Source organism: Castor canadensis, chromosome 7, assembly GCF_047511655.1.
Source record: "Castor canadensis chromosome 7, mCasCan1.hap1v2, whole genome shotgun sequence".
Taxonomy (NCBI): domain Eukaryota; kingdom Metazoa; phylum Chordata; class Mammalia; order Rodentia; family Castoridae; genus Castor; species Castor canadensis.
The window spans coordinates 142,585,018-142,710,913 of NC_133392.1; the positions used below are offsets into that span (position 1 = coordinate 142,585,018).

The window sequence follows — 125,896 nt, forward strand, 5'->3', positions numbered from 1 at the left end:
AAAAATTAAGAGAGAAAAGCCAGCTTAAGAAAGTTATACCCCTTCTCATTTGTCAGCCCCTCCAATGCAACCCCCCTTAGCTGATCATAAACAATCCCCAGTCTCTGACCACAGAGCCATCTGTCTTAAGGTGCTATAGATTAGGAACTAATCTTATTGAGAACACTGATCCTATAGGTTCAGTTCTCTTAGAACTGCTAAAGAACCTGCTACCACAGCACCCTCTATTGCCCTGTCCCCAAAACTATCCCACAGTTCTGTCATAATCAGACCAGGATAATTGTAGAGGAAGTCAAAGATCTAAAACAGATTATAGCTATTATAACTGGTTATGAGGAAATGAATGCTTGGCTGGAATTAATTAAATACTCTGTTCGCACATTAAACAAAAGCGATAGCTACACATGTGTGACAGGAAGACCAGAACCCCAAGTTGTCTCTTTCCTTCTGGGATGGACCACTGACACTGCTGGTATGGCATGCATGATTGCTTTCTTCCAAGAAAGGACAATGGGCAATGGGTCTTCCAGGACCTTGTCACTACTATTTCCCAAGATTAATGACCATGAGAGGCTAAAGCCACCTCGGTCGAGCAGACCCCCATCTTGAAGCTCTAACTTTGCCTCTTGCCTCTCTAGGTGGGGTGGGGGAGGGCTAGAATTTTTGGGAAACGCATCTGGGTGCAGTGAAGGCTGATCCTTTGAAGAAATGAGCAGTAGTCTGCTCCAACTGTCATCAAGGCAGATGTCTGGTAGTATTGTTACATGCTGGTGTCGAGGTGTTGCAGGCCAAAGTCAAGAGTCCTTGCCTTCACAGGCCAGAGAACTGGCTCGTGAGGCAGCTGAATGATGGGCCAAAGCTGGTATACAAAGTAGGATTTATTAGAGAGAAAAGAAAGGCTACAGCTAGGGAAGTGCAGCGGCGCCTGGAAGACGGTAGCTTGCTGCTCAGGTGAAGGCTGGGGCTTTTTGTGGATGCTTGAACTCTGGGTTAGGGTAACGGTTAGGTGGGTTTTTTCTATTGGCCATGTATTTGCACATTGGCTCTCTTAGATGAGCTGGTCTGTTTGCCCCTTAATGGGGGGGTGGGGAACAACCTGAGAGCATTCTGTTTATCAGCCCCGTGGCAGATTTATGAGCCCCTGTATGTCCTCCTCAGGGTGCAGGAATGCAGATTTGTAACTCCTTCTCAGGGTGCAGGGCTCATGGTGCTCTCCATAGGGGATGGGCTACTCACTCATCTGCCTTAGGTTTCCAGACCCAACAGTATTTCCGTGAAACTTTACTTAAGACTCTTCTGGTCAAATGGAGTGGGACTTGCACTTTAGTCCAATTGGCTATCCCTTTCGTCCTGGCATTCTGAAAACCCAAACCTTCCCTAACCATGTCTACATAGATGCTATTGGGAGTCCCGTGGGGAGTCCCTGATGAATTCAAAGCAAAAAAAATATCAATAGCAGCAGGATTTGAATCAGCACTATTCTGGTGGTCCACTATTAATAAGAATGTGGATTGGATTTACTATATCTATTGTAACCAACAGAGATTTGTCAATTATACCACGGATGCAGTGAAGGGAATTGCAGAACAACTAGGCCCCATCAGTAAGATGGCATGGGATGCGAGGGGGAAAGGGGGAGAAATGACCCACCATTGTATGCACATATGAATAAAAGAAAAAAAAATGGCATGGGAAAACCAAATGGCTCTAGACATGATTCTGACAGAAAAAGGGGGGAGTATGTGTCTTGACTGGGGGCAAATGTTGCACATTCATCCCCAGTAACACAGCTCCAGAGAGGACTATAACTAGGGCTCTCCAAGGCCTGACAGCCCTGACAGTTGGCTAAGAACTCAGGGATAAATGACTCCCTTACTAACTGGATAGAACAATGGTTTGGAAAATGGAAGAGTGATGACCTCAATCTTAACATCTCTCATGGTTGTATTTGGGGCGATGGCTTTAATCGGGTGTGTGTTATACCCTGTATGCGGGAACTAATTCTTGGACACGTAGAAACCACCCTAACTAAACAAAACCCATATCACATCAATTGCTGTTGAGTAAAGCTGAAATAAAGTCAAATAATGTTAAATGAGTTTGAAGAAAAGAACGGAAAGTGAAAAGACAGAGAAACTGTGAGGAAAACAGTCTTTCCTATCTAAGTGTGTTACCATCTTAGCTTCTCACAGTGCCAGGTTCTTATTCACTGAGCTCCGTTTTCATGCCTAAATAACTACCTACCCCACCCCAAATTCCAAATGTACCATTAGTCAATTGCAACCAGATTGTGCACCTGAACTTGACCAATCCAAGTAAAGGGGCAGGGCCCACAGCATCAGGAATAAAAATGAGGACCTATTGCCTGCTCCTCGTGCTTGCTGTGCCTGTGCACCCATCTGCAGAAGTAAATTTGCCTTGCTGAGACAATTCTCTGTTTCTGTGTCTTCAGTTGTGACCTTCGGGGTTCTTATTTCTAACAACTTGCAGGCAGGGATTGAGGGAGCCATGCTGATGTCTAGAGAAGAAAGTTCCAGCCACAGGGCAAGGGCAGGCATTTTTGCCTTCAGGGTTGGGGGACCAGGTGCCAAGGTAGCTGCAGGAGAGTGAGTCAGGGGACAAGAGTGGGAGGTAGAGAGGCCACGGGAGGGCAAGGGCATGAGGAGTAGGGCAAGACTTGCGGCCATGGTCAGACTGGCTCTTATTGGGGATTATGAGAGGCCTTTGGAGTATTCTGAGTAGAGAAGCCAACATGGCCGACTGGGGCCATGTTGGGGCACACGTCTAATTGGAGCAGATTCTGCAGCAAATGGATGCAAAGACCTGGGCAGCAGAGAAATAGGAGCTGGTGAGGACAGGGAGTTGAGATAAGGCTTTTGCTTTGTTTTCCTTTATAGTGAGAACAATGGTGAGCTTGGATGCTGTTGCTAATGACCCCAAGGAGAGGCAGTATGTATGGTGCAGGGAAGGCAGGCTCCTCACAGCTGCAGTAATTAATGGAGGGCAGTGCGATGTGGGGAGGCTGAGGCAGGCAGGCCTGGAGGGACTTTTCTGATGCCTTTCGCCTTTGCATCTCATCTGCCCTTCTTGACAGGAATCTTGTCCCATGGCCACAAGTACAAGTATCTGTAGAGAGCTTCCTGGCTCTAACTTGGCCTAGATGTGGACCAGCACTTGAAGCCCCACCTACCACAAGGAGGTCAGAGATGGAAACACAAGGGCAGGAAATCAAGTGAGAGAAAAATCAGAAAGGGACCAAAAATCCACAGTCCCTCTTTGGCCCCAGGAACAGGAAGGCAGCAGAGCCAGGACTGCCTTTTCCTGTTTATGGTCCAAAACAGCATGACCACTTGTAAACAAGGTGCTCTACCACTTGCCTGTGTGTGACCTTGGTCCCTGTGCTCTGAGCCTCAAGTTCCCCATCTGTAAAATGGGCCACTATTAACTTCCTCTCAGGGATGTTGAGGGAACTGAGGAGGACAGCACACAGAAAATACCCAGCACGGTGCTCAATAGTGAGTCAACCTTATTTTTCTTCCTTTTCTTACCAGCTCCTTTGGCTCTAAGGGTGAGTGCAGGGCCCTCCTGCTGGTTAACTCTGGAACTGCACCCCTGCTCCAGAGAAGTGGAAGCCCCAGAATCTCTCCAGAGCCAACAGTGAACTCTGTAGGCACCTAAGGGCTTTTCCACCACCTTGTCACGTGCCAGTGATTCCAGTGCACTTGTCCTATCTTCTGCAGTTCCCCTGCTTGGAGTGGCTTCCGTTCACCATGATTTCATGACCCTCTTCTCTCATCCTCCTCCTTTCCCCCCTTCTTCCCACAGAGGGATCTACACAAGCATGTCTTTTATAATCTTACTTTTTTTTTTTGGCAGTATTAGGGTTTGAACTCAGGGCTTTACAGGCAGGCACTGTTCTGCTTTATCCAGCCCTTTTGCTCTAGTTATTTTGGAGGTAGGGTCTTGTTTTTTTCCCAGGCCAACTTGGACCCATGGATCCTATTTTAGACTTCCTGCCCTGCTGGGATGACAGGTGCATGCCACCATGCCCAGCTTTTTTTCCCTTGAGGTTGGGTCTCACAATTTTTTTTTTTTTTTTTTGGCCAGGGCTGACCTCAAACTGCAATCCTCCTGATCTCAGCATTCCAAGTCGCTATGTTACAGGTGTGACCCACCAGTGCCAAGCTTTAAAAAAAAATTTTTTTTTAAGAGTTTGAATTCAAGGCTTTGCACTTACAAAGTAGGTTCTCTAATGCTTGAATCACACCTCCAATCCATTTTGCTCTAGTTATTTTGGAGATGGGGATCTTGTGAACTATTTGCCCAGGCTGGCCTCAAATGTCAATCCTCCTGATCTCAGCATCCCAAGTAGCTAGGATTTATGGGTGTGATTGCTGGTGACAGGCTCCCAAATTTTTTTTTTGAGCGAGGCTGATCTCCAACTTGAAATCCTCCTGTCTTAGCCTCCCAAGTGCTAGGATTTCTAAGTGTGAGCTACAATGCCCAGTTGAACTTTTTAAAATAAAGTTCTTTCTAGTATTTTGAAATTCCCCAGCAAGACTTACAGGATGGGTTTTCCTTCCGCCCAGCCTCGGTCATCCCCGTGCCACGTCCTCCTTCCATGTCTCTCTCAGGGGTCTGCCTGGAAAACCTTGGCATACTGTCAAGTAGCAAGTTCCTATTTGTCCTTTAGTGCTCAGGTGTTATTTCCCTGGACTCCTTACTGCCTCCCAGGTCTCAATCAGGAGCTAGCTGTTCTCATCTCATCTACCCATCCCTCTGCGAAGGCCCTCAGCAATCTCAACAGCATGTGTGTCGTCGTTTCCTCCTGGAAGGTGGGCCTTTGGTGGGCAGCAGCAGCTTCCATATGCTCAATTCACAGATGTTCAATCCATGACAGTTGTGTGAAGTGTCTGCACTACCAACATTTGTCATCAAAACTGAGGGGTCTGGACAGGGTCTTCTGAGTCTGTTTTGACTCTATAATTCTATGATTTGCCCATGAGAATCATATTTTAGGTAAGCAGTCATCAAACAGCTGATTCTGAGCAGGGATCCCCTGGGTGCCACCTGAATGGTTAGTGGGTGTCCTCCACAGGCTTCCTCATCCTATTCTGGCCTAGGGAGAACATGGATTATGCGTTTCCTACTTGGCTTTTCACTAGTGTAGTGTGCAAAGGACTATGGAAAAACCAACAATCACTTCTCATCCAGGACAGACCTGAATGGGACAAGCTGTGTCCTTTAGCACCATCAGTCACACACAGCTAGACAAGGACAAGAGGCAATTGAGTCCTTTCCTTGGGTGCTCCTTGAGGTGCTCATCTTTGAGGGGCACTAGTCCATGATTTCAATAAATCAGAAACAACCCAGCCATACATTTGTTTCCTTACGCCCTGTAGGACAAAATGCAGCTAGTCCTGCTTGGGCTCAACTTGACCAGGTTCTTGAAGTGGAAGAAATATCCTTGCAGACCTGGATGTTTTTTGAGCCTTTCTAGAAACGCTAGTTCAAGTTTTATTCTGAAACCAAAAATGCATGATGTAACTCTTCACTAAGAAGGATGTTTTATATAAACTACATCTAACCCCCCCCTATACTATACTATACTCCCAATAAGTTGTCCAGTTTGGACATTTTTAAACTTCAAACAGCTGGAGAGACAGGCACCAGTGGCTCATGCCTGTAATCCCAGCTACTCAGGAGGCAGGGATCAGGAGGATTTGAGCCCCTATCTTGAAAAAAATCACAAAAAAAGGGCTGGTGGAGTGGCTTAAGGTGTAGGCCCTGAGTTCAAAAAACCCCAGTACCACAAAAAACAAAACAAAAAAACAAAAAAACAGCTGAAGACATGGCTCAAGTGGTAGAGCATCCGCCTAGCAGCACAAGGTCTTGAGTTCAATTTTGGCACTATCAAAAAAAAAAAGTTGAAAGAAATTTCAAAATAAACTCAGAGAGAAAACCCAGCTACAGCTGAGCACAATGGAATGACAGCTCACCCCAGCATGGGTCTCACCAGCAGACCCCTCACCATATCTCATCCCAGAAGCCGTGACTGTCAATTTCCACTAGTCTTCAATACAATGAGGAATGTATTACCTTCATGAGATGAGGACTCCTACCTTTACACAGCCTGTGGAGGCATCAACTTTTTGTACCGCTGTGACTTCATCAATGCTTAGAAGGCTGTTCTTGCTTCGAGTGGATTTGTCTCTTTTTTTGAGACAGAATCTCACTTTGTAGTCTTGGCCTTCTAAGTGCTAGGATTATAGCTGTGTGCCACCACACCGGGCTTCAACTCACAGGATTTGGAATCTAGTTGGCGTCTTCATTAGAAAGCCACATCTCATCGCACACAGCACACTTACTGCAAATGAGACTCCAGTACATAGGACACATCCATTCCACCCAAGCTCCTGCTGAAATCCCCCCAAACTTACTCAACCTTGGCTTCCTTTTGCTCCTGTGCATTCAAGCTACGGTACAAATGCATGAAGACTGGGTGACCAGGCTTAAATCATGCTCACCCCAGGACTAATGCCCTAAAGCCCAGCCTCCACTTATGAGGCCCTATTGTCTCCTGATGAAGGGCAAGAAACATCTCCTACACCACTTTGCTATGTGAGGCCTGTCTAAAGACTAGAATCTCAAATTAAGAGTTCCCACTTTCCTCAGGGGCCATCTTTATTTGTGGTAGTAAAATGGGGACAGGGCACCACCTCCCAAGCCCAGCAGCCGTACTTCTGACAAATGTCCCCTGACAGCAGTGGGAATCATTGATGGTAGTGACAGGACTCAAGACTGCACCCGAATGACAAAAGTTACGTTTAATTTACAATGTAATAAAGGTTACAGGTAAAAAGCTACACATAAAGCGTGAAAAGGCCTATTACACAAATGTACAAATCTCTGTACAAAGTTCATATCAATGTTTCCTACCTTTGTCTCCTGTGCTAGCCAGGTCTAGTCTTGGAGTTCTGAATAACCAGAGCTCTCATCCAAGGGAGGGGCAGGGGGCAGAATGGGGGGGAAGAAAAGCCTCCAAACCAACAGGTAAAATGTCCTCCTAAGAGACACCAGAGACCATGAAATGTAAAATCCTTTCAATCTGAATTGTCCTAACTGGTCATATTCTTTAAAAACTGCCTCATAACACACTTGAAAAGGAAAGTAACATCTTAACAGAGTAGAGGACAGTACCCAGGAATTAAAGAAGAAACTTAGGCAAGTGGAGTGCTCAGGATGGACAAGAAAAACAGGTAACATTCAAACAACACTGTAAGTTAAAAACTATAAACCTGTGCCCATGGCACTGGTCACATATGAAGGGAAACCAAAATGTTTCTTACTCCAACAGAAAGGATGAAGAGAAAAGCCTAACTATTGGACCTCAAAACCACTGACCCAAGAAAACACTTTTGAGTTTAAACCTTAGCTTAACTGAAGATCAACCTGGGATCCATGGTAACCCTTTTGCTACCTAGAATTGCAAGGGTAGTGAATATAAACGAGACTGTTGGATCCCTGAGGCTGCAGAGACCACTGTTACCCCCACAACTCTGGATCCAATCTGAGGTGTGTGTGACTTCACATGAAGACCATGCTAGATGGGGCGGCGGGGGGGTAGGGTGGGGGGGGGTGAGAAGGCAATGCAAGGCCTGGGAAAGAGCCAGGGCAGTCTACTTAAAAAGACCTATGAAACCTTTCTCTGCACTGAGAGTGTTCTGAAGACAGGTCTTTATGGGGTATTTCAGTCCCATCCCGTCTCAGTATTACATGGTTAGGACCCCAGGAGACATCTTGAAAGACGATACTGCACACATGGAAAGTTTTCTCCCTAGTTCATTAGCTCCCCTGTCACCCTTCCACCCCATTCCCACCCAGTCCCACCCGTTTCCATGACCAAAAATATCAAATCAGTAAGGAAGGTGTGGGCTTCTTGCCCGGCCAAGCCTCTTTTGCATATTTCTTCTTTTTGGGTTCATTTATAGCTTCAGGGTTATAGACTGCAGGATTTGGTGTGGGGTTCATGTTCACTGCTGATGGCACAACGGGAGTCAAGTCCACATCAGGGGCGAGGTTTGGGTATGGCATGGGCAAGCCACCGATGAGCGCTGTCCCATGGATGCCGTGAGGCTGGGAGCCTGCTTCACTGTGCGTGGGGGGCAGGCCCCCGTAGAGTCCTCCGCTGAAGGCAAAGTTCTGTATGCGCCTGCTTCCTGACTCTTCCAGGCCCAGGGAGCCAGGGCCCTCCACTCGCTTCTTCTGTGGTTACCACAAGAGGGAAGAGAAAGTAAGAGGTGAAGCGCTAGAGTATTTTCCCATTGCAGCCTGAAATCTTACGATTTGAAGAGACCTTAACACAGTAGTTCTCATCTAACACAGTGGTTACATGGTAGTAGCCATCTAATACAGTCGTTCTCAAACACTGTTTGAAAACAACAAAGTTTTCATCATCTTACATGAAACTGAGAAAAATGAGGATAGTGTTGTGAGTTTTAAGAAAGTAAAACCTATGCAATTTAAATGACCAGGCTTTATCCTCAGGTTACACTCCTTCCTCTCTTACACTGATGCATTAAAATGCCCTTTCAGGAAATGGAACTAATAATTCACGTATTTTCTTTTTGGGGGTAACATACAAAGGTAGAAAATCCATATCGGGTGCTTTGAAATAAGAGACAGTATCTCACTATGTTGCCGAGGGTAAACTGTAGTGGCTATTAACAGGCACAATTCCACTACAGATCAGCACCAGTTTTTGGCCTCTGACAAAAGCCCATTCATTCTTCCTCCCCAGGGAACCTCGTGGTTGCCTGCTGCCGGGAGGTCACCATACTGAGACCCAACTTGGTGTATAGTGCATAGGACATCCAACTGGCAATAGTGAATTATGGCTTTGAACTCCTGGAAGCAATACTCCTGCTTCAGCCTTCTGAATAGCTGGGAACTATATAGGTATGCATCATTATACCCAGCTGGGTGCCCAATTTTTAAACATTAATCTAAGAGTGAAGGAAGTAATTTACTGGTGGCCCGGGTCTGAGTGAGAGGGGACTAGCTACAAAACTTCGAAAGAGAACATTTTGAGGTGAAAGGAATCTTCTTTATCGTGATTAGGGTTAGTGGTTCCATCGGTGTCAAAACTCAAACTATATACTTAAACATTTGTGTCTAATTTTATGTACATCATATCACAATAGAATTGACATAAAGTACAAGCACCTGCTGATTTTGTATTTTAACGATTACAGAACACTACAAAAGAATAAAGAGGAAAACCTCAAGGGGAAAGGTTTCAGGAATACTATGGAGTCCTACAAAAAATTGTACCCTCTATTTAAAAAAAAATCAATCAATCTATCTATCTATCTATCTATCTATGACACTGGGGATTGAATCCTTCACTCAGCCACATCCTCAGCCCCATCCTCTACTTTCTCACACTGCACCAAAGTTTATGAAACAGTCTCCTTGCCTAGACTAAACAGATGAAACACAATTCACACATATCTTGTCAATTTAGTCTAATATTATATATGGGTTCCACATCCATGTATTCAATCAACTATGGAAGGAAGATACTTGAAAAAAATTGAAATTCTTCGTTCTGAACATGTAGAGGTTTTTTTTTTCTTGTCATTATTCCCTAAACAATATACCATAATAACTTTTATTTAGTTAGTTTTACAGTGCTGGGGACCAAACACTGCACTTGCTTGGCAAGTGCTCTACCACTGAACTACTCTCCCATCCTAGGGTAAAAACTTTTTGCATTCTATCTGCCATGTATTAGTTATAAGTAATATAGAGATGCTCTGAAGTATAAAGGAAGAGGGGCCGGGATGTAGCTCAGTAGGCAAGCTCTTGCCTAGCATGCACAAGCTCTGGGTTCAATCCCTAGCATCACAAAAATATACAGGAGTGTGGGGAGCAGATTATGAGAAGCCTATGAGAATGTGACATAAGCACAGCTGTGCCCAATAATCAGCAGGCTGAATTTGGCATGGCCATAGCCGCAGATGCAGCACAGCTGCTTTTCCTAAGTTGTTTACCCTGACAGAACTTTGCTCCACCTCCTAAAATACTCACTGAAGGAGGACAAGAAGCTTTTTGATGGGGGATTTTGATTGGCTGATGACTGACGCTGTCTGGTGTGTCTCCACCAGAACAGCTTTCTGCACTGAGAACTTTATACATAGACTTTAGAAAAGCTAAGCTAAAGAGAACATGGGACAGTGCAAGTCTAAGGGCCAAGACTTTAAGAGAGATTAAAGGGAACATGGAACAGTGCAAGTCCGATGAGACAGTGCAAGTCTAAGGACCAAGATTTTAAGAACTTTAAAGAGAAAACATGGGACAGTGTGAGTCTAAGGAAAGAGACTTTTAAAGAAGAGAAAGGAAAGACTTTAGAACTAAGGTTTTAAAGAATTGTAAAGGAGTAAGGCCTTAAAGAAAAGAAGCAGAGTAAAGAAGAATAAAAAAGCAACAAGGTTGTTGTGCGTCTCCATCCAAGAGCCCAGCACACCTGGTGCCAGCTTTGTCTTCTATCTATTTGTCTTCTATCATTTGACCCAGTTAGGGTCAGTAGAAACAGGAGGGAGATGAAAATAGGTTATATGCAAATACTGTGTGTTTTATATAAGGGATTTGAGCACCCATAGATTTTGGTACCTGAGAGGGGCCCTAAAATCAATCCCATACAGATACCAAGAGATGACAACATAAGACTTTAAAAACTAAAACTCTCTATAGCATCTCTGACCAGCCTCTTCCAAACACTTTTTGAAAACCTCTATTAACAGGGATCTGTTAATAGGACAGTTCTACGCACCAGGAAAACTTCCTCCATATGCTGGGAATCATGGCATCTCTGCAACTTTAAACCTAACCCAGCTCTAGACTGACCTGCCATTCCTGTTCACAAAATGGCACAGCAAAAGCCATAGGTGCCATGCAATACTACAGTAATGCTTCTCCTTTATTTTGAGTCAGAGGGAAAGTAGGGCCTCTCTCTGCACCTTTCTGGAAGATTAAACTTACATTCCCACAGCACATAATTTACATCCCATCAAGCTGGCTGGTCATGTGCAACCTTTCTGTGGTACTCTGGATTCCCCAGACATAGATGAAGGTAAGAGTATTTCCATAGAATAAAAAATGGGAGGAGAGCAAAGAATGTGTTTTAAAATTACACACTCATTTAACACTCACCTGCACAGTATTTTCTTTCTTTTTTTAAATTTTTATTTGCAGTGCTGGGGCAAACTTAGGGCTTTGCTACTCATACACTCTACCACTGAGCTCCACTCTCAGCCCCCAGAGTAGGTTTTTGAACACAGACTAAATGGCATTTCAAATGCTGTTAAAATGAACTCCCTACCTTGACCGGGACCACTGCAGTTTGTACCATGTTCCGGAAGCGACCTACTGAGGGATCCACGTCCTCTGCAAAAAAGAGGGTAAGGTTGGGTTGGTACTCTGCTGGGCTACTGAGAGGAATAAGGGTAGAGGGCTCACTGCAAATCAATAACAACAATTTGTTCAAATAGAAAAATACAACTAACATTGAGTTTGTTTAACATGAGCTGGGCACTGTGCTAAATCCTCCCTACAACCCTATGAGGTAGGCACTACTGCACTCAACATTATTAGGTAGTGAGAAAACAGACTGAGGCTTGGAGGAGTGAAAATACAGGGCCAGTCCCCTGGTGGAGATGGGAGGAGCTGGGATTTTTGTGCACCAGCAGAAGCAGCATCCCCTTCCCCAAGGCTTTTTCCCATTCCATACATTTCCCTCCTTTCAAGGAAGAGGAAAAAAAAAAAAGCAGACATTATCAATCTCGGGTTACTGATAGCCCCTTTCCAAGTGGTATGGGAGAGCAGCTCCTTTTTCACAGCTTGCACATACATCATCATACCCTACATACTTCTGGCTTCATTTGCTCTGTAGGGAGAAAGAATTAAGGACAGATAAAATGCTTACTTTTCAGCACTCTCAAGTCTCATGCAACAGAGGTTAGGCATGGAAATAAAGAGTAAAATTCTGTCCTGCCTTTGAGGAGTTGGCAGTAACAGAGCCAAACAGGCTATTGGCAGTAACAGAGCCAAACAGGCTACAACACATCAGAGGTGCTTCAAGAAAATGCCAAATGGCATTACCAGAACACAGAAAAGTGGCTGTGTGCACCTAGGATGTGGAAGTTGCCTTACCAAAGGATGAGCATATAGAAATAGGTATGCAGAGAAAACTACCTTAAGCCCTCTTAGCTTAATATCATGATAGAAAAGGAACTGCTTCCCTAAAAGATGTTGTACATCTATTTATTTATTTACTTATTTACTTACTTATTTGAAGTATTGGGGCTTGAACTCAGGGCCTCACACTTGCTGGGCAGGTGCTTTACAGCTTGAGCCATGCCTCCAGCCGCCTATTTTGTTTTTTTTTAAGATAGGGTCTCACTCCGTAGCTTAGGCTGGTCTTGATCACTTGATCACACTCTGCTTCCCCAGACTTGTCTCAAACTAATGATCCGCCTGCCTCTGGTTTCCCAAGTGCTGAGATTACAAGCTTGTACCACCACACTTGGCTTGTACATCTTTTTTTAACTGCATTAAAGCTGTTTGCTAGTGAAACAAACACTTCTAATGAATCCCTGTGGAAAACACAGAATCCCTACTTAATTCAAATAACTATGGCCCAAGTGGTAGAGTGCCTGCCTAGTGAGACACTAGGTTCAAACCCCAGTGCTGCAAAAACAAAACAAAACAAAACACACACACAAAAAAATAATAGTTTGTCTGGCTGGTGGAGCGGCTTAAATGGTTGAATTCAGGGATCATGCTTGCTAGGCAGGCACTCTGCCACTTGAGCCACACGACCAGAGCTCCTAGTTTATTTAAGTCTAGCAATGCCTTTGAAGAATATACCCAACCCAGGTGTCAGTTGCTCATGCCTGTAATTCTAGCTACTCAGGAGATAGAGATCAGGAGGATCATGGTTCCAAGCCACCCCAGGGAAATAGTTCACAAGACCCTATTTCAAAAAAAAAAGCATCACGAAAACAGAGCTAGGGGAGTGGCTCAAGGTGTAGGCCGAGTTCAAACCCCAGCACCACAAAAAAAAGAATATACCCTGATATTATGTTCACAACCAACCTTTGTTGAATGAATAAAAGAATGGCTTTTACATTCAAGAAGACAGAGGCAAAGATACCTAGGGGCTTTAAGAAAGGGACATGGTCATTAAAGAGGTTCCCCTATCTTTTCTCTCATGGCCATAGGAGTGCTGTTCTAATTAGTCTTTCAGCAAGGAGGGCTAATAAAGCACAAGAGAAGCCAGAGTTGCTGGGTGTAGTAGTGCAGCACGTGGGAGGAAGAGGCAGGAGGATTTTGAGTTGGAGGTTAGTCTGAGCAACATAAAGAGACTCTTGCCTCAAAAAAAGCAACCGGAACCTAAGTAGAGTGGCTAATGGGCAAAAGGTCCCTTATGTGCCTGTGGTGGAGCAAAATTAAAGCCATTCCATGAGGCCCTATTCTCTAGGGTGCCCTGAGCACTCTTCAGCCAGAACCTTTTATTCCTTCCTTCTAACTACTCCAGTCCTAGAAAGAAAGGATATACCATTTGGGATATTTGCATTCCTCAACACCTAACTATAAATTTCTTGTTAACTTTACCTTGATGTGGGAAAGGTTGCATGGGTGATAATGGCTAATAATGTTTACTGAGGGATTACTGATGCTGGACACTGATCTTAGGTATTTTTTACATATTAATTTAATCTTCCCACCAATTCTGTGAGGTCAGTAGTTTGCCTAGTCACTTGGCTAGGGATATAAAGCTACTAAGTGAAAAGGTGAATTTCAGACTCGGGCCTCCTGACTTTAAGGTCCCTGCTTTTTTTGTTGTGAGACAGGGTCTCACTGTGTATCCCATATTGGCATGCACCACCACACCCAGCTCAAGCCCCTGCTCTTTCTTTCTTGAGACAGGGTCTTGCTATGCAGCTTATGCTGGTTTAAAACTCATGCTCCTGCCTCAGCCTCCTGAGTACTGAGATTACAGGTGTGTACCATGAAAGCCCTTACTGTTAAGTACTAAGATGGCATGCCTCAACACACTCTCTGATAAAGCTCCAGGGTGCTAATTTACTATGTTTTGGACTCAGGGTCTCATGCTTGCTAGGCAGGCATTCTACAATTTCAGCCACAACTCAGCTCTTTTTCCTACAGTATTTTCCAGAAAGGGTTTTGTGTTTTTTGCCTAGGTTGGTCTGGACCTCAATCTTCCTATTTACGCCTTCTGCACAGTTGGGATGATAGGCATGCACCACTATCCCAGCTTACTGGTTAAGATGGGAGTCTCACTTTTTACCCAGGCTGGCTGCAAGTGTGATTTTCCAGGCCTCCACCTCCTAGAGTAGTTGGGATTACAGGCATGAGCCACCATGCCTGGCCCAGGGTGTTGATTTTCAAGGAGAAAAACGCAACAAAACAGACCCTGCCTCCTGAAAGAGACTAGAGATTAACTAGACAAGTAGGTCACAAATTGCTGGCTTATTATTATTATTATTATTATTATTATAAACAGGAGCTGATTTAAAAATACAAAATTCTGGGCTGGTGGTGTTGGCTCAGTGGTAGAGCATTTGCCTAGCATATGCAAGGTCTGGGATTCAATCCCCAGTACTGTAAAAACCAAAAAACAGTAATTTTAGGTCAACCTGTGGAAACTCTTATTCAGTAGGTTGTGGGGCTAGGAACAGGCTTATCAGAATGGTCACCTAAACCCCAGTCTGAACATTTCCGCTGGCACTTACTACTTTAAGAAGGAATCCATTCTACTTCACACACCATTAGAAAGCGAACTTACAGTCACTACAACAAACGGCCTGATTTCTTTCAGAGGAATCCTTTTAATCCTTCTAAATATAAGCCAGGGATTTGATTTTTATTTATTTATTTATTTATTTTTTATGTTGAGACAAATACTTAGCACCCACTGGCTTTGGTTTTGGTGCACTCTGTCCAGACCACAGTGGCATGCTCCCCTTTCTCCTCACCCTAAGACCCTTAGCATCCAGGGGACTATTTCCACATCTGTGAGCCATTTCTTTCTTCCTCAAGACAAAACAACACATTTGGATGGGTTTTGATCTAAACATAGATCAGTGAGGTTAATGTCCCCACCAGTCTTCTATAGTTTAGTCTTGAATTGCACTTAAGGAGTCTTACATCCCCTCGTGACTCAGACTGTATTTTCAATGAACTAACATCCCTAGGTCTTTTTTTTTTTTTTAAGGCTGTCTTTGGAGCAAATCTCCATTTAAATAATTTATATTTTGATCCTAAAGAAAGGACTTGAAAATTATTTTCACAGCATTTCAGTTTGGGAAATAAAAGCAATTTGTTAGGCTGCAATCCTCATTTCCATCTACTGAAATTTATTTTCAAATAAGATTGTTTTTTTAAAAAAATCCCAATTTTTATCATCATGGTATAAACTATACATACTTCTTCACTCTGTATCATTCATCTTCCAGAGCATTTGAGATATAACATAAACCCACTAAGTGAATACGAAGTGATGCAACAAACTGGCAATCTCAGTGGCCTTCCCTATAAATTGATGTTCTCATCCTGCTGACATTTCCATACCAACTATCTGTAAGTGACTTCCTCACAGATAGGCTGGTCTTCAATGTGATTAAGAGTGGCAGAAGGTGCTCCAACTTTGGAGCTACCAACCCTACTCAGAACCCCATAAAGTGAGTAATGTTCGGTTTTGAAGTAAAACTATTACCTATATCTTTAGACTTCAACTTCTGCTATAATATAGACATACTGGATTAGTCTAGAAGAATTAGCCTTGCTCTCTACACTTATTTTCCAGGGCCCTTTCTTTAGCTTTTTCTTTCTCATTATAACTGGATAATGCTTAAGAGCTCAGGGTACGCTGCTGATGAACCATACAAAATTATCTCCCCTTAATATAGTACCTTTTATCCCAACCTTAGCTGAGAAATCTTCTATTTGACCTGTAGACTGTGTATGCTACTAAGATCATTAATTTTTTCATCAGAGAAACTAGGAAGAGACCTCACCTGGGTTGATGATCTCATCATCTTCACTGAAAGTCACCCTTGAGTTCTTCCTCTTCCTCTTTGGTCTCTGAATGTCCAGATTTCCCTCTTCAATGGTGAGTGTTGAAATCCGCTTATTGTGGGCAGTGTTGAACTCTGTCAGGTTCTAGACCAAGGTTCAAACAGGAAAAACAGGAGTCAAGACCCAGGGAATTTCGTGGAGAAAACACTACCAAAGAGCACAAGGCATTTGTGGCTTACTCTGACCTCCTAAGGCAAATGAGACTCTTGCATACACAAAAAATTCATGATGTCCTCAGACTGCTAATATTAACAAGTCTCATTTGAAAGAATGTATAATATCTTCATTGACTAATGAGGGAGTGCTAGTCAAAAAGAGTGAAGGGCCTTGAGTGAGAACAGGTCACCCTTTTTGTTTTGTTTTTTTTGTGGTACTGGGGCTTGCACTCAGGGCCTTCACCTTGAGCCACTCTACCAGCCCTATTTTTGCAAAAGGTTTTGAGATAGGGTCTTGTGAACTGTTTGCCCAGGCTGGCTTCAAACCTTGATCCTCTTGATCTCTGCCTCTTGAGTAGCTAGGATTATAGACATAAGCCACTGGTGCCAGGCTTGAGTTTGTTTTTTAAAGGAAAGCCATCATGTTTTTATGGTGAGAATTAAAGGAAATGTGATGGGAAGAAACACCAAGAATTTTTTTAAAGCAAAACAACAACAACAAAAAAAACAAGATGAAAAAGGACAACTGATTGCTTCTTTCTCAGTAGCTCTCTCCTTTAAAATTCTTAAGGACACTCACTACCTTTTGTTACTTCCCTTCCTGGGTCTGGCCCCAGTTCTACTCATAACCACCCATTCATTTATCTCAATGATTAACTCAGCCATAGCATTGCTGCCTGCACCTTCCTGATCCACTGGATTTCTTCCAATCTGCATTGCAGTTTAAGATTATTCCAAATGTCTCAGAATAAAGACCCAGAGAGGACTTAATACACTGAACGAAAAATATAGGGAAGCATGTGAGTGACCTGGAGGGGAAAAAAGGCAAGAGTGATTGCCAGCAAGGTCCCTAGGTATGAGGTGACTTCTTCAGAACAAAACGACTTTTAAATTCTAAGCTTTTGTGCTTGGGTCTTCCTAAAGACTGGGAACCCGGCCTTGGTACAAGAATAGTAAATGCATGTGGATGGTTAAGGACATGTTTTGCATTTGGTCTATCTAAACAGACAAGTCACATCAGTGCAGTGACAGACATCTTCTAGAAAAGGAAAACTTGAGCTGGTGATATAGGTCAGTGGCAGAGCAAGTGCTTAGCATGCATGAGACCCTGGGTTCAATCCTTAGCAACTAAGTAAATAAATAAGGAAAACTTAGTACTTTAAAATTTTGTAAAATTCATGGCCTTCAGGGCATCAACCAGGCCTATCAAGCAGTCTAGTTCTATGTAGAAGACTCCTGGGCTGTTCAGACAGTATCAAAAAAAGCTGTATGAATGAATGAAAGTATTAGTTTTGCTAAGCCAGTGTTGTCTAATATAACTTTCTGTGGTGATGGAAATATAGTTGTCCTTGGGTATGGAGGGGAAAGAAAGAGGCACACCTTGATTCCAGGACCCAGTGTTGACACCAATCTGCAGATGCTCAACTCTTTCAAATAAAATGCACACAACCTATATACATCCTCCTTTATACTTTAAATCATCTTTAGATAACTAATATGAAATACAATATAAATGCTGTGAAAATAATTATACTGTGTTGTTTGGAGAGTAATAAAAAAAAAAGTCTGTACATATGCAATACCCTTCCCCCAAATCTTTGATCTGCTGTTAGCTGAATCTGAATGCAGAACCTGCTGAAACTAAGAGCTTACTATATTCTCAACATAGTATCTACATACGATTACTGAGTACTTGAAATGTGTTTAGTGGCTACTACATTGGACTAAGCAGTCACAGGACAAAAAAATGTAACTCTTGGTTTTGGCTTCTAACAACCATGAAGCAGCACAAGATTCTTAGGAAGGTCTAGTGGCAGGAAGATCAGTCACAGATGTCCACACTACATTACTAGGTTCAAGACAACCTTCTGTAGCTAAATCACTGACATTTCAAGCTACAAAAAAACAGCTACAAGAAACTGTAAAAACCAGGGTCCCAAAAGACAAAATGATAAAGACATGGAATTACATCAAGCTCGGTTTCCTCCTCTGGAAGCCCCAGTAAGCCCTTGAGTTCATCATCTTCTCCACTCATCTTCTCATCTCCTTTCACAGCCGAAGGCAATGTCTGAGGCTTCTCACGCAGAGTATATGCCCTTGTGGATGCTCCAAATGACACCGTGGAATCAATGGGAATTTGCTGAGGCTTATGAGGTTCCAACCGAATGTGACCTAAGAAAGTGCCGTGTGCTAGGAATAACCAAATCAGAAACGTAAGGGGAGAAAGCAAAAAAAAAAGTCTGAGTTTTAAAAGGGAGAGAATAATAAACCTTCTGCTCTCCAACTCTCTCTTTTTGGTGCTGAGGACTGAACACCCAGGGCCTTGTGCCTGCGAAGCACACACTCTACCATTGAGCTACACTCCCAGCCCTCTTCAACTCTCGGATGTCAGCTCCTCTTAGCACATCAGTTTTGCTTTTCTGTTTGTTAGTTTTTAAGTTATACACCTGTAATCCTAGCTACTCAAGAAGCAGAGATAGGAGGATCATGGTTCAAAGCCAGCCTGGGCAGATAGTTCACAAGACTCTATCTTGAAAATACCCAACACAAAACAGGACTGGTGGAGTGGCTCAAGCAGTAGCACGTCTACTTTGCAAGTGTGAGGCCCTGAGTTCAAATTCCAGTTACCACCTCCCTCCAAAAATAAAGTTATAAAAAAGGTCACATTCAGGACATAAACCCAGAGCTTTATGTGCACACTAGGTAAGCACTCTATCACTAAGCTACAACCCTAACCTTTCCTCCTCCAGTTTTTGAGACAGGGTCTCACTATGCAGTTCATGTTGGCCTTGAACTCACTATGTAGCCCAGGCTGGTCTCAAACTCTCAATGCCCCTGCCTCCATCTCCCAAGTGCTGGGATTAGAGGTGTGTACCACCAGGCCAGGCAGAAAACAAGCTTTTTAAGAAAATGGCACTGAGCCCACTGCATTCTCTGCTTGGCTCCATTCTGGGTCCAGGAAGAACGACTCTCACTCAGCAAAAGCTATGCCCCTCCCCAAGGCAGGAGATGGATATTGCCGTGGTTTGCCCTTTCCAGCTCCAAGTCAGAGGAACATGAAAATTGCTGGCCTGGTGGCAGTTATGCTTTGGTTTTTCCCCAGGACAAGAGAGCAACTTGGTCAATATAGGTGTATTATCAGTGCCAAAACAAGCCAAAATCCTACTACAGATTCTGAGTATTTTCCATTTTGCATGTTATGAAACAGAGAGAAAGGATAACATATGTACTATAAGGCCAGGCTCCCTTATGTAAGCAGATTGGGAGAAGTGTAGGTCTGTGAGTGTTGTATGGGGGCAGAGGTGCCAAACATGAGCCCAGGAAGAACTCTACATTTTATACTGCATTCATATGTGGACAAAATGAACGGACTCCAGAGGCACACACACTAGAAGTTTAGTAAAATCTTATTAGAATGTACTCGTAAAATTAAAATTGATATAATTCCCAGTTAAAGAAAAATGTAGCTAAGATTAAAAAAACCTATTATAAATAATAAATTTTGCTCAAAATAAGTATTCTTAAAAAATTCTATATTAGGAGGCATGGCTCAAGTGGTAGAATGCCTACCTACCAAGTGAGGGGCCCTGAGTTCAAACCCCAGTACTGCCAAAAAAAAAAAAAAAGTCCTGCGTTGCTAATCTACTTATGCTTAAAATGGGCCACAATTTATCATGGTCCTATGAACACTTGACTACCAGCACTCCCTAATTCCTGGGTACCGTTTTTGTTCTCCATATAAAACTGAAGTGCCTCCTTCTAGAACAGTGTTTCCCAAAGCCTTCTCCTCTCTATAGTCAGTCATCAATTGTTTAAGGAAAATAGGAGAATCACAGAAATAGACTGGCTGATTAAAAACAAAACAAAATAAAACTTTCCTTCATGAGCTACAGAACATGTTTTCCAAACTAAGAACCAAAGAGCATTTTCACATTGCCTACAGGGACCATGTGAAAAGGGAGGGAGATACTTACTACTGTTGAGATCTATCAGGAAAACTCTCTTGAGATGCTTGTGGTAGACCAGTGCAGCGTGGACACGAGAGCAAGACTGGTGGTCAATGGTAAAGTCACACAAATCAGGGTTTCTCCCAAATAAGTAATACTTCTTCTCATCAATAATCAGTTTCTAAATAAATATCAAATTAAATACTACTTAAATCTTATTGCAACAAAGTTTACCAAAAACTTCTAATCAATTAAGAAGAGAACCTTGAATAGTTAAAATTTCTTGCCAAGGAGAAAAAAATAGTCCCCATTTTTTTGGGTGGGGGTTGGGTGGGTGGGGGAAGTATGATAAAATCAATTCAGGGGCTTTTTGTCTGGAACAAATCATCCCAGTCTTTCCTGTAGCATGCCCCTAAGCAATCTTCTAAGTCTAATCATACACATAAGATACCAAATGGGGACAGTCCTAATTCCTAAATGGTCAAAATCTAGTATTTTCACTTCTGGCTATGAGAAAAAGCAATTTGGTCCATTAGTTTACCTACTGGCTCCTGGAGGACATTAACCAATGCTACTATTACAAAGCTGTGAGTGCCATCGATGCCTTGTTAATGAATTTCCTCCTTAGAGCAATAGACTCATCCAAATTCAGAAGGAAGTCCTTCATAGGATTGTTAAAGAACTGGGATCAGGGCAATTGAGCATGAAAAAACAGTCTTTGTGTCTCACTATAAGCACTCCTTTCAATGCACTGGGGGGAAAAAAAAAAGAACAGGAGAGTAACAAAGGTCTTTTCCAGGGGTGGGTACCAGTGGGAGGGCATAAGGAAAAGGTGAATGAGGGTGAATATATTTTGTATTCATATATGAAAATAGAAGAATGAAATCTGTTGAAACTGTTCTAAGAAGGGGGAGGAGGAGGGAGAACGATGCAGGGGGTAAATCTGACTAAGATATATTGTAAGCACATATTAAATACTACAATGTATGCCCCTGTACAACTATTATATACTAATTTAAAAAAACAACAACACTGGGCATCTTTTCCCAGTAAGAAGGTTCAAATGACCTCAAGAATGTTCTGCCCAGACCAGCTGCACCTCAATGTACCCATAATTCTTCAACATAAGAACACTGATGTTCCCTAAATATAGTGCTTGATTATCTAGTATCACTGTGAAAATAACTTTTTAAAATTCTATTACATGTAAGAGGCCTATCCCCATGACATAAAGGATTAAGAGTCTTTTTGGAAATTTTAAGTTTTTTTGGTTCCTAATGTTAGGACAAAAAGGAACTAAGAAGCACAAAGCAGCTGGAAGTGTGGCTTGAGCAGTAGAGTGTCTGCCTAGCAAGCGTAAAGTCCTGTACTGACAATAAAAAAGAAAAAAAAAAAAAGAAAGTAAATAATGCCTGAAACAAAACAGCACAAAGGTGGGAAGAAAAGCATAGTAAAGGCGGTACTATGCTAGGATTCATTCCTGGCTAAGTCCTTGAACTCACAGTGGGCTGCTATTCTCCCATATGCATTAGTCTCCATATCTCATGGAAAGATTTTTAGGCACTGGTAACAATAACCGCTGAGCACTTGTGTACCACATACTGTGCTATGAGTTTGTTACATCATATTATGTGAAGACTAACACCCTATGAGGAGGGAAGGTACTAACCTTTCTATTTTTATAGATGACAAAATTGAGGCATGAAGAAAGAAATTAACTACTAGACTGGAGATGTGGCTTGCTTTGCAAGCTCAAAGCCCTGAATTCAAACCCCAGTCCATCCAGGCCTGGGGATTCACATGTATAATTCTAGCTACTTGGGAAGCAGAGATAGGAGGATCGAAGTTTGAGGCTAATCTGGGCAAAACATTAGCAAAACCCCATCTCAACAAATAAGTTGGACACCATGGCACATGCCTGTGATCCCAGGTACATAGGAGGTCTAGGTAAGAGAACTGTGGTCTGAGGCCAGTCCCAGGTAAACACACAATACTCTGCATGAAAAATAACTAAAGCAAAAATGGGCTGAGGGCAAGGCTCAAGTGGCAGAGTGCTTGCCTAGAAGCACCAGGCCCCGAGATCAAACCCCAATACTGTCTCCCACCCCAAGTAAATAACTACCTTACTCAGGTTCATAACAAAGCTAGATATTTGTGGGCTGGGTTAAACATTCAGATTTCTCTGACTTTAGAGTCTGAGCTCTTTTAACCATATGTTATATATTTTCCCCATTCCACTTCTATCAAAAGATATACCACATAGCAATGATTATTTTAAGGAGTGTATAGGTACTGTAGGTCATATTCTTTTTTTTGGAGATATTGGGGTTTGAACTTAGGACCTCAGGCTTGCTGGGCAGGTACTCTACCACTTGAGCCATTTCACAGCCCTTTTTTTTGTACTGGGTATTTTTGAGACATGGTCTTGTAAACTATTCGCCCAGGCCTGGCTTTGAACCGAGATTCCCCTGATCTCTGCCTCCTGAGTAGCTAGGATTATAGGCCCACTTACTCAGTTTTAAAGCTTAGCTTTAAGGTTCAATTAGCTCAACCTAGCTTGAATATGTGGGGCACCGCTGGGAAAACCTGTCCAACAATGCCCATTTGCTGGTGGTACATCTTATTCCAGGACCATACCATACTACTACAGAGCATTTTACAAGACTAGTCTGGGTTACACAGAAGCTCTGTTTCCAAAAAAAAAAAGAAGGATTACTTTAGAATTAAAGGAGAGTCCTAAAATTATAACACCTGTTCTCTCTAGGTAACATTTATTCATGCTGAATTCTACTGCATTTCTCATTCACATTTATTACAAAGAGTATGTTCTCGCAAACTTAAATGTGCTAACCACAGTGCCCACAATGGGTCACAAAGAAATCTATAAGATTACCAACTCTTGATTTCTAATATAATAATTCTAGGGACCAAAAAGACCTATCAGAGATCAAGAGATTTGTTTGGGGTAGAGAGAAAGGGCTACCAAGTTAAAGGTATATATTCACTATTAAAGGCATCAGAACTGTAGAAACATTAAAATGCATGGCATCTTAGTGGAAAATAGAATGTGTTAGAATTAAGCAAATGTGTTAGAGTGAATAAAATAATGCACTGCTCTTTCCATGGTCACTAAAGCCATAACTTCTTGACTAGTTATAGCTAATACCACTATCCAATTGTGCCTATGAGTTATAACTCAGAGTGTGTCTTTACACACTGGGCTTAAAAACCTCATGGCTTTTAATATTGCACTTCTTCAACCCAGCTATCACAACATATCACAAGCCTTTGACACAGACTAGGATATAGATAGCTTGGTTAGTATCGAGTGCTGATCAAGTCTAAATCCTTAAAAATAAACACATCTGGGCTGGGGATTGCAACTCAGGGGTAGAGCACATGCCTACCATGCATGAGACCATTGTACACCTAACAGCACTGAAAGACAGAGAACATTATCAGCAAATGGAAACCAGTAATCAGAGGGATGATTGATAAATTGACCAGATTTACTACATTCCAGTAACAAAACAGATTTCTATGCCTTAGAGCTTCATGCAATTCTATATGACAATAAATACTTTGTAACTGTGGAAGTATCTATAGTAACATAGGTTTAACAAGTATTTTTAGTTAAATTATTTCCTTACATAATCCTGATACTTTGAATCACAAGAGGCCCTAGGTTCAATCTCCAGCACCACCAAAAAAAAAAAAAAAAAAGGGAGATCTCACTAACTTTTCAAACTATTAATTGTGGAATTTCAATGTTTTTCATTATATACATCAAAGAAAAACAACTGCTCTCACTAATGGGAACCTGAATCTAAATTCTAGCTGAGTGGGCATGGGTTTAATCCCCATTTCCTGGTAAACAACAATAGATATTAAAAAATTTACACAACCTAATAGCTAATCAAAACTTGTATTCCCTTGAAATTCTAAGTACTCACTCAAGACTTGTATAAAAGTTGGAATTCTGCTAAATTTTTCATTTATAGCACTTATTTCAATTATAATTATATAACATTTTGTGTGATCTGTCTCTCCCACTGGATGTTTTAAACAAATGAATTTTACCAATATTTTGTTCTTTTTTTTTAAGGAAGTAGCTAAGTTTATCATACTTCTTTGAAGAGGTTGGACCTGAATCTCAAAAAAGAGCAACTTACAAGTTAAACCCTAACATATCATTCACTTTCTTCTTCAGTTATTGTATATGTTGTGTATTCCACACAATTCTAAGTACTCAAACAGGAAGGAATTCACCAAGTTAGAGAGCTTCCATGGGTCCACAGGCCCATAACCTATTAAAGCTCTTCATTTAGGGCTGGTGGAGTGGCTCAAGTGTAGAGCACCTGTCTTAGCAAGTGAGGCCCTGAGTTCAAACCCCAGAACCACCAAAAAACAACCCCATTAAAAAATCTTCATTGGAAGATGAGAGAGGTAAAGCTCCCCTACCCTCTACCCCCCACCAAAAAAAAAAAACAAAACAAAACAAAAACACTGAGTGCCTGTGGGAGATCTGAGCTTTGAATGTGTTATATCGTCATGAACTTTTAATAGGAAAAAAAAAAAAACCTTCAGAATGAACAAAAGTAGCATTGCTGGAAAACAAAGCACAGGAGAGGGGGTGGAAAAATGAGTCACTCACAAAAATCTTTAGAATGGTGTTTAGGAGAGACAGAGAAGACATGTATTTCCATACCTCAATTAGTTTGTCTCCTTTGACTACATCCAGATGTAAACCAGGTGGGGGTTTACCTGCCCTGGAAAAAAGTGAAAAAAGAATTTTCAGGATGAGTTCATAAATGTTATTTACAATCACTATCCCATTCAACTTTGAAGCTCTTCTACCAGCCTATAATTAGTTCATGTACAAGCAGAAACGTCAACTATTTCACTGTTATAGTTCTTTTCTACATTTGACACTTCCCAAGTGATTCAATTGCTCTAAAAGAGATTTTAGTAGATCTATATTTAGAGCAGCACCAAAGAAACCTGTATTTTAACACTGGATATTCACTTCAGAGAGAAAGCAGCATAGAGAATACAAGTACCATAACTGGGATAGTCTGGTCACCTGCAGCTTGAATCTAGAATTTGCTACTACCCCAATACCATATAAAGTCAGAATAATCAGTTGTTTTGGATTAGTTCCATTACAGAACAAGCAGAAGGTACTGGTCTGAGTTCTGAAACCAAATCACAATTAGGGAATTAGAGCAATTCAAAATTGTGCCATGAAACCAAGTACCAAAAGAATACGGGAGGTATGGCACCCTTTAAGAGATCTTCTATACTGTAATTAAGGAAACTTTTCTTTGTACTCTGCCACACCATTCAAGGGAGATACACATATGTCAAAGCATTTAGTACAATGCATGGTACATACCAGATCCTGAGGAAACAGTAGGTGACCTCAGTCTCTTCTAACTATATTTTCTGTGCTGTCCCAAATTTGAAATCAATGCAGCCAGAGACCAAAAAGGACTAAGAATTTATAGGCTGAAGCAAATGTTCGTTACAAAAGTGTAAAGAAATCCAGAAAAGAGCCACATATCACTTGCTTCCTAGGTTTGCTCATTTGAACCTTCCAGAGCCGCTATATTTGCATATAAGAAGTGTATCCTGTCTATCTAATTGAAGATGCAATATATCTCACAATCTTACCCCAACCTTTTATGGTAGTAGTTAAAAGGACAGTGAACTGGACAAAAGTCCATTTTCTCTGGGAAACAGGAAAAAGGATATTTTACCTAAAACATACTTTCAGAACATCTACTATGTGCCTGCCCTCAGGCCTAGGAGCTGAGAATACAACGATGCAAACGTCAGTGTCCTTGAAAATCTCAACATGACAGGAGACAGAGGCAAAAAACATGTTAATGATACACTGTGATGGGCTACAGGAGAAAACGCTCCCTGCAAGACAATTAACATTTGTTCATCTTGTAAGCCTACTCAAAGACCAAATTATCCCACCATTCCCAACAACTTTCCAAGGGATGGAAAGGGTTCATTTCCTTTTCTGGAATGGAAATTCCAGAAGGTTTTTGTGCCAGGCTTCGTGCTGGTCACAGAGAACAAGGGGATGGGTCAGCGCCATCCCTGCCCTCAGGGAGCTCCCAGTCGGCGGGAGACAAGACAGGCCCCGCACGCGGGATGCAACGACAGAGGATGCAGGACTCAGGTTGGGCTGGGGTCTGGAAGCTGGCTCGTGCGCGCACGGGACGTTCAGCAGGGGGCCAGGGACTGAGCTCCACAAGAGCACCAGGCACTCACTCAGGAGTTGGGGGTAAGTTAGGGACCAAGGCCCCGGAGCATCCCGGCCAGCGACTGCCCGCTCAAAGGACTGCTTAAGTGAACGCCTTGGAGCCCCCCACCCCTGGGTCTCCTCAGTTCCTGGGCCCGGGCTACAGGCTCCGGTTCCTCAACACGTCGCCCGGCCCCACACAGCGGACAGTTTTCCCTCAATCATTACAGGGTCTTTCGAGCCGTTCGTTTCCACGTGAGAAAAGAGCCGCCCTTTCAGCCCAGGTTAGCTCAAGCCAGGCCACTCCGGCCCCCGCCGCCCCGCCACTCACCAGGTCGGGCAGTCGAACAGCGGTAGGCTGGAGCCGGAGTTCGCGGCTGCCGCCATCTTGCGTCTCCCCCTCCCATTTGGCGGGCCTGAAGCACGCCGGGAAACTGGGAGACCGGGAAGGAAGAGGCGGTATCCCAGCAGTCTGTGCGTCCGCGCGCGCACGCACGCACATGAGCACGCACGGCTGTGGGGCGGTGCCTGTAGAACTAAGGGCTGATTTTGAGGTCAAAGGGTTTGGAGTTGGTTTCTAAGAGTATGCAGAGGTTAGGAGTTCTCCGTGGCCGGGAGGTGTCAGAGGAAAAGGGATTGTAGGGAAAGTTGTCAGTCTCCCCCTGCGTCCTCCTGCAAGAGCTCTTGCGCTGCAATCTTGGGACTGCATCAGCCCCCAAGGCTTGCACCGTCAGCCTGTCAACCTTTCACCTCAATCTAGAGAGTGAGGTGAAGTCCCACTCATTCTGTTTCTCTTCTGGTTCTTCTCATTTCTGGTTCTAATCATTTGTCCTTTCTAATCTGTCTTTCTAAATCTAGGCCTTGAGGGCTTCTGTAGATTATGTGGGAATCTGAGTTAGGGATCATATAGTCTCTTTATGAAAACTCTGGACAAGTTGATCCAAGAGCAGATCCAATTAGAAGGTAGGTGTGCAAATCTTCACTGTGCATAGCTCAAATTGTTAATCAAGTTTTGTCCCCTTAGGATTTTTTTGCTTTGGGTCATAATGACTAGACTATGCAGGGAAGCATTTGGATTGCTGCTTTGGCCTAGGCCACCATCTCACGGGAAGACCACAAGGGAGGGCCTCTGGTTGTGATGGCTTTGTCTATTGAGTGCTTACTTGTCTGGGCTACTATGCATTTTATGCAGATCATCTCACTTAATCCTCAGAGATAGGGATTAATCCTAGAGATAGGGATTATTGATTCCTGGAAAGAGAGACTCAGAGTGAGTTGTCCAGCCTCACCTAGAACAAGTGGTGAATGGCAGTCAAACCTGAGTCTAACTGAGCACAGGATTACACTTGTAATCCTGGCTACTTGGAAGGCTGAGATTAGGGGGATCACAGTCAAGGCCGGCTAGAGCAAGTAGTTCTCGAGATTCCATCTCCAAAATAACGAAAGCAAAATGGACTGGAGGTGTGGCTCACATGGTAGAGTGCCTGTTTTGCAAGTGTGAAGCTCTGAGTTCAAATCCCAGTCTCAATGAAAAAAAAAAGGCCAGGCTCATTAATCATTGTCTCTCACACTTTTCTGTTGGTATAACTATATTTATTAGTATGCAACTTGTGTCCCCCTTTCACATCTGCAGAAAACCTGGGATGATTATCTGACTTGCAATTTTTTTTTAAAGGAACTAATTACATTATTCTTTATCCAGAAACAGTCACTGCTCAACTAGTTAAGAAATCTCTTTCTGTGATGAAAGTATCTCTCTTTTTGATTCCCTGCTACTGGTCCTCTAGATCTGGAATAGCAAATTAGACTATTCAAAAGATTTTGTACTGGGTGAAGTCTCCAGCCCTTAAGATTTAACTGCAATATTAACATCAAATTGGATGGTCTTCAAAGCATAAAAAACTCATTCAGGAAGAATGGTAACTAATCAGATCAACTATCAAATGGCCTACCAATATCCTCCTTTTCAGTCTTGTGATTCCAAAGACGAGGCTGGTTAGGAACAATCCTAATTCTTAATTTCATTTCAAGCAATAATCCTATGGATCCCTCCTTTCAACATAAGGACATGATTGTTGAGAAGGAATAAAATGGTCTCAAAAGTATTTCGAATGTAACAGAAAAGAGTAAGATATTTGTATCTACAGAGATTTGTGTAGGCGTTTGATGTTCCATAACCCTTCCAAGCATGAGATGGTGCTAGTCATTTCTAGCTATTAACTAGTCTTATGTCAACTTTGCCTTTTGATTTCTTAGCCTCTATGTCTCATCCTCCAAGTGTCATATGTACACCCAAGAACACTAAAAACAGTATTCTTACCCTTATAATTCTTTACTTCTTGGCATGTTTCCCATGTCTAGCACAGCTGATATTCACGCTGGCTTCTGGTGTAGTGGCACCTTATACTTACCTAGGCTCTTATAAAGCAAAATGCTCTTTGTTTGGGCGCTAATGATGTCAGTATAGACTAGCAAACTGGAGGGCAGCAATGTAGGCCCTTACCCTTTTGAAATGTAGACTGTTGAGCTAGTTACCTTCAGATTTTGTTATCTCAACAAAGAGGTTAATTTCGTAGTCTTTAACAGGTTTCCTTAGACTAGAAAGTCAGCAGGAACATATCAATGTCAAAACACTTTCTTAAAACATCTTTGGTATGAGTTATGAATGGTCAAGTGGAGACACTGAAGAAATTGTGTGTATATAGATAGTATGAGGCTTCATTTAGCAGGATGATAAATGAAAAGTACACAAGATGTACTTTTTCAAGAAAGGATGTTCTTGAAAAGTTGGGAAGAAATTGCCACTTCTCCAGACTTTTAGAATATCATCATGGAAAAGGTGGTGAGCAGGACAGCTTGTATCAGTGATGCATGGAGACAAAGGACAGTATCCAAAGGTGGTCTTAAAGTGGGAGTGCTCAAGATCAAATCCTGGCTCCATCACTTATAAGTTGTGTGACCATAGGCAGGTATAGTGTCTCAGCTTCCTGAAGGGAGACAAGAAAAATACAGCTCCTAGATGGCTTTATGGAGATAAGACAAGAAGTGTAAAAGGTTAGCATAGTAGTTTCCTGGTAGTAAGGAGGGCTCAGATATTCCACAAATGACCATCATATGCAGAGCACCTCCTCAAGTCTTTTTATTTCTGAATCAGACTACCATCCTGCCCTGGTCCTTTTGGACCACGAAGAAAAAAAAAAGGAATATAGGAGTATCAATTTTATTTTGCAAACCTGGAGATTTATAAATGAAATCTGCCATCTAACATCAGACACCTTTTTCTCCCAATGCTCAGGATAGAACCCAGGACCTTATGCATGCTAGGCAAGTGTTCTACCACTGAGCTGTATCCCCAGTCCCACCTTTTCATTTTAATAATGTTAAAATACCGTTTTATTGGTTTTGTGGTACCGGGATCAAAGGATCAAACCAGGGCCTTGTGCAAACCTCACGTTTGATCCCTAGCACCAGAAAAAAAACTTGTAAGGACATTACCTCAGATTTGGATACAACTTGGAAAAAACAAACAACAAAAAAACACTCCACTGCATCATTTTCCTTATTTCTCCATGGACTATTAAAACCTTGGTCCTTAATCATAATCAGATTCTAAAACTTGTATTGTTACAAGTTTATTCTTTAAAAATGAAATGCTTGCTACATTGTGAATTAAAGGTCATTTTGGTAAAATATTAAAATGAACTACTCAGCTGGTATAACAGTAGATCAAGGGGTAGGAAACAAAATTTTTCAAACTACATTCCAATTAAATGGTGATTCTAAAGTAGTTATATTTTGTGATGCTAGAAACACTGAAAAGTCCTTTGAAGTCCATGGGATACACTAACCATGCTTAGAAAAGCAGGGAAGAAAGCAGGTGATTCCTAGCCCTAGGGAGCAGGATAGATTGGTAGGTGAGATGAGCTCTAGTCTGCACTTAGTGACCAAAAGAAAAAGCTGCATTCCCATGACTGAGGATAGATTCTGAATAAAAAGAAAAACTAAGTGGAAGCAGCTCAGAGTGTCCTACTTTGCATAGACTGGTCATTTCATTTTGATGTTTTTGTTCCATAAAACAAGGCAGTGTAAGTGTGGCTTGAGCAGTACATCGTACAATGCAGTGAGTGAACACTCCCAATCCTACCCACCCCTTAGTAAAATCTCACACACACACACACACACACACACACACAGAGCTGCTCTGGGAGCATCAATCTAGCATGCAACAAGTTCTTGTTCTGAAACATTCCCAAATAAAGTGCCAGGATGACATTTTTACTTTACCCTATACAGTACTACAGTTTTAGCTACTTCTTTTCTTTTTTGGTGGGATTGAGGTTTAAACCCAGGGAAATACTACAGTTTTAATCCACTTGAAGAAACAATGTTAGAGAATACTCTTAGAACATTCAAATAAAGAAAACAGAATAGATGAATAAAGGAAAGGAATACAAAGGCAAACATATAATTTGTATGTTCAGACTAAAACCACCTTTAATCAGAGAGAAAAGAACTGTTGAGAAAATTTGAAACCTATGGGTTAAATGAGTTATCCAAATATCCTCAGAAGGTTAATAGCAGCGATAAGATTGTCCAAGTCTTTTGCACCGCAGTCTAGGGGTTTTTGTTTTGTTTTTTAATGTGTTTTTGTTTTTTGTTGGTACTGGGGTTTGAACTCAGGGCCTTGCACTTGCTGGGTAAGCACTCTACCACTTAAGCCTTATCTCCAGCCCCCAGTCTAGTTTTTTGACAAAAATCAATGGTTCTCAACTATGGCTGCACATAATAATTACCTGGATCTTAAAGATAAAAAAAAAAATCCCTGTGCCCAAAATATACTGCAGACTAAATTAGAATCTTGGGCTGATGTGTGGGGGCGGTGCGGGCAAGGTATCAGTTTAAATTTAAAGTTTCTAATGTAAAGCCAGTTATGAACCATTGTCCCAGACCACGGTGCCCCAACGATAAGGCACAGATAAGAAGCTTCCTTCCTTCCTTCCTTCCTTCCTTCCTTCCTTCCCTCCCTCCTTTCCTTCCTTCCTTCTCTCTCTTTCTTCCTTTCTTCTCTCCCTTCCCTTCCTTCCAGCCTTCTCTTCCTCCCTCCCTCCATTCCACTCTCCCTTCCCTCTTTTCTTTCTGTTTTTCCCTCTGTCCCTCCCTGCCCTTCTCTTCCTTTCTCTCTCATCTTTTTTGAGACAGGGTCTTGCCTCAAACTTGCTATGCAATCCAGCCTGGCCTCAAATTCACAGTCCTCCTGCCTCAACCTTCTAGGTACTGGGATAACAATCCACTACTCCTGGCTGTGTCTTGTTTTTGAAGAAAAGGCAGCAACACCTATTCTACCCCCAAATGAACCCTTAACCTGGTCTCCAGTCTTCTTGCAAGTCTCAATTTTTCTCATGACAGCACATTCCCTAACACCTACCTCATAAGAATGCTAACTCATACAAACTACTTCAAAAAGTTTTAAATGTTTATTTGTATTAAATAGGATGGTGCAAAAATGCAAAGAAACTTGTGCATTTGAGTCCTTGTTTTTCAACTGTTCCCATTATTTTAGAACAAGGAGGTTAAGTAACATTAGGGGAATGAAAGAAATGAATATAAATAAACCCAAAGTAGCTAAATCCTCTAATTCAGTAAAGAATTAACTGAAATTGTTGGCCCAATTCACATTTATGTGACAACCTAAACAAATGATGCTCCCTTTAACTGTTCTAGGTCAGTGAAAAAGGGAAGTGGACAACATTTATATTACAAGACAGCAATATTTTATTGAAACTTTTCTTTCCTAACCTGTATATGGAGAGATTAACTTTTTTTTTTTTCGTGGTACTGGGGCTTAAACTCAGAGCCTATACCTTGAACCAGCCCATTTTTTTGTGATGGGTGTTTTCAAGATAGGGTCTTGCAAACTACTTGCCCAGGCTGGTATCGAACTGCGATCCTCCTGATCTCTGCCTCCTAAATCGCTAGGATTACAGGCATGAGCCACCAGCTCCCGGCCAAGATTAACCTCTTGTTCATAAATCAGGATAAGTCTAACATCTCCAGTATTATTTACAAAAACGAACCTTTTCCTTGATTTATGACCAGGTTCACAGTCTTAAGTTTTAAACCCAACTTCAGTGTGATTTTAAAATCTTCCTGCCATCAATTGCTCAGCAACCCTCACAGGGGAGGGGGCAGCCTTTTGACAGCAGCATTCATCATTCACCAGGAATGTAGAACCACAAGAGAACAACAACAAAAAGATTGAGTCATTTCAAACAATTCCTATTTGCTTTCCAAAAGCATGCTATATCTAACTCTTCCTTTCTATGCAGATAGCTGCGAGAGGGATCCCATCAAGTATAGTAATGTTCATGAAATTAACCTCCTTAACAAGGGAGCAGGATGGCTTAGTGTGTATGTGAAGATGAACTACTGTGGATAACACTTGCAGATAATAAACTTTAAATCCAATTATAACATGTACCCCAGCAACTAGCCAGCTCAAATAGACACTTCTCATTTAATCTGAATCACATGTGCAATTTTTACTTTCCAATTAAATATAGTGCCAAAAATCTTCCAAACACAGAGAACAGACTACTTAGAATTTCAAATTAAAATGTCAAATAATAAAAATTGCTGGCTATTGTACAGTTTTTGTCAGACTCCAATATGCCAGGTGCTAGGGAGAAATTCATCTTTGCTAGTAAAAAGGTAAATTTTATATACACATAAAAAGACAAGAGTATGAGACTGTAGTGTCACCTTTCAAAAAGAATATCTAGAATGGAATTTTCAGTAAACACTTATGATAAAGGGCAATCAGAATACAACAGAAAGCAAAATTCACATAAGTTAATTCCTAATTCGAGAAATCAATAAAATGTATACATAAATTGATAAATACTGTCTCTATTGTTACTAATACCAAGAACTAGTTAGTAGTTAGTTTCTAACTAAATTATTACAGGACGTTCTGGTATATGCTGTCTTCTTGTGATCAGTTTGTTCTGAAAAGACTCCAGCAAGCACTTGCCCTTGAAAACAGCTCAGCAGGAGAAAGCTCTGAGACAAGTACACTTCATTTAGAAACTAGCCAGATAATAAATGCCAAGACTGCAACAATCACTGACAGGACAAGCACCAGGATACACATCTTCTTGCGAGACTTTTTCTGAGGAAAGAAATATGTAAAGACACTCATGAAACAAGTAAAAAAATTTTATATATAAGACTCCAAGAGTGCTTCATTAATCTGCCTCCTTGTAATTCATAACTGACTCTTTCCACGCACAAATACACACAGACCTTCCCTAAAATCTCAGCAGTCACCAGTGCTAGGGTGTCATGCAAGTTTTAATTATTCACAAATATGATTTTGCAAAGTAGCTATATCTATGCCAGCCATTATGTGCAATAAAATTATTTGTACATGTGTATTTTAATAACAGTTTTATACCTATCCCAAAATTTTATATTCATTGTAAAAAAAAAAAAAGGCAATCAGAGAAAATGATCATCCATAGATAAAACTGTTAATATTTTAATTATACTTCCTTCCGATCTCTTATCTATGTACACTGCTATTTAACTTAAGTAGGATCATACTGTATGATGTTTGATGTTTTTCTTATTTAATGTTTGGCATAAACATTTTTCCACTATTATAAACTTCATAAACATCTCTTAATTCTCACACAGTACAACATTAAATGGATATGTGTAGTTTAATTATTCTTTTACTGTCAGATACTAAAGTTACCACACAGTTTTTAAAGGAAATTCTATTATTAAACACAAATTTCCCTAAGAGCACTCCCAGGTAAAATATAGCTATCATATGGCTGATATACTTAGGAACATGGAAAATGACTGACATGCTGTTTGTTTTTTTGTGTGTATGTGTGTGTGGTACTCGGATCGAACCCAGGGCCTCAGGCATGCTAGGCAAACAGTAAACCTATGAACTACATCCCCAGCCCTGAAATGCTGTTCATGTCTAAAAAGCCATGTAACACCAAATCAAGGGGAAATGAGGACTTCACTCACGATATCTGTACACTGAGATGAAGATCCAGAGAAGTCATAAAACAAGAGTTTTAACTAATATGTAGAAGAATTTCACTTTACAGACACAGTTCTATAATGACTATTTATATAAATAGATATAAATGGCTGTCATTGTTGATTCTATATCCATCCTTTGTGGCAATAGTCAACATAGAATATCTATGAAGTCCTTTTTTTTTTTTTTTGTGGCGGCACTGGAATTTGAATTCAGGGCCTCACACTTGCTAGGCAGGTGCTCTTACTGCTTGAGCCACTCTGCCAGACACTATGAAGCCCTATTTTGCCTCTACCTCTTACTATCCTAATGGAAACACATTTCTGCTGCTTAGGATATAAGATTAACCTTATAGTAGATTTAGGTAGCATGCTAGTTCATAGGCTTAGCTTTGCAGCCAAGAGTCTTCTGTGTAAGGTTATTGAAAATTTGATGGGTTTTGTATATCTCGCTAAAAATGAAAATACAGAAAATACTAAAAAATGAAACACTAAAAGGAAAATACTAAAAAATGGAACTGGGACTGGAGATTATGACTACCTATTTCCAGCTGAAGCCCAAGCAAGAGGCTGTAGCTGTTCTCAATATGTCATTGTATCCTGGTGGCCCATAAAGTCTACAGCACAGAGTGACTTTCTTTGGTACCAGCTTTTACCTGATAGTAAGCAGCTTGCTGTAACTGATCAGTGGCTCTTTCAACATGCACCTCTGAGCTTTCCACATTGGCTTCTATGCTATCTGCAAAAAAGAACAATGGATGTTTTAACATACTCAGGTGTTTCAAGACTGTAAAATGAACAGATTTCTGGTGTTATGGATCCTGGTTTCACTATCACCATCCCAACTCTCTAGTCATGAAATCAAAAGTTATTACCTTGATAAGAGAACAGCCCTATTCTTTGGGAATAAACATTGAAGTATTTAGGAGGAAGAGGTTATTAAGTTTGGAATTCACCTATAAATGGTTCAGAAAAAAATATATGCCTACATATATGTATATACACATAGAGTGAGGGCACATCACAAAGCAAATAGGGCAGAATGTTAATAAGAGGTAGACTCTGGGTAAGTATAAAGGAGTTGCTTGTAGGCTTTTTCTTTTTCTCCCCTAAGTAACAGGGTTTGCACTTGCCAAGCAGGTGCTCTACCTCTTCTGCCACGCCCTCCAGCCCTAGTATATTTATTTTTCCAACTTCTTATAAACTTAACCTAATTTCCACATAAAAAGCTTTTAAAAAGTTACTAACTCCATAAGCATCCAAATTTCTGGAGCTAAAAGCTGGGAAGTTGACAGCTTTTCTCTAAACAAGCACTTATCAAGAGGCTATCACAAGTAAATGCATTTGATAATATAAGAAAAACATTAAGAAAATGAGTTATATAAATTTTTGGGGGGGACAGTAATGGGGTTTGAACTCAGGGCCTTATGCTTGCTAAGCAAGTGCTCTACCACTTGGACCACACCCCCAGCCCTTTTTGCTTTACTTATTTTTCAGATAAGGACTCATGTTTTTGCCTACGGCCAGCCTTGGACCAAGATCCTCCTACCTCCATTTCCCAAGTAGCTGAGATTACAGGCCCTGGTTTTTACTAATTTTTAAAATTATATTCCTAAACTTGCAGCCTATAATTAATAATATCTTACTGACTTCTCTACATACAAATATTACCAGTTCACCTCAAGGTTAAAGGTATCAATAATACATACCAATCAGGTCACCTTGGTCATGGATCATCATGGCCAAATCTTTAAATATCTGATTTACATCCAAAATATCAGCCTAAAAAGGACAAAAACCAATTAACTGACATTAAGCAACATGTTAGAAGTTTCCTTTCCTCTACCTATCTAAAGTTTCAGCTATTAATCACATATATATGTTTTTAAAACCTGCTTCTCCAAAACAGAAAATGATATGTCATTACCTACCTGATACTGCAAAGCAGAAGGCATGAAACCCACCCATCAAGCAGTAATAACTGGACATGTTCTGTAGGAACTAAGACCATTCAAACTCAAATGGTATCAACAGAAGCTGGAGTATTAGGATAGACAAATTCTTGGTGTGATAGTTATACCTGGAGCCTACACTGGCCATTATGACAAAAGCCTGTGAAGGCAACAGGCTGCTAGGACTTTGAACTACAGAATTTAGACAATTTACACAAGATTGTAGTATCTAGGGGAATACAAGAAGAACATACAAACAGAAAGCGTCTTCTCCCCCAGGACTGACTCTGGAACTGTGTGAAGAGCTGCTGGATTCTACTGTCACTTGAACAGTGCCCTCTAAACAGTTTTCAACTGACTGACAAAGAGTTACTTTGTCTGTGTATGGCAGTTCCAGGGTGAAAGGACGACTATTTGCAAGCCTATTAATCAGACTAAAGAAGGTAAAAACTAATCACCTTGGTAGACTGAACTGCATGCTGTTTTCCTGGCAATGATGGAAGTAAAATCCCCTATATTTGGGTTCTTACTGCCACATGGTCAGGCAGAAGGGCAATGGAAAGGTATGCTCTCATTGATGTGGCCCTACTGAAACATGAAAAGTACATTTAAGTAAAACACTTGTCCATCAGAAGAACTTACAGGCCAGTTGCCTGTAATCCTAGCTATTCAGGAGGCAGAGATCAGGAGGATTGCAGTTCCAAGCCAGCTCAGGCAAAGAGTTCGTGAGACCCTACTTAAAAAAACTCATCACAAAAAAGGGCTGGTGGAGTAATGCAAGGTGTAGGGCCTGAGTTCAAGTCCCAATACCACAAAAAAAAAAAAAAGTACTCCCAGGTTAGGAGACTGACCAGAATCACAACTTGGCAAGATTAATTCTTGCCAGCATCTCAATCACTTACTAAGGATCCACTAAAGTTGGGATTATTGTTCATTGCTGTGGATACATACACCTAACTGGAGTGGGGTGGTGGGGAACAAGTACACAGTAAGATAAATAAGAAAGGGTGTTATATAGGAATTGACTATTGAATGGTATATAAAGATGTGCAGAAGAAGAAGACCGCAGAAGAAGTAGAATGTGAGTTGTGCCTTAATGCAAAGGAAAAGTCATATAAACAGTAAGGCAATTGAGTTAAATAACAAATAGCCCAGTTTGGCTGTAACATAGGTTTGTATGTTAGAGGTAGGAAATGACTGGATATGACAGTCTAGCTTAAGCTAAGGAATTTGGACTTCATTCTGTTGAATGTGAAGTGATCCATTAGGTTCCTGACATCTATTAGGTTACATTTCTTCCTTTAGCTGCGTATGTCTCACTCCCTGCTATAAAACAGCATTTCTAATGTTAGAGAACCAAGTCAATGATTAGTAGTGGTAGGTGAAAAAGCGAAAAGGAAACGTCTGACATCTTTGAAGGCAGTAAAATAGGTATAACTTGAGGACAAACTGTCTCATCTAAAAACAGACAGTGATGATCCCTAGGGCAGTGGTCTCAATCCTGACTGCACCTTATTATTCACTGGGGCAGCTTTAAAATAGCCATGCCTAAGGCCTCACCCCCAGAAGTTATGACTTATTAGGTTGACCCACATAAAACTGTGGATATTTGCCAATTTTGAACCTACAAAAACCAGGAATTTCACATAGTCCAATCAAATAATTTGTGTGTGTATGGAGAACTGGAGTATTAAAAAAAGAAAAAAATCTCCAGGTGATCCTACTGTGCAGTCAGCATTCAGAACCACTGCAAAGGCAAAAGGAGGAGCTTGAAGTTTCTCTACTCCCCTCATTTCCTACTCCTGCCCCAGGGATGGAAGTCTTCTACCTCCATGGAGAAACTATGCAGGTTTTAAAGATATTTTACTGATCACTGTGCAAAGTTAAAAATGGTGCTCAGTTAGGATAATAAAGGTTAACAGACCTCCCCTTCCACTCCCACCTCAAAAAACATTTCTAGTTGTGACTCTCTGAAGTGATAAGATCTGCAAATTGGATTTGCACTTTAGAATGCACAAAAATACAGCAAGACTTTTGGCCTGTCTTTATAACAGGTTACTCAGACTAAGCAAAGGGCTGCTCCCCAAAGCCCTGCCTAACCTAGATATTGGCATTTAAGGACAAAGCAATAAAATATTTGCTTGCCTTGCTCTGTTTTGTTTTTTTTCTGGTGATACTGGGGTTTGATCTCAGGGCCTACACTTTGAGCCACTCTACCAGCCCTTTTTTGTGATGGTTTTTTTCGAGATAAGGTCTCAAGAACTATTTGCCCTGGCTAGCTTCAAACCATGATCCTCCTGGTCTCGGCCTCCTGAGTAGCAAGGATTACAGGCATGAGCCACTGGTGCCTGGCTTCTATTTTCCATGTATTTTTCTTAAGGAGGCCATATAAAAAAGTGGTATGTGAGGAAAGGCTTTGGGTATTCTTGGGAGACCAGGCCAATACCACTCAAATTTATAATGACTAAATCAAGATGGATAATACGCAAACAACACAATGACTTAGATCATGGTTTTTCATAATAATCCAGGGAAAATTCAAGCTAGAGAGCCCAGATACCTTCACAAACACTGAGTCAACAAAAGACATGACCTAGCTCTCACCTCCAGCTGTCGAATCGCTGTTTCCCTCTCTTTAATAAGTTCCAGATCCTGTTCAGTGATGGCTGCCTCGTCCTCCTGGCTCTGCATCTGGTTCCAGTCCTCATGGCTGCAGGGAGACAAGCACAGCAGTTGATTCCTCCTTTCTGCAGTGTGAGAAGACATATCTACAATATCTCTGCTATGAGCAGAACCTAGGCAAAAACACTAGTAGGGCTCCAATTCCTCTGCCTGAGGGCCACATGTTTCATATCTAGAAGCAAAGAGCTGACAATACCAAGAAATCAAAGTCTTGCCTCCATGGACAAAACTGAGATGAGGCAGAATTATGGAGGATGGGCCTCCTTGCTTTTAGGAGTACACTCTGCAATCACGCTAAGACTTGCTAGACAAGAAAAGCATCCAGAGATTTGAACTCAATGAATCACACTACTTGGCCTTTTCCAGGGAACTCTAAGTGCAAAGCTGTATTGGTACCTTTGAGTACTAAATCGGTGGAGGAGAGCAGGCTAAGTAACCTACCAGTGCTTTACCAGTTCAGTGAAAAGAATCACATCTGGTTTCCAGGAATATCCTTCAGATTATGCTTTGTGTAATATATCTCTTCACAGAAACCAAAGTAAATACTAGTGAAATGTTACAACTTTTCAAGTATTTAGAAGGTGTATAACTTATTATACTAGACACAGAACATTTTGAAAACCCAGTATTGTGAATTTTTTCAACAATAAGTATAAATCATACCTCATTTCCATAACATTTAAAAAATGTCCTGGGCTGGGATGTGTGGCTCAAATGTTACAGTGCCTGCCTAGCAAACACAAGGCCCTGAGTTCCAACCCAGTACCACAAAAAAAAAAGTACTAATATTGAATAACAAACAAAACTGAATAAGACCTTTGAGGTGCTCACAGTTTAGGCTGGGGTGGGGGAGATGACTATGTATCTATGATAAATCATTTGAAATTCCAAACTAATACCTTGAATACATGGAGTACTATGGAATTCACTTGGAGAAGTTAAGGGATATCTTTCAGATACAAATTACCTGCTTTTCCTCTTATATTCCCAGTAGGATGAGCTGGATGAGTTGACCCTACTTTAGAGGTAAGTAAACAGAGACCCAAGAATGTTGAAGAACTTAAATTTGAATTAGAGGTAAAATGACTGAGATCTTCTAGTCTGTAGATTTGTGGGTTCCTTCTTATTCCTGGTGAGTCAAGCTTCCTCCCACACACAGAAAATATTCAACGACCTTAGGAAAGCCCATGCTTTTGACTTTTTATTTTTATTTAAAGAATGCTAAATCACCTACCCCCAGGTCCCTCTTTATTTTCTCCTGCTTTTTGTCTCATTGATTTTTTCTCCCCAGTACTGGGGATTGAACCAAATGCCTTGCACATACATCCTCATTGATTTTTAAAATTAAAAATAAATATAAAACAACTCTCATCAACTATTAAGCAGGTTGGATGAATAATTCTTTACCTGTCAAATGAGACAAGCTGCTCCTCTCTTTGCCTGTCTTCCACCTAAAAAGCAGATGGCATTATTGCTGGTGTAATCCAGAAACATGTCACAGACAGACACACAAAACAAGGGTTTCCTTAGCTACAATATAAAGAAGCATCCTTCAACTCTAACAGAATCTGTAAGATCAGGACTCTTGCACTCTGTCTTAACTAAGAAATGGGTGTGAAGTGGTTGAAAGCAAATTTGCATTCCAATTTGGGCTCAGGATAAAAACCATACTGGCACTAATGGGAGAGGGATAAATGAAGAAAGTAAAGAAGGTGAATATGGTTGATGTACTTTCTATACAGATATGAATATGGAACATTCAAACCTGTTGAAATCACCATAAGGAGACTAAAGTAAAAAGGAGAACAATGGGAGAGAATGAACCAAATTGGGATGGATATATATATATATATATCTCCCCATACGTATGGACAGGAAGGTAAAACAAGTCCTGTCCAGAGGTTGGTACCAGTGGGGGGGGGGCAGAAGGAAAGGGTGAAGAAGGGCAAATATGGACATACTATGAAAATGGAACAATGAGACCTGTTGAAACTGTTCTAAGAAGGGAGGAGGGGAAGAAAGGAGAAAGATGCAGGGGGCAAATCTAACTCAGATATATTGTAAGCAATTCTGTAAATGTCACAGTGTACTACCTGTACAACTATAATACGCTAAAAAAAAAAAAAAAAGAAGAAGAAGCCGAGTGCCAGTGGCTCACACCTGTAATCCTAGCTATTCAGGAGGCAGAGATCAGGAGGATCGAGGTTCAAAGCCAGCCCAGATAAATAGTTCGAGAGACCCTATCTCAAAAAAACCCTTCAAACAAAAGGGCTGGCTGAGTGACTCAAGCACTGGCAAGCATGAAACCCTGAGTTCAAACCCCAGTGATGCCAAAAACAAAAAGAAAGAAAAAAGAAACTTTAAACAAGAAAGAAGAACAAGGGTAGAAAAGCGATTAATAAAATAAAGATAACTATAACCTACTTTAAAATTTGAGGAAGGTAGATTAAAGGGAAAGGGCTGAAAACTTGAAAAAAAATTTTTCTAATAAAGATTTTAAAAAATGGATTCATAGCATGTTGGGTTCTAATGTGGCAAGCAAACTTCAAAAATCAGTCTAACGCATGTCTGACTTTTATAACTTAAAAACAAATCAAAATAAAAATTGTTAAAGGCCAATCTATTTTCATTTTTAAAAGGTTTACCCTTTTTATGATAGCAATACAGGACAAACAAAATTAAAATGTCAGAATTCTACCCACCCAGAGGAACACTGAACATTTTTGTTATTGTTTTACTTTTTTTTTTGAGTTGGTGGGTTTCACTGTGTTGTTCAGGCTGGCCTCAAATTCTCCCATCTCAGCCTCCTGACTACAGATGCATCCACTTCTCCTGGCTTTGCTTTTGCTTTTTCCCCAAGACCAAGAGACAGAACAATACCAGTGTCCTAAAAGCTTCCCCTGTGTCCTTCGCTGATGGACATGTTACCCATTAATATTTCCATTATCTTGACTTTGCAAAAATTATTTTCTTGCATTTTAAAAATACTAATATGCATCTTTATTCTATATTGTTTTGCCTATTTTTGAACTTTACATAAATGGAATTATACTATTTATATTCTTTCATGCTTCGTTTGAATCACTCCAGATTATGCCAGATCCATCCCTGATGCTGAAAGATAACTGTGGTTAATTTTATTTGCTGTATGATATTATGTATATGAATATATCACATATTTATCCATTCTACTGTTGAAGCTGGGAATAGTGATGCAAACCTATAATCCCAGCATTTGGGAATCCAAGGCCAGTTTGGGCTACATAGTGAGACCCTGTCTCAAAAACAAAAAGCAAGCAAAAAACAACAAACAAAAAATGTTCATTCTACTGTTACAGGATATATAGATTTTGCCTTTTTTCTTTTCTTTTCTTTATTTTTGGACACAGGGTCTTGCTATGTATCCCAGGCCAGCCTTGAACTAGAGATCTTTAGTTCAAGGAATGAACTCAGCCTCTAGAATATTGGGTTTACAGAAGTGTAATACCATGCATGGCTCCAATTTTTGACTACTACAAATAATGCTGTATGAACATCCTTGTGTGTATATCTGGAATACATACATACTGGTTTCTCTATGATAAAAATGCTGGATCATAAAGTGTGTATTTTGAAGACACAACTAAAATGTTTCCCAAAGTGGTTGCTCCAATTTATACTACTACAGGCCAGATAGAAAAGTTCCTACTGCAACATGTTCACAAAGCCCCACCCTTGGTGTTCACAGAATTTAAGTTTCTTAGAGCTGGGGATGTGGCCCAAGTGGTAGATCACCTGCCTAACAAGTTCAAGGCTCTGACAAGTTAAAACATCAGAATCACCAGGAAAAAAAAAAGATTCAAAACTTTTACCCTCCTAGTGGACATGGACATGAAATAGTATCTCACTGTTATTTTAATCTGAAAGTCTGTGACCCATTATTCAAAATAATACCAATATGTTTATTTGCCTTTTTTCTGTGTTGACATTTGAACTCAGTAGCCAAAGCAATGGTGGATAAAATGGCTCAAGGCAGCAGCACCAGACTATACTAGAAGTATTATCATTTTCGTCACCATGTACCATGCCTAGCTAAACTTTTATATAAGTTTTTATAAAACCATATTGAATAAATAAAAATGGTATTTCTCTAAAATGTGGCTAGTTCAGCTTGCAACTCAATTACACAAATGCTTTTCCTGGAGATAAATACTGTATTTCTGAACATGATAAAAGTACTTAATGCATACTTCTCACTTCACCATGCAGAGTATTAAAAAGATGTGTACTAAGGGGTTGAGGTTTAATTAATTTTTATGTCCTCAACTTCAACAACTGACTTTTTTTTCCATGTTACCATCAGTTTCATCAGAAAAATCTTTTTCTTTGGGGGGAGGCAGTTTGAACTTGTGTTCTACTGCTTTAGTCATGTCCTCAGCCCTTTTAGGTTTTGTTTTGTTGAGACAGGGTCTCAAACTCACAATCCTCCTACATTGGCTTCCTGAGTCCTGGGAGTATATATGTCTGGCCTAAAATGTTGAAAAAATTCTCACAATCATAGATAAAAGTTTTGCAAAATTCTATTTTCTTAAAAGTTACATTTTTTGCTGCGTTCCTATCTCAAAAAACCCTTCACAAAAATGGGGCTGGTGGAGTGGCTCAAGGTAAAGGCCCTGAGTTAAAGCCTCAGTACTGCAAAAAAAAAGTTGCACAACAAGAACCTGCCTCGAAAAAAGAAGAAAGATATTCATATAACCTCTTTGGGGGTCCTTAATAATTCTTAACAGTATAATGGGGTTCTGAGATCAAGCTTGTTGAGAACTACTGCTCTATTGGGTTAAATTTTTTTCTACACTGATTTTTGGAAATTCTTTACAGCGTTTATTCTAAATAGTAGTTCTTTGTCAGTTACAAAGATAGCAATATCGTTTTCCTGTTTGTGGCTTATCTTTTCACATATTTGCTTCTTGATTTTTCTCTTCATTCTTGTCTTCTTTTCAGACTCTCATCAGGTGTCATTTTCCTTCTGGCTAAAGTATATCTTTTAGAATTTCTGTTAGTATGCAGGATGTTGATAGGAAACCCTGTTTTACTGAAAATATCTTTAATTAATCCTTATTTTGGACATATATTTTCACTAAATTTAGAATCCTTGGTAGTCAGATACTGCCTTTCATTAAAATTTAAGAAAACAGGGCTAGGGCATGGCTCAAGTTGTGGAGCGCCTGCCTAGCAAGTGTGAAACCCTGAGTTCAAAAACCCCATACTGCCAAAAAGAAAAATTCAAGAGAACACTCTACTGGCTTATACTAATATACAATATACAAATCTATAGGTATATTTCACTTCGATGTTATTTCTACTAGTTCTTGTTTAGGATAATTTGTTTCTTTGTATGCTTATTTTTGTTGTTGTTGTTGTTGTTGTTTTAATCATATGTTACTCATTGCCCTTGAAAAACTTGAGGGCATTCTTTCTGGGCCAGGATAAAGATGTCTTTCCACAGAGTGCATTTGTGTTTGCTTCTGAATGACATAGAAGTGCTCTGTGGGTCCAAGACCACTTGAAACTTCAGGCTTTAGACCATCCAGGTAGTATGAATTTGGATAGTAAGTCTGCCTAAAGCTTAATTTGTGGCAGAACTTATTATGTGGATGTTCCCTCCTTCCTTCCCTTCTCGACCACTTGCTTAGTTCTAGGGTACTGTAACTTCTTTGCAGTCCACTGGGATAAAGGAGGGCTCTCTTTTGGCTTAGCCATTCCCTAAGGATATAATTTTTTTGGGTCCAGTTTGATTGAGGAGCATATTCTTTTGTATTCTCCACTTTGCATGAGCCTTTGGCTTTGACTTTTACCCTTTCCATGCCATAAGGACATCAACACTGAAGCTCAAGTTTGCCCTCTGTAAATATATTCAGTTCAAAAGTACTTTTGGTATTCTGCTTACCTTAGATTTTGACCTTAGTGTTTTCATGGTTCTTTGCTACCTTAGAGAAGTTGGGTTTTTAAGTTCCAGTATTTGATAATTCTTTCCAAAAAGAGAGAGCTAATCCAAATAACCTAGCCTCCTATCTTCTAGGAAATAGGTTCATTTCTCTTTTCTTAAGTTTTTAACATAAGACCATACAACAAAATGAAAATTACACAGAATTCTACCTTCCATTTTTTTAACCATTATGCACATTCCTTTCCAATCTTTGACCACATGCATATGTATTACCATACACAGGCTATACCAATCTGGAAATGTCACAACAGCTGACATGTATGTTTCTGATTTAGTATGATGGTAAACAAAGGTGAATGGTCAGAAAGAAAAAACCTTGAAAAAGAACATCCTGAAATTGCAAAGATCTTCTTTTGGGAATCAACTTACAGAAAGACGAGATCCAGCTCTTGCTCTGGCAATGCTCTCTTTTTCCTTTTCAGATACCTTTCTCTGCACAGCCTGGAAATTGTTTAAGGCTGCAGAGAAGTCACTCATGAGCCGTTCCTTCTGAAGCTTCTGCTGGCGCTAAGGAAATTAAGCAAGAACTTGAGATTTCATATTAATCTAGAATCAGTTGGTCTTAATTCTCATTGAAAGCAATTATACCCCTTAGAGATTTCAAAGTAGAAAAATTATTAGAAAATAGGTTCTTCCTTTAATTAATAAATTTGCTCCTTGCCAACTCAAATCCCTGGTTAATACTACAGAACAAGTTAGAAGCACCTGACAAACCTGAGAACTGGGCATCATTTACCTTATAATCAAAGAAGGAATGCAATTTGGAGTATTTCATCCCTGGAGAATCTAAAAGCAGAATAAATATCTTTGAACTCAAACTGGACCTAAACAGATTTGCACTGTGCTAAGCACACAGAAGTAAAAACTCACTCCAACTTAGGCAGACTAATACCAAAGTCATAAATAATTGCTGTATCCAATTAGTTCTATAGGAGTGCAGAGGCAGATCTAATCAGTGAGTACTAAAGTGGGCAAGAAAGGCCTCAAGAGAAGGTGGACCCTGAAAGAAGAGTAGGGCATGAATAAGCAGAAAGAAGGGGTAGGACAAATCCAAGCACGAGAATACCTGAGCAGAAAAACTGAAGACCTAGAAGGAGATAGTCTGACTGAAACTAAAGGTGTATTCTTGAGAGAAGCTAAAAGATTAAATTGGAAATGCAAGGAAAGGGTTTGCAATGCCTCGCTAATGCATTTGGGTCCAACTTCTAAAGAACAAAGAGTCAAGATTTTGAGCAGGCAACATGAGAGGTACAACCTGGTAAGTTAGAAAAATTAGTCTGTGATGCCATACCAGGTGGAATGGGAAGAAGAAACAGATCAAAAAAATTAGGGCAATAGTCTAGGTTTAAGAGTAGGAGGACACAGTATTAGTAATTGGATCACAAAGAAACGAATTTAAGAAACATTACGACTTAGTGGCTGGAGGTGGATGAAGAGGTGTAAAATCAAGAATGACTCAGATTTCAAACCTGGGAGAATAATATTGAAGGAAATTTAGGTGAGGATTTTTTTTTCTTTTTCTGGATCTTTATTTTTGCATAAGCAACATTATAACAATAAGAGAGGGAAAACATCATTCCTTAACCTTGCCATCCAAAAATATCTCGTGTGAGTGTGAGTGTGAGTGTGTGTGTGTGTGTGTGTGTGTGTGTGTGTGTGTGTGTGTTGATGGGGATCAAACCCAGAGCCTTCTTACACATGCTTGGCAAGCATTCTACTACTGAGCTACCCCAAACCCCAAAATGCTATTTTTTTAAGGTATATCATAAACATTTTCCATGTCATTATACTCTTTTTTTCTTATGTTTTATATTTTTTTATGTTATTGTTCTCTTTACAATTATGTGTTTTTAGGGGTTTTATGGTTTTGTTTTTTGGGTTTTTTTGGATGGTTCTGGAGTTTGAACTCAGAACTTCACACTTGCTAGGCAGGTACTCTACTACTTGAGCCACATCTCCAGTCCTATAATTTTTATTTTAATTGTTATGTATATTCTATCAAGTTGACAGTGTAAATTTTATGTAAACATTCCTTCTTGTTGGGCTGGTGGAGTGGCTCAAGTGGTAAGAATGCCTGCATAGCAGGTATGAGGCCCTGAGTTCAAACCCCAGTACTGCCAAAAAAAAAAAAAAATCAAAGAACAAAACCAAAAAAAGCATTCTTTCTATTGGTCCCAGTTTTTAACTATTATAAATAAAGGTAAAGTGAACTCCATACTAACAGCTAATATATTTATATTTGGCTCCAAGGTAAATATGCATTTTCCTCCCTTCATATTCCCCACCCCCCCAGAACAAATTTGCATTGGTGGGAATATTAGGTCAAAAGGCACAAACTTTTTTATGAAGATAAGTAACACCAATCAACCTATTTCGGGGGTGGGGGGGGTTGAATGAGGAATTCAGTATAAGACAACACATTAAATTTGATGTAAAGGTAGTTAAGTACATTGAAGAGGATTTATCAAGGGCTGGAATATAGCTCAGTGGTAGAATGTTTGCCTAGCATGTGCAGTGGCCTGGGTTCTATTCCTAGCACTGCAAAAAAAAAAGGAGATGTTAGAACAGGAATCAATAAAACAGCCAAGTACTTAAGAAGCCTGGGAACTAGAGTTAGAAAAAAATCTGGGGTTCACGATCACAAAGGTGACAGGGAGGTCATAAAATCAGATAAGACTCCTGAGGGAGAAAGTGTGGAGTGAGAAAACTAAAAGATCACTAGCAGAGCCTTGGAGCATGCTGATACCTAGGAAGATACAGAGTGAGGAAGGAAAGCTGAAAGTCAACCTGGGATCATCAGAGGTGGGTAAAAGAACAAAACCAAGTCATGGAAAAAATAAAATTTCAGAGGGAGACAGGATGAGCAAAAAGATCAAAGAAGACAGAACAAAGATGAATGAATAAAAGCTCAAAAAAGACCACTCAATCTGGCAACTATAAGATCACCGATAATAGTACACAGGAATGGAAAAAACTGAAAGTATTTTTGATGTATATGACAGCTGTGAAAAAAATGGGTGTTGGGACTAAGACATGAAGAACAAGTAAAAAGACAAAAGGGAACTCAGCACAACAGGAGAAAGAGACTTGGAATTATATTTCACCAGAGAATGTTCATAGATCTATTTCATATTCTTAATGATTCAAGCTAATGGAAAGGAACAGCATGCATAATCCAAAAATAACTTCTGTTTGGTTTTGGAATACATTAGATGAATTTTTTTAGTAGCAAATTTAACTTTCTATTTCTTTTTTGCTTAGGCTACTATTTAACTCTTAGTACTTATAATATTCTGTCTGCATCAGACCCTTAGACTCTGTTTTTATTACTATGAAAACAATCTATAAATGTCCCTAAGTACATAGCAGGAAGAGGAACAGGATGATCTGGTAGCAAACTGGAGATACTGGATGGTAAGGGGAACTGACCCACAATTGACAAATCAGCATGAGAACTAAAACAGCCCATATGTGGATAACCATAAAATAATTACATTAAGATTACTTTTTATCCGAACTTCTTCATAGTGGGAAGACAAAGCCTTTAGTGTGGCTCCTCTTTTGTGCAAAAGGTGCCCGAATTTGACTGAACATATCCTGTATTAAATAGCTTTTCAGGTTAAAGTGGTGTTTTCAAACTTTTGTGGAGACCTATGGTAAGAATTTGACATCATGACCTGGTACTGTGTATACACGTAGGTATGAACGAAAAGTTTCATGTAATCATTTACCTATTGTGTTTCACTTTTCGAAAATGCTGATCACAACACACTAAAATGATTTCATGTTCCAACAGCCACAACCCACAGTGTGAAAAACAACCCAAGAAAGAGAAGTTGAAGGCTTTGTCATCAGAGCCATAGGAGATAGGATATCACTTTAGAAGTTTAGTAATAAAAAGTAATATAAGTACTTAATTTATGTTAAGTGCTCCTATGAATGGCATAGAAGCTAAAAGCAAAACAGAATCTCAACAGGCTGAAGTAGATGGAGGAGGCTTTTTTCTCTGATGGAACCAACCATGAATAATAGGTAAGAGTCAAGCCATGATAAAAGAGGTAACATATCTGATTTTAGGAATGAAAGAAAAAAAAGAGCATACTAAGGGAACAATGAATCCAAGTAAAAATTGTGTGCATTTCAAGGATTAAAATGGCCACTGAGTAAAATGACTTGAAAAGAGAAATCTTCCCTGAGCACTTCCTTAACCTGTGGCCTATGAATAATTCTTGATGGAAATATGAAAGAAAGCTGTTTGACTGAAATTTATAGGTACTATCTACAAAACAAACTAGGACCAAGCCTGCAAACATATAGCTGCTACGCAAACCCCAAAGATATGTAAGCATTGAGATTCCCCTTTAACTAAATCCATTTTATTAGGATATTAATAGTAGCAGTGGCACCATACGTTCAGTACACTCTGAATGTCAGGCACTTTGCTGCATCTGATGTATACAATCTCTGCTGCCACAATATTCACATCCCCTCCACTTTATAGAGAAGGAAAGTGAAGTCTGGAGAAGGTCTATCTAGCACCAAAGGCCAAATTACTTTTGTTCCACATACTACCTCTCTATTAAAGTCATTTCCTATTAATAAACAAATACCAATCTATTAAGAAAAAATACCAACCTGTTCTGAAGTAGATAAAGGAAGGGGCAAGGACCCTAATTCCTTCAGCAATTCATTTGTTTCCTTTGCGAGCTGATTTGTGGAGTGCTGTAATTGTTGCCTAAGACAGAAAAGATTTGTTTCAGGATGCTGTAACTTCTTGAGAATATTAGTGAATATTACTTGTGTGTGTGTGTGTGTGTGTGTGTGTGTGTGTGTGTGTGTGTGTGGTAGTAGGGTTTGAACTCAGGGCCTGGTACTTGCTAGGAAGGTACTCATCACTTGAGCCACACCCCTAGCCCATGATTTTTCACTTTATTCTCAGGGTGTCTCACAATGCAGGAAATGAAAGACCATTTGAAGAAATAGAGCCTCAATGCCCACAATCACAAGAAAGTTTCAGAAATATAACCAGGGAAACCCATTTCATGGTATTGTCACATTACTGAAGCAGTCACACTGAACAGAAAGAACCTTCCTCAATGACAACTGCTGAAGGAATCACAGATCAGGATTTTTAATTCTATGGGGAGAAAAGAAAAGCCTATCAGCAGTTCTGATAGAACTAGAAGAGCAATTGCTACTCACACATAAATCTAATGGGTTTTGTGTGTGCACCACTCCTGGAGGTACTGCAATACCACACACCAGGTGTGTGGAGTGGATGGAGCAAGCTCCTATTCTATCTCCTGTTCCAAAAATCCATTTAATATATTGTCCTCGGATTGAGGACGTATCCGATATTAAACTGATAAGAACAGAAACTACACTTGATCTCAGCGAAAAGGCCAAGAAGTGATAAATCTAATGGTTTTAATACACTGAACTCTCTCCAAAATTCTCATTGAAATTCCCAGGAGTTCTGCATGGTGAGAATCTGTTACAGTCCACTGACTAGAATCCTGCCATAGGTGGTTGTGTGAAATATGCACTAAAAGCATAGTTTCCTATCTACCCTGAAAAACAAATTTGAGCTGGGCACTGGTGGCTCACGTCTGTAATCCTAGCTACTCAGGAGGCAGAGATCAGGAGGATCACGGTTTGAAGCCAGCCCAGCCAGGCAAATAGTTCATGTGATCCTATCTCGAAAAAGCCCATCAACGGGCTGGTGGAGTGGCTTGAGATATAGGCCTTGAGTTCAAGCCCCAGTACCACAAAAAAAAAAAAAAAAAAATCAAAAGATCTATTCTACATTCTTCCTTAAAGGCTGATTCTTTTTCAGATTTCTCCTTGACTCCCTACCTGCTCTTTATGCCTGGCTTTCTGGCTTTTTTCTCCAAAATAAAGAAGTCCTATGTTGTTTAAAAATATGTAAGAGAGGGGCCAAAGTTCAGCTCAGTGTCAAAGCATTTTCCTAGTTTGTGCAAAGCTGTGCGTTAAATCCCCAGCACCACAAAAATAACAAAGCAGAGGGCTGGCAGAGTGGCTCAAGTGTCAAGAGTGCTAAAAAAAACGAAACAGCAGATTGGGAGGATCACTGTTCAAGGTCCCCCCAGGCAAAGTCAGTAAGATCCTATCTCAACCAACAAGCCAGACATGGTGGTACATACCTGTAATCCTAGCTACTTGGGAAGTGCAAGGGTAGGAGGATTGCTGTCTGAGGCTGGCCCCAACCAAAAGCATAAGACCAAATCCAAAAAATAAAGCAAAAAAAGGGCTGGAGGTGTGCTCAAATGGTAGAGCACCTGCCTAGTAAGTGCAAGACCCTGAGTTCAAACTCCAGTACCACCAAAAAAAAAAAAAAAAAAAAAAAAATATATATATATATATACACACACACACACACACATATATATGTATGAAAACTAGGTGGTGGGCATGGTGTCACAGACCTGTAATTCCAGCTACTCAGGAGGACTGCTTGAGCCCAGGAGTTCAAAGTCAGCCTGGGCAACACAGTGAGACCTCATTACAAACAAACAAATAAACAAAAACATAAGGAGTAGGAAGAAAAGGGAATTAAAGAGGGAAGAATATGTCATGTATTAAGTGAGACTAGAAAGTAATGGAAATGCAAAAGGAGTTGCTTTCATTCATGGTTTCCTTTACTCTCTAGTCATCTCTGAAAAGGTTTTAAAGGAGTACAGAGAAAGGCACCATTATGCCTGGCTTTCTGGCTTTTTTCTCCAAAATAAGTAAGTCCTATGCTGTTTAAAAATATGTAAGAAAGGAGCCAAAGTACAGCTCAGTAGTAGAGCATGTGCGTAGTTTGTGCCACTTGTACTATGGTCTGAACAGTTGTGTCCCTCCAAAATCCTATGTTGAAATCTTAGCTCCCAAAGTGATGGTATTAGCTGGTGATACTGGAAGGGGATTAGGTCACAAAGGTGGAACCCTCATGAATGGCATTAATGCCCTCATAAAAGAAGCTCCAGAGAACTGCTTTGCCTCTTCCAGCTAAGTGAGGACACAGTAAGAAAGCATTGTCTGGGAAAGAATGGGCCCTCATCAGACACTTAACTGCCAGTGCCTTGATTTTGGACTTCTCAGCCTCTAAACTATGAAAAATAAATTCCTGTTGCTTATAAACTGCCCACTTTGTGGTCTTTTTTTATAGCAGCCTGAATGTAATAAGATACCATACCACTATTAGTATTTTTTTCACTGCAAACAGACCTCCAGGATTAAAATACAAGGGAAACAAAAACAATAAAGAGTCAAGCAGGAGCTTGAACATTGCAAACAGTACTAAAATATTCAGAGATATTTTACATCTTCTGGAAAAGCTCATAGTAAAAACAGTCTTTCTCTCACTTCATAATGCCTAGGGCAGTAAACAAAGAATATTCTTTAAAGATAAAGAATAGAACTTATAAAAGCAGAAACAGACAAGAAGAATGTCATTAAAAAAAAAAACAAAAACAAGAAGCAGAAGTTCTACTACAAGTCCTTTTATTCTCTCCCTCAGACTCCCCTCAGGTCATTCTGTTTTTCTAATATTATAACAGTTGGAAATCCAACTAGACTATATCATCAAGAGCCCTGTGCCAACAAAGAGGCTCATTTTTCAGAATTGTGGGCAGGATATAGTTTAGGAGTGGTAGCAGCTCCCTCCTTACCTCCCTAATTGTTCTGCTAACCTGACCAAGGGAAGAAAGAAACAGTTCAAGAAATCTTGGTCCAGGGCTGGCAGAGTGGCTCAAGCCTAGCAAGATGAAGCCCTGAGTTCAAACCCCTGCAAAACCAAAAAAAAAACAAAGAAATTTTGATCCATAAATATATTTTGTTACCCCTCTTCTAGATCCAGCTATTACCTCCTGACCCACTACCTCTCTTTCTGACTTCACAGACCAGAAACCTAAGGGCCACACAGCAAGGATGACATTAAGTATGTCCTCAAAGGGCCCTTGCAAAACCCAACCTTGTTTAGAAGCTACTCACAGATTTTCCTGTAGCTTGCTTGAGTCCTGCTTAGTTCCTAGTTGGCTCATCAAATTCTTTATCTGAGCAGCTGAGGAGAGAGGGAAAAAAGATTTATTTAAAAGATCATACATTCATCATGTGCACCCTACTTCTCAGATCACTAGTCTTTCTACACCTGAATAAGTACATGTAATGAACAGAAATGATGCTATGATCAAAAGCTTGACACACACATTCCTCCAATAACTAATACAAGGCTCACTGGCTCACCTTTCTCCTACAGAGTAACTATTCCACTAAGTAGGAGGTGATGGTTTTGTTTATCATCCCCAAAAAATTTGCTAATTTTTCCAGACCTCCCAGGGCATTGGTTAAAAATTTCATCACCTGTAGGGCTGAGGAAGTAGCAAAGTGGTAAGGCACATGCTTCGTATGCCCAAGACCCTTGGTTCAATCTCTAGTACCACAAAGAAAAGAAAGAAAAAAAATCACCTGTGGAAGGGCCTTGATACCAAATATCAGCTCAATAATAAAAATTTAATGTAAAAACAATAAAATAAAAGGAAAAAAAAATCACACACAGACCATCTGTATCTTCAAAAAACTAGTAATAAAAATTTAAATCTACTAATATCACTAATATAAACCAACTTTCTAGGCAAGTATTTCTGGGAAAGACAATGCACGTTTACTATTAGTAAGAGGTTACCGCGGATAGAACCTCTGTGTCAGTACTCCACCAACAGCTTCGTATACATTCTCTTCCTAATTTTCACAACCGCCTAAAGTAGATCTGTCTTCATCTTATAGATGAGATATGTTTAGAGAGGTTAAGTATCTTATAAAGCACACACAGTAAGTAGCATGGCAAAAATTCAATCCCAGGCCTATCAGACACCAATGAAGTGGTTTTTTAACTATGCTATCTATACCATGATATAGGCAAACAGACAGAAGGTCTTGTTCAGCCCTTTCTACCTTTTCTTGATATTTTGCTAAGATTAGGAACACTCATGTTGAATCCTGGGCATTTAAGTCTGTGGCCTGGACCGGAAAAGCACAGGTCCAGAAGAACTGCTAATCTATCAATAAAAAGGACTACTTTAATACCAATCTACCTGGAATCTGACCACCCTGCTCCTCCCTCATTCTGCAGCAGGAGTAGAGTCCTTGAGTTCTTTTGTGCTTTGCTTTCCATTTTCTTTTTAGAGTTGATGGGGAGATTAGGAAGATTCATTCATAGAGGTTGGAAGTTAGCTGTATAATGTGTGTGTGTGTGTGTGTGTTTCTAGGGATTAAACCCAGGGTCTCACACATGCTAGCACATTCAAGGCAAGCAGTCTACCACTGATCTACACCCACTTCTACACTCAGGTGAGGTACACCAGCTCAGCTATATGATTTCTTCTGTTTGCTTGATTTATATAAGAACACTCATTGTCTTCTATTACAAGTAGCTAAAATACAGAACACACACTAATAGAGCATTCTCTAACAAGAGGAAACATACTTCTCTTCCAGTTCAATAGAATTTCAAGAGATAACAGAAGACAATAGGTATAAAAAGTCAGTTTCCTTTGTGAGCACCTTTCCTGTCCTCTCTGGTTTTTTGTTTTGTTTTGTTTTGTTTTGAGTACTGGGGTTTGAATTCAGCCTACACATTGAGCCACTCCACCAGCCCCTTTTTGTGTGTGTGTCTGATGGTTTTTTCAAGACAGGGTCTCATGAACTATTTGCTGAGTAGCTAAAATTACAGGTGTGAACCACCAGTACCCAGCAAAACAACCTTTTGTTTTTGGCAGTACTGGGGCTTGAAATCAGGGCCTCACACTTGTTGCTAGGCTTCCTAGGCAGGTGCTCTCTCACTTGAGCCATTCCACCAGCTCTCTCTCTGGATTAATGTTAAAGTTTCAACTCATGAAATACCAGACTGAAAAATGGCTCAGTGGAAGAAAATGAGGAAGCCAATGTATATGGTATAATCTGTGCGTATGATAGGGGCAATTATACTACATGCAATACTTCTATATCTAATAACAAAGAATGGTCACTTATTAGAATTTTGAAGTTTAAAAATTAATTCTCCCAAATCCATTTATGGTAATGTGCTCTTTGAAGTAACAAAATGCTGTTGGCTGGGTGCTTGTAGCTCACACCCATAATCCTAGCTACTCAGGAGGCAGAGCTCAGGAGAATCACAGCCAGCCCCAGCAAATAGTTCTCAAGACCCTATCTCCAAAAAAACCCATCACAAAAAAGGGCTGGTGGAAAAGGAACCCTCTTACACTGTTGGTGGGAATGTAAACTAGTACAACCACTCTGGAAAAAAATTTGGAGGCTACTTAAAAAGCTAAACATTGATCTACTACTTGATCCAGCAATACCACTCTTGGGGATATACCCAAAAGACTGTGACACAGGTTACTCCAGAGGCACCTGTACACCCATGTTTATTGCAGCACTATTCACAATAGCCAAGTTATGGAAACAGCCAAGATGCCCCACCACTGGAATGGATCAAGAAAATGTGGTATCTATACACCATGGAATTTTATGCAGCCATGAAGAAGAACGAAATGTTATCATTCACTGGTAAATGCATGGAATTGGAGAACATCATTCTGAGTGAGGTTAGCCTGGCCCAAAAGACCAAAAATCGTATGTTCTCCCTCATATGCGGGCATTAGATCAAGGGCAAACACAACAATGGGATTGGACTTTGAGCACATGATAAAAGCGAGAGCACACAAGGGAGGTGTGAGGATAGGTAAGACACCTAAAAAATTAGCTAGCATTTGTTGCCCTCAACGCAGAAAAACTAAAGCAGATACCTTCAAAGCAACTGAGTCCAATAGGAGAAGGGGACCAGGAACTAGAGAAAAGGTTAGATCAAAAAGAATTAACCTAGAAGGTAACACACATGCACAGGAAATTAATGAGAGTCAACTCCCTGTATAGCCATCCTTATCTCAACCAGCAAAAACCGTTGTTCCTTCCTATTACTGCTTATACTCTCTCTACAACAAAATTAGAAATAAGGGCAAAATAGTTTCTGCTGGGTATCAAGGGGGTGGGGGGAGAGGGAGGGGGAGGGGTGGGTGGTAAGGGAGGGGGTGGGGGCAGGGGGGAGAAATGACCCAAGCATTGTAAGCACATATGAATAATAAAAAATAAAAATTAAAAAAAAAAAGGGCTGGTGGAGTGGCTCAAGTGGTGGAGCGCCTGCCTAGCAAGTGTGAGGCCCTGAGTTCAAACCTCATTGCCACAAAAAAAAAAAAAAGCTGGGGTCACAGTCATAATCTTGTCCCTAATCTGGTCACCAGTAGTAGTAAAAAAAGCAAGCTAAAGTTTATTAAGTACTAGTTACAATAACTAGCTAACAGGCTAAGGCACCTACGTCTGATGAGAAGCAAATGAGGCAAAAGCTAATTCACTGCTGAGTGCCTGTATCCTGAGGAGAAACTGAGCCACCCAGCCCTTAGCAGCATGGACAAGTCATATCTCCCTAGCCCAAAGCACTGCATCCTGGGTGGGGCAAAGCAAAAATTCCAAACCGATATATGAAGAACATAACGGTTTATAGCACATTAGATCATGATTTCATCTTATTTGGATCTTCATCATAAGATGGTTTTCATCTTATATGTTTTCCTAGAAAAAATATACCTTCAATTTTATAGTAGAAGTGTAGGATTCACTGGACTAAAAACTTGCCTTTGGACAAAACTTCCCTAAGAAATATCTGTTTTATTAAGTGAGGGCTGTCTATACCTAAATGGTTGCACAGGAAAACATAAGCACTACAATGCTTTATGTACAAATAGCCATTTCTTTTTCTGGTAGTAGTGGGGTTTGAACTCAGGACCTTGGGCTTGTTAGGCAAGCGCTCCAGTGCATACCCCTTTGCTCTTTTTTGCTTTAGTTATTTTTGGATAAGGTCTCTTGTTTTTGTCCTGGATGGCCTCAGATCATGATCCTCTTATCTATACTTCCCACATACCTGGGACTACAGATGTGAACCATCATACCTCCCAATCTGTCTTCATAGTAGCTGGGATTACAGTCATGAGCCATGGTGCCCAGTTACAAATAACCATTTTTCTTCATCACTAGTATTGAAATATATCTAAGTTAAATGGGAATTCGGATACCACTAAAGCTATCAACAGGCAGCCATAAAAATAATCTATGAATGAGGGCAGGAATTAGCATTTACTGAGCATTTACTATGTACCAGGTACTTGGGTTAGGTATTTGGAAAGTGTTACCTTATTTGACTCCAACAATGCTGTAAGTAAGCATTAGTATCCTGATGTTGCGTATGGACATAGTGAGGCTCATGAGTTATAGAACCCATTTGTTCACTCATTCATTCATTCAAAGTACCTACTCTATACTGCTCTATGCCCTAGAAGGCACTTGCTTTCAAGAAATTTGCCTAGCAAGCATGAGGCACTGAGTACCACCACTAGTATCACCAAAAAAACAAAAAACAAAAAAAAAGAAGTTTACATTCTCAAAGATAAATAAACTACATCTGGTGATGATAAGTGGTATAAAGAGAAGTAAATTCAGGTGAAGGGTACAATGACAGAGTAGGCAGAGTAACCTTTTTGATAATGTGACTCTGAGTAGGGATCTAAAAAAATGAAAGATCAAATTATACAGCTATATGGGGGAGTAGTATTCCAGTCAGGGGGATAATTAGTACAAAGTTCCCCAATGCAAGAGGATGTGGTATGGCAAGCAGGCCAGAGTGGCTAGGGTGGAGTGAGGAAGAGATAAAAGAAATGACCAAAGAGATATTGGGAAGACAATATATAGGACCCTGTAACAATTATAAGGATTTAGGTTTTAATTAAATGGCCAGCCACTGATGAATTTTCAGCAGTGTCATAATAACCAGAATTCAAACCCACAGCTAATTCAGTGACTACATACCCTGTGTCACATTATGTTTTCTCAAAGAGCTGACTTAAAGAAAATAGAATGTAGTCACACAGGCCTGGACTTCCCAGTTTCTTTTACTCTGCCCCACCTGACTTATCTAATACCTGCCTAAAGTAATAGCTCTCTGCTCCTTATAGCCTATGTCTTTGCTCTAATCTGTTCCTGTCCCCAACTCTCTCCCACTATGGGAATATTCCTCTTTACTTATTAAGAGTCCATTCGAGTGCCAGACACCCAGTGGATACATAAATAATTACTGATTGAGTCAACCTCCTCTGTTTGGCATTATGGCAGTCTCTTTAAGGCAGAACATGTGAACTAAGGTAAGCTAGGAATAACCAGATCTGAAACCTAAGCCAGGCTTAACCATTAACTAAATGTATGGCACTAGGCAGGTCATTTCACTTTGCTGGATCTTTCACCACTTGTAGATGATATTCAGATTTAACTAACATTATCAAGTACTTACTATTTGTGTGGGGTTTTCACTTTCTCTCATTAAATCTTTACAATTCTGTGAGCACTACACGATGTTTAGGTACTCCCACACTGCTTGAATCTAAAATTCAGTAATAATGAAACAGTTCTAGTCCCAGAATGATGTTGAGTAACCAAGGAGGTTTTTTTGTAATCCAAAAGCTTGGCGGAGAGATGCTCCATCTGTGACTTTCTTAACTTTGTAAATGCAACATACAAATGGGACTGCACTGACTACACATACTAGAGGGCAGTGACTGCATTCTATTCACTTTTGTATATGCATACCCCCATCCATCCAGAAACTAGTTGGTTGCATATATAATGGCACAAAAGGGTAGATCAACTAAAAAGTGAAGGAAATAAATCTCTACTTATTGACTGTCTTTAAAAAGTAGAGCAGCAGAGTGTGGTGATACACAGCCATAATCTCAACACACAGGAGGCTGAGGCAGGAGGATCTCAAGGCCAACCTGAGCTACATAGCAAGACCTGTCTCAAAAAAGAAAAAAAAAATAGAACTCCCCTAGAAACTCTAAAGGTATGGATGGCAAAGTATGAAGCTTGTTATTAATCATCTATCAAAGCCAAAGATAGCCTACGGGAATTTTATTAATATGGAAAAAATTAATTAATAACTAGATGTTTCTGTGTATTCTCAGCTGATACCTATTTTATCTAGACTTTTCTTTCATCTTTCTTTTTCCTTTGTTGCAATGACCTGAATTTATGGAGTACGTAGTTTGGGGAAGTAGAGAGACTGGGGACTTTGGAGGGTCATTTGCCAGCTAAGCATCAGAATTCATCTAAGTCTTCATTAGCTCTGTCTTTCTGAATACTAAGATATTTTCTTAAAAGTTTCCAGAAAACTTGGTATCAGACACCCTAAAACTCACATTATAAGGACAATAATGTCTTAGGTTACTGGAACCTAAGAAATAGAATTTTTGATATACTACCCTCAGTAACCACCAACAGCGGCAATTTTTTCAAAGACAATGACTCATTGACCTACATAATTTACATCTAAGAACTATATTCTTCAATAAACCTATAGTGCAAAAAGGAATAAAGTATTTATATATACTTTTCACCTGAGTATGCTTAAAATATAAAAAACTGATACTTTGAGGAAATATTTTTATCAAAATGAATTGAATCTCTTCTTTTCTTTTTTTTTTTGAAGTATTGGGATTTGAATTCAGGACTTCACACTTGTGAAGCAAGTACTCTACTGTTTAAACCACACGTCCAGCAAAATGAATTTAATCTAAAAGGATTTTCTGGCTGGAGGCATGGCTCAAGTGGCAGAGCAAAGTTCCTGAGTTCAAACCCTAGTACTATCCCTGCAAAAAATATGTTATTAAAAAAGTTTTCTGCTCAACTTGGTTAATGAGAAAACTTTTCTAAACATTTTAGTAAATAAAAGTTCTGCTTTAGATTGACACGTTATTGCTAGGGGTGTAGCTTAGAGGATGTGAGAAGCCTGAGTTCAGTTCCCTATACCAAAAAAAAAAAAAAAAAAAAAATCCACCAGGCACTTGTGGCTGCCACCTGCAATCCCAGCTACTTAGGAGGCTGAAATTAGGAAAATGGTGGTTCAAGGCCAACCTGGGCAAACAGTTCATGAGACCCGCATCTCTAAAATAACCAGAGCAAAATGGACTGGAGGTGTGGCTCAAGCAGTGGAGCACCTGCTTTGCAAGTGCAAAGTCCTAAGTTCAAACCCCAGCCCCATACACACACACACACACACACACACACACACACACACACACACACAGACTCCTAGTAGACTGACATGTTTCACCATTTTGGATGAAGATAATTGGGTATTTCCTATGAAACAGTACATAATCCTAGAAACCAGACAAATAGGCCAAATATAAAGACCAGTCCTTCAATTTTAGGTTGGCAATTTTGTATTTTTAAATTAGGCATCAATTTCTCCTGTCCCTGACCTCTCATTTTTAAAAGCACGTCCTGACTAAAACTTTTAAAAGAGTATGAAGCAAATCAATTTATTGTACATTACAGCTAACAGCAACACCAGAAACTATTCTAAACTGAACCCTCCTTACATGCTTCTTAGCAGATATTAGCAGAATCTAAATCTCCCAATGAACTTTAATCCAAATCACATTGAAAGCAACTGCCATCAATATGGAAAAAAATTCTCATTTGATTGAATCTAATTCAGTATTTTAAAGAATAAACAGAGGTTGAGGGTGTGGCTGAAGTGGTGGAGCGTCTACCTAGCAAGCAAGTGGAAATTCAAACCCCAGTACCACAAAAAAAAAAAAAAAAAAAAAATCAATGAAAACCATTAGTTGCACTAAAATAAAACAAGCAATCCTAACTACCCAGGAGGCAGAGATCAGGAGGATCTGGTTCAAAGCCAGCCGGGCAAATAGTTAGAGAGACCTTATCTCAAAAAACCTATCACAAAAAAGGGCTGGTGAAGTGGCTCAAGATATAGGCCCTGAGTTCAAGCCCTAGTGCCAGAAAAAAAAAAAAGCAAAAAAATCATTACTTATACAAATAAGAAAATGATAGTCTATGTGGTGATTATGATAATGAAGTAACCTCATTATTTTACTCTGAAAATTAGGTTTTACATTCTGGTTCCACATAGCTACAGTGGAACCTGACATTTATTTATTTATCTATTTATTTTATTAAAATTTATTTATTTAAATAGCTGATGTTTATTATTTATCTATTTTTTTATTTTTATTTTTTGAGACATTATTATCTCCTTTTGTAGCCCTAGCTGGACTGGAAATCATTATTTAGCCCACACTGGCCTTGAACTTTCAGTCCTCCTGCCTCAGCCTCCTGAGTGCTGAGACTTACCTGACTTTTTAAAAAGTCACTGTACTACAATAGTAAAGCTCCAAAGTAAACTGAAAATGAGTACTAAATAGCAAAGATACCTTTCATATTTGACATACCAGTGACAGAGTATGTAGTGGTTAAGAGTACTAGCAGGCTCTGAGTTAAGACTGGCTATGTTTGGTTCCTGGTTCCACCATGCCCAGCTATAGGAAAAGGCAACACTCCTCTGGGCCTGCTTCCTCACTTAAGAAACAGAAATAACGAAAGAACCTTCATATGGTTGTTATGAGGATGAAATAAGATGCTAAGTTTAGAACAACGTCTGGTACATAAAAGCACTCAAATTAAGGATAGTTATTATTATTATCAAACTCAAGACCAAGAAAAACATACTCAGCAATGATAAAAATCAATTAAGTACATATTGAATGCCAGCGTATGCACCACTGTGCCAGGCACTGTGGGTAAAGAAAAATGCATAATGTACAGTCTATCTCCACAAAACTAATAGCGATTGCTCTAGTGGGAGTGACAAGGTCAAAAAGCTTGGGTTAAGCCAAGAATACAGAATATAAGTAGACACTATGCTGTAAGGGAAAATTACTTTCACATTCAAAGGAAAAAAACAAAATGGTAGCTAGCATCTCTTAAGTACTTACTATGTAGGAAGTGTTTTAAGCACTTCACATAATACCTCTGTCCTCACAATCCTATGAAATAGGTACCATTATTATTAGCTCCATTTTATAGATAAGGAAATAGTAATAGAGGGTAAAGCAGAGTATTTTCAAAACTACTAAGAAGCAGATTTAAAATCCAAACCCAGGCAGTAGGACCCTGAGTCTGCCCACCTAATTACTAAACTGCAATAGAGGGGGACACAATAAATAGTATCACTATTTATTGATGCCTATAATGTACACGCAGTATACTAGGCACTTTTAAACATCTCTTTTTAACAATTCCACTTGTATTTTTTTGTAAAAGAATCTCTAAACTTGAAATTCCATTTATTTTATAAAAAGGGGTAGCAGACAAAAGAGGGAATACCTGTTCAAGATTGGCACACATAGAGGAAGGGGGAGGGATTCATCCCCAGATCTGTTGACCTTACCCTCCCCTCCCTTCCTCCCTCCTTCCCTCCTCTTTTTTTTTTTTTTTTTTTTTTTTGTATGTGTGGTACTAGGGACTAAACCCAGGGCCTCAGGCTTGGTGCTCTACCACTCCTGACCTTTTTGTTTGTATTTTGTTTTTGAGATAGGGTCTTGATAACTTTTCCTAGCCTGCCCTCGAACTAGCAATCCTCTTGCCTCCACCTCCTGAGTGCTGGGATTATTACATGGAAGCACACCAGGCTCCCCTTATCTTTCTGAATCCACTTTATCTTTGAACAGCAAAAGAAGGCCTAGTTAGAAGGGGCAGAATTTAAGCACAACTCAAAGGATTTGCATCATTCAGATAGCCAGTGAGGTAGGGAAAAGAAAGATATTAAAGAAAAGAGGGAGAGAATGAGCAAAAACAAGATAAAAAAAATATGACTCAAGAATGTTGGAGGCTGGGATGTAAGTGGTACAGTGCTTGCCTAGCATATATAAGTCCCAGGTTCAGTTCCCTCTCTCCTGCCCACACACACACATACAAAATACCTGCCTGTAGCAAAATGTGAGGAGTAGAAAATTTGGGTTAAGCCAACAGAAAATGAATGGTGGAATGCAAAAATCTAACAGCAGACAACACAAAGCAAACATGGGTTCTTGAGGAAGTTGGAAGTTTAAGAGAAAAAAGGGAATTTAGACATACTGCTGATAGCATCATCAGGATAAACTTTAGAATGACACAAGACTACAATCAGACACACTAGAGTATGCTATTGGAATAGATGCTGACACGATGAAGACTTGAGGGTATAGAAATGAAATAAAAAGAGATAAATGTGAAAATAACTTTGAAAGAAGAACCCATAGGATTTCATGAGCTTTTAAAAGTTCTACTGTTTCTTGTTTTTTCAGTAAACAAAACACATCAACAAAGAAGTCACATAAGGAGCAGAAATACTGTTCTTTGACCTCCTCAGTGTGAACTTTCAGGCTAATAGGTTTTTTCCCTGTATCTGTCTCAGCAACATCTCCAGACCCTTCATTTCACAGCAGGCAGAGTCAAGTATTCTTCCTCTCATCCCACACGGACTGATAACAACTGTTTGTACCTAAGAACATAGCTGTACCTAGGACAACCCACATAGTGGGCTGCCTCTCTCAGGCTGATGTGCTCAGCAATTCCAAATCCATGTCTGTGATTGAGCAGTTTAGGACCAAAAAAATAAGCTCTTTTCTCAAATTTTCAATTGGTATTGGTCCTTGCAGGAGTGTATGAGTAGGTGAGAATGCATCTGCAAGCCTACATTCTGAGGGTGTACTTGGGTATGCCAGTCATGCCACGGAGAGGCTTGGATTATAGGCACTAGCAGGATAACTAGATAGACTCAATGTCATCCTACTAATTTCAAATTCCCAATTCCTCACCAAACAAACCCAAAGGAAGAATTTCAACTCACATTGCCTAGGGTGACAGGATATGGTAGGTACCACATGATACTAGGGAAAAGAGGCAGAATGAGTTCAAAAATGGCAGAAAAGCCTCACTGATAAAAATCAATTGACTAATTTGGTGGGGGAGGGGACAGTACTGGGGTTTGAACTCAGGGCTTTGTACTTGCTAGGCAGGAGCTCTACTGCTTGAGCCAGTCTCTAGCCCTTTTTGCTGTAGTTATTTTAGAGATAGGATCTTGCTCTTTGCCCAGGCAGGCCTGGACTAGAACCCCCTATTTTAAGCTTTCCATTTCATTGAAAAGACAGGTAAATAGACCATACATAGCTTTTTTCAGTTGAAATGGAGTCTTGCAAACATTTTTGCCCAGGCTGGCCTGCAACCATGATCCTCCCAATTTCAGACTCTCAAATAGCTAGGATTATAGGCATCAACCTCTGGCATCTAGCAAATACAATTATTAAGCCGTAATACTCTATATGATCTGACCCCTGGCTATCTCTCTGACTTTTTTCCTACTTCACTCCTCTTTTCTACCTGCAGTCCAGCCACACTAGCCAACTTGCTATTTATTGAACACACCAAAGTCTTTGCTCTTTCCCTCAGCGTAAAATACCTTTCCCCACTACTCACATAGCTCTTTCCCTCACTGCATTCAGGTGTCTATTCACTCAAATGTTACCTCAGAGAGACCTTCCTTGACCAAGTTACCTAAAACAACACACCTATCCCCTCTCCCTTCACTCTCTATTCATTTACCCTGCTTTATTTTCTTCACTGCACTTATTATCACTTGATAATATTTGTATGTGTATGTATATACATATAGGTATGTGTACTTTTATACATACACACACACACACACACACACACACACACACAAACACACACACATTCCACATATTATCAGGATAGCATTTTGTCTTTTGTTTATTGCTCTACCCCCAGCATACAGCAGGTGCTTAAGGAATATTTGTTGCATAGTGAATGAATTAATCTATCATATGCTTGGAACTGAATAAATAGTAGAAACATAAAGATGAGTAAGTCATTCCCCTACCTCAAAGGAGCTAATGATCTATCAGGGGAGATGGGCACATCATAAGAAAAGAAAGGACAACTTCAGTGATCCCCCCAACCCAGTGTACTCTGAAGAGTATAAAACAGGCCACTTGTATACTTAAATATTAATTGCTACAGAACTGTAATAGCTGGAGGCAAGGCTCAAGTGGTAGAGTACTTGCCTAGCAAGTGCAAGGCCTTGAGTTCAAACTCCAGTACTGCAAAAAAAAAAAAAAAAAAAAAAGGACAGGTAATTAAAAATTATAAAAGGAGCCAGGCAACGGTAGTTCACACCTGTAATCCTAGCTACTTGGGAGGTTGTGATCAGGAGGATCACAGTTTGAGGCCAGCAGGGGCAAACAGTTCATGAGCCCCCATCTCCAAAATAACCAGAGCAAAATGGCCTGGAGGTGTGACTCAAAGGGTAGAACACTTACTTTGCAAGCGTGAAGCCCTGAGTTCAAACCCCAGTTCCACCAAAAAATAAATACATATATAGGAAAGGGCTTGGGGTGTAGATTAGTGGTAGAGCACTTGACTTGTCTAGCATGTGTGAGGCCCTGGGTTCAATTCCTAGCACCACAAAAACTGATAATTATATACACAATTATAATGACATATTATACACGTTTTCAATTCATTACATATGTATATATATACATACATGTATTATTGGTCATAAGAGACACACCTGATTTCAAGTTTATGTATTACCATTTGTTAGCTGGGCAATTATCTAACCTTTCTCAAAATTGGTAATTATTTCACAGTGTTATAAATTAAGTGACATGCTGCAGGTAAAGCATTTTTCATATTGCCCAGCACATGGAGAACATAGTATGTACTCAACGGTAGTTATTAATATTATGATTGATTGACTCCAATGATCCTCTCCAGCCCAATCCTCAATCAACAGTTCAATCTTACCAATTCTATCACCAAGGAAACCGTTCCTATCCTTTCCTTCCTTTTCATTTTCACAGTCCCTAACTGGAGTCCCTGATTCCAGCCTCTCTCCCCTCTAATTTAATTTACACCTTCCATTGTTTTATGAATCCCCCACTCTAGCTGGATTACCTTTTCTATATATACTTTACCCTTTCCCACTACCATGCCTGTTTATTTTATTCCCTCTGAGGATGCTCTTTTCCTCTTTATTTTCAAAGGTTCACATCCCTTCCATCTTCTTTCCAAACCTACTTAAATGCCATAATGCCTTCCCTGATCCCTGATAACTCAATATTTACACAATGTTATTTATACCTCTTCTATAGCACTAATCTCTTTCAACTTTATATTTTGGTTGTTTATGATTCCAAAGACTCCCTGTGCAACAAACCCATGCCAGTCATAAACTTACTACACAGCTAGATACTCAGACAAATACAGAATAATTTACAAATAGTTATTAAAGTGAGATTTAGCCTTAAAGAGAAAATTTCAGCCTTGAATTAGAATTTGGTGATCTAATTTGTATTACAGCTCCTTCTCAAAAGGAAACTGGAACACAAAGTACTATACTTTCTAATCAACAGTCGTGTTAATTTTTTTTTATTTCTGGACTTAACAAGCCACATATTGTTCTTTTCACTTTCATATCACCCAATATCAATGCCTTTCCATCAGAAACTTTCTACCTCTCAAATTCTGCAAGATACATTTAAATTTAAAAACAAAATGATATATTGTTCTTTAAAATATAGAACATAATTATAATTCAGGAGGAACTAGTTCAACCTATTAACAGAGTACAGCCAAGCTCACACACACATACACACATACAAAAAACACAATAATAAACAAGGATGATGACCACCATTCTTTCTGAGTAAAGCTGCTACTGGTTTTTACTGTTTATAAGGCTCTGAGCTGACTTTTAAGCCAAGATACAGTCTATATTTGTAGGCTACATTCACCTAGCCTCACTCAGACCCTAATGGTGAGGAGGGAGGTTTAAGACAATTGATGACATTCTGACTTCCACCTCTAACTTTACCATTTCTTACTTTCTATGTGGTTGTGGTTAAGTCCTTGAGTTTCTCTGTGTATCAGATTTGTTCAAAAGAGTACCTTAACAGAGGAAAATGGAAGCCTCACCTGTGTGAAATCCAAATATAAACAAATTCTTTGCTACCAAAGACAAAACTGCAATATGTTTGATGAATTCTCTTTATTAAAATAGAGGTCATCCACCGCTCAAATACCAGTCATTGTGTCTGATTTCTAAATTCATTACAGGAAGAACTGTGTACTAAGTCACTCAAACACATGCACTCCCCACTTCCCTTAATTGAAATTTGCTGATTTCCGAGGGGCCAGTGGCTGAACTGAATGTAAACCTAAAGTCTCAATCAGCAAACAACCCCCGATCCAAGCTGGCCAAAGAGGAAAGCTAGTTGGGTGTGAGGACGGCGGGTGACAGGAAAAACCCGGCTGACCACTGCGCCAAGTCAAGGCACTCAATGCCCTCGAGGTGACACACACTTCCCCACCCACCCTGGGGCTGTCAGGTCAGCTGTGTTGGCCCCCAATACCGGGAGACAGAACTCCTGAGAAGAAACTGGAGCTTCAGCTGGGGCTGGGGACCCTCGGGAGCCCGGGCCTGACAGACGCGGAGATGGCAGCTCTCCGTCCCAGAGTGGAAGCCAGTGATGGCCTCAGGTGTGGCCTTAGCCGTAGCCCCTGCGGGGATCCGCGTCCTCTCAGCTTCACCCAGGCCTGTCCCCAAGACGCCCCCCGCTCCCAGCTGGGTCCCCCCGCTCACTGGCTTGGCTGATCCGCTGTATGTTGCCGCTGCACGTCTGGATGATGCTATTGAAGTCCCGGTGCTGGGGCCCCGAGGGCCCCGGGTTCAGGTACAAATCTAAGGGACCGTAAGACATGACGAGAGCTGAGACCCGCTTGCCCTGCACCAGGCTTTTACCGGAAGCACCCACCAGCCGGGACTCACAGGCTGAGAGTGAAACCGGGAAGAGAAAGGGCGGGGAAGGGGCTGAGGCTGCGTGCGCACTAGCCCCGCCCACACGCAGCGCGCACGCGTACGCCCCACCCCCCCTCAGTGCGCAGGCGCCGCTGGACCAATACTGGATGGTAACTTAGATACCTGACTCCTCCAGGCTTGGCGGGGGATGCAGGGAGGGATGATGACGTCACAAAGTTGGGCATCGGATTGGCTGAGCTTGGATGGCAGTGTTGTTTCTCTCCAGGGCACAGAGACAGGAGGCAAGAATTTTTCGATTTGCATAAAATTGTACCAGCTGATCTCAGCCCTTACATCTTATTCTGTTCTATTCTGAGAATTTAGCCCCAAATATGGGAGAACTAAACAACCTGGAGACTCAGATCCATAACCAAACCATAACCCAAAATTCCTTACTTCCATCCTATACGGGTTTGGTAGTATTCGCGGAGCATTTTGATGGTTTCCAAACCATTTTCATTTCTCCCTCCACACCTCTACTAAGCAAGAAAAAATAATATGTGTTGAGCACGTACTGTGTGTGAGTGCTCACTGCAATTCACTTGTTCACTGCAAAGCACTTTCACATCAAGGAATGATGTTCAGTCTGTATTTTTATCCTTAAAACAGATAAAGGAAAGTCGATTTTTAAAAAAATTATGTAAAATAACTCGGGAAAATAAACATTATTTCCCCTTTCACAGGTAAAAAAAATTAAGACCGGAGATGTTAATCGCTTTATTGATGTTTCACTGTAAAACCCAAACACTAAACTGACTCTACCGTCATTGCCATTTTCCCACATTCATTTTGTATCAAAATTCCTTTCAAATAACCTATTCATCTGTATCCCAAACCAGGATTTCTTGGAGAACTAGACTCCTAAAATTTAAAAACCGTTTCCTTAGTCAATTTGGAGTGTAACTGCACAATACTTCCATAGAAAATTGCATTTTATTGAACATAGGTAAAAGGAAAGATGCAGATAGAATTTTGGTTTGGAAGAATCAAGATGATGATAAGTGAAGGGTAACTGGCAGTTTGCTGTGTTCTCCACCCCACCCCACTCCAGCCTGCTTTGCAAACTCTGAGAAGCTCAAAGAGAGAAAGCAGCTTGCCTGTGTGGGAGAGGACCCCAAATGTGTGAATGAACCTATGTTCAGTCTTAGAGCATTTTAAAGCAAGGCTATTTCTATTTTTCATTGGAGTACACTTATGAGAGCATTTTTTCTATACTAAAAGTGACAAATTAACTCAGTGGTAGAGCACTTGCCTAGCATGTGCAAGAACCTGTGTCAAATCGGGAGGGAGGGGTCATGTATCAAAGCAAAACAAAAACCAGAAAGGAACCCATGGTACTAAAAGGTGTTTCTGTTTTGTTTAAGACAGAGTATCACTATGCAGCACAGGCTGGCCTAGAACTCATCATGTAACCCAGACTGGCCTCAAACTCAATATCTTTCTACCCCATGAGTCCTGGGATTGCAGTCATGCCTCACATGCCCCACAAGAACTTGAAGTTCTTGTTCTGGTCATTAAAACCATAACAATTCCTGGAGTTCATAGTTTTATGCCATATCCTATTTTTAAAAAACGTGTAAATTGTATTTTTACCTATAAAAATAGTATTGGGATTTTTAAAATTTAATTTGACTATTTAAAGTGAAGCTCAGTAAAGGTATCTTTTTCCTAGAAATGGAAGACATAGTTGTCTTCTTTCTCCATGAAAAATAAAAGTGGCTTTCCATATGTGAATCTCTCATAAATCTGTGCCTTGCAAATACTAAATGTCCAAATTAACACAAAAATAGTACAAAAATAATTTTATCATTTCTTAAATGTCCATTAGGTGCCAGGCAATGCGAACACATTTTGTATACCTTATCAATAATTACATTTAAAAGCCCATCTGATAAAGACCACCAGTAGCTTAAGAGTTAAATTTATGCAAAGAAAACTGCATAAAATCATGTGAAATCATGGGGAATGTCACCAGCCCCAGCAAGAGGGAGCATTAACCTAGGATTTGGAGGAAAGATAGAATATAGGCAAAATTTAAAAGAAGCAGTGGTGGGTTTTTTGCTTGTTTCTGTGTTTTTGTTTGGTTTTTGAAGTACTGGAGCTCAGCCCGGGGCTTTGATCATGGTAGGCAAGCACTCTACCACTGAGCCATGTCCCAAGACCAGAAACAGTGTTGTGATAGCCTCCAAGCACACTGAGCTATGTGTAAAGGGATCATCGTCAGGCCTGAGTTATCAAGAGGATTCAGGATCCTGTTTCCTTGGAAACTAAAATGTGAAGATGAATGTGGAGTGTTGTATTTGGAACCCTCTTATCTGAAGCTCTGCACCTGGTTTAGAAATTGAGGCTGCTTCTCTGTGTCCAAGTAACTCAGCTCCTACAGGGAAGTGTAGAATATTCCATTCTTACTAATATTTCAAATAGCAAACTTTCTAAAAATCTAGGACTTTTGACAATAAGAGCTCTCAGCAGTAAGTCCTTTTGTTAATTAACAAAAGCAGTCTTCCCAGATTTTCCCCCATCAAGGAGAGATTAGCTCTTTGGTACAGATAAAGAAACTGGTATTTGCTAGAGATTCTGTGTACTTGCCCAATGTCATACAGCTGTTAAGTGGCAGTATCATGATTCATATGTACTCTGTGCCCCAACAATTCTACTGCTTACTATATACCCACTACATGTGCATACACATGTATTCCAAAAGCCAGGTATTGTTCATAGCAGCATTTTTAAGACTAAGCAGCTTCAGTACTAAATTTTTATTGAATTATAACTAATATGCACAGGAATGAACAAATATGAAGTGTTCATTTAGTTCGGTGCATTTACTTGTGTACACTCATGTAAGTAACCAGCCAAAACAAACCATGATATGGAACATTTTCATTATCCTCCCAGAGAGTTTCTTCAACTTATGCTCATTTCCATTTACCTGCATTCCCAGACATCACTGATTTTTTTTTTTTGGGTTGGAGTGGGGTCTGAACTTATGGCTTTGTGCTTGCAAAGCTGGAGCTTCTCTGATTGAGCCATAGCCCCAGTCCACTTTCTAATTTTTATCACTGCAAATTTGTTTTACCTATTCTTGGACTTCATACTTGATGTACTTTTTAGTGTTTGGCTTGTTTCAATTAACATAAAGTTTTTGAGATTTACCCATAGTACTGTATTACCAGTAGTTCAGTCTTTTTATTGATGAGAATAATCCCTATCATATGAGAATACTACAATTTAATTGTCCATTCTTATTGATGGATATTTGCACTGTTTCTAGTTTGAGGCTATTATGAAAAAAGCTATAACAACATTTGATTTTACTAGATCCAAACTGGAAACAACTGTGGTATTATGGAGCACAAAAATAAGTGGCCTGCACTGTATGAAGGCAAGTGATCTCCTCCAAACATGACATATAGCTAGATACACCAGAGTAGAATCTGTATCATTCAATTTTTATTACGTTCAAACCTGGAAAAATTAAAACACTTTTTGGAAGTTGGAATAACATCATTTGAAGAAAAGAATGTCTAGGAATGGGCATTTGAGTGATCCTACAGGATTCTGCTTCTTTTTTTTTTTTTTTTTGAGACAAGGTCTCATGTCACCTTGGAGGCTAACTTCAAACTCATGATCGATCATCCTGCCTTACTTTCCCAAGTGCTGGGATTATACCTGTACCACTACACCTGGTAATATTTTATTTCTTGATCTGGTGCTGGTTATATTGTGTTTACTTTGTCAAAATTCAAGTCATATACTTATGTGTGTTCCTTCTTCTGTATATTTGCTATACTTCAGTAACATGCTTCATATTTTGTTGGTTTGTTTATTTTCTCTTTTTGCAGTACTAAGGATTGAACCCAGAGCCTTGCACATGCTAAGCAAGTGCTCTGCCACTGAGTTACATCCCCAGGCCACGCTTCATATTTTAAAAATAATATCACTGGGCTGGAGGCATGGCTCAAGTAGTGGAGCACCTACCTAGCACAAAACCCTGAGTTCAAACCTCAGTACCAAAAAAAAAAAAAAAAGTATCATCATCTGTACAGTGAGCTTGTTGGGGAATAGTAGGGAAGGTTCAATGGAGAAATTAACTTCAGTTGCAAATAAAACTGCGTGGAAATTAGCACTCATCATATTCACACATTGCTAATGGGCTGCAAGAAGGTAGTCACTTTGGAAAGTAGTTTGACAGTCTCTTATAAAACTAAGCATGAAATTCCTATACAAACCAGCAATCCCACTCGTAACTATTTACTTAGGAAGAATGAAAACACCTGTCTACAAAAGGACCTGTATGTAAATGCTTAAAGCAGCTTAACTCAAAACTAGAAAGAGCTTGTGTCCATCAGCTGCTGAATAGTTAAAACAGGTTGTGGTACATCCATACAGTGGAAAACCATTTGCTACAAAAAGAAGCAATGAAAACATGTCATAAATTACCCAGACATCCAACAACATGCATGAATCACAAAAAACATATTCTAAGGGAACACAAAGTGACACAAAAGGCTACATGCTGTGACACTGTTGAATTTGGATAGCTTTAGGACTAGAAATCAGATTGCTGCTTGCCCGGGGCTGGAGTGAGGGGAGATTGGTTACCAAGCCATACAAGGTAAGTTTGGGGGATGAAATGTTCTATATTTTGATTGTGGTGGTGATTTCACAGTTACATATATTTGTCCAAACTCAATGGTTTGACCATTTTACAGTATGAGAGTTGTATCTTAGTAAAAAATTTAAACTAGTACACTAGGAATCAGTATAATCAAGTGACATGTATGAAATGGATAATATGAAGTTGAAAAATAAGTACAAAAGTTGTGGGCTGCACGAATTTTGTAGTGGCCTAAATGTGAACTTGGGATAAAGGCTTTGGAAACAAAAAGAAGATGAACACATGGGTCCATTCTAATTTGTTCCTCTATTGCCTTCCCTCTCAAGAGGCAGAAAATATTGATTATATATAATTTGCTGATATTAACAGCTTACAAAATCAAATATGTATCATGTGCCAAGCAATGTTCTAAAGGTTTCTGTATATGATTTAGTTCTCACAGCAATCCTAAGATTAATAGACACAAGACTCAAGTCCAGGAAATCTGACTTCATCGCACAACATGATCTCATTTTTTCAAGCAAGATTGAAAGATCTGGTGATAGGCCGAGAACTCATTGATTCTGGCAATAGCTAATATGAACTACTTTCCCCCAAATGGTAATTTTAATTGCTAGAGATTCATACAGTGGTTACTCAGTCCTACAGGCCACAGGTCAGTGTGGCAGCCTCGCCTGCAAGGTGGATGTCAATGATTCTTGCTTCCTGCAATAAACACATGTGGGTAGCCTTCTTCCCACAATGAACACTGTTGAATGTTTGACCTCTGTAACCAATAGGGTATTGCAGAAATGATGGAATGCGGTGTCTGGAAACAGGACATGAAAAATATTGCTTTTGCCTTGCTTTCTCAGGTCTGGTTTAGTTGCAAAATCCACTCCCTGTATGGCAGAGTATAATTTATAAGGTGATCATCACTATAGCTTCCATCCTACATGCTCTTGTCACCCAGCCATCAAGAGAAAGAATCTGTATGTCAAGTCTGGGAGGGCTTCTGACTGCTTTGGCCAGTACAGAATGGTGGCAGTTGGGTTACATGACTTCTAATGCAGTTTCAGCTTTGTTCTCTGAAACGCTTGTGCTTAAGTCTTAAGGCACCATGGAAGAAGTCTGATTACCTTGAAGCCACCATGCTGGGGAAGGATAAACTATATGGAAAGGACACAAGTGATCTAGTCAGCACTATACTTCCACCCAGCCCAGGCACTAGATGTAGTACAAGTAAACTGATTCCAGCCCCATGAAATGTCCTAGTTTGGATCTTCCGAGCTGAGAATTCAGATAATGTGAAACAGACACAAATCATCCCCATAGTACCCTGTCTTTACCAACAGAGTCTGTAGGTATTTCAAAATGGTTGTTTTAGCAGGGTACTTGTGGCTCATGTCTGTAATCCTAGCTACTCAGGAGGCAGAGATCAGGACAGCGGTTGAAAACCAGCCTGGGCAAACAGTTCTCGAGACCCTATCTCAAAAAAATCCAAAACAGAGATGGTGGAGTGGCTCAAGTGATAGAGTGCCTGCCTAGAAAAGCCAAACAAACACGAGGCCCTAGTTCAAGTCCCAGTGCAGCCAAAAAAAGCCAAATAAATAAAAATGATTGTTTTAAGCCACTAAAATTGGGGGTAATTTGTTCTGCAGTAATAATAACCAGAAGACTGTAATGTCTGACAGTTTTGAAACTCCCTATTAAGTCTACCAGCGAGATACTCTTTTGCCAGGTGCCAGTGGCTCACACCTGCCATCCGAGCTACTTGGGGGACTGATTGGGAAGGTCACAGTTCAAGGCTAGCCCAGGCAAATGGTTCATGAGACTCCCATCTCCAAAATAACGAGAGCAAAATGGACTGAGGGTGAAGCGTGAAGCCCTGACTTCAAACTCTAGTCCCTCCAAAAAAAAAAAAGGTAAATTATTTTCAGGGTTAAAGGGGACAATGGGATATGCCAATTGATGAACCAGCTGGAAATAAACACTGCAGGTGTAACTGGGGGTGCAGCTGAGTGATACACACTTGCCTAGCATGTGCAAAGCCCCGAGTTTGATACCTTGTACCACAAATAAGAAACAGAAAAATCAATAATTATACTTTAGTCAATATGAAGTTTTATTAACACACATTTGTCAAAGTCTGTACAAACCAAAACATTCCTTTGTTTTAAAATGTCCATTATTACAAACATACAAAGAAACAAAAGGTGTTACCAAAAGTTAGCTACTCAATTTCATGGTAAAACGGTGTCATGATTTTTAAAAATCAAAATTTCAAGACTGAAGTTTCATTTTTCCCTTTTAGGAACTTATGGAAAGTTAGAAAATGTGTGGGTCTGCTTTATATTAAATGCCAAGACCTTAAAAAAAAGATTTAGTATAAAACTAAGAATATGCTTTTATATCGTCATACTACATGTATCAGAATTGCTCAGTCTTTAAAATTAAAAATAAAAATTGACGGTCATTTTTTCACCATCCTTTCCCTATAGCCAATGCAAATAAATGCATCTGAAAAATATTACCCTGACATTTATTATCTTTACCTAAAAGTTTCTCATTCAAAAAATTACAAAAGCTATTTAGCACTGTGGTTTCCCTTGCTTAAAAGGGAAAATTACATTCCCTACCAGGGTGATATGAAAGCAACATGGTCCACTGTATCTCTTATCTGCAGGAAGCCACCCATGTCCACATCTCTTTCTGATTATGTGCGTGGCTCCACTATGAGAACACTATCACAAATTACAGAACCTTTGCTATTAAGAAGTCACTTCTGTTACAATTTTGGGACACTGAGGTACAAATGTCATCTGCTCTCATGATTATAAATTACCTCTAACTGCACTGGGCAGTTGGCTTTGTTGTTTCATGGCACATACCACACATCCCTAATTCCTTTCACAAACATTACATAGAGAACCTGAGAGTATGGCTAGAAATGCAAATCTATCCCCATTTCTGAAGAAATAAATCCAAGTGCCAATTGGGTCAATGAGGGAAGACAGGGCACATACAACTCTGGTTGAGGCTAAACTGCTTCTGAGAAGCACTTGTTTTCAATAAATTTTCATTAAAAACAAGGAACGTCTAGGCAGGGACAAATGAGGAGTAGAAAGAAGGTACAGTGTTACTTCTCCCAATCAGACTCACAGTCCATACTTCAGTAGTTCATACTGAACCTCATAATGCTCTATAATTCAAATATTATCCCATTTTGAATATGCTCATGAAAAAATGTTTTCTGACAGTAACCTGGTGTAACAACTGATAAAAGCAAGTAAAGGGTATTTTTAAAAAAAGAAATGGCAGTGTTAAAATTTAAAATAAGTCACATTAAAGAAGAAGGAAAGGAGTGGGGAAGGGAAGTGTCCAGTATAACCTGGACAACCTTTCTTTCTGCCCTTACTTAAAAAGACAGACTGTTTAAATCTTTGCAACCTCCTTAAGTATCTCCTTAAATGCTCTTCCAAGAAATCCTCCAAAAGGCACTTAACTCCACACTTACATGTCAAATATTTTACCTTAGCAATCAGTTTTTAAGACTCTAAGGTAACAAGAAAAAAAAGATTTGATTCTTTTACTAAAAGCTAGAGAACAGGACTGGATTTTTTTTAAGAGGCATCACTTTTACAAGAACTAGCTAAGCTACCTTTATTCCTTTATCAAGAAAAAGTTTCTTTTTTTTAAAAAATAAATAAAACTCTGGCTATACATAGTACAAAGTTCATACATAATATACCTGGAAAAAAACCCAAGAGTATACCCTGAAGCAAAAGGTTTATTGGAGAGAGAAAGCCTCTCTCATTGTACCAAGTCTTAAAGGTGGCAGTTTTCAAAGTTCAGAGGGCGGCAGTGATATATAATTAATGCCAAACTACTTGCTCATGGATGGCAGGATGCAATGATGGACAGAAAACATTCTGCACATGACACTGAGCAGTGACCACCACAAAAAAAAAAAAAAAAAAAAAAAAAAGAATAGTATCAAAATAAAGAGAGATAGAGAGAGAGAGGGAGGGAGGGAGGGACAGACAGAGGTAGGAAGGAGAGGAAGAGAAGGAAGAGAGGAAAGGAGCAGTATGAGAGAAAGAGCCTGAAACCCCAAATGCTCAAGCATGCAGTCAAAACACAAAACAAACAAGATGTTTCCATTCAGCCCACTACAATCACACAAAGAAGGATAACTGTAATAAAATAGAGATTTCTTAAGAAAGCTTGCAATTCCCAGAGAACAGCCAGGTCTCCAACCCTAACCCAGGACAGCTCCATCTGCTGGTGCTGGGGGCCTCTTGTGGTCTTGTCATGGAGAGGTTATAGCTCCTGACTTCTCCGACTTCTTGCTCTTAGACAAGGCAGCTGCCTGCTTCAGGAGCTCTCGGTTTTTGGCCTAAAAAGAAAAAAAAAAAAAAAAAAAAGTCAGTGATAGAAGAATGTTGTAACAGGATAGGATATATTTTTTCCATGGGCAATAATAATAAATAGTAGGATAAGTTTTCCATGCAGGTGTGAAGGCATGCAAAGTAGAAGATAAGGAAGAGAGGGACAATTCTAGTGATGAAAAACAAGGAAAGCTCTAGGGCTTGACAACAGTGGTTCAGGTAAAGAACATGTGCTACATGTTAATCAGTATCAGTATGTTTCAATCTCTTGGGACTCACTGTTATAATGAGTTATAAATGCAATAGAAAGGGGGGAGGGGAAGAGGTGGGACAAACAATGTATATACATGTAAGTAAATGTAAAAAACAATAAAATAAAAGGAAAAAAAATGCAATAGAAACAAACCATGGAGTGCTTTAATGAGTTGGGAAGACAATCTATAATTCAGATACCTAAAATATCTGGAATATTCAAAAATCAAGGAACATTTTAATTCCACTGTCTTTGAAAGAAAAAGACCAGACACATCCAAGAGAAAACAGTAAGATATCCAAAAGGAGGATTAATGTGATTTGTCAACACTTGGAGAAAAGGAAATCTAAGAGCTGACTATTTAAAAACAACCAGCCCCAAGTGCACCAGGTCACCACATACGCAGTCACCTGTAATTGTTCTGTGACTTCTTTATGGGTCTTCTCCATTTGGTTCATTTTGGCCCTCATCTGAGATTCCTGGTATTGAAAATCAGCCTTCAACTCTGTAATCTGCAGGGAAAAAAGCACAGTGACCAGAAGAAATTTCTGTGCAATGAAGAATGTTTTGGTATCAGAAAGCTCAAGGGTCCCCAAGTTACTGAAATCCGGGCTCTCCTGCAGATCTCAACCTACATCAAAGCCAGGTAGGATCCTATTTTTTCCTAAAGTTTTCCTGAAGATGACAAAAAATCCTGAACTTTTTTTTTTTAGTACTGGGGTTTTGAACTCAGGGCTGTGTGCTTGCTAGGCAGGTGCTCTTCCATTTGAACCATGACTGCCAAACCAGGCATACAGAAAGGGACATCTAAGCCAGAGAGGTGACATGTAAGCTGAGTTTTGAGGTTCAGCAGCAACAGGCATGTAAAATAAAGAGAAAGGGATCCAAACAAAGGGAACAATGGGCACAGCAGAGAAATGCAAGGTATCACAGATTACTTCAACAATGAGGAGAGTGACAGGAGATAAGGCTAGAGTTGCAGAGTCAGGCATGATTCTGAAGACACTATGTCCCAAACCAGGGATTATGACTTAATCCTAAAAGCTGTAGACTATAACAGCTATTTGGTTTTTCCCTGTTCAAAACCCCAATTCTGCAAATCAATAGGAACAAGTACTCATTTTGTTTATATTTTACAAAAGTCCTTTTATGTGCCATTCTGGTCTGGTCCATGAAGAGAACATACTTGGGTCATTTTCATCTGCTAGTCATATAGTAGCATTTTTTGTAGGCCTAGGTTTTGAACTCAGAGCTTCATGCTTGGAAAGATGCTGCTCTACTGCTTAAGCCACACCTCCAGTCCTGCTAGTCACATAGTAAAGCAGAAAGAATATTGGGTGTCTTCCAACAAATCTCCACCTTACTGGAAGGATGAAGCCTAGCACAATAGAAAGAACAATAGGGTCAGAAAGATTTAAGTTCATTCCCTTGTTCTGCCATTTACTAGCTATGTGATTTAAACACTTTAATCTCTTTGGGCCTGTCTCCTCATCTGTAAAACAAGGTAGAAATGAGTGAAAAGACTGCATGCAAAGACTTGTACTCTCAGCACTCAGCCTCAGGAGGCTGAAGCAGGAGCACTGCTTGAGCCCAGCAATTTGAGGCCAGCCTGAGCAACACAAAGAGAGCCCCATCTCAGATATGAGGGAAGGAGAGGAGAAGGAAGGGCAGGGAAAGGAAGGGAAGCCATTTAAAATTAATTATGGCATTCTGAACTTAGCACAGGACAACTAATAGTCTCAGGGAAAAACCAGAGATAGAGGGATTAGAACCCTAAGAGGAAAAATAATGAAGATGTTCTTCACCTAGGATATGTGGTGATAATTCTTCCCTCAAAGGGCTATTTTAAAGACAAATGAGTTAACATAGATAAGGCACTTAGAATAGATCTAGTCCCAAAGGAAGCATCCAAGAAAAGTTAGCTATTACTGTTATTAAGGCAAAAATAAGAAATTCTCTTTTCTCTTTTCTTCGAGATAGGGTCTCAAGGAAATATTTGTCTGGGGTAGCTTTAAACTGTGATCCTCCTGATCTCTGCCTCCTGAGTAGCTAGAATTACAGGCGTGAGCTACCAGAGCCAGGAATGAGATATTCTCTAAGAATCTGAAAATAAGGTAACAATAAGCACAAATTAGAACAAGGATGTAAAAAAGTTCCCTTTGGCTGGGCCCCAGTGGCTCTCGCCTGTAATCCTAGCTACTCAGGAGGCAGAGATCAGGAGCATCGTGGTTCAAAGCCAGCCCAGGGATATTTCCCTAACTCAAAAAAACTCTTCACAAAAAAAGGGCTGGTGGAATGGCTCAAGGTATAGGTCCTGAGGTCAAGCCCCAGCACCATCAACAACAACAACAAAAAGACTGGTCTCTCCACCAGGCACCAGTGGTTCACACCTGTAATCCTAGATACTCAGGAGGCAGAGATCAGGAGGATCGAGGTTCAAAGCCAGCTGGGGCTAATAGTCTGCAAGACCCTATCTCAAAATAACCCACCACAAAAAAAGGCTGGTGGAGTGGCTCGAGGTGTAGTCTCTGAGTTCAAACCCCAGTTCCGCAAGGAAAAGAAAGAAGGCTGGTTTCATTCTGAAGATACATAAAGATACCAGAAATATAAGCTAGAAAATAATTTAATGAAAATGTACAGTATTAACACTGACAATATTAAGGCATTCCCATGTTTATAAAGGGTCACTGTCAGCAACGAAACATAGTGACATTAAGAGTCATGGAGTAGGGCCCACCTGAACACCCCAGGGAGGAAGGAGACATGGCTACATCCTGTGAGTATTGCCGTCCCATGGACAAAGCATCTCCAAACAGAGATGGATACATCAGGTTCTTTTAGCCTGAGAGGATTAAACTTTTCAGTTATACAACTACCATCTTCTACCCCAACTCCATGCTCATTTCAGCACCTTTCTTTTGGAGACAGGGTATCGATACCTTTTTTCTTTGGAGATAGCTGGTCTTGAGCTTACCATCCCCATCTCAGCCTCCCAAGTGCTGGATTACAAGCACAGGCTTGTGCCACCATACATGGCATTCATTCAGCAACTTGTGATTGGAGCCTCTCAAGGATGCTCATGATGACAATAGCAATACGTTGCTGTATGTCATATATGAAGTAAGACAGGGACACTGTGGTTTTATACAATGTCTCTGTTAGTTTGATTAACAAAGATCTTTCAGATGTGGAAGCTTCCTCCAAATGCTGAGAAAAAGCAGCTTTCCGAACCCACTTGGCTGAAATGGCTTGACCAAGGTAATTCTATCCCATGAGTCATCTTGGCAAACAGCTACCCTCCCCCCAGGATATCCTAATCTGGCCACAGAATCTCTCTCAAAGCACCAATGTGCCCAACAAATATTAGTCTAATAAAGTTATCATCATGTCCCATACCACATACCTTAACCTTCTCTCATTCTGGTTTAAAAGGCATTAACTAAATCATACCTTTTTCTCTTTCTCTAAGATCATTTGATCTTTCTGATGCAACATCTTCTTCAAAGTAGCCACCTCTTCCTTCAGCTGGGCAATGATGACAAAGTGATCAGTGCCTGGTGAGTCCAGAGCCAGGTCTGGGGAAAAGCTGAGTAGAAAAATGAAGGAGAAAATAATTGTAACTTGGATGAGATAAACCTTTCTCTACCTGGCAATGTACCCAAGGCCACTTGACTATAAACTCCTCAAGGGCAGAAGTAAACCATTTGAATTCCAACATCAAGCACATATGATCCATACATACCAGGCTCAACAGTATTTGCTGAACTTCAACTACACAGGTAAGGTGGTCATCAGAAAATACCAGTTCTCAAAAACCACAACGTCGGAGCATCTTGCATCTTCTCTCAAATGCAGGACTAAAATAAATGCCATATTCCAAGAGCCAAGGATACTGCTTGGCTCACTAAAGATCCACAATGCTTTATGGCTAAAATAGTCCTGTTTGTTATTAGATAACTTCCTAGAATTATGGATAGTTTATCAATTATAAGCTCATGCTTGTGAGAGCCCTCAAAGTCATGATGAGATGCAGCTAAGCAGCTGCTTTATTTCATCCCAGGATCAGTCCTTTCTCTAAAAAGATTGAGATTTATAGGAAGGAAACCAAATTCCACTATGCTGCAATTGGTCTGACTACTGTCATGCCTACTACCAAGAATTATGTCACCTAGGCATGGCAGCACACACCTGTAATCCCAGCATTCAGAAGGTGGAGGCAGGAGGATCATGAATTCAAGGCCAGCCTGGGTTACATAGCAAGATCCTGTCTCAAAAAAAAAAAATAAAAAAATAATTATGTGACATTTAGTTAGAAAGAGAACAAAGAAGTGGCAAACTTTAGAGTCACACTATAACCAGGGTTTTCAACAGATTTTTCCCAGGCACAGCGCTTGACACTGCATTTTGTCAAAGTGTTAGGTGGACTCTTATGTTCTTTTAGCAGTCTCTCATAGCCAAGACCCGTTCAGGGAATCTGTAAAACCCTGAAATTATATGTACAATCTATCTCCCCATACACCAAGCAGTTTTCTGGGGGAAAGACCAGTTTTCAATGGCTGGTCAGAAGTGCCTCAGACCCAAAACAAGTTAAAGGATCACTGCCAAGAGGGTCATATTCTGATCTTCTCTAGATAATTACTAAAAGAAAATCTTCATTTTTCTCAGGACTATCTTTTAAGTAAAACACAAACCTGTTTTTCCAAAAGCAGACACTGGAATACTGATTCTCAACTCCTACATCAATAGAGCAACAACTGGTAGTTTCCATTTATGATTGTTTTTTTCCTATATCTTAAGGCACATCTAATAACCAGCATTTCTCTCTGCAGGAAGAAACTCCAAATAGCAAGCCTGACCATTAGACACACTCCCTCATAGTTACCAAGTCAAACATTTCTTTTTTTCTTTTTTATCATTTTGGTGGTACTAGGGTTTGAACTCAGGGCCTTGCACTTGCTAGGCAGGTGCTCTACCACATGAGCCATGCTCCCAGCCCCCAAGTCAAATGGTTAGAACTGAAAAACACAGTATTGGTAAGAAAATTGCCCCCCCATACCCAGTCTATGTTAAGCACATGAGAAGAATGTCAGAAGGATGAATTGATGCTTTCTTCACAACTGATAAATGTGAAGAATTACTGGGTAACAAAAAAATACATGTAAGCCTGGCACCAGTGGCTCACACCTGTAATTCTAGCTACTAGGTGGCTAAATCAGGAGAATCACAGTTCAAGGCCAGCCCAGGCAAATAGTTCACTATTTTTTGGATTTCCAAAAAATAACCAGAGCAAAATGGACTTGGAGGTGTGGCTCAAGTGAGAGAGAGCCTGCTTTGCAAGTCCAAAGCCAAGTTCAAACCCAGACAACCAAAAAATAAAAAAATAATAATAAAATAAAAGTAGACTTAAAACAAGGCACACAAGAGAAAGTACTGAAAGGGCCTATTAATCTCTACCAGATCTGGAAGCAACCTTTATGTGCAATCTTACATCTGTTCCAGTACCTGCTGAGGACCTTCCTTCCCTCAACCTGTGGTCTATTTAAACCCATCACTATTACAGTGAATGAAAGAGTGGTGAGCTAGTTAATGTAAGTAACTTTTCATTGTCCCCAAGGTTCCTAACGCTGCTCTGCTCTATCTGCTTCTTCTTTTTTTTTTTTGATTTTATGGCAGCACTGGGGTTTGAACTCAGGGCTTTGCACTTACTGGGAAAGCACTCTGACCACCTGAGCCACTCCACTAGTCCTTTTTTGTGATGGGCTTTTTTGAAATAGGGTCTCATGAACTATTTGCCTGGGGCTGGCTTTGAACTGCAATCCTCCTGATCTCTGCCTCTGAGTAGCTAGGATTACAGGCATGAGCTACCAGTGTCTGGCTCTACCTGCTTCTTGAGAGAAGATTCCTCTTATACCAATTAATTGTTGACAAAACTAGTCCTGTCTATCCTATGTTAGGGCCTAATCTCTCTGATTCTAACTACTAGTTCAGTAAGAACTGCTGGAAATAAGAGATGGCTAGGTTAGCAAGGCAGAAAAACTAGTCTATTTCCAAATACCTCTAATGACAGGGAACTCACTACTTCTCCAGGATACTTCCTGCCTTCTCTAAAAACTGTTACTATAAGAACAATCTTGCCGGGGTTGTGGCTCAAGTGGTAGAGTACCTACCTTGCAAGTGTGAGGTCCTGAGTTCAAATATCAGTACCATCAAAAAAACAAAAAAGAATTGAAAAGAAAAATCTTCTGTACTCAGAAGGTTGAGGCAGGAAGATCAAGTTCAAGGCTGGCCTGGGCTACACAGTGAGACCTTTAGCTCCAACAAAACAAAAACTAATCAAAAACCAATTTTGCTTAAGTTGAGCCAAAATTGCCTCCCTATCATAAGATTTTTTTTTTTTTTTTTTGGTGGTACCGGGGTTTGAGCCTAGGGATTTGTGCTTGCTAGGCAGACAATCTTTACCACTTGAGCCATGCTTCCAGTTCTGCCTCCCTATAATTCTATCATTGCTCCTGAATTTTTCCTCAAAGGCTCAATCTTTCAAGAGTAGTTTAGAGGGAGAATAAAATAAAACTGCAAGGAAAAGTAGGTCTTTTAGAAAACAATAAACCACAAGGCATGCCTGGGCGCCACCCAATGTTGAGATTTTTATATTGCCTGTGGAACAATAAACAGATAACATTAAAAAGTAGCTGGTAATTTTCTCAAGGAAGGAAAATTAGACTTTTAACTCAGATTTTTTCAAATTGAAATTTTTTGTTACAATTTCAACAACTTAGAAAATATCAAGAGGGAGGCTATAGATTTTATAGGATACTAAAAAAAAAAAAACTAAGTCATCTTCTAAGTATCAAACCATTAGAGAAAGCTAAGGTAATGTGTTCTGTCTACAATATGGAAGGCTAATGGATACAAAATAAGAGGAAGAAATAATCAAAAATGGCTCAATATAAAGTTAAAGAGGAGAATGTCGAAGTATGGAAAGATCAATGAAAAACTGTTAGGAAGAAACTTACAGAACACATGAGGAATAAAATTTAAAGAGTAAGAGCATAAATTTAAGTATATACTTTTTTCAGCTTTGGGGATCAAACCCAGGACCTTGCACATGATAGGCAAGCACTCTATCACTGAGCTACAACCCAAAAGTATATGCATGTTTTAAAAGTGAATTGTGACTAGTTAAAAACTGTGAGGCAGCTAAAAAGATATTTCAGAAATGAGACAATAAGACTAATAACTTAGCATACAGGTATGCAGTAAGAATATTTTTTTGGTTTGCATGCCATTAAAAAAAGGATTGTCAGGCCAGGTATTTGTGGCTCACATCTGTAATATTAGCTACTGGCAGGCAGAGATCAGGAGGATCTCAGTTAGAAGCCTGTCCGGGGCAAATAGTTCCAGAGACCCTGTCTCCAAAATACCTAACAGAAAAAAGGGCTGGTAGAATGGCTCAAGTCATAGACCACTTGCCTTGCAAGCGTGAGGCCGAGTTCAAACCCCAGAACCACAAAAAAAAAAAAAAAAAATCAAAGGATTGTCAGAATGCTTTTTCCAAAGTGAATTAAAAGCTGGAAAAACCCACAAAAAATACAAAGGATACCAAAATGTAATTTATCTTGTGCTATGAATATTTCAACAGGAAATGCAAATAAAAGAAAGTGCTAGGAGTACTACTGCAGAAACATCAAATGGAACTTGTATATGTATGAATATTATTGTGGTAGCAGAAAAAATTTTCCAAGTTTTCAAATTCTAAGAGTAATTTAGGTCTCTTGCTGTAGCAACACGAGTAGAAGCACCAGGGGCTCGGGCTCAGAGAGAGACGTGCAAATCGTTTTAAGAAAATGGCAGACAAGCCAAACATGGGGGAAATTGCCAGCTTCCATAAGGCCAAGTTGAAGAAAATGGAGATGTAGGAGAACACCCTGCTGACCAAAGAGTCCATGGAGCAGAAAAAGAGGAGTGAAATTGCCTAAGAGCCTAGAGGATACCTTGTCCTATCACCTCGGAGACCCCTGGTGATGTGGAGGAAGAGCCACCTGCAAAATGCACATGAACCACAAGCTGCTCCGTGAACCAGGGCACTCTGTGCCAGTGCCACTGGCCTGTGGGTCTCTGAGGGGAACCCCTTTCCCTCATCCTCCAGTTTGCCACAGGATGTTATAAAAAATTATGTGTATAATTAATGAAAATAAAACACACCTCATGGCAAAAAAAATAATTTGGGGGACACTGGGACCATGGCTCAAGTGTTAAAGCACTTGTTTAGCAGCTCTGAGTTCAAAACTAATCCGGGAGTGGTGATACACACCTAAAATCCCAGCACTCAGGAGGTAGAGGCAAGAGGATCTTCAGTTCAAGACCAACCTGAGCTAGATAGCAAGCCCCTGTATAAAAAAAAAATAAAAATAAAAAAACTGACAGTGAGTGGCTCAAGTGGTAGAGAGCTTGCCTAGAAAGCATGAGGTCCTGAATTCAAACCCTAGGACCACCCAAAAAATAAAAAAAAATTAAAAAAACTGGAGCAATTACATTTAAAAATTAGTATGGTCAGGTGCTGTTGGCTCATGTCTGTAATCCTAGCTACTCAGGAGGCACAGATCAGGAGGATCACAGTTTGAAGACACCCTGAGCAAACAGTTCTTCAAAACCCTCTCAGAAAAAAAAAAAACCCTTCGCAAAAAAAGGCTGGCGGAGTGGCTTAAGGTGCAGGCCTGAGTTCAAGCCCCAGTACCACATGGGGAAAAAGAATTAGTATGTTATTTTAGGGGGAAAGCGATCTCTTATTTTTCTGGAGGACATCATAAGAGACCACATACTGAGGAAAACAGAAATTGATGGTGGTCAGATGCAATCCAGCAATCAGAAGAGACAGCCTGAGTTTTAGCTTGGTGTAGCCATACCAAGGACAGCAAAATAGTGACAATACCTCAAGACAAAATAAGCTAATAGAAGGTAAGCCTAAAGGATTGGTTAGTTAAAATAAAGGGTGTGGATGAGTTTTTTCCAGATCATTCAAACACAGCATGGGTCATAAATGAGCACAAACAGAAATGAATCTTGAAGCATAGTTCTTGGCTTGAATGCCCTGCTTCATAGGACATTCACAAATGGTATTTGACCATTTCAGAGGTGATGGACAATCTGTGCCACATCTATTTTCTTCAGAATAGCCACACTAGCTGCTCAGAGAAAACGGAAGTTGACCAGAGAGATGGTCTTTGTGGTTCCTTCCCCGATAGAATCTGAAAATCTAAGTTAAGTATTTTCAGAAGGTTCAATTTGAGAATTTAAGATCAATTCAACTAGTTGCAAAAAGACACTACCTTGGTAGGGTCTGAAATCAGGGTAATAAAAAAGGCAATGGGAAAGCATAAACTTCACAGATGTTTTGTATTCTGTGAAGAAAAAAAAAAAAAATTTAGCCCTGGTCTGCTCCCATATCCACCACTGGCTGGGAGCGAGGACTATGAATGCAAGTTTTCAGAATGGAGATGATTCCAAGGATTTTAGGGATGAGTGTTTCAGGTGCTCTCACTTCAGGATGCCTGGGCCTGGAGGAACAGGAAAATGGTTGGCCCCAAGACTCTGTTGGGAGGCAGCCCACTGCACAAACACGGACGGGGCACTCTGGATATTAGGACAAAGTAGTTCATAAGAGGAAGCATCGCTGAGAAGGAGAGAGGAAAGCAAGGAATAAAAATATGCATTTAGACAAACTGAAAATGAAACAGAAATATTTAAATGCATCTCATTCTTTCCTGATCCAGCATCTGCACTGAGATGGCTTTCTTTTTCTTCTTGTTTTTTTCTTTTCTTTTCTTTTTTTTAGTTTATGGGATGGCTTTCTGAATACTAAAGAAGCTGGAATACCCTCCACCAAAAGTAATGGTGCCTTAACCTCACCTTGTCTCTGCTCTGCCTCTCCAAACCAACTCTTATCCTGCCTGGAGGAAGCTATAGGCATGAATCACAGTGAAGCATTCAGAACTTGATATCTTAGAATCAGGGTGGGGCAGTTATTTAGCAGACTGCAGAATTCAACTATTATTAAATAGTTACAAGTTCTTATATTTAATGACAAAATTTAATTGATAAATATATCAGTACTGCTTATATATAACCTATCAGGTGGCTAGCATAGCACCACTAAAAGGTTCACTGACAGTCACAGACTAGCTCCTAGGTACAACCTAAAACATATTCGCTTCAAGAACTGTATGCATTTCAAATGAGTGAGCACACATACTCCAACTGGCTCACCTGTCTCCATTAGTTGTGATTGATTCAAACTTGGATTTTTTCTTTGGGATTTCATTTTGAATTGAAGATGTAGAAAGTGTTTTCTGGCTTTTAACGGCAAAAATAAAAAGACACAATTAGAAATCAAAGATTAATAAAACGGCTCAATGAAAGTCTGTCCAATGGGCCAATGTAAAAATAGTAGCTCTTCTGTGTTTAAAAGCTTGATTCTTTTCTTTTTTTTTAGTCACCATATTATTGTTCTACTGGGGCACACTGTGACACTTACAAAAGTGCTTATGGTATTTCTTAAATTCATCCCCTTCATTATTCTCCTTTGTCTTCCCTCTTCCCATTCTTAGAACAGTTTCAACAGATCTCATTTTTCCATCTTCATACATGAGTACATAATATTTCCATATTCGCCCTCCTACCCCCTTCCTTTCCTTATATCCTCCCCCTCCCACTGGTACCAGCCCCCCAGATAGGACCTATTTTACCTTTCTGTTCTGTTTTTGAAAAAAAGAATTTTTCAAATCTACACAGAGAGTTTCATTACGACATTTCCATGTATATATATATTGTATCCCAAATTGGTTCATCCCCTCCATTTTTCTCCTTTCTACCTTAGTCCTCTTCTTATGGTAATTTCATAAAAATTCTATATTCATTCTTGTATATAAAGTACATCATCCATATTCACCTTCTTTACTTCCTTCTTTTACCCTCCACCTCTCAAAGCTTATTATTTTTGATTATTAAAATCTACCAAGGGGCTGGTGGAGTGCCTCAAGTGGTAGAGTGCCTGCCTAGTAAACATCAGCCCCTCCTGAGTTCCAACACCAATACCAAAAAAAAAAAAACCCTACTGGATGTTGGGTAGATAGTATTCATAGGACCAAAAACCATTCTTGGTTTTAATTAGCTATCACCTGCTTTATTAATAACCACAAGAAACCTGACAAAACTTTAGTAAGAAATATAATCTTACAGTTAAAAAATACCTTTTTCAGGGCACTGGTGGTTCATGCCCTGAGGATCGCAGTTTGAAGCTAGTCCAGGCAAATAGTTCGTGAGACCCTATCTCAGAAAAAAACCTTCACAAAAAAGGGCTGGTGGAGTGGCTCAAGGTGAGGGCCCTGAGTTCAAACCCCAGTACGATAACAACAAAAAGCCTTTACATTCACAGTCTCACATGCACCTTTCATCTTAGGGTTCCAGGAGGTACAGACGAGTTATATTATTTCTACCTTGCAGAAACTGAGCCCCTCAAAATTAACTGATATACATCTATGTAGTAGTAAAGCTGTGACTAGAAACCAGGTTGATATATTTGAACTCCTGGTCTTCCTCACTGTGAACCTACTGGTATCTGAGTCCCATAATATGGTGAGTTTTGGCCTCAATAAGGTCACCCCGAACTGGTATTGAAACAAAAGCCTGCTTCTAGTATATGTCTAGATAATATGAGGAACAGATTGGACATCTATCATCGTCTGTCAGATTGCCATGCCCAAAGAGTTCTCTAGACCTTTCCTTACTTGACCTCTCTTCACTATACAAATACAGTTCTACAGACTGCTTCATCCTTCGAGAAATTTTCTGCTTACTTGGTCTTCCTATTTTCGTGAAGGCCGCTTCTTGGTTTTCTGTCCATCCTTTAAATATTGAATGCTTCTAGAATTCTGTTCTCAGCCTCTATGCTGAATTGTATTGTCCAAGGGCATAATTTTAAAAACTACCTATCACAGGGGTTGAAAATGGGGCTTGCCTGAGATCATCTCATTAGAATCATCTGGGTGGGTATTTTTGAGATAGGGTATAAGAACTATTTGCCAGGGCTGGCCTTGAACCATGATCCTACTGATCTCAGCCTCCTGAGTAGCTAGGATTACAAACATAAGCTACGGGAACCCAGCTCCCTGTGACTTTTAATGTGCTATCAGTGGCCCATATCCAAATCTCTGAGTTCTAGACTTAGCTCCTATAAATAATTCTTGGTACTTCAAACTCAGCTTTTCAAGACTGAACTTCTCTTCTCCCCTTCCTGTATTCTCTTTAGTTAAGGATCTACCTGTTCACCAAATAAAAAACCTAGAATTATTCTTTACTCAGATCTTGTTCATTTTATCTGTTTATCAAATTATCTAAGTTTCTCATAAATCTCCCTCCAAAGTACCTTCCTAAATCCTTACTCCTATTGCCTCAGGTGAAGTTCTTGTTATAACATCGCTTACCTAGATTCTTACAAAAAAAAGCTTTGTCTCTTTTTCTATCCTTTATTTTCTTCTATGATGGAAAGAGGGACAAAAGCTATTTATTTATTTAATTTACAGGCACTAGGGACCTAACCCAGGACCTCACAAATGCTAGGCAAATACTCTACCACTTGAGCTACATCCCCTAGTACAAGCCCCAATACAAAAGCTTCTTAATTAGCCCCTAGATCCTTTTTCTTCCAGTGCACTCTTCACTACTCAGGATCAATTATTTTTGATACAGATTTGTTCCTTCCCTTGCATAGATCCCTTAGATAGCTTCCAACTAACCCCAGGATTAAGTTCACCTTCCATACCAGGTCTGAACCCTTTTTTCTCCCATTTCCCAACAGTGTAAAAGAACTGGTTCTGTTTGGTCTCATGCCCACCAGTCCTTTGCAAATGCTGCTCCCTCAGGCTAGGATGTCTCTGCCTAAGGAAAGCTGATGATTCCAACTCATCCTGAGATATAGTTACACAGCAGCTCTTCTCCAAGCCTGCCTTACGTGACTTCCTAGGTAATTACTACTGCCTCTCATGCCTGTACCTTGACATGTTTCCACTGTGGTGCCCATCATATTAGACTGCAGTGATCTCATTACAAGTCTGTCTTCTCTACTGGACTACAAACTCTCAGAGAGCAAATGACTCTTGCTCATCTCTTTATTCCCAGCAGAGGCCCTAGCCCATGAGAGTACTTAAGAATGTCTATTGAATAAACAAAGTCATAATGACAATAATACCAAAAAATAACTGAAATGTATTGAATACTTCCTAAATTCTAGTTGTAAAACTAATTACTTTGCAGGTACTATATAATTTATCTTCACAACAACCCCATGAGGTAATACTATTATTTTCTGCATTTTACATAAGAAAAACTCCTACTAAGGGTGAAAAGAACACTCACTACATGTAAAGTACAATAGGTTCCAGATAACTTTAAGACATAATACAATGCCAGGAAACCCCAATACTACAAAAATCTCGCTGGCCCTTGGAAGACACAGGAATTATAATATATGTCAAACAAGACACTCCCTACAGACTACTAATTAAGAGAGTGAATAGGAAGACTTCTAAGATGGCATCTTCCATGTTTGCCTGTGTAAGCATCATGTCTCATCTACCAGCACCTTGAGTCCTGCCTCATGCACCTGGGGGTTACCTGTTGTAATGACTGCCACTACTCAGGCGGCTGTACTGCTCCTTCTCCTGATGGCTGGCACGAGAAGAACTGCTCAGGTGTTTCCTCTGCTCTTTAGTCTTTTGAAGGACACGTTTGTATGACAGTGTGCACAGCCAGCACAACAATTTCCCATCTACCTGGAAGATGAGAAGATAAAGAAAAGGAAATGTAGTGCAGTGGCCAAGAACACAGGCACTGGGAGCTAGAACCCAAGTTCCAGATCTGTCACTTGCAAGCTGTATGACCTTGGGTAAGTCACAGAGGACTGCTGCAATGATTAATGAAACAACGTACATAAAGCACCTGCATAGTGCCAGGCACCTAAATGCTGTTTAATAAATATAGCCTCTAATTTATTTATCTCTTTGTTTTTTCTTCAACTCAGCAATCAGACCAGAGCAAAATTCCCACAAGAGTTTCAAAAGATACAAATATCTCCATGGTGCTCATTCAGGAAAACTCAGCAGGAACAAGAGAAGACAGAAGATAAAATATAAAGCCTATATATCACTTTCTTAATTGACATGTAAAAATTGTGTAGACTTATCATGCATGACGTGTCATTTTGAAATTTATATATATTATGGAATGGCTAAATCATGCTAAAATCTATTCTCTCAGCAATTAGTAAGAATACAATACAATGGGCTGGGCGTGGTGGTATACTAGGGTGGCTGAGGCAGGAGGATTGAGAGTTCAAGGCCAGCCTGGGCAACATAGAGATACCCTGTATCAAACAAACAAAAAACATAATGCAATACATTGTTGTTAACTACATTCACCACATTATACAATAGATCTCTTGAATTTGAACTTATTCTTCCTAACTGAAGTCTTGTATTGTTTGACTGACATCCCACAAATCCTCCCATACTTCAGTTTTAATACCTTATAAATGTCTCACAAAATGATATGCTTAAATACCTTCTCACAGATGGAAAGAATGTCCCTAGAGGAAGACCAATGAATGGGCAAATAGCTTCAAGGCCCCAGTTCCTGGTGGCGGCCTACCTGGACACAGTTTGAATTAGATAGTTGCTTCCTTTAAACAAAAGCAGTTGTGTCCCAGGGAGTAGGGTACAAGGCTAACAAAGAAGAGTGTGGCTTCCACAACCCGCTGAGGCTAGGCTGTTTTTGTGCAGCATCTGGTCTGCGAAACCACTTGTAGGAAGTCTGGGGCTGGCTGAATTACTCAGGTTTGGAAGAGAGTGTGCTAATATTTTATGGAATGTTCTAGTCTGCATATCCTATTCCTGAAATTAGATCTTGTGCTCCATCTTTCCTTATTTTTATGCTTTTACTTAGTACTAGGGGTCAAACTCAAGTCTCAAGCATGCTAGGCAAGGGCTCTACTACTTGAGCCACACCCCAAGTCCTTTTGCACCATCTTGAACATAGGCAGGTTACATCATTATTTAAAATGGGCTTTTTCAGAATCGCAAAATAAATTAAGTAAATAGAAATTCTGTTCGTTTGTTTGCTTTTGGTTTTTTTCTGGAGGAACTGGGGATTCAACTCAGAACCTTGATCTTGGTAGGCAGGTGCTCTACCACTTAAGCTACACCCACATCCCTTTTTGCATTAGTTCGTTTTTCAAAGAGGGTCTTGTGCCTTTGCCTCAGACCAGGATCCTTCTACCTCTACCTCCCGAACAGCTGGAATTACAAGGATATGCCAACATGCCCTGCTTGGTTTTTGAAATATGGTCTTGCTAACTTTTGCCTGGGATGACCTCAATCTATGATCCTCCTATTACCACCTCCTGAGTAGCTGGGATTACAGGCATGCACCACCATGCATGATCTCTAAAGTGTTTTTTATTTTGTCAACAAAAGCCTCTTTGCTTCCCTATCCTCTTCTAACTACACTACTTCTGTCCTAGTAAAGCCATTCTCACCTCCTACTACAAGAGCTTCCCAAATGAAAATGATCATCCTACTTCCACTCCTACCAAAGAAGGCTTTTTTTTTTTCTTTTTCTTTTTTTGGTGGAACTGGGGTTTGAACTCACAGCTTCGTACTTGCAAGGCAGGCACTCTACCACTTGAGCCACACCTCCAGCCCTCAAAGAAGGCTTCTTAAATGTAAATCTGGCCAGATGCTAGTGGCTCACACTTGTAATCCTAGCTATTCAGGAGACAGAGATCAGGAGAATTATGATTCAAAGCTAGCCTCAGACAAATAGTTCTGACAAAAATTTCCAACACCAAAAAGAATGGCAGAGTGGCTCAAACCATAGATCACCTGCCTAGCAAATGTGAGACTGTGTTCAAATCCCAGTGCAGCCAAAAGAAAACAGGTAAATCTGGTTGTATCTTCTCTCCTTAAAACCCAAGGTTTTCTTGTATCTAGTTAAAACCCAAACTCTTTACTATGGCCTATGTGACTTAAATGGAGCCCCTACCTGCTTCTATAACCTCATTTCCTTTCTCTTCCCCTTGTTTACTCTGCCTTCTTTCTGTTCTTCCCATGTGCCAAACTCACTCCTGCTTTAAGATCTTTGTAATGCTTTGGCCTCCTGAGCATCCCATGGGTGCAACCGTCTCATCATTCTAGTTTCAACTCAAGCTGGCTTCCCTGTTCACTCTTTACAATATACTCTGTTTCTTTATAGCATCTCCATCTAAAATTTGTGTTTGCTTGTTTCCTTCTTTGTCCTCGCCCATCTCTTTTTCATACACATGACATAAGCTCTGTGGGAATAAGGTCTTGCTCCTCTTGTTCATTAATGTTATTCTCAGCACCTAGAACAAAGTATAGTACATGATAGGTTTTATTTGTTAATGAATATACAAATGAACTTTAAAACCAAACTTCAATCTGGTTCATGTCATGGTTATAGGATAAGGCCTCATTTTAAAACACCACAGCAAACCTTGCCCTGCAAACAAGGTAAATCACTAAAAGAGGGTCTGAAAACAAGGCAGTTCCACTGAAAGAAAGCAAGTATTGTAAGTGAAATTGCACAGAGGACCACAGGACAGATCTCTCCTTTAAAAATAAACTTAAAGAACCAGGGGTGTGGTTTAAGTGCTAGGTATACTTTAGGTAGTGAGTTCAATCCCCAGTACCCCAACAAAAAAAACATTTTTTAAATAAAAGATAATCCTCTGAGAATTAAACTATTAAAAACAGGCCTGTGCCTGTAATCCTAGCTACTCAGGAGAAGGCAGAGATCAGGAAGATCACAGTTGGAAGCCAGCCAGGGCAAATAACTATCTTGAAAATACCCATCACAAAAAAAAAAAAAAAAAGGGGGGGTGGCTGGTGGAGTGGTTCAAGGTGTAGACCCTGAGTTCAAGCCCCAGTACCACAAAAAAAAAAAAGCAAAGTATCACACTGATTCCCTACTTTTCTAAGGAATTTACACATAATAACTCAACCTTTCTTATAAAGCTGAGGGCTAATCATCCCTGAGGAAATTGAAGCACTGATAGATTAACTGGCCCAAAGTCACACAGAACCAAGATTTCAACTCAAGCATTTTGGATCCAGATTGCCTGCTCTTACTTTATGTCTAGTGCTTTTTTCTTCAAGTTTATGAGCATGAATTAACTAATAAAGCAGAAATTCAATGAATTCTAGTATAACCAGATTAATAAAAATTAGCTATTCTAATTAACACAAGCATCATTTAATGAGTTATATCACGTGCAGGCTCAAAATGAAGTATTTTATATAACTATCTTATTAAATCTCCCCATGTCTCTGCGAAGTAGCTACTGTTATTCCCACTGGGAAAGATAAAGAAATTGATGCATGATGAAAAAAAACTTGTCCAAGATCACTCAGCTAGCCCCAGGAGTGGGATGAGACTCAAGTCTGGAGGACTATAAAGCTTGAGCTATCCCCTAGACCTGGGTAACATGTTCTTATAATCTACCTCCTAATCACTAATTCAGCTTCTGCAGTTTCTTGATTCAGGGAAAATTTCCTGGTTGGCAGAGAGAAGTCCTCTGGTCACTGGAAAGTTAACAAATTTATTTAGCAAGAGGCAGCCCTAAGAGTCTAAGCACCTCTGGTCACTGAAAAAGTTTTGGTACTCCTACGTTCTCTATGCACTATTTCTCAAGCACATACTATGCGCAAGGCCCCTGGAAATACAGCAGAAAGCAAGATAGACAAAGAGTTCACATTCTAATGACGAGGGACAAACACATAATGCACAATACGGTTTTTTTCTTAATATTACATGTTATGAAGACAATAAAACAGAGTGACATGATAAAAATTAAAACTGAGGGAGTCAGTAAAAGAAAGTCTGTGTGAAGAGATGGCATCTGAGTTAAGACCTATATGAGGAGCCAGTTATAACACAATGGGGAATATCACATCAGGCAAAAGAAAGGCAGTGCAGTGCGAGGATAGAAGGAATGAGATGGCACACCTGAGGACTGAAAGAGGTCAGTATGGATGGAACAAGGAGAGAGGCAGAAAGTATGACAGCAGATGAGACCGAGTGCTAGACATGGGCTTTGCAGGCATGGGAGGCAGTTGGAGGTTTTTATTTTGTTTTCTTGCATTGCTGGGGATGGAACCAAGGGCCTTGAATATGCTAGGCAAGTGCTCTACCACTGAGCTACATCTGCAGCCCAGAAGTCTGGGTTTTACTCTAAGTATAATTAGAGACCACTGGAGGGTTTTAAGCAAGAGGAGGGTCACATGACCGAACTATAACCCATTTTAATTCCACCAAGGCACTATCATTATACATTTAGCTTCTACTTAACGTCACCTTCTTGTGATCATTAACTTCAACAATAATACCATTTAAAGAGCCACAATAATACTGGTGATACCACTCCATTCTGCTTACATCACAATCTCTCCTTCACAAATTATATAGATTTTTGCCAATTACCACTTCACTTATGTGGGATATTGATCACTATAATTTGGATTCTTATGAAATGTTAAATTTATAATAGTTCACATTTAATAAGTGAAGAAAACAAAACCTAATATTCTTCAAAGTTAACAGCAGAATCAGGAAATAAACTCAGAATTCTTTTTGTTATACATCTATTTAAATTGGCCCACCTTAATTTCCCTGGGAAAAACCAAGCAAACAAGAAAAATAATACAGAAGGGCTGGAGGAGTGGCTCAAGTGGTAGAGTGTCTGCCAAGCAAGCGTGAGGCCGAGTTCAAACCCCAGTACTGCCAAAAAACAAAACAAAAAAGGAAAAACACAGAGATTTACCTTCTTCCTGTCATCTTTCCTGTCAAACGCACACTGCTGCTTGCACTGTTCACAGGAATATGGTGGTCCATACTTCTTCTCTGAATTTGTGCAGCGCTGGCATTTATTGCCAATAAATGCTGCAATTATGTTGCAATACTGACAAGGTTTGGGCTTAAAGGGGAGGAAAAAAAGGCCAAGTAAGTATATCATAAAATACTGGTACACTTTTAAAGCAGTAATTCCTACTATGTATTCCATGAATTATAGTAAAAACGTATCCCCAATATCATAAATTTGCTTCTCTATTGATCAAATGAAGCTCAATGCTTAGCACTATAAAAAAAAATGTGTCTTTCTGAAAAGGACTATTGATTTTTAAATAAATGAATGAACAAATAACAAAAAGCCCTTAGAGTGTATGATGAAACTTCTACAAGAACTTCAACAGAACCAGCTCTTTGGAGAAATGAGCAAGCGCTTCCAAATTTCTGGAAAGGCCTCTCTGCCATTATCAGTGTATAAATGTGTTAAGAGAATACCTGCAAAGACACAGTAGCCTAAACCCCAACACTGAGAAAAAAATTCACCAAAATGAATCATGAGCTGTTACCAAAACAAAGAGGTCAAGTCATAGGATTCGTTTTTCTCCTCATTTTTCTATACTGGTCGCCAAAGTCACTCAAGGAAAATTACAATCCTGGTAGTGACTATAAATACAGAAACTCCATAATAAGTATTAAGTAAGTTTGAAAACTGAAACACTAAATATATTAACATAACTACTTCTAATAAAAATGTTCTAATAGTCCACAAAAGGCAAAGTTCCAAGAGACCTAAGTACTCACTGTTAGGATCAGAGAAATCCTACTTACCGTTCCATACAACTGCACATTCTGAGCACATTTCTTGCATATTGTATTGGTTTTACTATTAAAGAAAAAAAGAGACACAAGGCTTTTCTTAGAACATTTGAAAACTAATTCCTCCTTAAACCCAAGGAATCTACTCATTTGCTAAGGGCAAGGAGAAATATGGTCTAAACACTGGTTAACTGAAGTTTGAATATCTGGCCAATAACTTTCTTCTTGTGGGGGTGCAGACTGGAGTTCAAACTTAGGGCTTCGCACTTGCAAAGCAGATGCTCTACCGCTTGAGCCACACCTCCAGTCCATTTTGCTTTGATTATTTTAGCAATGGAGTCTCTTGAACTATTTTCCCAGGCTGACTTCAAACCATGATCCTTCCCATCTCAGCCTTCCAAGGAGCAAGGGTTGCAGGCATGGGCCACCAGCATCTGGTCCAATAATTATCTTAATTATGTGGTTAATACTTTCATTATTTCAAATAAATGATAATTTAGTTAAAATGGAGAATGGGTTATTTCTGATTATGACATCTCTAAGCAAAAACCAGATATAGAGAAGAATGTCAAAACATGTTAGACTGAAATGGACTACAGAAAAGAAATCCTCTCCAGTTCAGATGAATAGCTGACAAATTTAAGGTGAGGAATAAAGTATGTGTTTAGAATATAAACTCAAGAGACTCTATCCATGTTGACCTTACTCTAACCACCTCTCTTCTGCAAGTAAAAATGTATGAAAATTCCAGAGGTAGGGAAATAGATGCTATGACCAAATAATTTGTCAACATTTCTGATTTCTCTAAGAGTTAAGCATGGACAAAAATAAAAACTTCCTGGGCTGAAGGCATGACTCAAGAAGTAGAGTGCTGTCCTAGCAAGTGCAAGTCCCTGAGTTTAAACTCCAGTACTAACAAAAAATAAAAACAATAATAATAAAAACTTCCATGGCCTTGTGAAGATCCAGAGGTCATAATACTACCTAATGCCTAAACTAATAAAAGTGCCCGGGCTGGAGGTGTGGCTCAAGCAGTTGAGCACGTGCTTGCGCAAGCATGAAGCCCTGAGTTCAAACCCCAATCCCACCAAAATAAATAAATAATAATAATAAAGGTGCCTAAGAGGAATCACCCTTAAATAATGTCTAATGCTTCACATGGAGAGGCACAAAAGAATATCCTAGATCTAAAAATAATATCATATAAAAATCCAATCTATTTTCTGTTTATTTTCCCAATTTGTATGAAGGTGACCATAAAATTAAAATAGACAAAAGAAAAACTTCAGAGTAGAAAACATTCAAATTAAAACAAGATACTCTCTATTTCCATTTCCTGTGTGCGGAGAAGGAAATGTTTCTCTTTCTCTCCCCCACTTCTCTGTGTTTTATCCTGCTATACTAAAATAAATCCTTGCTAACACTTCAAAAAACAAAAAAACAAGGCACTTCAAACATTTTCCAGAGCAATTTTCTGGCAGGTTGGGAGAGTAGTGTAGTGACAAGAGTGCTTGTTTAGCATGCCTCTGGCCCTGGGTTCACTCTCCAGCACAAAACAAAACAAAATAAAATAAAAGCACACAAAACTGATTTTGGAGCCAGGCATGGTGGTGCACACCTACAATTCCAGCAGCCAGGAGACACAGGCAGGAGGAGATGAGTTCGAGGCCAGCCTGAGCTACATAGAGAAACCCTATTTCAAAAAAAGAAAAATGAGTCACCTAAGGAAACTGTAAAAGCAAGTTAGTTTGAAACATAGCTAGGATTAACAAACCTTTTATCAAGATCATAACATTACCAAATGTATCTTCTTTAGTCTTATAAATTCTTTAATCTCTGTATATTTACATACTGGAGCATATAAGGCTCATGTTTTACTACTGTGGGATTGGTTTCTTTTTTTCTTTTTGGGTGTGGGGGGGTTGACACTGGGGTTTGAATTCAGGGCCTCATGCTTTCTAGGCAAGCGCTCTGCCACTTGAGTCACTCCACCAGCCCAGGATTGATTTCTTATTGTCAGAAAGATCATAACCACCTATAAAATCATTCATCAAAGGTCTAAAAAAGCCAGTCTCTGGTGGCTCACACATGTAATCCTAGCTACTCAGGAGGCAGAGATCAGGAGGATCAAGGTTCGAAGCCAGCCCGAGGAAACAGTTCCGGCAAAAACCCTATCTGGAAAAACCCTTCACAAAAAAAAAAAAAAAAAAAATAGGGCTGGTGGAGTGGCTCAAGGTGAAGGCCCTGAGTTCAAGCCCCAGTACCAGGGAGAAAAAAAAAAAAAAAAGTCTAAAAAATAAGTACCTTTAAAAATTTAAGCAATCAGGGACTGCGGATGTAGCTCAGTGTTAGAGCATGTGCTTACATGCTTGAGGCCCTGGATTCAATCCCCAGCACTAAAAATAATAAAAAATAAAAATTTAAGCAATCAATAAGCAATATCTAAAGAGTAGTATGTGTATTACACACGCTTCAATATAACAGGCAACTGTAGAATCTGTGTATAATTCACTACAGATCTGTATATTACAATACAATCGATTACAGATCTGTATGTGAAATGTATTCAGACTTCAAGAGGAAAAAGCCTGAGAGATATAGAGACACAAAGAAACATAGAAGAGGATTACGGAGTGGCTTAAGTGGTAGAGTGCCTGCCTAGCAAGCATGAAGCATGAAGCAAGCCCTGAGTCAAATCCCAGTACTACCAAAAAAAAAAAAAAAAAAGAAAGAAAAAAGCCTATTCACATCTTTCATGGTCAACCAGATCTCTACCTCTCCTGCTGGTATTCAGTTCTGCAGTAGGTGCACTTCACAACAGGGTGTGCAATCCGACATTCCTGAAATGAAATGAGGATATAATTTTTAAAGGAACTCAGAAATGGAAACAGCCTTCATAGGAAACAGACCTAGGTACTAGGTACTGTTCCTCACATAGTCATAATGCCCGAGTCACTCAAGTTTCTGGGTTTTATTTTCCTTCTCTACAACATTTGCATCACTGCCCTGCTGTTGATGTAGGAGTAAGAATTTGTATGGAACTAGCCATAAATTGTAAAACAAACGTACAAATAAGCCCCAGACTCAGAATCAGAAGTCCTAAGAGTCTAGTATTGGTTCTTCTGCCTCTGTGTGTGATTTTCTGCAGATTTACTTGTGAAATAAAAGTGCTACATTAAAGTCATTTTTGTTTATGTAAAACAAAACTTTCTTGTAATTTTCAAGAACAAAGAGGGTACTCATGCACTTGTGTGCTTTCAGACCTGATAAACAAGAGTGGTAAAAGTAAAGTCATGGCCATTGGAGGCAACAGTGGCATACAATTGTTATTCAGATCAAAGACACAAACTCTGGATTATCCTCTGAGGCTACCTCTCAATGACACTCTTCAGTGGGTCGGATGACTTTTAACGGTTGCTTTACAGCATCTTTATTCACTTAAATAGGTTAAGTGGGGTGAAGCCATTTAAATGAAGACGAGAAGTTGGAACTCCAGGGGTAAAAATTGGTTAGGGCGAGGACCGAAGGCCACCAACTGGATGCTGGAGAGGCATCCGTCTGATTCGAGTGCTTGGATGGGGGGATAAAGCCTTGCCACCTCCAACTCTGAGACTGGCTGAAAAGTGCAGGTGAAGTGTCGGGAATTCGAGCCACTCCTCCCAGGCAGCACCCAACTCTGGAGTTCAAGTCCAGGCGGGGCAAGAGGTCCCTTAGTCTACAACCCGGGCTACCGGTCGCAGCGGAGGGAAGGAAACCCAAGGGGATCCCCGGCACCGCTGGTGAGGGGCAAGCAGAGGACCCGCTGTCCCCTTCCCCGACCGCACCGGGTCGGAGAACAATCCCCCCACGGTTGCTAAGCACCCTGACACGCGGGTTGCGGGGGCCTTGACTCGGCCTGGGACTCCCCCACGTGCCCAGCCGGCCCCAGCAGGGCGGGTGTGACTCCTCAGCTGGGCGGGTCTGCCACACCCTGCCCTAGGGACCCCGCCGGGCGTCCCCGAAGAACCGGGAGTTCCGGGCCGCGCCTCCAGCGTCCCCAGTTCCCGGTCGCCGCCCTAGCCCGCGCACCTTGCACAGCTGCTGCCCCTGAGATAGCGCCTCGAAGGGGAAGCGCTGGTGGCACTTGGTGCAGGCGTAGAGCGCCGCCATGTCCGACCCCGGCAGTGATCACCGCCCCGCCGACCCAGTCCGCCGATTTATCTGACAGTCTGAGGCACAACCTGGCGGCGGCGGCGGCAGGCAACGAGCTGCAGCAGGCGGGCAGACAGGCAGGCGGGCGGGCGGGCGCAGGCGGGCCGGGGCAAACCGGGGCGGGCGCGACGACGCTCACTGGTTCACTTGGACGTCGATCAAGCAGAAAAGGGCGGAACACGGGGGCTTCGGAGGACTCCGATTGGGTCCAGAGTGGAGTACACCACTATGACGCGCGAGGCGGCGATTATGTAAAGCGTAGTCACGCGGGGGCGCCGCCTGCAGTCTCCCGACGCGGACCTCCAAAGGGCCCGAGCTCCACCCCGCTCCGTTCTGCGTTCCCGCCCTCGCTCCGCCTCTCCGGGGCCGCGGACGCAACCGCGCTTCTCGCGATACTTCCGTGAAGTTGTGATGTTTCGGTTGCCATGGAGATTCCCTCGGGCAGCCCAAGGGGCGGGATTGGGCAGAGGGTGGGTCATTGTTGAACTAGAGCCCTGCCACTACCTTAAATCTGGAGGTGGGGAGCTTGTGAAAGAAACCTTCGATCTTCGGGGCAGAAGGAGTCTGTCCAGCCCTCTCAAGGGAGGAAGGGAAACTGAGGACACCTTAGACGAGTGCTGTGTATCTGAGACCCCCTAAAAAAGGGACCTTTAGTCTCGTTGATCTTCAAAGGGCAAAGGGAAGCTCCAGCGAAAGGGCCCCTACGTTCCAGGAGAGGTGATAGCCTCTCCAGGAGGGACAAGACGGATACTAAGGAGGCCCCCTCAGAATGGCCAAGAGCTGATTCCTACTTCATTTTCTCCAGCTGCGCATCAGTTCTAGGCGGTTTTTTTGGGAAGGCCGGGTCAGAAGGAAAAATCACGCCCTCCGCGCACTTCCGCCTCTTTTGGGCGCCAGACCTGGCGCTTACTGAGGATTGAACGACACCTTGTTCTCCAGGTGTTGGCAACGCCTCCGGCGGTTCTGACCTCTCCAAGTCCCGCCCTGTAACTCTGTTCTTGGGCTTGGATCACGGTTGGTGTTGCCAACCTCCTGTTCCGTAAAAAGTGCAGTTTTACTTCAACATGCGCTTTTTACAGTTGAGGGCGCACTGATAGCTCCCAGTTCCCTGTTCTCTTCTAGTCCTTTGAGACTCAAATCTCGTCCCTGCCTTGTAGGTTCCCCCGAGAGATTTGTGTTAGTAAAACGTTTAGGCTCTGGAGTCAAAAAAAAAAGGTTCAACATCACGTTCCGCATCTACTGCCTATGGGATCGTGGATCTTATCACTGAACTCAGCCTTATTTTCCTCACGTGTACAGTTTGAGTCATGATAATGATCAAAAACTGGACATATGCAGGACGCTGGTGCTCATGTCTGTAATCCTACCTACTTGGGAGACTGAGATCGGAAGGATCACAGTTCAAGCCAGCTCTGGAAAATAGTTTGTGAGACCCTATCTACAAAATAACCAAAGCAAAATGGACTGGAGGCATGGCTCAAGCGGTAGAGCTCCTGCTTTGTATGGATGATGCCCTGAGTTCAAACCCCAGTCCCACCAAAATGTCCGCACAAAAAAAAAAAAAAAAAGAAAGAAAGAAAAGAAAAGTAATACAACTGTAATCCCAGCTTCTCAGGAGGCAGAGGAAGAATCACAAGTTCCAGGCCAGCCTACAGCGAGATCCTGTCTCAAAAACAAAAGCAAAAGGGCTGAGGGTGTGGCTCAAGTGGTAGAGTGCTTGCCTAGTATGAGTGAGAGGACCTGGGTTTGGTCCCAGGGCAAAAAGTACCGCAGAAAGAAAAAAGAAAACCAACACATGAAAGAGAGTGGGAGAAGTTGCTTCATGGACAAGAATTTAACTTTGGAGTAACGAGTTGTTTTGATTCCAATTATTTTGTTTTTTGGCAGTACTGGGGTTTGAACTCAGGGCCTCACACTTGCTAGGCAAGTGCTCTACCACTTGAGCCACTCCTCCAGCCCCACGAGTTGTTTTGAAACTAGACATGACGGTTATACAACATTGTGACTGTGATAACTGCACCGAATTATTCACTTTAGAATGGTTAATTAGGGGTTGCTGTTGTACAGGTTTTGTCCCTGAGCGCCCACTGAATAGGATGAGAGAGCACAATGTTTCCTTGGAATTCAGGACTCCTGGTTTTAAAGTGTAGAAGGATCATTGCAGTGCTTGGTTTGGGATTGTTGCAGGGGCAGCCAAACTAAAGTGTGTGGTTCTCACATATCTACCAGATATGTGAGAAGGCAAAATAGGGAAAAGCAAGAATGGGTATCCCATCCATTCAGCTGCATCAGCTGATATGTACACCTGTACAACATTAGTTGCCACTGGGCAACTGAGAATTTTAGTTGGGCTGAGCTTTTCCTCATATGAAATTGTACTGGTTATCTCTAAGCTTCTCAGTTGTTTGTCTGATTAAACACTTCATCAGTATTTAGTCCAGGTTGTATAAATGATATATTTGAATTATATCATTTTTCATCTACAGACTCTAAACAATTATTTTAAAGTAACTTGGAGCTGGCAGAGTGGCTCAAGTGGTACAATGCCTGCTTAGCAAGTGTGAGGCCCTGAGTTCAAACCCCAGTACTGCAAAAAAAAAAAAAGTCATCCTAAAGGGGGGCCCACTCCCCACATTATGCAGCTGCATTTTGTAATTTTGGTAAGGGGTTATTTCTTTGAGAAGCCACGGCTCTTTAGATGTCTGTTTTTAAAGTTCCTCTCACATCCAAAACGGAGTCACCTCTGTCATTGTTTCCCTTACATTGTGAATTTCACTTCAAATTATTTTAAAAAGGACACAGGCTCTGGCATCAGCCTGCCTGGTTTTGAATCCCAGCTCTACCACTAAGAAGCTACATGACTTATAGCACACTAGAAACAAGAAACAACACACAGAAATTGGCAGACTCCAGGGAGATGCTGGTGCCTTGGGTCTTGAACACCACCTTTCTTTTCACACTACATACCCTGCAGTGGGGTGGGAGCCTCTGTATTCTATTGCCTCTACCTCTGCCTCCAGATCGCCACTATAGGACCAGTTTTTCAATTACCTATTGTTTTTCATCAGACTGTGGCACTCATAGTATCCCCTGGCAATACTAACTGGGTCATCTCTGTCATCACACAGTATAGGCCTAAACAGTCCATTCATTTTGCCTAGCAGGTATGTGGCTCTGGGTTCAATCCCCAACACTGAAAAAAAAGAGAGAGAGAGAAGACGTTGGTGATCCATTTGTTCAATAAATTATTGAGTATTTACCGTATGAGAGGCTCTGGCTTAGGTGCATAGAAAATAAAACAGACATGATCCCAACCCTTGTGAAACCAACAGTTTGGTGGGAAAGACCACCAAAAAGCCAGGACTGGCCAGGCACAGCAGCTGTAATCCCAGCTACATGGGAGGCAAAGGTAGGAGGATGTTGGTCTAAGTTTGGCCCCAGTCAAAAGTGCTAATCGTATGTGGGGGCATAGCTCAAATGACTCAAGTGGTAGAGCACTTGCTTAGTAAGTGTGACAACCTGAGTTCAAACCCCAGTATCAACACACACACACACACACACACACACACACACACACACAAAGACTGAGATGAATTTAAAAACATGCTGCAGTGATAGAGGGTAGAGTTAGGAAGTGGAAAAGGTAGGGGGAGTTACTCAGAGAAGATCAAGGGAGCTGGGTGCCAGTATTTTCACGCCTGTAATCCTAGCTATTCAGGAGGCAGAGATCTGGAGGATCTCAGTTTGAAGCCTGCCCCAAGCAAATAGTTCTTAAGACCCTATCTGGGAGAAATCCATCAAAAAAACGACTGGCAGAGTGGCTTAAGTGCCTGCCTAGCAAGTGTGAGCTCCTAAGTTCAAATTCAAGGGAAAACTTCCTGAGGAGGTGCAAGATCAAGATGGACATTAGGTATGTAACTTAGCTAAGAATGATCTAGACAGAGAGAAACTGGAAGACCTTGAGATGGAATAGAGCTTGGCGTGATGGAAAATGAAGAAAAGGCCAGAATAGCTCAGGCTTAGTGGAACAGAGGGTGAGTGGAGGCATGGGCAGGACAGTCAGGGCCAGGTGTACACAGCCTATAGATCTTGAAAGGGATTTCTTTCAAAGAACAGCATGCCAAGTGCAATGGGAAAGAAGCCATTGGCAGTTTTAAGCAGGTAAGTTATGTGATTGGATTTAAATCTCAAAATATAAAGCCTTGTCTGGCAGCCAGGAGCACAGACTGCCAGAGACTGCAGTAACAGCAGACCATTCAGGAGGCCATTGCAGTCACCTAGGTGACAGGTGATGTTAAAAGACTGCAGTGGAGAGAATGGATTCAGGGTGTATTTTGGAGGTACAATCAAGGACATAGGGTTGGATTAGATTTGGGAGGTGGTGAGAAAAGGAAGAAATTATGGTTAATGTGCCCAGCTGTGTGCATGGTATTTCCAGCCAGAGGGAAGTCTTTAAAAGGATAAGTTTTTAATGACACAACCAAAAAGGTTTTTTTTTTTTTTTTTTTTTTTTTTTTTGGTAGGACTGAGGTTTGAACTCGGTTTAACATTTGCACTTGCAAAGCAGGCACTTTACCATTTGAGTCACATCTCCAGTTCATTTTTCTCTGCTTATTTTGGAGATGGGGAGGTCTCAAAAACTATTTGCCTGGGCTGACCTTGAATGGTAACCCTCCTGATCTTGGCCTACTGAGTAGCTAGGATTACAGGCATGAGCCACCAGCACCCAATCAAAAAGTTTAGTTTTTACATGTTACTTTCCAGACACTGTTAGACATCCCAGTGTTGGCAGCAGGGTGCAGTCTGTGATTAGACTTCCAAATCCTTGGTGTCTCACCAGGAAGAGTAAAGGGCAGGACATGTGGGTGTAAATGGAGTTTATTAGAAGTTAGGGAAGGGCAGTACAAAAGGGAGCATGGTGGGTGCAGGAGGAATCTGGAGGCAGAGAGGGCGTGCATCTCTTCTACAGGTACTTTTAAAATTTATGCTGACCTATGGGAAGGGAGGAACCAGGTGATTTCCATCCAATAATCAATGAGTGGGGAGGGGCATGGGTGGTTTCTGGCCAGGTGAGGGCGGTCCCTAAGCCAGACGTGGTCAATCTGAGATGCAATATTAAGTCATATATTTTTTTATGAGTCCTGAACTTTTCCTAAGCCTAGGGAAGACAACATCTAGACAGCGGTTCTAGTCTACACGTCTCTTAGAGGAGAGGTGCACAATGAAGATAGCTTGGAGGGGAGTATCAATTTATGTACGGAAGTTAAGGAGCTGAGACTGGATGATGTTCCGTTGGAGTCCTAAAGAGAAAGGAAAGTAATGCCTTTCCTGCAGCAAGAGAAACACCATCCAATAGTTAGAGGAGACACTGGCAGAGGAACTGTGAGCAAGACAGTGTGGACAGGAGAGAGTGGTTTCACAGAGGAAAACAAGAGATGTTGGTGAGCAATGTCATCGGCTACTGGGAAATTAAAATGAAGACAGTGACTGATGCTTCCTGAACTGACCTAAACATATACCTGTGTATGCTGAGCGTCCATACTGTCAAACGCCCATACAGTCCCTTCTTTGGGTATGTCTTCCTCCCTGTATCTTTGACAGCAACAGTTTTACATACCCCTGAGGGAACAGTGAGAAAAAATATTTCTAGCAGTTTTGTTCATAATTGCAAAAGAAAAGGTTAGAAAAAGGAAATACCTATGGACTGACAGAATGATGGATGAATAAATTGTGTTGTGTACAGGGTAGCATGGAAGTTCAGAGAGGGGACACTTGGCTTCAACTGGGTCAGTTATTCCAGAGTGACATTGCCTCTGTATTCAGTCTCCAGAAAATTTTCATGCAATGTAGGTCCAGGGTGGAGAATAGGGATTTGATAGAATTTAAAATGGGTGAGCTGGACATGGTTCTGCATGCCTGTAATTCCAGGACTCAGGAGGCTGAGGTTGGAGAATCTTGAGTTTAAGGCCATCCTGGGCTACATAGTGAGATCCTGTCTCAGAAAAAATAAAAACCAAAAAGTAAAAATTTAACTTGTGGGCTGAGGGGTATAACTCAGTGGTTGGTAGAATGTTTGTTTGGCAAATCCCTGGGTTAATTTCTAAGAACCACACACAAAAAAAGTGTACTACAACTGGCTTCATTCCCGTGCAGATATGAATTCTCAGTCCACAAACTCAACAGTAAAACTGGCAGCACTGGGGCTTGAACTCAGGGCCTCACACTTGCTAGACAGGTGCTTTTATCACTTGAGTCACTCCTCCAGCCCTTGTTTATGTTGAGGGGCAGTGTTTTTTGGCGGAGCTGGCTTGGCACTACAATCCTCCTGATCTCTGCCTCCTGAGTATCAAGGATTATAGACATAAGCCACCAGCACCCAGCTGTTTTTCTTTTTTAAAAGGTCTAGCCTGTGAGTTCAAACAACAGTCCCACCCAAAAAAAAAAAAGATCTAGCCTGGCAGTGTGGCTCAAGTCGTATACAGCACCAGCCTAGCAGGCAAGATCATGAATTTAAACCCCACAACCACCTAGAAGAACTTTTGGCTGGCAGAGTGGCTCAAGTGGTAGAGTGCCTGCCTAGTGGAAATGGAAGTCCTGAGTTCAAACCCCAGCACCAAAAAAAACCCATGCGGTTCCTGTGGCTCATGCTTGTAATCCTAGCTATTCAAGAGGCAGAGATCAGGAAGACGGTGGGTCAAAGCCAGCCTGGGGGGCTGGTGGAGTGGCTCAAGTGGTAGAGCACTTGCCTAGCAAGCCTAGCAAGCGTGAAGCCCTGAGTTCAAGCCTCAGTACCAAAAAAAAAAAAAAAAGCCAGCCTGGGCAAACAGTTCGAAAGACCCTATTCTGAAAAAACCCATCACAAAAAAAAGCTGGTCGAGTGACTCAAGGTGAAGGCCCTGAGTTCAAACCACAGTACCACCAAAAAAAAAAAAAAAGTCTACTCGGCTTGTTGCACTCCCGGTGAAATGGTTGGGAAAAAATTCAGCACTTCTAAAGACCCTGTGGACAAGTTGTTCTTGCGCAGAAAGATAAAAAAGGGCTCAAGTGGTAAAGTGCTGAAGCCCTGAGTTCAGACCCCCAGTACTGCCAAAAGAAAAAAAAGAAAGAAAGAAAGAAAGAGAAGAAGGAAGAGAAGAAAGAGAGGAAGGAAGGAAGGTGTCCCATTTAGTTCACTTAGCATAGCATTTCCAAGGCTCATGCAAGTTTAGCATGTGTGAGACCTTCATTCCTTTTTATGGCTGACTGCCATTCCGTTGTACGTGTATTCCATTTATCCCCTCATCTGTTGATGGACATTTTTGGATTGTTTCTACCTATCTTAGTCCATTTTGTGTTGCCACAACAAAATATCTCAGACTGGTAATTTATAAAGAATGGAAATGTATTTCTCATAGTTCTAGAGGCTGAGAAGTTGAAGATCAAGATGCCAGCAGATGTGGATGTCTATGAGGACTGTGTTCTGCTTCCAAGATGGCACCTTGATTCTGCATCTTCTGGAGGGGAGGAGTACTGTGTCCTCACATGGCAGAAGGGCAAGACCGAGCTGAGGTCCTTAATTCCATTCAAGAGGAAGGAGCTCTCCTAAATGTTCCATCCCTTAATACGATGACATCAGCCATTAAGTTTGGAGGGAACACCATAGCGCCACCTGTTGGCTACTGTGCATGTTGTTGTATAAGGGGATTTGAGTGCCTGCTTTCAACTTCTTTTTTGTTTGTCTAAGTTTTTTGAGACAGGGTTTCACATGTTGCCTAGGCTGCCTCCAATTCATGAGTTCAAGCGATTCTCCTGCCTCAGTTTCCTGAGTATTGGACCTGTAGATTATCATGCCCAGCTTCCTTTCAATTCTTTTGTGTATATACTAAGGAGTAAAATTACTGTATTATATGGTGATTCAATATTTACCTTTAATTTTTGAGACAGGTTCTCACTACGTAGCCCAGGCTGAACTTGAACTTGGCCTTCTTCCTCCTTTCGAGATAGGGTCTCGAAAGCTATTGTCCCAGTGTAGCTTCAATCCTCCCGAGTAGCTAGGATTACAGACATGAGCCACTGGCACCTGACTATTTTCCTTTTTAAGGAGCTGTCAAACTGTTTTCCATAGTGGTTGCACAATTTTACATTCCCACCAGCAGTGGATTAGGGTTGCAGTTTTTCTACAGCCTCACCAACATTTATTTCCCTTTTTTTGTTTTATAATAAGTGAGAAGTGATATGTCATTGTGGTTTTTATTGGCATTTCCCTAACAGTAATGACAAGGATCTTTCTGGAGGCCTGCTGGACATTTGCACGTCTTCTTTGGAGAAATACCTACTCAAGTCCTTCCCCCATTTTTTTTAATTTCCTTTATTCCTATGTGCATACAATGATTGGGTCATTTCTCCCCCCTTCCCCCATCCTCTCCCTCTCCCCCCCACCCCCTCCCTCTCCCCCCCACCCCCTCCCTCTCCCCCCCCATCCCCTAGTTTCCAGGCAGAAACTGTTTTGCCCTTATCTCTAATTTTGTTGAAAGGAGAGAATAAACATTAATTAGGAGGACTAGGGGGTTTTGCTAGTTAAAATAAGGACAGCTATACAGGGAGATTCCTAGTATTGCTTCCATGTACATATGTGTTACTTTCTAAGTTGATTCTTCTTTTCTCTAGTTCCTGTTCCCCTTCTCCTATTGGCTTCTGTTGCTTTAAAGTTTCTGCACTAGTTCCTTTGCATTGAAGACATCAAATGCTATCTTTTTTAAAAAATATGGAACGCTTCACAAATTTGTGTGTCATCCTTGCGTAGGGGCCATGCTAATCTTCTGTGTATCATTCCAATTTTAGTTTATGTGCTGCCGAAGCGAGCACCACCCATTCTTTTAAAAGTGAACATTTGGTTTTTGTTGTTGAGTTGTAGGGCTTCTTTATATATTCTGGATCTTAATCCCTTATGAGATATATGGTTTGCAAATATGTTCTCTTATTCAGTGGGTTGTCTTTTCATTCTCTTAATACACAAAAGCTTTTAATTTTGATGGAATCCACTTTGTTTATTTTTTAGCTTGTTGTCTGTAATTTTGGTGTCATACTTAAACCATTGCCAATCCAAGATTGTGAATATGGAGTAAATCTGGAGACTAGACTTCACCTGGCTGGCTGAAGTACTGGAGGTGCTAGAGCAACAGAGAGGAATCCAGGATGCATTCTTGGCTTTGGGCGTAAGCAGCTGGGTAAACGGTGATAGGAGTTACTGAGATGAGGAGTGGAGAAGCTGACTTGGAAGGAAAAACCTAGGCTTCTGTGTTGGCCTGGATAATGTTGAAGTGATCATGAGACGAACAGGCAATGAGAGATCCAAGCCTACATCAGAGTGGCAGCAGGGCTGAAAGTCTAATTTGGAAACTATATAATTTGGAAATTATGGGCACATAGATGGACTTTGAAACCCTAAGATCACATGGGGAGTGAACAAAAAAAAGAGTTCCAAAGACAGCTGAAGCAGTAAACATTGAGATGTTGGGAGCTGAGGATGGGGTGGATAGGGCAGGGGATGGTGGCCTGCAAATGAGACTGCTAAGGTACTGTCAGTGAGATAGGAAGAAAACCATGAGAGTTTTGGTTGTCCAAAGCCAAGTGAAGAAAGAGCTTCAAGAAGAAATGATCAGCTGTGTTAAAGGCTGGTTAGAGCTTTGCCCCAATAGATGTATTTGGAAACCTTGGTAAGAGTGGTTTCACTGGCTTGGCAGGAGGAAATGTCTGATTGATTGGATGGTTTTTTGTTTTGTTTGTTTTGTTTTGAGACAGGGTCTCTCTATGTTGCTGAAGTCGGCTTCAAACTCTCAATCCTCCTGCCTCAGCCTCCCAAGTGCTGGGATTAGGTATACACCACCATGCCCAGCTGCAGTGGGTTTTAATTCTATTATAATTAATTCTGTTTAGATAGAATGGAGTCAGAGAGAAAATGGAAAGTGTGGAAGTAGAGCCAGTGAGCATAAAGAAGGATTTAGAGAAATTTTGCTAGGAAGGAAAATGGGGCAATAGTTAAAGGAAGCTGTGAGAGTCAGGAGGAGAGTTGTCTCTTGGTTTTTCTTAGATGGGGGCTGTTACAGTAAAGAGAGAAACTGATGATGCAGGAAAAAGGAAAGAATTTTGCAGGAGCAAAGTCTTTGAATAGGTGTGTGGGGATGGGATTCAATGCACAAGTGGAAAGCTGGTCTTGAGCAGGGGCATCAGGGATAATTTAGGCAGACCCCTTCACATTCTCTGGGGGTAGTGTCTACGTTCTTGGAGGTTCTTGGACCACAGACAGGTGGAGTAGAGTGAGGTGAGGAGAGTCTAGTCTTTTTTGTTTTGTTTTGGTGGTACTGGGGTTTGAACTCAGGGCCTACACCTTGAGCCACTCCACCAGCCCTTTTTTTGTGGTGGGTTTTTTTGAGATAGGGTCTCAGGAACTATTTGCTCAGGCTTGCTTCAAACTGTGATCCTCCTGATCTCTGTCTTCTGAGTAGCTAGGATTACAGGTGTGAGCCACCAGCACCTAACAGTTGTGTGTGTGTGTGTGTGTGTGTGTGTGTGTGTGTGTGTGTGTGTGGCTGTTCTGGAGTTTGAACTCAGGGCCTTGTGCTTGCTAGGCCGGCAGTCTACCACTTGAGCTACCTCCCCCAGTCCTTTTTTACTTCACTTATTTTTTGGGTAGGATCTCATATTTTTCCCCAAAGATTGCCTCGACCATAATCTTCCTATCTATGCCTCCCTTCCTAGGGATGCAGGAGCATGCCACCACACTCACCCAGCTTATTTGTTAAGATGAGGTCTCACTAACTTTGCCTGTGTTGGCCTCAAACTTGGATCCTCCTGATTTCCACCTCCTAAGTAATGAGGAGTATCTAGCCTATCATCTGTCTGTATGGACATCCATTTTCTTTTCCATCTGGTACCATGCCATTTGCCCAGATGGCTTGCTACTGTGTCCTCCTCATCTGCCACAAGGTCTTTTCATATCTGCCAGCAATATGTGCTGCACTTGCTGTGCTCAAGACCATTGGGAAAACAGTTCACCCCTCCCTGTGCCACCCTCACAAAGAGTCCCACCCCTTTACCCCCTTAACTGTTTCTTCTCTTCTCCTCCTGGACTGTGTTGGGTGAGGCTGGGCTTTTGCCACAGAGAAAATGAACAACCATCAGTGGCTTGAAAAGACAGAAGTTTACTATTGTCTTCTAGGATTATGTAAGGGGGCTATCGGTTTAAGTCACTAGTAGCTGTACTCCATGTTGTCATCCAATTATCAGGGGTCCTTCCAGGAATTCACTCCACCGTCTGCACAACTGATGTCACCCCGTGTGAGCTCCTGGCAGGAGAAAAACTGGAATGTCCTTCTCTCTCTCCCCTCATCCTAGGTAGTCTCATTTAATTCTTCGCTCTTCTGCCACTGATGACTTTACAATTTGTCTCTAGTCTGGCCACTCAAAGCTCAAAGCCCTGAGTTCAAACCCCAGTCCCACAAAAAAAAAAAAAAAAAAAGGAATGGTGTCCATGCTTGTATGCTAGCACTCAGGAACTGAGGCAGTAGGTTCTTTTCGCCTGAGAGTATTTCAGTTACACCATGATCATCTTAAATCCCAACTCCATACTCAGAACCTTTTTTTTTTTTTTTGACAGGGTCTCGATATTGAGCTTGCCATCCTCCTGCCGCACACTTCTATCCAGTGCTGGGATTACAAGCATGGACCATCACTAGGCCTGGAGTGGAGGTTTGTGACTGTGCTTTGTGCTGAGCCTGATCAAGGCTGACCTTGAACTCTGGATTCTCCTGCTCAGCCTCCCAGCCTGGGCTACACAATGAGATCCTGTCTTCAAAACCAGCCAAATAAACAACAACAGGCAATATATCGCTCAGTAATTAAACTCTTTTCATCCAAATGGAGACACCAAAGAGATGCAGATAATTTTTGAAACATCCTGCAGTGCCTATCTAGGCTGTGTTTTGAGAGGACTCTGCATGTCACAACCACATAAAAAATAACACATGAGTCCATCTGTTGCTCAGGATCTCAAGCTCAGTGCTGGCACAGCACAAAGCACAGTCACAGACCTCCACTCCAGGCCCAGCAGCACTCAGGCTTCAGGGAATGCTTCTAAAATTCCTCCCCTGTGTCCTGGAAATGGGGAGGACTGTGTTGATTGCTATAAAGGTTTACAGGTTCTATCACTGCCAACATCAGAGACAGTGCTCTGGAATCTGGGGAAGATTGGGAGGTCAATCAGCTTAGGTAAGAGAAAAGACAAATGAATTAATTTGCCAAATTCTTCTTCCTTTCTGATAGCTTGAACACAATGATTTCTTACATAATGGAAGTATTTCACATTCATACCCAGAGTTCATTTTCTGACTTCTCTTTCAGTTGCAATTACCATTGTAAACTGAAGGTATTCACAATAACTTTGGCACTGGTGACACTGCACATGGCACTGGGAGATATTCCAATCAGTGGGGTTTTATCACTCATTGGCGTGTGTGGCATGGGGGCATGGTACCAGTGCTTTCTGTCAGCCTTGAGATGGACACTGACATACAAATGTTAGAAAGTTTTATTTTATATTAATAATGAAAAACACGACTGTAAAATAAGTAGGGGGATACTTGGGGGGGAGGGTGAATGAAGGAGATTAAGGTGAGGGTATATGATGGGCTTCATATACTTATATGAAATAGAACAAAGATACCTCCTGCAATTGCTTTAAGTGGGGTAGAGAGGGGGGTTGAGGGAGAGAGCAATGGAGGTGATCTAACCAATGTACAGTGTAAGCCTATTTGGAATTGTCGCAAAGAATTTTAAGGGGGGGTAAGGTGGCCCAAACACTACATACACATGTGAGTAAATGTAAAATAAATAATAATAAAATAAAATTTAAGAAAATTTTATTTTAAAAAATTAAGGTTTTATTAATTTTTTTGTTGTTTTCAGGGAACTTTTTTGTTGTTTGTTTGTTTTGGTTTTGTTTTTATTTTGAGACAAAGTCTCACTATGCAGCCCAGGCCGTACAGGAGCTCGTCATCTGCCTGCCTCAGCCTCCCAGGGCTGGAATTACAGGTCAGCACTACCATGTCTGACTGATTTGTTTATTCAGTACTGTGCTTTGAACTCAGAGCCCTTCACTTGCTACACTGCGGTACTACCACTTGAGCCATGTCCCTAGTCCTTTTTTTGCTTCAGTCATTTTTTGGGTAGGATCTTGCCTTTTTGCCTGGGATTCAGCTTCAGACTTTAATCCTCCCTCCTATGCCTCCCATGTAGCCGGGATCACAGTCGCATGCTACCGTGCAACCATACCCATCTTATTTATTGAGGTGGGGGTCTTGCTAACTTTTTGCCCAGTCTGGTCTTGAACCTTGATCCTCCTGATCTCTGCCTACTGAGTAGCTTGGATTATAGTCACAAGCCACCATGCTCAGCTAGGCTAATTAATTTTCTTCCTTCCTTCCTTCCTTTCTTTCTTTCTTTTCTTTCTTTCACAGGATCTCACTATGTTGCCCAGGCTGACCCTCAAACTTTCAATCCTCCTGCCACAACCTCACAAGTGCTGGAATTACAGGCATGCACCACCATACCTGGCTCCTACCACTCCACTTCCTTAACCCAGCCAACCCATAACCCCTGAGGGAAAGCCTAAAGGATAACACCAGGAACCCTAAGAGTTCCACAGGACCATTGTCTCTCTTGCTCCTCACCCACTGGTTGAGTTCAAGTAACACAGATGTCCTCCCCTTCCCCAAGGGCCCTGATGTACTCTTCCTGTAGAATCTGTAAAGAGTAAAACTGCTTTTGTTATTTCACAAATTTTGTTGTGCTGTGCTGCTTGCCCTATCTCACCTGACTGATGCAGAACCTAACTATCCTCCCAGGCAGTGGCCATCTTGATAAGAATAAACTGGACAAGAGCCAAACAAGAATCTCAAGTGCATGAGCCAGTAGAGACAGGTTTTCTGTGAGAGAACACCTACCTGACCAGCAGTCAAACACACATGGGTACTGGGCTGTCTGCTAGATAAAGTATCCCTTGAATACTGGAAACCTCCATGATGGGTACCTAAGGGCAGGACTAGGACAGAAGCCACTTGTCCTCAAGACCAAATTAGAGAAACCATTACAGCAGGTGTCAACCTATAAATTTGGAGGGGGCACAAACATTCAGACCACAGCAACCTCATAATAACTATGACTACACATTTTCATTTACATTACCCCACCCCTCCGCTAATCCTCATTGCTTTGTCTAAAACCCCCAAGGACTCCTGTTGTCCCTGCCCCCCACCTCGGGCAGACAGAGAGATCCTGTTAAAACTTGTCAGACATGTCACCTTCTGTTCAAATCCCTCCAATTGCTTCCTGTCTCATTTTTTTTTTCTTTTCTTTTTTTCAGTACTGGGGTTTGAACTCGGGGCCTACACCTTAAGCCACCCCACCAACCCTTTTTTGTGAAGGGTTTTTTTGAGATAGAGTCTTGTAAGCTATTTGCCTAAGCTGGCTTCAAACCTCAATCCTCCTGATCTCTGCCTCCTGAGTAGCTAGGATTACAGGTGTGAACCACCAGTCTCATTCTCATTCTAAGTAAATAAATGCCCAAGTCCTTACTCAGACTGTGCCAGGCAAGTTTTTTTTTGTTGTTGTTGTTCATTTGTTTTACTGTACTAGGTTTGAACTCAGGGCCTCATGCTTGCCAGGCAGGCACTCTACCACTTGAGTCATGCTCCTTCCTAGCCTCGGATTAGGTTGAAGTGCCTCCTAAAGCAAGGCCCAGGCAGTCAACACCATTGTCTCATCTCCAGGCATTGCTGGCTGCCTCAGCCTCATTAGAAGGTAACTGCTAGTCTTTGGCACGAGTGCCATTAAGCCTGTAATAGTGGGGTCTGCAGCAGCTTCTATACTTGCATCTGACCCGACAAGGCCTATGAGGCTCTGGTTTCCCCAGCAACGGCCCACTGGGATGACTTCCCACATCTCAAAGGGCCGACTTTAGCTACCTCAGAATTGCAATTCCCCTAAAGCATTAGCACACAGCCTTTGATGTAGGCTTTGCTTCCTAGGGAACATAGGCTGACATTTAGTGTCAAAGGGTGTGATTTGGGATTGAATTTCTCTCCTATGTGAAAGTAATAAGAACCTCATGGATGATGGTAAGCAGAGTGACAAAATAACCCTGACCTTCAGTAGACATCACAATGGTTAAATCTTTTACTTGTGAAGGGACGACTATGTGGAAATCAAATGCAGGATCAGGCTATAAGGGGCAGAGCTGCAGAGGACTCTGAATGCATAGCATCAGTAGATCTCCTGTGTCCAAGTCAAGGCCCTGGTAGGGGCCCCAAGACCAGAGATAGGGACATTAAGGTCTTGGGATCTGGGTGGCAGAAGCAGCCCCTCCCATCTTACCAGGAAAGAAGTGACTCTTCTTGAGACTACACAAGCAGCTTGTGAGGAGCAGGTGTCCTCCTAAGATGCCATCTGTCCTCCTTCAAACCTAATTCTGCCACACCCGCAAATAACTGGGGTCAATTCCTACAAATCCTGAGGAAGGAGATCTAAGTTGTGACATGGGAAAAATAAGTTGCCCATCAAATGACTTGTATGACCTGGCTAAGGGGCTGGGGATGTAGTTCAGTAGAGCATCTGCCTAGCTTGTGCAGGGTCTTGGGTTCTAGCTCCAGAACTGAAAAAAGAAAAAAAAAAAAAAGAGGAAGGAGGGCAGACAGATCTAGCTAGTATATGTGAGAACGATCCTAGGGGTTTTGGATAAGGTGAGGAGCAGGGGAGCAGTCAGGGTAGAAGAAGAGGCTAACTAGTGGGAAACAGTCACGGAGACACTCTTCAGGTTTCAGGTGTTGCAAGTATGCCTGGGGCATCTGTGGTAGCTAGTGTCCTAAGAAGATCACTGTCAAATCCTTTCCCCTCTCTGTATGTATGTGACACACCTCACATGGAGAGCTGGAGCCCATCTCCCCCTGTTGTTGAGAATGGATGGGCCTTGGAACTCGCTCTAACCAACAGAACATGGTAGGAACAATCCTGTTCCAGTTCCAGGCCAGTCTTGAAGAAGACTGGCAGATTTTCTTTCCTCCCTCTTGGATGTTTGCCACCATGGAAGCAAACTAATCACACTAAGACACCCTCTGCAAGGACCTGGGCGCTGGCCATGTGGAGACACCCTGCTGAGAAAGAGGTGGAGGAGTAGTCTCCACACATTGCCTCCATTCTAGTCAAGATGCCCTGCATGGAAGAAGAAAGACATCTTGGACATTTCAGGTCCCACAAACCCCCAACTCGGCCTCACCTCTCAAACCTCTCAGATTGCAGGGTTGTGAGAAATCATCAGTGTTTGTTGTTTTAAATCTTTAAGTTTGGGTGGTTTGTTGTTCAGCCATAGATAATTGAAAGATGGTTTTAGTAGCTTGCAAGAATGATTTCCTAAAGTTTGGACAGGATGCTGGCTTACAAGAATCATTTCTTGCTGGGCACAATGGCTCATGCCTATAATCCCAAATACTCAGGAGGTGGAGATCTGGATGATGAAGATTCAAGGTTCGAGGCCAACAAAGGCAAAAAAAAGTTAACGAGACCCCATCTCAACAAATAAAAGCTGGGCATGGTGGTGCACACCTGCCACCTCAGCTGCATGGAATCACAAAATCCCATGCAAAACCATGAGATCCTGTTTGAAAAATATCTTAAGCGAAAAGGGTTTTAAGAGGCTCAAGTGGTAGAACGCCTGACTGGCATTTCTTGCTAAGTTATATTATTTAATAAGAGGTAAGAAAGCTCAGGTAGGTGGGAACTTTCCTCGTTGAGGCTGGAACTTGACACCTATGTTCTCTAGGAGGGCCCAGAAGAGTCTCTTCACTGAGGGGACAGGACTTCACAGATAAAGGGGACACCAACATGTTCCACTAGTCAGTGACATCTGCAGATGCTGGGATGAGAAGGAAGAGATGCCACCATGGAACTCGGGTCCCTAATATTAATAGCAATGCTGGTATTCCAAAATGACAGGGTGCACTGAAGCCAGGAGAATGCGGTTACTGTTGCACAGCAAGGCCAGAGTGACCCTGAGGGTGCTTTGATGCACAGAGATCTGTGACAATGTGTTACGGGGATGGGATGGCTGGGCAGCTAACTGGGTGTTGGTAAGTGGAAGCCTGAGAGCAGCTGCCACAGTGGCAAATCACTGTCTCTCATCAGAGTCTAGAGCTAAGTTCACAAATCCAGAACCCCATCTCTAAAATAGCCAGAGCACAATGGACTGGAGGTGTGGCTCAGTGGTAGAGTGCCTGCTTTGCAAGTGCAAAGCCCTTAGTTCAAACCTCAGTACAGCCAAAAAAACTATTCCTCCAATCCTTCCCCAAAGGGGATGGTCTGCTTCCCAGCCAGGGAACTGTGCGTTGGGAAGAAAGGATTGTCAGAATTCTCTAAGACTGTTAAAGAGAAGGCGTTGGAACTGACATGGAAATGGGGAAACACAGAACCATCCTCATTCCCTGTGCAGGAGATAAAGGAGGCCAGATGGTAGATGGAATTTAAGTCCTATGGTCTCATAGAAGCTGACAGAATTTCTTATTGATTCCATGACCTGTGAAGTAAAGGCTATTGTGACAGGAAGAGCTAAGGGAAGGTTCCTGAAACAGCCTGTCAATGTCTTCCAAAGCAACAGAAGCCATGGGATGTGTATGTGTGTACACACACATACATGCATATGTATTGAAAGAAAGAGAGAAAAGCTTATTTTAAGGAATTGGCTCGTGTGACTGTGGAGGCTGGCAAGTCCAAAATTTGCAGCCAAGGTTGGCAGGCTGGAGACACAAGGAGGAGCTGATGTTGCAGTTTGAGTCCAAAGGCTGTCTGCTGGCAGAATTCCCTCTTCCTTGGGGGAGTTGGTCTTTTTTCTCTTAAGGCCTTCAACTGATTGGATAAGACCCACCCATATTATGGAGGATAATCTGATCTACGAAAAGTCTACTGTTTTAAATGTTAATTTCGCATCAAAAAGCTAGCTTCAGGGCTGGGGATGTAGCTCAGTAGTAGAGTGCTTGCCTACAATATGCAAAGGCCCTAGATTTAATGCCTAGCACTGCAACACACACACACACACACACACACACACACACACACACACACACACACCCCTTCCTAGCAACACCTAGACTGGTGTTGGTCCCAGTCTAGCACTGTGGCCCAGTAAACACATGAAAATAACCATCATAGTGGATGTGGCACAGGCCTGTAATTCTAAAGCTCAGGAGGCTGAGGCAAGAGGATAGACAGTTTGAGGCCAGCCTGGGTTGCACAGTAAGACTTTGTCCCAAAAAACAAACAAAAAGAAAGTAACTATTTTACTTCTGCTGTATTATTTCTGATCTAACATTTTGCCAGTGGTCGTTTCTCATCATATATTCATTCAATTCACTCATTCATCTGCATGGTGGATAATGGATGGACCACTCACTGTAAGCTTAACCAGGTGACTGCCCAATCATCAGGACTGCTCCACGGGATGTGGTTTTGTTTGTTTGCTTGTTTTGATGGGACTGGGGTTGGAACTTGGATGTGGTATCTTTACTGGAGCCTGTCAACACAACCTTGAGCACTGCGTGTGGATAGTGGTTTGGTGAACACTGTCCTTGACCTCTTGAGTCACCTGCCTCAGTCTCCCCAGTACTAGGATTATAGGCCTATGCCACCACCATGCTCAGATAAGATCACTTAGTCACTACTGGGGCCCAGTGACACATGAGGATCTTTTTGTCCAAATGGACCATGGTGAGCATAGCTTAACTCCAGAAGGCCTAGGAGTCTACTTAGGCTCTGAGAGACCCCCTATAGAATCTTTATCCCAGACAGATACTTTTAGCAACATTGTATCTATAGGATCCTAGAATCCCAAATTGCAACACAGCTTGTTTTTCCACCTGCTGATCAGCCCTCTCTTGTCCTAGGTACCAACTCACAAATGGCAGCCTTTCAGGTAACCCAATGAAGAATGGGAAAAATATTTCTATGTGTATAAATTCTGCCTCCAACATTTAAAAAGACTCACCAAATACTGTGGGTCCTTCTACGTGAATGGTAGATGGGGTAAGAGAACCTGAACTTGGCATCCCCAAACCACTGAACTCCTAACATGTTGCCAATTCGGCAGGACCATGAGTCTTCATGTAGTTTTTCTGCCTCTGTCTGGCAAACAGTGCTGTTTCCAGTTTATGTCCAATAGGCACGATGTCATCTAACAGACCAGTGTGTTGTCTGTGGAATGTCAAGGTTACCAAAGCCCTGAGCACTGCATTCTAGCAGTGAGCTGGAAGGTTAACAGACCCCTGAGGGGAGAGAGTGGAGGTGCTATTGCAATGTTGTGATGTAAAAGCAAAACACCTCTGGTCATCTCTTCTCATGGGTATTGATTAAAAACAAAGAAGCAAACAAACAAGAATGCATCTGACCTCTGTGTGCCAGATGTCTAAGCTAGATATGATCTGATAGACAAAGCAACAACTTTGGAGCCCAAAAGTCATGAGTAAATTAATTTTTTGGGGGGGGAGGAGGGAGTGGTACTGGGGTTTGAACCCAGGGCCTCATGCTTGCTAGGCAGGCACTTTACCACTTGAGCCACTCTGCCAGCCCAAGTATGAGTAAATTAAGTGAACAGGGAAGCTTAGACTCCCATGGCAACTCTGTGGATTTGACAATTGTCTTGACCCCACTTATGGCCTCAACGAGGGTTTCCTGTCACCTCCTGATAAGGAGGAAAGGCATTGAATCCAATCCATAGACAAGTCAGTATGGCATTTTGGCCCCAGGTAGAGGTGGACCTCTTTCTTACAGCGTCCATGGGAAGTAGCCCTAAAGGACAGTGGGGAATCCTCCCAGGGTGCAGAACAATAAGCCATATGTTTTGTCATCCCCTGTATGTGGAGAGAGAGATGGACTGAGGTAAAGGCATGCACCAGTTCCAATTAAGGGACATATGGCTTGACTAATTGATCAAGGTCATGGAAAAGGCAAACTTGGAAATTGGGGAGAAGCAGGTCTGGATAATGGCACCTGCAGAGTGAGCAAAAGCATGTGGACCTCTATCTTACAGTAATGCTGACCAGACATCATCTGCAGACAAGGCTCTACAGCCAGATGGCCAGGTGGTTCCAGCCTTTGGATGTCAGCAACCATAGTGGTGACAAAAACGGGGCCTACAAGCGGGCCCAACAACTTGGGCTCCCTCTCCCCAAGGCTGATTTAACACTTGCCACAGCAGGCAGCAATATGGCAACATTGCTCAGAGAGAGCAGCCAGCCACCTGGTGGCAGGGAAATTATATCAGACCCCTTCCATTTTGGAGAAGGTAATGATTCATCCTTGCTAGAATTTCTATATTCTCCAAAAATGGGTTGCATTGCTTACCCACATTGCTCTGCGAACCTCACCATCCATAGGTTTCAAAGACTGCTCCCTCCATCCATTGCCTAGGTTCCAGCAGACCCATTTTAGGGCAACAAAAAAGCCACATGAACATGAAGCAGAATGACTTTGTTTCCAAAGCTTCCTGGGATGTATGGACAGTATATGGTATGTCACAAGGTCATTGTGGGATTAGAAGGAGCTTGTGTACATAGGAGATTTTCTGCAGGCCCTGGCATACAGCAAGTGCTCAATAAATGACAGGTATTGGATTGGACAGTGAAAGGCTTCTGTGTCCCAAGGGAAGCTGGTGGTCAGTTTCACTAAACCTAGGGGGGCTGTGGCTCCCACTGTGGCATGGCATGCTTTGAATACTCGCAGCTGTTCTGAAGGGCACTGGCTTGAATTCAGTTTTCTGCCAGCTGGCAGTGTGCAGGTGCTGCCACTGATCAGAGCTAGAGGATAGGAGACCAGAAAACTCTGCAGAGTGCAGGAAATGGAAAGTCTGACAGGTCTGGCTGCCTGGGGCGGCATGGATGCTTCCAATGTGATTAGGAAAAGCCAGCCTTCTGCCAGAGAGCTGCTGCCTTGCTGTGGTGCCCACCTACCAGCAGGCTCCAGGCAGGAAGATGGCTTCTCTTCTCTCCTCCAAGGTAAACCCAGGAGCTACAAAGTATAGGTGTCCAGCTGCCACCCTCTTCCAGGCTGTCTGCCTGTGAGCTCATGTCCTGACAGCCCACATGCCCACTAGTGTCTCCTTAATGCCCTGGTTTGGGACTAGTTTGAGGGGAATGAGTGGGGACTTTCAGGGAGATGGGATGTAAAACCCCAAGAAGCATGAAGCTGAGTTTCTAAGTGCTATATCAGCTGTCTGTGGCCTTAACTCTGTCACATCACCTCTTGGGGCCTTAGTTACTTTCTCTGTAACCTTACCTACCCAAAGGCCTGGATAATTCTGTTTGTTTCGTTTGGCAGTACCGAGGTTTGAACTTAGGGCCTCACACTTGCTAGGCAAGTGCTCTACCACTTGAGCCACTCCACCAGCCAACTTGGATGATTCTGAAGTCCTTTCTTGTAGGATCTAATGTGACAGTGAGTTTATTTGTGACAATGAGATGAAGCCAACTGGAATGGTTGTTGAAAGTAGAGCATCAGTTGTTTGTGGGCTTAAATCCTGACTGTGCCACTTCTTGGGTGTGCAGCATTGGGACTGTTAGTCAAGCTTTCTGAGCCTCAGTTCGCTTATCTATAACACATGTTCATAGCAATGGTACCTACTACATAGGGGTGTTCGGGCAAAAGTGAACATGTTCCATAAAGTGCTAAGTGCTCAATATAGTGAAGGGTTTTTGTGTGTTTCTAATTCAAAAAAGTAGTACTGAGCTGATAAAGATAATATTAAAGGTGAGTTTGTGGCCATACACACTTTCCTATTTTGTGGTGTAAGTGGAAAGAGCTTGGGTTTTGGATTCTGACAGTCTCTAATATATATCCAAGCTACAGAACATGCTGTGTGACCTTGGCCAAGCTCCTTTTCCTCTCTGTGCTTTTGTCCTAAAAAATTAAGTTGATGTGAGGCCAAGATTTGGTAGCTTGTGATAGTTGATGCACCATAATAATAAGTTTTTGGGGGCTGGGGATGTCGCTGTATGGTAGAACATGAACTTAGCATGTACAAGATCCCAGGTTTGATATCCAGCACCAACATAAATAATAAATATTTATTTTTTTAAGCACTTTTTAAAACAAATTTTATGTGTCAGCATTGTTCTAAGTGCTAGGAATACAGTGTTGAACAGTTTCTAAACTCACCACCACCCTCAGAAATAGGCTTTATTGATATCCCTACTTTAGGGATAAGTAAAGTGGTCTAGAAATGCGCCCAAGGCCACTTAGCCAGTCATGACAAAGTCTAGAACAGCCATGATTTCTCACCACCACCAGGTGGTGCAGAACGTCACTCTCATGAAGTCGAGGGGACACGGAATTCACGCGGCTTCTGGGAGCCCAGAGGGGTCCTGGGCTCAGTGCACCACACCTCGTGTTTTCCTGACTTTTTTTTTTTTTTTTTTTAAATCAGAATGGAAAACAACCGCGCTCAGACTCAGAAAAGGCCCTGGAGCGCGTCGCCTCCCTTTCTCGCATTTCCCGGTCCAGCGCCAAAGGCTGCGCGCAGCGCCGCCATGCGGCAGAATGCGGTATCATTCTTGATACCTGCTCTCCACCTGCTTGGGGAGAAGGCAGGTGAGGATTCCGAGGGATGGGAGGACTGTGGGATAAAGACAGGGAGAATTTCAGGATCTTTGCTTTAGAGATTCAGGCGTGCCTCTATACTAGAGAATCTATTGTAATGGACAGCACAGGTTGCTGTAACCAGGATCACAGATTCAAATCCCTACTCTGTCAATCCCTCCATTTTACAGACATGCATTCAGTGCCAGCTCAAGTACTGCACTTGGGAAAAGTCCTTTCTCCTCTGTGAGACTCTGAAATGGGAGGGTGATGGCCCTCACCTCTAGAAGTGTTGTCAAGCATCAGACACAAAGAAAGGGACTCCTGCTGCCCCTTCCTCCACTCTTTGCTCTCCTGAAGGCAAAGGAAAAGGCCCCAGGAGCTCAGAAGACTGTAGGTTCTGGAACAGCTTGGCCTACCTGGAGGAGGCGGGTCTCTAGAGTGCAGGGCTCAGTCGGTGGGGGCTCCCCTGTACAGGTTCTCCCTCAGTGCTGCCCCTTACACAAGGTTCATGGTTGTGTTTCACAGGTGACGTGAATGCCTTGCTGTTGTGCTCATCTATCAGCAGGCACTTAGAGTGACCTCCAGCCTGGCAGTAGCTTCTGCCTCATTCAGTTCCAGCTCATCAGCAAGGCTGTCACTGAGTTGGCTTCTGGGTTTACCTTGGAGGAGAGAAGAGAAGCCATCATCCTTTCTGCTGTGAGTGCTTGATGGTCCTCTTTCTTGTCTGAGTCCTTTTCACAGGCTAACTCAGCTCTTGGGGGTGAGGGGAATGTTCTTATTATTTCCATTATACATGAACCAGGGACAGGATTCAAACCCAGGCCAGGAGCCCTGCTTATAGCCTGTCAAGCCAGGTGCCTCAGTTCCCTCATCTGTTGTCAGTTTAACACCTCTGCCTTTCTGATCCCTCCCTCGTCTCTCAATTCTGGACAAGACAAGCCCATAGAACTAGCCCCAAAGAAGAGAGCCCTCCTCAAAGGGGGCAAAAGGGAAGACACAGAAGGGTCATGCCCCTGCAGTGGGTGATGAAGCCTAAGGACACCCAGTGCTATACAATAGTGTCGATGTCCTCTCCCAGGTCACAGGATGAAATGATTTTGGAACCCCCCCAGCACCTCACAGGAAGGTCTCCACAGAAGTGACTGTTAGCATTATTAACAATGGGGATTTTTATTGCAGACATGAAAAAAAGGAATTTTATTTTATTTTATTTTGTCATTTGCCTCTCTGACACACGTCTCTGATTTGGGATGACAGCATGGGAGGAACTGGATTCGCTCTGCAGAAGTCCCATCCCCCTCTCAGGGCCTCCACTTCTCCATCTGGAAATCAGGGCATTGGACTTGAGCAATGGTTTCCTGACACTGGAGCCCCAGGTCCGTTGCTTGGCCCCTGACTTGTCTGTGCTTGCTTTCCAGCTGGAGGCAGCATATCCTTCTGGGCTACACTGTCTCTAAGCACCTTGCAAACAAAGGGGAGGAGGTAAAGAATGAAGAGTAACCAGTGGCTCCCAAGAACCCCCTCCTTCATCCTTGCCCTCCCTCTTCCGGCTGGAGTCCAGAACTTTCTCTGTCATTCTCTCCAATGACCTAGATGAGAAAACACTTTGTCCTGGGGATCAGCCTGGCAATGAGAAGACCAATAAGACCTGGCTCTGGCCTGCTTCATGTAAATGCCCCACCCTTATTTCCCCCTCAAGTCAACCACAGCCTCTGGAAAAAAAATCAGTTGACTTTGTTTCTGGGCTACAGCACGGGCTGTTCACAGCCTGGAATGTCTTTCTGAAGCTCACCTGCCCAGAAAACTCCCTTTGGCTTCTGAACCCAGGGCAGACCTTCCCTTCCCTGAGGCTACTTTCAGGCAGGATGTTCTGCTACCACAAACTTGTGTGATCCTGCTCAGGCTCCAGTTCCCAGGGTGCTATGGGGGCAGAGCTAGGTTGTTCTCACTGACAGAAGCTTCCAGCTACTGCTTAGGCAGAGATGGGGAAGCCAGGACTCCATGATCTGAAGAAGTCCTTGAGTGACTCCCTCATGTGGAGAATATAAA

The 125,896-nt window shown here is 41.2% G+C and overlaps 3 protein-coding genes, 1 long non-coding RNA gene, 3 other non-coding genes and 1 pseudogene across 9 annotated transcripts in view; 1 reads left to right on the top strand and 7 right to left on the bottom strand.

Annotated features, from left to right (window-relative positions):
- Positions 1 to 6,802: 6,802 nt before the first annotated feature.
- Ppp1r8 (protein phosphatase 1 regulatory subunit 8) lies at positions 6,803 to 27,008 on the bottom strand. The gene is made up of 7 exons (XM_020178630.2): positions 26,854 to 27,008; positions 24,975 to 25,035; positions 20,294 to 20,447; positions 18,289 to 18,509; positions 16,104 to 16,248; positions 11,384 to 11,448; positions 6,803 to 8,265 (listed from the first exon to the last, which is right to left on the bottom strand). Exons 1-7 carry the CDS (start codon positions 26,907 to 26,909, stop codon positions 7,912 to 7,914), a joined length of 1,056 nt encoding a protein of 351 aa, XP_020034219.1. The 5' UTR covers positions 26,910 to 27,008; the 3' UTR covers positions 6,803 to 7,911.
- LOC141425371 (small Cajal body-specific RNA 1) lies at positions 23,441 to 23,600 on the bottom strand. Its single transcript, XR_012450424.1, has one exon.
- A 4,969-nt stretch (positions 27,009 to 31,977) lies between the features above and the next one.
- Stx12 (syntaxin 12) lies at positions 31,978 to 68,056 on the bottom strand. Its single transcript, XM_020178836.2, has 9 exons — positions 67,816 to 68,056; positions 53,196 to 53,265; positions 49,836 to 49,935; positions 45,570 to 45,707; positions 40,622 to 40,665; positions 39,137 to 39,242; positions 36,290 to 36,362; positions 35,237 to 35,319; positions 31,978 to 33,690 (listed from the first exon to the last, which is right to left on the bottom strand). The coding sequence occupies exons 1-9, from the start codon at positions 67,931 to 67,933 to the stop codon at positions 33,598 to 33,600; spliced, it is 825 nt and encodes a 274-aa protein (XP_020034425.1). The 5' UTR covers positions 67,934 to 68,056; the 3' UTR covers positions 31,978 to 33,597.
- Positions 50,422 to 50,614, bottom strand: LOC141425098 (U2 spliceosomal RNA). The gene has a single exon (XR_012450203.1). It is a non-coding gene; the product is annotated as a U2 spliceosomal RNA (small nuclear RNA).
- Positions 68,057 to 74,732: 6,676 nt separating the features above from the next.
- Positions 74,733 to 101,310, bottom strand: Fam76a (family with sequence similarity 76 member A). 3 transcript variants are annotated; one of them, XM_020178848.2, is made up of 11 exons: positions 101,075 to 101,310; positions 99,782 to 99,846; positions 98,625 to 98,699; positions 97,019 to 97,073; positions 96,165 to 96,317; positions 90,944 to 91,101; positions 87,539 to 87,625; positions 86,814 to 86,945; positions 80,726 to 80,861; positions 77,686 to 77,787; positions 74,733 to 77,030 (listed from the first exon to the last, which is right to left on the bottom strand). In XM_020178848.2, exons 1-11 carry the CDS (start codon positions 101,153 to 101,155, stop codon positions 76,944 to 76,946), a joined length of 1,131 nt encoding a protein of 376 aa, XP_020034437.1. In that variant the 5' UTR covers positions 101,156 to 101,310; the 3' UTR covers positions 74,733 to 76,943. The 3 variants fall into 3 exon arrangements, with proteins under 3 accessions (XP_020034437.1, XP_020034446.1, XP_020034461.1); XM_020178857.2 differs by lacking the exon at positions 98,625 to 98,699; XM_020178872.2 differs by lacking the exons at positions 86,814 to 86,945; positions 98,625 to 98,699 and having other exon boundaries at positions 101,075 to 101,309.
- Positions 85,005 to 85,251, top strand: LOC109696034 (thymosin beta-10-like; annotated as a pseudogene).
- Positions 101,311 to 109,934: 8,624 nt separating the features above from the next.
- Positions 109,935 to 110,041, bottom strand: LOC141425144 (U6 spliceosomal RNA). Its single transcript, XR_012450236.1, has one exon. It is a non-coding gene; the product is annotated as a U6 spliceosomal RNA (small nuclear RNA).
- Positions 110,042 to 125,039: 14,998 nt separating this feature from the next.
- Positions 125,040 to 125,896, bottom strand: part of LOC141424693 (uncharacterized) — a 2,216-nt gene continuing 1,359 nt past the window's right edge. The window contains exon 2 of the long non-coding RNA XR_012449543.1: positions 125,040 to 125,308. This is a non-coding gene — a long non-coding RNA (uncharacterized lncRNA). The remainder of the gene's footprint in view (positions 125,309 to 125,896) is intronic.

What these genes read in the sequence shown, in the direction of transcription:
- Fam76a (XM_020178848.2), bottom strand. Translation starts at nt 101,155, where the DNA reads ATGGCGGCGCTCTACGCCTGCACCAAGTGCCACCAGCGCTTCCCCTTC. An exon ending in ATGTGCAGTTGTATGGAACG is followed by an intron (nt 96,318 to 97,018) that starts GTAAGTAGGATT and finishes CTCCCCTTTAAG; the next exon opens with CCCAAACCTTGTCAGTATTG. An exon ending in AGTGGCAGTCATTACAACAG is followed by an intron (nt 87,626 to 90,943) that starts GTAACCCCCAGG and finishes TGCCGTTAAAAG; the next exon opens with CCAGAAAACACTTTCTACAT.
- Stx12 (XM_020178836.2), bottom strand. Translation starts at nt 67,933, where the DNA reads ATGTCTTACGGTCCCTTAGATTTGTACCTGAACCCGGGGCCCTCGGGG. An exon ending in CAGCTTGTCTCATTTGACAG is followed by an intron (nt 39,243 to 40,621) that starts GTAAAGAATTAT and finishes GTCTCCCTGCAG; the next exon opens with CCATGAGGACTGGAACCAGA. An exon ending in TGACCAAGGTGACCTGATTG is followed by an intron (nt 35,320 to 36,289) that starts GTATGTATTATT and finishes TCTTTTTTGCAG; the next exon opens with ATAGCATAGAAGCCAATGTG.
- Ppp1r8 (XM_020178630.2), bottom strand. Translation starts at nt 26,909, where the DNA reads ATGGCGGCAGCCGCGAACTCCGGCTCCAGCCTACCGCTGTTCGACTGC. An exon ending in CTGTTCGACTGCCCGACCTG is followed by an intron (nt 25,036 to 26,853) that starts GTGAGTGGCGGG and finishes ACTTTTTTCCAG; the next exon opens with GGCAGGTAAACCCCCACCTG. An exon ending in AAGGAGACAAACTAATTGAG is followed by an intron (nt 20,448 to 24,974) that starts GTATGGAAATAC and finishes ATATTTATTTAG; the next exon opens with AAACTGATTATTGATGAGAA.